At 41.5% G+C, this 129,006-nt stretch overlaps 8 protein-coding genes across 8 annotated transcripts; 5 read left to right on the top strand and 3 right to left on the bottom strand.

Annotated features, from left to right (window-relative positions):
* The first annotated feature begins 32,297 nt into the window (after positions 1-32,297).
* LOC140993860 (cholecystokinin-like) lies at positions 32,298-35,938 on the top strand. Its single transcript, XM_073463415.1, has 4 exons — positions 32,298-32,353; positions 32,954-33,074; positions 33,146-33,301; positions 35,490-35,938. The coding sequence occupies exons 2-4, from the start codon at positions 32,954-32,956 to the stop codon at positions 35,624-35,626; spliced, it is 414 nt and encodes a 137-aa protein (XP_073319516.1). The 5' UTR covers positions 32,298-32,353; the 3' UTR covers positions 35,627-35,938.
* Positions 35,939-41,121: 5,183 nt separating this feature from the next.
* On the bottom strand, positions 41,122-57,567 carry LOC140993404 (trafficking kinesin-binding protein 1-like). The gene is made up of 18 exons (XM_073462821.1): positions 57,475-57,567; positions 56,737-56,931; positions 52,909-52,985; positions 52,334-52,450; positions 51,867-51,967; positions 51,562-51,664; positions 50,802-50,880; positions 50,524-50,654; positions 50,346-50,420; positions 50,107-50,244; positions 49,949-50,025; positions 48,821-49,069; positions 48,329-48,603; positions 46,464-46,582; positions 45,419-45,626; positions 45,208-45,313; positions 44,453-44,578; positions 41,122-43,580 (listed from the first exon to the last, which is right to left on the bottom strand). The coding sequence occupies exons 3-18, from the start codon at positions 52,957-52,959 to the stop codon at positions 42,986-42,988; spliced, it is 2,550 nt and encodes an 849-aa protein (XP_073318922.1). The 5' UTR covers positions 52,960-52,985; positions 56,737-56,931; positions 57,475-57,567; the 3' UTR covers positions 41,122-42,985.
* A 6,151-nt stretch (positions 57,568-63,718) lies between these two features.
* LOC140993527 (solute carrier family 22 member 13) lies at positions 63,719-71,135 on the top strand. The gene is made up of 10 exons (XM_073462996.1): positions 63,719-64,243; positions 65,461-65,564; positions 66,067-66,221; positions 66,659-66,827; positions 67,019-67,133; positions 67,628-67,728; positions 67,840-68,051; positions 68,161-68,269; positions 68,844-69,056; positions 69,257-71,135. The coding sequence occupies exons 1-10, from the start codon at positions 63,905-63,907 to the stop codon at positions 69,363-69,365; spliced, it is 1,626 nt and encodes a 541-aa protein (XP_073319097.1). The 5' UTR covers positions 63,719-63,904; the 3' UTR covers positions 69,366-71,135.
* LOC140993526 (digestive cysteine proteinase 1) lies at positions 70,962-78,950 on the bottom strand. Its single transcript, XM_073462995.1, has 11 exons — positions 78,779-78,950; positions 77,963-78,022; positions 77,783-77,875; positions 75,874-76,046; positions 75,222-75,483; positions 74,933-75,128; positions 74,610-74,803; positions 74,433-74,524; positions 72,218-72,379; positions 71,605-71,794; positions 70,962-71,527 (listed from the first exon to the last, which is right to left on the bottom strand). Exons 1-11 carry the CDS (start codon positions 78,819-78,821, stop codon positions 71,340-71,342), a joined length of 1,653 nt encoding a protein of 550 aa, XP_073319096.1. The 5' UTR covers positions 78,822-78,950; the 3' UTR covers positions 70,962-71,339.
* A 4,826-nt stretch (positions 78,951-83,776) lies between these two features.
* LOC140994059 (SH3 domain-binding protein 5-like) lies at positions 83,777-105,996 on the bottom strand. Its single transcript, XM_073463645.1, has 11 exons — positions 105,757-105,996; positions 98,916-99,109; positions 97,617-97,958; positions 97,053-97,115; positions 94,101-94,229; positions 88,379-88,543; positions 88,108-88,238; positions 87,779-87,821; positions 87,172-87,388; positions 86,672-87,052; positions 83,777-85,032 (listed from the first exon to the last, which is right to left on the bottom strand). The coding sequence occupies exons 3-11, from the start codon at positions 97,695-97,697 to the stop codon at positions 84,857-84,859; spliced, it is 1,386 nt and encodes a 461-aa protein (XP_073319746.1). The 5' UTR covers positions 97,698-97,958; positions 98,916-99,109; positions 105,757-105,996; the 3' UTR covers positions 83,777-84,856.
* Positions 101,061-110,168, top strand: mturn (maturin, neural progenitor differentiation regulator homolog (Xenopus)). The gene is made up of 3 exons (XM_073463646.1): positions 101,061-101,267; positions 106,057-106,179; positions 108,594-110,168. The coding sequence occupies exons 1-3, from the start codon at positions 101,109-101,111 to the stop codon at positions 108,699-108,701; spliced, it is 390 nt and encodes a 129-aa protein (XP_073319747.1). The 5' UTR covers positions 101,061-101,108; the 3' UTR covers positions 108,702-110,168.
* A 1,570-nt stretch (positions 110,169-111,738) lies between these two features.
* Positions 111,739-118,035, top strand: LOC140993680 (E3 ubiquitin-protein ligase znrf2-like). The gene is made up of 4 exons (XM_073463189.1): positions 111,739-112,462; positions 114,060-114,155; positions 116,243-116,348; positions 117,158-118,035. The coding sequence occupies exons 1-4, from the start codon at positions 112,138-112,140 to the stop codon at positions 117,213-117,215; spliced, it is 585 nt and encodes a 194-aa protein (XP_073319290.1). The 5' UTR covers positions 111,739-112,137; the 3' UTR covers positions 117,216-118,035.
* Positions 118,036-119,277: 1,242 nt separating this feature from the next.
* txnl4a (thioredoxin-like 4A) lies at positions 119,278-121,272 on the top strand. The gene is made up of 4 exons (XM_073463171.1): positions 119,278-119,419; positions 119,637-119,816; positions 120,488-120,591; positions 120,779-121,272. Exons 2-4 carry the CDS (start codon positions 119,664-119,666, stop codon positions 120,948-120,950), a joined length of 429 nt encoding a protein of 142 aa, XP_073319272.1. The 5' UTR covers positions 119,278-119,419; positions 119,637-119,663; the 3' UTR covers positions 120,951-121,272.
* The last annotated feature ends 7,734 nt before the right edge of the window (positions 121,273-129,006 follow it).

Genomic DNA, 129,006 nt, shown 5'->3' with positions numbered 1-129,006 from the left:
AACAGCATGGCAAGCAATGAGTTGTTGGGCAGTTCTCATCTTTCGTTTTAGAAATAGTAATAGCCACAAAGTTATGTATGAACATTCCAAACATTGTGTGATTATAATCTGCACTTTAATAACTTTTTAAATGGCACCTGAAAAAGTTCCTGACTAAGTTACAGTGATGGTAATCACTGTAACTTAGTCATCAAACATCACCTGCCTGGTTAAAAAAGCACAATAAAGGCTCTACTACCTACAAAAACTAAAGCTAAAGCTAAACTCCGGAGCAAGATTCTGGTTAGACAACACCCAGCCACAGTCTGCTCACCCTGCTACTGTTTGACAATAGGTAGAGAAGTATCCGCTGCCGTACCGCCAGACTATGGAGCAGCTTCAGTCCCCAGACTGTGAGATTCATTATCAACACTTGTACTTTATTAGCGCAAAGGACTTTTTTTTAATCCGCTGTGTTGTAAAACATTTACCATTACCTTGTGAAAACAAAGTTTACAAAGTGCTTTGACAGACAAAGCAAAAGCAGGAAACTCAAGAAAATATATATACAATGGAATAAATGCTAAACAGCCAAGCCAAACAGGAAGAAATCCAGATTAAGGAGACAAGAAAACAAGAGGGCAAAACAAAAAATGTCAATAAGAACAAATACAAAGGGGTACAAGCATTAAAGTGCAAAATCACATCATAGCAATTAAACACAAATATACTAAATAAAAGTGTGCCGGTGAAAATACCAGTGCCTTTAATGAGCAGCTCAGTGACTGAGATTATATTCAACATTTAACCAAGACGGTCAAAATATAGACTAAAGCTGAGTCAACTCAGGCGTAATCGCAGGTTGAGCCTTATGTCAGCATGCACATATCATTTATTCACAATATTTACTGTATGAAAATCTGAAACGCCTGAGACAGTTTGGAAACATGGCACAGTGAGGATAAATCTGTTAATGCGAAGATCTTCTGGATGATATTGTTGTAACTGTTTTGTGAGGCCAAAAACACATAGTAATAGTACAAAATACACAATTGAGTCTCCTCTTATCACTCATGACTGTCTGACATTAACTGATAGACATATTTTGTTGCAGATATTTTGACAAGAAGAGCACAAGTACAACAAATAACCTGACAGACGGGCCTGTCCCAATACATTGTGCCAGTGAGCCAGTCCAATGTCACTTTTCCAGCTTAATGTAACGCAGCCAGGATTGTGTTTTGCCGTCTGTGACATATGAAAATGCAAAATGTGTGCCAGTGAAAAGAGCCAAGTTTAGAACAATTCCCTGACTTTGCTGAGCAACACAGTGAGCTGGATTGATATTGGCAAGCTCCCCCACACAGGGAGAGTCAGTTGTACTCAGTTGTAGTTCCCTGCCTCCACAACTTGATGTCAGCAGCGCAACGTTTCAAATCCACCCTGAGAGCAACACTGTGGGCTAATTATGTTACAGCAGATTTGTTGTGCACTATATTCATGAATGATATTAATCAGATCAGGAGAGGACTGGATACGAATGTTAGCTTTGTAAAATGTACAGTTGTGATTGAGATGTCTTGCTTGACAGAATTAGCAGTGAGAGGATTGGAAGCAGTGAGAGCAGGGGCTGTTTGGACAGAGATGAGTCGTGAACCGCAGGCTTGCAAAATTACAATGACAAGACACGACACGGCGTCACTGATCAAACACAACAGCAGGCTGGTGGGACCTCGAGCATCTCCTGAGCAGTGAGCTGGGACAGCAGGAGCAGAGGAGCACCTGTATGTGCGAGCCCCCAACAGATGGCAGGGAGGTCCTCTGCCGGTGTGTGTTCGCATGGATGTCAGCTACTCTATGTATATGAGTGGCTGTACCTGGCTCTCAGAGGAGCCAATTAGCTGCAGCAGACTGAGGAAAGGTGCCACAGAACACAGAGATCCAGATTGTGTCGCTTTGGTGGCGTCACAGACTCGTCTGCTCTGCCAGAATCAGCCAAGGGCATCAGTCACCTTTAGTCACTGCAGAGCCGGATTACATGTTCATAATTTTACTCCACTTAGCTGTTTCACTGGGCTTTGAGAGGAGGCTCATATTAAAAGACTCAGAAGTTATGGAGACTCAAGTGTTCAATATGAATTAAATAAAAGACATAAAACTAGAAGGGGACTCAGTAGAGTGCATACTTCCACCAAGGCTCAGCAGCCCCCTGTAATTTAATCAAGCCTAATCCAATATCACATGGAAGATATTTTAATCTGCTTGATCCAGATTTGTATTTGGATCAGCATGAAATTGTACACCAGATTTTTCTCATCACGATCCATGCGTTATTCCCCAAGAAATTAATTTCTTTAGTTTTCATTTCCTAATAGCATGTTCTTTAATTACAGATACATTTTTTTCAAACTGTAACTTCTTATTTTAATGTCACTTTCAATGAGCTTCCAGATAGCGAGCGACCACAGAGATGTCAACCTCTTTAGATTAAAAAACCTGCCATGATGACTCTGAATTAGCTAGCTACTGCTGCTAATCAAACAAATCAAGCTTATCAGCTTGAAACTCTGTGAACGTAATCAGTGCCGACCCACATATCACAAAATAACAAATGACGTCATCAGTTCTCACAAATATATATATAATATATAATAACACAGCAGCAGCAGAAAGAAACGGACACCTTCCTCCTTCCTAGCTGTTTCTGCTGCCATGAACAACAAAGTTAGCTTGTAGCAAGATAGGAAGATATTATGCTTAATGTGTTGCGTATTTACACATTCAGCAGTTATGGAGCAACGTTATCATTTGTTTGGAGTCTTGTTTCCGTCCGCCTGCCAAATGTAAGTCCAAACTTCACTCTCTTTTATCTCTGTTTTGGGTCTCCGCCAACTCCTGAGGGAAATATCTGGCTCTGTAGCAAATGCTCCACTATGTTTACTAGATCGGTACTAACTTTGTCTGTCTGCTGTTTGGTGTGGAGCAAGTAGTGTGGTTTGCTGAAAACAGCTGCCAGCTGGATCCAAAAACAACACGATGAAAGCGGTAAAAGTGAACCAAAACAGGACTGTCACAGGCCGGGTAGCTACACAATGAGTTGAAACTCCCTCCCTCGAGGGGAGAGTGACTCCTTTCATAGTGCCACATTTTTTTCATATTGTCGTTTCATACATTGTTATGAAAATATCAATTATAGCCTCTAAATTAAAAGGATAGGTTAATTACTGTGTCTTTGTTTATTTACAGCAGCAGCGACTGGTTAATTAATTACTGTGGCACTGTGCTTGTTCCAGCCAACAGGAGATAACTGGCTCCCAGAGATTTCATTTCAATTTTTTAAATTATTTATTTACTGTTAATTATTAGTACCTAATGTTAAATATCAGATCTGATTTTTAACATTATATCAGTGGGGCCATGGCCCCCCCTGCTGGCACCTTGGGGCCACCACTGCTGGCAGGGAATATGTGATTTGACATACAATTAAAGAAACAATAAAAAAATAAAAAAATAAAAACAATTATATTGTTGAATTAATATGAACTCAGATAAATAATAATAATAACAATAGTAATAATAATAGTCTCTAATGCTTTGTTCCAGTATACAGTATTTTTCTAAATGTATTCATGTACTTATTTCAAAATTACTCAAAACTTTTAAACGTGGTTTTGAGTCATCAGGCAATCATCCATTTTAAGTCATTGTATGTTTTTGACCCAGAGACAATTAGAGTAATTACGTCTGTAATGTTTCAGCTTCAGAGCAGGTCAGAACATGTCAGAACATGTGACGCCGGAAGTTGAGGGTTGTCTTTATGTTGACTGAGATACCGAGGCGTGGGCAGATCTGGCCGACCCCTCTCATACAGAGCAGAGCGAGCAGCTGACGTAGTCTTGACGTTGAGGTGATGCGGGCCGTGACGTAGCCGAGACTCCAGAAGATCTTGATCCCCTGACTTGCCTTCATATCCAATTGGAGCCTGGTCCTGAGGAGAGTCACTCCTCTGAGTTGAGGAGGTGTCAGGGAGGAGGAGGAGGAGAGGAGGGGGCAGATGTGTGGCAGCAGCGGCAGATGGAGGGAAACAGAAAGAGAGATAGAGATTGATTTTGTCTTGTGTTTCACACTCTTCAAAGACCTTTCAAGCATATTGACTCCAACTCACAGCCTGTGGAAACCCAGAAAACAACCCTGCGAATGAGATAACGAGGCTGGAAAAAAATAACAAGACACACAAAGTGAAAACATGCAAAACAACTTTTTGTTAATGGATGTTGTGGATTTGAGAAAAACCGTTAATGCGTTGGCATTTCACACGACATGATCCTCTCTTCTTACGTCAGCTGGAGCTCAGTCTGTGTCAGATTGTCCTTTGATTCCCCTCCTGTCTTGGTTTGTGTATTGTCATGTAATGTGTGTGGTGTCAGTTTCTCTCTTGCCTCTTTCATGCCTGTTGTCGCACTGCAGACAGAGCCGTAGAAAGACACGTACAGGCAGATTCAGCTCTGCTTAAAGGTGTTAAAATCATCCTTATGTTATGCAGCGACTGGTGTTTATACCTTGTTGCTTCTGCAAGCCAAAGAGCGACCTCATCTACTGTGTGTTTACCATCCTATACACTTCATTCCTTTCAAATTATTTGTGGTGCGTATCTTTTATTTATGATACTCTTATCAGTGTAGGAACACCTCAGAAAACACCAAAAATTACATGGAACCTTTGTATCAGAGGTAGGAAAGAGTACCCACTTCCACACAGACATTCACTTTTGGACCCCTTGAACAAAGATCCAAAATGCACCCACACATGCACACACACATCTTTCTACAACAGCAACAAAGACACCCAGTGAAGGCGATGGACTAAACCCAACAGACGATGCCTACTTTTCTGCCGAGGCAGATCGAGGTGACACGCTGAGTCATAGTTTGCTTTATTTTCTTCCAAGAGACAGGAACTCTGCATGATCATTTTTTGGTGAATCCCTTTAAAGGAGACGGGACTGACAAGTTATTTGGATGCCACTGTTGACGTAGCAACTGCGGGTCATGTGGTTACTTAGAAGCATTGCATTACCTGGCGTCCTCTGATTAATTTCTTCCTCAGATGAATTGGATCATGACATCTTTATCCTCCCCCCCTCCTGTCAGTGAGTCATGGCAACCCCGCTATGGCAGCGTCGTCAGGCAGAATGTGATTGAATGTGAATAATGTGGGGGGGGCATAAACCATTAGGGTTATAGACTCAATGCGGCCTTGTGACCTCAAGTTTTGTCTGGGCCAACCACTACTCTCCCTAGTCAACATGCATCAGGGAAGCTTATTAGACACACACACACACACATACTTGTGCGTGCACATACACACACCTGACCAATCCATTACAGCAACCAGTAGACTGATAACCATACAAAGCGACAGATGCAAGATGGAGCCACAGAAGAGCTCATTGACCTCTGCTCTGTTCTGGGCGCTGTGCTCGCTGGCGCAAATTACCCGTCCATCCTGCCAGCAAAATGAAAGCGACTGCGGATCACCGCGTCTCCTGCACAGATATAGCCAGCTCCTGTCCAGAGATTTCAGGCCTTTCATGCGTGCGTATGCATGACAAGGAGAGAAAAAAACACACAGGAAGTGAGGGAGAGAGAAGTTCAACAGTGACTTCTAATAAAAGACAGTGAAGTGATGACATGCTTCTGTGGGGTTTTCTGCTCTGATGTGTCCTCAAGGAACATTTATCTTAACTTGAATCAAAATTTTAAATGTGTAGTATAAAGCCGCTCCTGTCCGTTGTAACAGTAGCTAAAGCATTTTAGCCAGCAAGCTACAGGTAAAAAAAATAGCTAGCTATGTTGTCCCAGTGGCCAATTGCAGTATTGCAACAAAATATCCCCTTTTACTTCAGAAGCATTTGCCCCATAGACCTCCATTATAAAAGACATATCTGCATAACTTTTGATAGGACAACTGCTACTAAAGAGGCAATCTTGTTTATCCGAACTTAGCTTGGAGTTATTATTTGTTGTTGATGTGCTGAAATGCTTTTAGCTAACGTTAGCCGAGCAGACATTTTTAGCTAATTTATGTATGATATACAGATAAAATAGTAAAACTTTTAGGTAAATATGGCGGTACTGGCTCACATTATTGATGTCAACTAATTCAGACAGAAAGAGCTTATTTAACCGGCAACGCTTGAACGCACCAGTAAAGAATGCGGGACAAGCGGGGGAATGCGTGGGCGGGGCTAGCGTGAGAAACACACTGCGCATGTGCAGTGGGCCGCACAGCTCAGAAGTCAATTAAATATAACGTTATGAAATGTTTTTGGCTAATGCTCTTGGCCACACAATGCTTCTATCTCCATAAATCTTCTCTTCATCTTCAATTACATGTCTTTTCTTTACTAAGGACCACAAAGGTATTAACTTTAGACTTCATTTGTATATATATGTGATTTACCGCCTCTTCTCTCATAACGTCAAACAAGCAAGAAACCTCTAATTAGCATTAGCTAGCTAACTTTATTAGTGTTAGCTTGCCTGCTTAAAGTCATAAGCTAATGTTACATGAGTTGATACAGTGATGTTACTGCTTTATTGTGCTCCATAAATTTAAAGTTAAAGCAAGATAGGAAAAAAAAGCACCTGGCCCACACTCCAGCAGCTTGTTCCTGAAAAACACTATGTCCTTTTATTTTAAGTATAAATATTTACCCATTGATTGAATGTTTTTGGCATTTGTTTTGCTTGAATAAAAGTGCACAGTCTCTCCAGAGAGCAGTTTAATTTGACCATGTTTCTGCCAATTTGTCCTCCCCTAACTCCTCTTGTTTGTTACATCAACCTCCTACAAGTCAGTCAAGCATAAAAAGGTGTGCGGCTGTCAATATGATAATCTCATTATTTATTCATTCAGCATTTCTGTTTGTCTTTCTTGCTCTTTGTTTCTCACAAGTGTGTCACAAATGGAAACAGCCGGGGGGAGATTTCCCATGTTGCCACGGTGTGAAAAGGTCAGTAGACACACATATATGCACACATACACGCACATACATGCACACACACACATACACACAGTTCATTACATGAACAAAGATCAAACCCTTGCAATGAACTGAACATCACCCACGGTCTTCCCTTCGATTTTTCCCTGCATCTCCATCCTCCTTGTTCTTATGTTTTATCTCCCACTCATTCAAGTGTTCAGTTTGAACATAAGGATTTCCTCCCTCTGACGACAGCAGAGGACCCAGTGGTAAGGTGCATCAAAATTTGTTTCATGTTGGCATGCAGATGCTGGCTTTTTAGTCTGTAGCTCTGATTGGCTTTTTACACTGAGTATTTGGAAGTCTGGCCCTTTTTAGTCAATGTACTTCTTAAGTAATGCAAACACCGACACGAGCCAACAGTGTGTTGATGGATTCATTCATCATAGCTAAAGCTTTGGCTTCATAATTTTGAATGATTGCAGGCTAATTAAATTAAGTGTTTATGATTGTTGAACAAAACAAAAGCATGGCATCTAGCTGTAGAGATGTATTATTGGGACTACTTCAGATGAGCTGTTGTAAATCACAAAAGTAAACCTGAGGGTGACACCAGAGGAAAAGTCAGGAACCAGCAAATTCATTAGGATTCATCTTAGAACCATGAATCTGTGTACAAAAGATTGTCCCAATCCATTTTTATAGATATTGAAACATTTCACCAAAAACACAAACATCTCAACCTTTCAGTGGCACTAGAGGTAGAGGTAAAGCCAAAGGTCCAAAGTCCAACACATACGTATATCTAAACGACTGAAAAGGTGGATTTCCAGTCACTCCTATAACAACATATATCACCATTCCTAAGACAATATGAAAATTGCAGTGTACCAGTGACAGGTGGCCGGACCTTTGTCGTACACTCACAGTTGGGTTAGGTTTAGGAAAAAATTGTGGTTTGGGTTCAAATGACTGCTTACCCAACTTAAGTGACATAACGTACTAATGTTATGTAGGTAGCTGCAGTTACGTTAGGTACGTGACGGGATTTAAAGCAAAAGTAAATTAAAAAAATAAACTTTAATATTTCACAACAGACAATTACATTTTTCGTACCACTTTCTAATATGTCAGGCTTTATACATTTTAATAAATTCATGGGAAATCCAGTCTTTATTAATACTTTATTTCTCAGTAATATTATGTTTTAGTTGGTTGAAGTTAAAAGATCTCTTTGCTCTGTGTTTATACACTTATTTTGTCTATTTATAAACTATTTATAAAGGGCGTTGATTTAAAATGAGAAAATGGTCTCCTTTAAAGCTGCTTTCACTTTCTTCCTTCCAGAGAAAATGAAATTGATCCATCATGCAGTCTGAAGTGTTGGCGTGGTGCTGCAGTCTTAATGATCTACAGGGAGCACGTGGGTAAGTTTGAAGTCTCATTCACGGCGCATTGAGCTGAATGATGTGTGTGCACAACATTTAAAAGTCATCTGATAGCGAGATAAGAGGCCGGGACGGCGTCGCTGCTTCTGCTGAGATAATGAGTCAGTCAATATCAATTGAGTACAGCAAACACAGTGCTATTGGCATAACAGATCACTGATCGATTAAGTGGCACATCACCAGTTACTGTGTCCAAATAAAAGAATAATAAAAGGTCAGATTAGTAGGTATTAGGGGCTGTATATTGTTTTATAGATGCATTTGTTTGACTTGTTTTATTGGATGAAGCTGAGTAAAAAATTTTAGATTTTTAAACTGCTAATAGAGCAGCTTTAAATATGTGTACAATATTTAATATTAACAAAGCATCAAATGCAATGTGTAATTTCAAAGTGGTTGTTCATAGTGTTAAAACAAAGAGAATTATCACCCAGCTCTACAGTTCCTCTCAGCTCTCTGGAGCTTTTACACTTGTTTCTCTCATTGTTTTGATTTTACAGCCAGCAACTTTAATCGTTCACAGATGCAGCTGTTTGAAGAGAAAAAATGAGCCATTCGGTCCAATAACATTTGGAAAGCCTAGAAGAGCCGCAGTGGAGCCTCATGCCTGCCTTATAAGATTTTTGTGTTTCTACTGTGGTTGAGAAGGCGACATACTTAAATCGTTTCATTATTTGTCTATTTTAAGTGTGATCCTTAATATTTCGTTTTTTGAAAATTGACCAGTGACAGTCAGGTCATAAACATGAATTGTGAATGTGACATGACACATATACCCTGCGTAGACACATACAACTATGAACGTATCAGTGGTTTGCAGAAAAAAAAAATTGTTTGCACCTGCTCAACACCAAGCAGCAGACAAATACAGCGACCAGCTCTCAATCATATTAGAGCATTGAGCCACTAAAGGAAGAGACAGATATAACAGAGCTAAAGGAGAGTCAATATTAGACTTACTTTTGTCCCAAACACCAAATCGCATTATTTGTGTCTGCTCATTACTTATTATTAGTCAGCCATTGTTTGCCAACACATTTGCCTTTTTAACTTTATTCAGTGAAATCTTGTCAGTGTTTATGGCTTGATACGTTGTTCAAAAAATTAATCCAGGTTAAAACAAAAACCACAGCCGTCACCTGGTTAGAAATCAGGACGGCAGAGCATGAAAAAAGGAACATTCTCATAAAAAACAAGCTGTACTGTCACTCCTTTTTTAAACACGCTGTCACTCTTGCAAAGTATGAAACAGGCACAGCACACTCAATATACAGACACTTTTCTAAAATTGAGACATAAACTTTAAAGCTGTGAGATTTTCCCCAGTCTTCTGACGCCACAATATCAATGTGAAGACTCTTGGCCCATCAAATATTGAAGCCATGTGCATTAAAAATGCACGAGGTTAACAACACTGTTGTTTCTCTGATCCTTCTCCTCCTGATCATCTTTAAAGGACCCAGACAAGCGGGCCGTCACAGAACGAGCTGTTTCACAGACAGACATGCAAATAGTTTCCAGTACAGTTTCACGCCTTCTATTACATCTAATGTCTCCAGGAAAGCTCTGATGTAGAAAACAAAAGGGTGTATAGCTTGTAAATTGTATTTTTTCCATTAGTGAGAGGACATTTGGAGGTACAGTTCTACACTTCCCAATTTTTGTTAAACATCCTCATTTCCCTTTACATCTTTTAAAACAGATGACACTCTAGCCAACACCCTGTGATTATCAGCTCAATCTGCAGCTATAATTACACACCACTGGGTTTATGCATAATAAGACATTACACCTCATTACATGCATTCATAGCAGCTCCAGTTTTTCTGTGTTACATGTGCCCACAGTTTGAGGCAGTTAAACACTATCAGCTCTATGCTGACTTTCATGCTATATGGAGTTGTTGATGAGAATGTGCATTTGAAGTGCAAATCTACTCTCATTTCTCTCATCTCAACCGTCTTTCTGTGTCCCCACCTCTGTCTTTCTCTCTCCCGAGTCCTTCTCCTTTATTCCCTTTTCTCTTTCTCTCTCCTTCTCGAACAAAAGCCCTGAATGAAAACTCTAATGAAGACCAGAGAGACTTCATAATCGCACGTCACCATAAAGGTCCGCAGGCATACATAAATAATGACAGGAGTGACAGAGAAAACTTTCAGCTAAGAATAAACTTCATTATCATGATGATTCTTCGACTTGAGAAACCCTTTTCAGAGACACTTTTGATGTTTGAAAAGTACTGGGGAAAGGACCCACATTTCAACTGCAATATCCCAGGAGCAACTGTAGCAAAGGGATCACCTTTCACTAAACTGTACGTGGACCGCTCTATCATAGCGATTCCCCCGCAGCAGCAGCAGGAACACTGCCATATGCTGCTGTGATTTGTCTCAAGGCTTCTGTATTTTGACGTGTGGTGATGGTGGATGCATCCATCAAGCTGAACAGGACAGGTATTGAGAGATAAGACGCTTTACTGCTGCCCTCACTGTCAGCAATAAGGACAAGCGATGCTATCAGGGGAACTGTAGTACATTTAAATAACCTGTTATGGAAGGAGTGTTAAATCTTTCTGTAGCTCTCTCTCTCAAGGGGCTTGCTTCAGGAGTAAACACTAATGATCAGTGGCACGAGGATAACATCACCATCATGGAAATGCTCCAGGGGAAGAGTTAAGAATTAAAAATGTTGACGCTGAAGTTATTCTTAATGGAAAGCAAAGACTGGGCTTGTGTTTACTCACGGCTAAAAGTCAAAGCATTTCTTTATAACCTTAGTGAAGTACCTCTGACTCATGCTGTATTTGTACAGGACTACACAGACTTGTTGGACGTTTGACTAACTATAGTGTGTTACTGCAAACATTCAGCCCTCACATATGGTTACAAATCAAAATTAGATGTGAATTTTATGCTAAGTCATGACCTTTAAAAACAAAATCACACATGTGCTAGTTTTCCCTTCAGACAATATAGCTTTACACATTGGGACGCACTACCCGCCTTTTGAATGAAAAAAACAAAGGCTCATGGCGGAAAATGCTGTATTATTTTTTAAAAAACAAACACTGCTGGAAAGTGTTCTTGCAAATGTGATTACATTTTTGCCCCAACACTCTCCACAATGTGCAGTTTACACAGACAAATGCAGACAATAGCAGCAGAAAAAACATGGTGGGTGGTCTGAATCAGAAAGCCAGCTGTATATTGAAACAAACTTCCTTGAAGGGCATGTCGTGCATTTTTAATTGTGGTGTTTGCCAAATTTAAGTGATGAAAGGAGTGATGAAATTTAGATTAGAATTTTAGGAGTACAGTGGAAACAAAAGCAGAAACCATGGTTATGGCCAGGTCGTTAAGTTCTGGTGTTGTAAAAGGCTGATTGGAGTCACTTCTCTTGTGCTTTGTCTCCACGACTCCTAAGAAGAATATGGGACTCTTTAGCTGCTAAATTTTTTAACTGTGTTCACAATTTAGTCACTAAATTTGTCTCACCGAGTTTGCCCTGTAGTACTGAACAGGCAGCTGTGGGTGTATCGGAGCTTTGATTATAAAAACAGCTGCTTTTGCGGTGAGTGCGAAATAAAACATTCAAACGTTCCATATTGTAAAAACTGAGATTTCCATCTTTTTTTAAAACCCTCATTCCACGGAGAAATGCACACAGACCTTATTCAGAAACTGTGCTTTTAAATTAGCAGTTAGGACTTCTGTAAGGTTGTGATGTCACAACTATACAGTCAACGCCCTAAGCCACACCCCCAGCTCAGCCGTGCTCAGGCCTGTAAGAACTGACCAATCAGAGGAGACTGTGCTTTTCGGGTGGGGGGCCTTAAAGTGAGCGGCACTAAAATGGAGCGTTCAGACAGAGGGTGAATAGAGATGCTGCAGCAATGGACAGTGTGAGAGAAATAATTAATGTTTATTGAGCAGATTTGTCCCAAAATAAGAAAAAAATTTAAATATCAACCTGAATATGAACATAATATGGGACCTTTAAAGTTGTTTATAATCCTCTAAAGGTCCAATTTGTAAGATAGGTGATTGTCTTATTCTCAACTACTACAACACTGGTGCAGTGGACTGCGGTGCCTCACAGCAAGAGGTTCCTTTGTTCAAATCCTGCTGGGGTAGGGCCTTTCTGTGCAGAGTTTGCATGTTCCCCCCGTGCTTGTATGAGGTAGAACTCCAGTTTTCCCCACCGAGGCGCTGGCTCAGATCCGGAGTTGGCCCGTGTGCGCTGCCCACTGCTCCCTTGGGATCGGTTAAATGCGGAGTACCAGTTTCACTATGTTGCACATGTATGATATGTGATATAAATAAAGATTCTTCTTCTTCTTCTTGACGGCCAGCCAGACCTACAATCCCAAAGTGTCTTTATTTGAGTTGGGATGAGACTTAATAATGAACTATCTTACAAAGTGGACCTTTAATGATTCTCTGTGAGTTTGTTACGAGCACCTGCACCTTTGATTTTATGCATATAGTAATTTGATAAATTGTTAATATAAATCTTTAATCCTGTAAACAAAACAATGAATTGAATTCTTACTTACTTAAAAAACAAACAAACAAACAAAAAAATTACTATTCAACAGCTCCACCTGTGGTCAGCAACCCTACGGGGCACCTTCAACTATATTGTTGTTTTCTCAGTTTTAAGACAACAGAAGTCATTTTAATGAACTTCTTGTCAAAGCAGAGACTAATTTATACTAGACACAAATATGAGGGACTGTGTTGTTGATCCTCTTGTCATATTTTGGGTAAACTCACCAGTGGGATAAACGTACCAAAAGTCACAGCAGTTCTTTGATCATTAGTGTGTGAAGTGGCAGTTGTCTCTGACAAACAGTGAAGGAACAAAACAACAGGGCACGATGGAGGTACGGACACTGTGCCAGACAGAGAGATGTTATCATCCTCTCTTTCTAATTAACAGCCTCTCAGACAGACATCAGTGCAGATTGAGTTTGGTCTTAAGTGCTCAATTTCATCCACCTTGTCCTACATGGGCTGATAATCAGGACTGGTGAACATGACAGCACAAGGCTTCCTCTCAAGTAACAAGTAATCTGTGTGAAGTGACATTTTCCCCAAAATAACACAAAACATTTGAGACACTTTCTCATTGTTAAAGGTATTGAGAAGAGGTGCTCCATAGATGAACTGAGTTTATTACAGTTTTCTGATTTGTACTGACATCATCCCACTATGTTAAATAAGTGGTTGGTCTTCAAACAGGCAATTAATTCCATGCTTCAGCGAAGGAGTACTTGATTGTGAATTTAAGGCATTCATTTGACGTCCTCTAAATTAATTCAGCAACCTTTATTAACATAAACGGTGGGGTAAGGGTCAGTGCTGATACTTTTTACTGATAATCAGGACAGGTTACATTAATTAATACAAACTACAACAGTAAATCTGAAGACAACTGAAAGGTTGTTAGTTTCTCCAATTTACACTGAAATAACCTTAATCACTGAAACATCCAGCTGTTCACTGAAACCATTAGGACAAAATTAATTTAATAAATTATTGAGGACAAAATTATATCTAGTGACCAAGAAGTTGAGTGTGCGATACAACTCTGTGAGTCATTTCACCCACGCTGTTCGTGGTCCATTACTGTAATATGAGTCGAGTGAACAGGTCAAAGTAGAGAGCGTGCTGTGAAAAGTGTTGTTTTTTTATTTTGCTGTTCTGGGATGCGACACATGAAGGATCTCAGTGACCTTCATAACTAGCAGAGCCTTTTATACCAGTAAGAAATAAAGTTAAATTTTAATGAATACAATGATACAAAATAATTAATTGATCTAAAATGTCTAAGGACCATAGCTGTCAGTCAGTTAAGTTAGAAAGAGCATCACTAGACCTGCAACTTACAAACATCATTATCAATTCAAATTTAGGGGAATAACAGTCTGGTTGGTCCATGATTTTGGTCAAGACTGAATTATCTAAACAACTATTGAATGGATTGCATGGAATTTTGTGCAGATATTCAGGGCCCACAGTAGGGCTGCATGATATGGTAATCATATTGTGATAATATTGTGATTGAGATATAATCCATGATTAGTGGGAATGATCATTTGAAGATTTATAGGCCAGGGCGTCTCTGCAGCACTACAGTACTTCATTATAATGCAGTTTTGTCACACATTTTGCTTTTATCAAAATATCGCGCCTTCTTGCAATTTGGATTTTGGTCCAATAATTTGGTTTAAGACCAAACAAAGGGCATTCTCATCAGCCTCAGTCGTACTTTGTTTTAAGTAATAATTATCTAATGTTGGCATGCTAACAGGCTAAACTAAGATGGTAAACATTATACATCAGCATGTTAGCATTATCACTTTGACCGTGTTGACATGCTGATGTCAGCATCAGAAAACACTATACACATTGCTAGACCTGTCAAACCAACAATCACATTCAAGTGACATAAAAAACAAGAAAAAGCAGCAAGTCCTTGTGTTTGAGGAGCTGGAACCAGAGAAAGAGCCTTTCTTCTTGATAAATGACTTTGGTGATTGAGCCATTACCAAAACTGTTGAGGGTTAACCTTCTGTTGATCAACTTATCGATGAATGGACTAATCATTTTAGCTGTACACTGTAAAAATCAGCAGCATGAGCAAGAAAAGAAAGTGTAGTCACACAATATTACATCACATCAAAACAATGATCAGTACAAAATTGATCATGAAAAAGGGAGGCCGAAGACAGCATTTTAATTTTCAATTTAACAGCATTTACCCAAATTCATCCGTCTTTCAGTCTTCAGTCATCTCTTTTAAAGAGGTTTTCTCACAGCGACAGAAGCTTCATTAGTTCTTCAAGGGATTTTGCAGCGTACACCCCCCTAACTGTTGTAGATGGAGCCATCTGGGAGATGGGCGGCTTGGCTCCTCTGAGATCGTCTGTCAAGCTTTAGCAAAGAATCTTGCATTTGGCTTCATCTCTGTGGGATTCTCTGTAGATTCAGGTTGCTTTTTCTTCTCTTTTTTTTTATTTTGGCATGCTGTGGACTACATGGCTGACTAATGGGATGCCCGCAGAATAGATAATAGTGACTCTGCACAAGAATATATCTCCATTAAGAGCCACCCTGTCTCCGCTGTACATGGAAACACAAATGGAGGCTTTACAGTCTCTCACTTTGGACCTTTGGTTAAAGGTTAAGAGCTACCTTTTAACCTTTAACCAAAGGTCTAAAAAATTTCATTAGCTTGGAATGAAGTCTTCTTTTAATTCTGTAGCATTTTGGCTCAGCTGCAGTTTAAGTCCAGGTGGTTTTTGTCAGTCAGCCTCTGAAGATAATATTAAAGAGCGCTGTCAGCTTTACCTTACAGCCAGAATAACACAATATATCCTCATATAAATAACAGCCCTGTCCACTCAGCTTATTGAGCCCATTTTTATTGCCACTTTTTTTCACAAATTGTCCAAGAAATATGCAACCCACAAACAAGGCTGTTGTACCAAAAAACTAAAATCCAAGTACAACAGATACTCATCTGTTGCTGGCTGGGTATGATAATGGTTTCAACTGGTATTTACAAAGAGACGCATGAAGTTCATATTTTTATTACAGAGCCCATTCGATATTGAAAATTAACAAAATTCGGTGGAACTCGATAAATGATTGAGCAGCTGATCTCATATCATCAAACTGAATTAATCAGATGTTTCCTGGGCACATACCATGGTGAGAGAGGGACGAGACATTCTTCAATGCTAATATGTGAGCAAGGTCCAGGTGCACTGGAGACGGGCAGGAGAGGTACCATCTGCTTATCCAGACAAGGCATGCCAAATATAAAATATTCATTATGATTCATAGAAGCATACCATGCAAACTGTATTTCAGGAGGGCCTGTGGCTGGTTACATCCATATGCAGTAGCCTGGGAGATGGATGTACCTGGCAGCATGTGTGTGTGAGCGTGTGTGAGAGGGAGAAAGCATGCTATTGTAGTGTGTGTGCCCCCCATAAATATCTGAATTTCGATGTGGATGTTGTAATGGCCGTGTGACTAATTCCTTAGTCGGCCTAACCCCGACTCCAACATAAAACCAAACATTTGTCTAAAATTTGATATATATGGAGAGTAAAGTTTTGGTGGCAGCAACCTTGATGATTGTGCAGTAAAAGTCTGCTGAAAGCACTTTCCATATACGCCACACAGACGTTAATGGGCTCAGTGAATGAATGAATGATCTTTATTTACATTGCGCCTTTTATCTGGGTGGGCACGCCCCTGGATCCCCCAAGGTAGCTACTTTTTCTCACCATACACCCCTTGCCCCGACCACTTAGCCCTAACCCTCCATTTTGCACGTTCACATCTAGGTGAAGTGTGTCCTAATTCTTCTTGGGGCACACCTCAAACCATGGGGTATGGGAACTTCAATAGTTCAGTGTATTTCAGTGTATTATGGACCTTTTCTTTGCAAGCATAAAACAATCACTACTAATTTGCTGATGTCTCGGTAGCTAGTTAACGGTTACACCCTGCCTTTCCGAAACCCCGCTGTTCCGAAAATAGACTTCCATTCTTCGTAATGGCGTGGTTTCCCATTTTTTCTAAAGACCCCGCTATTCCGAAAAGGCTATTGGGGAACCCCTAACCCTAACCCTAACCCTATTGGGAAGTAATTGGAACTTGAAAGTCGGATTCGGAACAGCGGTGTTTCAGAGTGGAGGGGTTTTGCAATGGAGGTGTTTCGGAATGGAAGGCCGTCCCCCTAGTTAACTAGCTAGCTAGCTAACATGACATTGTTATTGCTGATTTGTGCATGACAGTCCCACATGTTGACAACTGAATCCCAGCAGTGAAGTTACTGCACTTTGTACCACTCCTCTTATATTAGTGCTGACTGGCAGTTTAGGATGACAGGTTGCTAATGTTAGTCTATAAAGCACCGCTAATGGTGAGGTAGTGAAGTAGTCCTATTTTTCATATGGTGACATGATTGATAGCGTGAAGTTGTAAAAGAATTATGGACATCCATGCTTTTCTATCTCCATCAGATAAATGGCAATAGGCATGGTGATAGTACCAGGATCGCCACAGCAATGCAAGAGAAATCATCACAGCAGACAACGGCAGGTTGTCCGGTCACGTCATTGACGTCAACTGAGACTTTTGAGGGTCATGAGGGGTTGTCCCATTTCATAAGGGCAGAAACAAGGAGTAGGGGCGTTATACTCGATCACATTTTCAATTTTTACCCCTAGCCATTGTTGAACTCTCCCCCTATAAAATGGGACATTTTCCTGTCTCTGCCATGTAGCCCTAACACTTCATCCTACCACTCTACCCCAACAAGAATCGGGACATCCTACCCCTAGACATGAATGATCAATATGAAGGGGTAGGTCGTCAGGCCAAGGGGGGTAATTGGGACTTGGCACTAGTCTCTGTATGTTTTCCTTTTAATTTCACTTTTCCAAGAATCTTCCTACCAAATTAATGGGATATTATTCAAGTGTTTCCGTTCAATGTACGAAGCTCAACGCCATGTCACTTGGCAAAAAACATGTAAGAATGTTGCTTGTTGAACATTTTTTTCCCTCTGAGTGATGTGAGCCTTGAAAAGCGCAGCAGAGAGTGGAAGGAGAAACAAAATAGAGGTCCACATCTGGTCAGTGAGATGGAGGGCCAGTCTTACTTTTCCATCTGCTCTGAGTGGATTATCATTGAACATTAAGTACAAGGTAGTTAATCTAAAAAAATACATGTTGCTGCTCTCAGTTGGTCCTTACAATCTTAATCACCATCACTTTTTGTTTCCATCTTTTGTACTAATTGCAACATTATGACATCCCTATTTTTGATTTTATGGTAATGCTCTTTGTGTAGGTGGTATTCAGTTCAGCCAAGATAGACATAATCACTCAGACTAACTACCCACTTCTTCTATTTATTCCCTCTAAAGCAGAAATAATAGTTGATATTACTTAAGAAAGACTTGTTAAATTTCACAGAGAACTCCACAAATTTTACACACAAATGTCAGTTTACAGTAGGTCTACTCAGTCTGTGAAAATAGTTGTACAATTACCAGCCACAACAGTGTCGGCTGTTAATGTTCTCAGTTTGTCAGTCTATGTGTGTGTGTCATTTTGTCAAAATATGGTCCTGGAGACACATTTAGTGCATTTAGTATTTTGCTAGGTGATTATATGTCTGTCTGTCTGTCTGTCTGTGGGCAGATTTTGTCAGCGCAATAGCATCAATATTGTGTAAGATGCAGTGCCGAAACTTTACAAGTGTGTAATTGAGATCAAATGAAATCAGAGTTCAAAGATGGGTGTGGTCCTACCCACGAGTGCTAAGTACTCGTAATGGAGTAAACACAGTTGAGTGCTCATGGGTCAAAATGTCAGTGTTGTGGCTGCTGTGAATCACAGGGCAAGATGGTCTGTAGTTTGAGATTAGAGTACTTGACAAAACACGATCAACTCAAGGTCCATTTAGTAGCTGTTCATGAGCTCTCAGTAATATCACCTGAACTTCATCAGAACATGGAGTTTCCCTGGTTGTCAAGTAATGATTGATCCATTTTTGGGGATCACTGTGGTGAGATTATTTTGACCACCACTCTTTTCCAAGATCAAGAATGAATTTGCAATCTAAACTTTCAAGCCAAACTGGATGAGAAGCAACATGTTTATACCTAAACGACTGATTCAGTTGATTCCCAGTGACTCTCAAAACGACATGTATGACCAATGACACAAAAACTATGACATAGGATTGTTCGAGCGGACCAGTTACAAGCTACTGCACCAGACTTACTTTAGTTACATAAAAGATACATAAAGTACATGTACAAGTACTTTTCGTAAGTTAAAATAATTCATAGAAGGTTTATGGTTTTGTACAGAAACACGTTAGTGGTGTCCTGTGGTTGTACCACCAACCCCATCCTCCTCCTTGTGTGGACTTGTCAGTCTTACATTACGTCAACTAATTTCCTCCTTTGCTCCTGTCATAATTACTCTGGCCAGTAGAGGTCACCCCCTCACAATAAATATAAGTATAGGTCATACTAAGCTGCTTTGACTGAGGGCGCCTGTGAGGGCGGGCTGTGGAAGACCCTAAATTGATTTAAACCATCAGAACAGCTACTCCAATTATATCACTAGTGCCGTTATTCCACCAGCACTTTTGGCCACGCTGTATCAAACCGAGTTGCGCCGATTTGCTTTTCCATCACCGAGTTGAGCCGAGCTGCACGCGCAATGGACTTGCTCTGGAGTAGGGCCAGCCTAGGCCCGTCCCGCCTCCGTAACAAGCCCTCCCCCTAATCGATACTCAACTCATGTCTGTGCAGGAAACCTGAGAGAAAGACATTTTTAAAAGTCAGTGTGTTCAGCTCTCAGTACTTTTGTAGCTTCTAACTGAATCTCTTAAGTTTCTCTCATCCTGTTTGTACTTTCATACATCTGCTATGTTTTACTGTTATTGTCATTGGTTTAAGACACACCTTCAAGCAGGTAGCCCTGTTGTGGTGGAAATGCAAATCCCGGCCGCACTGGGTTGCCACGCTGAGTCAAACTGAGTAGAGCCAGGCCGGCCGATGTGATGGAAAAACGTCATAGGGTTATCTTTGTTTAGACTTAAAGACGGTCTGCATTATAAACTGGGGCATAGTTTCAAAGACCACGTATTCTTTTCTCCGTCCTAATTGCTGTACATCACACATTTCTTCTTCTTTGTGCAAAAGTAGCAGGGTGCCTGAGTCATTACAAAAAAATTCTGTCAACCAGACCAGAAGTGTCTCCGAGCACAGAGCTGACTAATCTACCAGCGTCAGGTGTCATGCTGTGAACTGGCCCAAAGGCAAAGAGAGACTTTCCCCAGAGGGAGTCACAAAGTATCACATTATCAGAAGTAAACATTCTTTGTTTCCAACCTCAAATAGAGCCAGGATGACATACAATTATACACAAGCCCTGGAAGTCATCTGGGCTCTCACCACCACCCACCATAATCTTTTGGATTTGATAGGCTGAATTGGTGCTAGTTAGATACGCTAATGGATGATTTCCAATCACTTTGAGTTCCTCAGCAGAAGTCAGGGCCATCACTGACACCTGTGATCTACCTCATGACCACAAAGCTCTCTCTGTCCCACTCTCTCTCGCTCGCTGGACTGTGCATGTCACCCCGTGGAGTCTGCTTGGACGTGATTCATCTGGTAATTGCCAAATTCGTGTCACTTTACAGCTCTGAACTCTCACAGAGCCAATGGCTGCCAAACCCCACTAACACCTAATGAATTATACATCCTGTGGGAGGCAGAGACAGGAGAGGAGTGAGTGTGTGTGTGCGCGAGCGTACGTTAGAAAATCATTAAATCCCCTGCAGTCTTCAGCATTCAACAAGTGTTTAAAAATAGATGATAAGCCAAGAGAGGAGAGAGAAAAGTAATACTGCATGAGGAGTTTAGATGACTGGCACTAATTTCTTTGCTAACATGGGTGTCAGACATGAATAAAAACCTCAGGAATCTTCACTCATTGACTGTCTGTCGCTCATTCAAATTCAGTAAAGCTGGCAGGAAAACACTGTGATACAGACCAACAGTGACATAACAGAGCAGTCACAGACAGTGATTTGCTGTTTCCTCCAGTCCAAACCGTTTCGCATTCATACTGGTCAGTTATACAAAAGCATAGTTTCATGACAACAGTGACAGATAGCTTGTTGATTTGTCAGAATGTTGACTGTGGATCTTGGCGGTGACTGGCAGAGGTAGATGTTTGGATTATAGAAGGACGTTTGACTAAATTTACTCTCTTGGTTTACACATGTATACCTCTACCATAAACTGGACTATGAAGCTGATGGTTGTGAACCAGCCCCACGGCCAGTCAAACCTTTTGGGAAGAGAAACAAACAGCATTGCAGACCAGAATGTATCAAGACCGAGACAAGACCCAGACTTTGAGGGGTTAAGACGAAGTCCAAGGTGGGACAAGATTGAGTCAAGACCAATAACAGTGTGAGCCCCACACTGCATGACATACTTAAGTAAATGTGAACCATGTGAACTATAGGCACTTCTAAAATTGATCTAAAAGATCCACATTTATATAAAAACACTCACAGAAGACAAATGAAAATTATTCTTAGTTCACCTCTTTTATGGCCCTGCGTATGTATAAGTGTATCAAAAAGGATTGCAGAGGTGAATTTTATGTGTATAATTCAGTGGTATCCCTGCAGTTGTGGTCTTGACTGGTCTTGAAATAAATTCCAGCCCTATTTGTCCGAGACAAAAAGATTCTGAGACAAGAGCGAGACTTTCAAAAAGTGGTCTTGAGACCAAGACCAATCTGAGGACTACAACACTAGAAATAAAGACAAAAACAGCACTGTAAGCTGTAAACACCCACCACAGTTTTCAGGCTCTAATAATGTCTTTATTCCGTTAACATCCACTTTCTGGCTAAACTGTTGCCTTGTTTATGTTCTGATCATCTAATTACTCATTTTTTGTCGTATTGGATTGTTGTAGCAATGTTGCTGTTTTCCCCGATCATCATTTCAATCATAACAAGAGTAGATCGCCAAAACTATGAAACTATAATGGCTTACAATAGAGCATGCAGCTCTGCCAAGGCCCAACTGTCCCCTTCAATTAAACCAAGCCTAATCCAATATCAAACTGAATAGCCCTGCATCACTCAACATTTTGAACCACCAAAAACTGCTTAATCATAAATTAAGCTCATCAGATCTAGGATCTATTTCAAATTGTACTAATTGTATTGAAATTGCTAAATTTCACGGAAATCTGTTCTGTAATCATTTTATGTAATCCTGCAGACAAACTAACAAACTAACCAACCAACAAATAAACGGACACAGGTGAAAACTTCTTGGCGAAGGTTAGTAAAACCCAAGTTGTAAAAAACAAGAATGCAGAAATCTTTTAGGTTTGTGTATCTATAACTGTTTTGTTTTATTTTTTATAACAGAATATGATCATACGTGGATCATTCTGTTAATTTTTGTTGTGTAAAGCTTTCGAAGCAGAGCTGAACCAGATGTTAATATTGTCTTGCATTTGGGGTTGTTTGCTGTTGAGGGCTCAGATTTCATTTTCACCCATAACCAAATGCAGTTCTGTTGAAAAAAAAAATAAAATCACTGACACTCATTTTGAACATTCTGGGTGATGCTGTTATTTGGTACCACCTGAATATAAATAATGTTGTTTGCACATGGACAAACAAACCAGAGTAAACACTCCAAATAAATGAATCCAAACATGTATGTTATGAACTCGCTGTGCTCATCCCCTCCACAGATGAACACTCGCGCAGTTGTGCAGTATCGTGCATTTCCTTCAGCAAATGAAAAGGCCATGTCACATTCAATGAATTAAATGATCATTTCTGGTGATCAATATTTGGTTATTTTGTTAAGATTGTGTTTGATATTTACAACTGCAGAGATCAATAGAGATTCTGTGAGGCAGTTTTATATCTGGGTTTATGGTTTCCCTCGATGAGAGATAATGGATGTTGTTTATCTCCTTTTATTGTCCGATTTCCTTGTTGTAGCACAGATTTCCTCATACGGAACGTCTTATGTGCACAAGGGTCCACTTCATTTATGCAAATATACAGTATGTGCTCATTAATCTGAATGACGATTATGGCTTTAATATTTAATGATTTGTTTCGTCTAATGGATTTGTACTGCCATGACGTGAATTATTGAGCTGCCTTAATGTGCAAATATCTTCTCTGAGGAACGCCATGAGGTGGATACACGTGAGAAAACCTCCACATGCTACACAGACAACTGATATGATGAATTAAGTACAATTTTCACATTTGCTACATTTACATCTGTTTGATTTTTGACATTGTTGCTGTGGTGAATGAAAATATGGATGAGCTTTTTAGCATCAGGTAAATCATAACTGTTATTAAAAGAAAAATAAGTGCATTATTTTAGAAAAAAAGAAAACATTAACTTGTGTTTTAGAGGATGGTGTCTTTTTTTCTGGCTTGTCCAAATCAAATAATACAGGAGGACAAGTGGATCAAACTGCATCTTTACCTGCTCTAACATAAGTTGCAATTATTAGCATGTTTGGCTAACCAACTTTTTAGCTACAGTCGTAATGTTACCTCCAAAGCCAAGGAACACATTTTGTGGGTGGGTCACATTTAAAAAGCCTGGTTCACAACTAGCAGATCAATAGAGGGGATGCAGCAATGAGTCCTAAAACACAGGTATATCTTAGCGTTTTTGCACTTCTGGTTCCCTCACCGTGAAGTCAATGGGTTAAAAGATTTTCACGTTTTGTTTTATAACGTAAAATATCCAAGATGGTGTTACATTTGCCTTTTTTCTTGCAATGTCAAAGAGACACACGGTTTGAAAAGATGAAAAAAAGTACACTCAGTATTATACAGGCTGTTTTTTTTATTTTAACCACGTTTCATCCAGTTATGGGGTCTGATTGCAGCCATGGTGAGTCAGTCAGTGAAAGCATTTGATGAAAATGAAAGATTGTTTTCATCTCTTTTATGAATAAAAAGAAAACAGTGTTTCACAGCTATTGCAATGGGATTGGTTTCTAAGTAAAAGCGAGGCAATAAAGTTGTCACGGATATCTTTTCCCTGTGTGATGCCTATGTTTGCCCAGTGGGAGTAACCTATATCCACTCTCGTCTGTCAGCAGTGACACTTCACAAGATCATTTATAATTCAGCATGGAGACCAAGTAGGCACACGGATGGCTTTCCTCCAGACAACACCAGAGTGGAGCAACAATTACCAGCCTCTATTGCCTGTCTCCATCCATTTATGGCTGTTCATGGACATGCATGCACGCATACAGGTGATGGCATTTGCCAGCTTTCAGACAAGTGCCCGCGCAGAGGAGGGAGGGTTAATGCAGATGCTGACTTGTGTTTAACATAAATGCACAAACGCACACATTTTTGCCCACATCTGCAGGTGTTTGTTCACTGATAATAAGGTTTCAGCTTGTGTCACCATTGTAATCACAAACCATCCTGAATAATGACATTTCTTTTCTTCTTCTGTAAGCCTGTCACTTCTTTCGGTCTCATGCTGCCCCTTCATCAAAAGCTTTTTAATTGCACAGTTTAGAAATGTGCCATGATTTAATGAACCCTCGTCAACCTAATTGGATATAAAATATTCACACTGTTAACATGCTGACCACACACACACACTCAAATAAACACACACAAGGCAAACACATGTACACAGTTATACTTACATGCTGAATTAAGCTTTAACAGAGCAGCTAAGAATAAAATGTATTATGGTGACACTTTGGATGAACAGGGAATAGCTTCCTGGTACGAGCTGCTTCTCTCTCCATAATTTGGACCAAGACGCGTTTGAAACAGCAGCCATAACTTCAGCTCTCCTTCTTTGGACATCTTGTGTAACTGCCTGTCAAAGAAGTATTGATCAACTAGTTTCACTGAGAGCTATGGTGGTGATGGTTAGTGGTATTAAACTGCAGAGAAGTATCGGTGAGAAACAGGCCAAAGGGTCTGCGGTAGATACTTATTTATAAAAGCAAAGCATGGACACACACACTGTAATGCTCAATATTTTTTGGACAGTCCACAGAAACATGCAATTCTGCCTTCATCAGGGTTGTGTCCCCAGATAAAAACACTTCTGTAAATAAGAAAAATCTGCTGTTACACAACAAGTCATGAGGAGAATATGCCGAAGATCACGCCGTGCAGGAGCACTTTGCAAGAACGTAGCCGAGGGCAAAAACCTGGCTGCTCAATGCGAATACAAATATAAAACCTGTGTTGCTGCACATAAATTCTGTCCTGAACAAATTACACAGTAAGTAGACTTATGTACTTCATGTTGAACTCTCTCAAACAGATGAGATTTCTACCCATGTGAGGAGAGTTTTGTTGCCTGTCAATAATAACCAATCAGTTTCCTCAATTTATCCCTGTTTGACATCATATCAAGTCCCAAAGATACATTTAATAACATTTGCAAGTGAGCGAGATAAGCAGCAACATGGCATTGTGATGGCAATAAAGACTGAATCAGCTTGACCGCTCATCAGAAACGTCTCTCTCTTTGAGAGTTTGCCTCTAACAAGAATGATATTAAACTGATCCTCATGTTGTTGAGCACCCCACTTGAAGCATGACAAGGTCTGACCCTCATTAACAAAGCTATTAAACCTTTAAATTATCTTTATTCTTGGCTGGTATCAATCTGTCTATTAAAGTTATATCACACTGGATTGTATAACTAAGATATCTACTATAACACACACATATGTATCTATATAGATATATGATTGATGTCAATGGATTTTTAAAAGTTGCCTTAGGCTGTAATTTTCTTCCTTTTCTCAGAGCCACTCTCACTGTCTCTCACTTCTGTTCTTCCAGTATGGAAACCTGAGCTGGAACATTAATCTGACACTCTGCTGAAGATCTGAACTAGCCGACACTGAGTGAATGGCGGGGTACACGCTGGACACGTCGCCAATTCATCACAGGGCTGACATATAATACATATACATATACATACATATATTGTACAATGGATGGATTTATACATTTCTATGTTTAAAGATCATACAGGTATCATATTTGCACATTGTGCACTGGGTATTTTTTAAATATATATACATATATTCTCATAGCTTTTTTTGGAAAACGTTTTTGGTATTTTAGAAACATATTTCTAGTATTGTGTGACTGTTACAGATGTGTATAGATGTATCTATCTAAATGTTAAAGACTAGAAAATAATCCTACCCAATAAGGAGGGCATGCACAAGATCTTTTTTGGAAAAAGTTGGTAAAAACCAGCCCAAACAGCACCTCACAGAAAATGTTATGGGCAGTATACCAGCCTAAAAAAAACTTTATCAATATATAAACCATTATAAAAGAGGTTGGCCTTAACAACTATGAATTGCCTCAACATATATGTCAATTAATACGACGAGACAGTCCTGTTTCAGATGGTGTTTAGTGATCGTTCATACGGACAAAATTAGCTGTTAACTTATGGATTTTTAAACCATCCTTTTCATTGTGTATACATTTTGTGTTAGCTCCTTGGTTAGCACACAACGTGGACGACCAAATACAGACTGCAAGGCTAAAATTAATTGATGCAGAGAAAGTTTCTGGATCGCATTGATTGTCTGGATCTCAGGCTCCAGAGAGAATCAAAAGCAGGTGAAACAATGTTTTCATTAACACTAATCAATAGTATCGACCTCCCTGGGCCCACTGAGTCCAACCGAGCTGTAGCTAAAGTTTCTCCAGTGTTTCTTCTACTAAGTTATTAGAAGGACCAGCCACATAGAGGAACAACCTACTTTCCCCTCTTTCATTCACATCATGTCTCCTAACCCTACTCTTCAAACACCCTGAAAATCCTGTTTTTCTTCTCTCCTTTTCACTCTTGTGTATCATATTCTGGCATCCTCAATGTTGTGTCAAAGGTCAATTTAATTTCTTTCAGCAAACTGACAGATGCAGGTGGAGCAAATCAAGTATGAATTAAATAGCTGCTCTTCAGCACTTCTATCGCCTTCTCTGTCCGGTATCAGTCACAAGCGATGGGAAGAGTAACACGGCAAAAACCTTGAGAACAAGAAGATCTGAGCAATTTGCACATGATAATACGTGTGACTATCTCCATCATAATGGTCCCATTGCTGCGGCGGGGCGAGTTCGGTCTCATCAACCCGTGTGTCAGAGCAATTGATGGAAAGCGCACAGTGTAATAGGTCTTCATGTCCTGTCCGTGCTGGTGCTTGATCTCCTGGGAGATTCATTCACATGACATGGGGAAGTTGCCTGCAGCCTGGCAAAGAGAATGGAAAAGCTTCATGTGTGGAAATGATTCCTGCAGAGCATCCAGCAGAGAAACTAATAAAATCTCTGTTTTACTTTCCCTTCCTTCATTCTAAGTTTATAAAGAAAACATTCTAATCATCTTAATGTAGGTAATTGAAAAGTGAGCTTGTTTACAGGCATGGTAATTCAAAGAGGGGAGGAAAGATTAGAAGCTGCTGAAAATAACTGCACGAACGTACTGTGTAATCAATTTTTCTTATTCCTAGCCATGCAGCAAGTTTGTTATGGATATCTGCTTGGATATTTCTCGAGCCATCTTTTCTCTCAGGTATGTGTGTCTGCATGTGCGAGTGTGTGTAAAGGGGGTATTTGGGGCTCCAACCTCCTCTGAATGCAGCAGAGGATCCAGGTGTCTTTGTCACATCGCACTCGAAACTGAATTCATTGGAGCTCAAGTGCTGCAGGACCATCTCTGTATCTACAGGTTACACCAGCACCATCCACATAGTGGCGCGCACGTGTGTGTGTGTGTGTGTGTGTGTGTGTGTGTGTGTATGCATGAATTGTACAAGAGCAAACGCACTGACACATGCATGAACAAGTGTGTGATTGTGGCTGTGGTGTTGTGTCGAAGCAGCTTGCCACTTGAGTTGAGGATGCAGCTTTAAGGCTTCACATGGAGAGGGGTGACTGACAGCGGCTGGTCCTGATAGGAAGATATGTGACATTCACACTTTGTCATCCATTTCTGCATTCAAGAACTTGCTTGCGCATGTAGCAGTTTGAGGTTTTTAAACTTTTGCATTTTTCATAATCACTTCATTTTCACTGAAAGAGAGCAAGTGAGGACATTTTCCCACAATATCAAACTATTCGATATTTTGAAATTGACTTAAAAGTAAACGCTGAAAGCATACTGTGTATATTTTTATGTTTCTTTAAGTTAATTAGAAATTTAATGTCAGGTATAACCAACTCTTTGGTATTTAAGTTTTCTTTTAAAATGACAGCCATGATATGCACCAACTGCGACTGGATCATCTTTATTATCTGAGCACGCACAGTCACACTGATATTCTTATAGAAACTAACAGATGGGCGTACAGTATGTAACGTTCCTGATGACGAGACTCCTGCTGAGCTTGAAATTTAGGGACGGCGACATATGGCGAACCACGGGGAAGATGTTATCTACAGTTCAGCAGATTAAACAAAATAGTAAAACTAATATATGTGAAGGGGATCCAGAATCTACCTTGTGGGCCAAGTGGTCCACTGAGACCGGTCTAATTGCATATTTGTGTGTGTGAGTGTGAGTCAGTGCCACTTAAATAGATACATTAATAGATCTATGCATTATTTAGCATGTTTACTGTATACCAAAGCTGCAGCAAATGCCCTCAGCATGGGGTCTCTCACTGTCTCTCCTTATAATTGCAGATTTTTTTTTTTCACTGTCACTAATTAGGCGCTTTAACAAGCATTTGCACTCCAAACTATCAGTCCAGATGTGAGTTTCATGCGTTCGGATACAATCAGCTCACAGGCTGATTTTTGCACGCCCACATTGGGAGGTGAGGGAATAACCAAGTTCAACAGGTTGCCTTGCGGAGTCCATATCTCAGACACACACATACACACACACCGAGAGGAAACGGCTAAAAGTATATAGTGAAAAACTCAAGACAAAAACTCGCAAACACACACATCTTACACACATGCACGCCTCCCACACCACATGGTTAATTAATTCTAATTTGAACGGCCGTGGCCTCACCTCCTACACTCATGCCTTCTGATGGTGCCTGGAGAAAACGCTGCAGCATCTTCAGCGAGCGAGAAAGACCGGCAGACTGAGGCAAGACTGAACGTGAAAGTAAAAAAAATGTCAGAGTGAGTCGACATGATCAAGAGAGACTCATCGAGTGACAGCTGGGAGTCGTGGCCCAAAGTTCAGCGAAAGCAGCTTGACAACTGGCAGACAGATGTGGCTGAATTGAAATGTGAAGATTTTAATAGCACATTAGTCTGTGATGTGATGTCAGTAAACAGCAAAGAACAGGAACACAACCTGGGAAGGTGACGATAGCTGATACCAGGGCATCAATCCAACTGTGCCTGGACAGAGCGCCCTCTCACCGCTGTTTAGGAAAAGATTTAAGTTTGAATATGTCATTTCCTGTCAACAGAACAGAGTTCATACATCATGTTAGAGTGGCATCTGAACAACAAGATCTCCATCAGAATAAATGCAGTTGTGCTTCATTAGGGATTTACAGTGAATGTCAATATTTAATGCCAATGCAGGAAGTGTAATGACATCCACATAATGTGGGGAAAAATACGACCATAACAAATAAATTGACGCCTCATTTCCAATCAACAGGAAGTCCATTCATTCCTGTGGGAATCTCTGTGATATCTGATGTGCCTGTGAAGGTCCTGCCCTCCATAATATTTTGGTCCAGAATTTGCCTCGAGTACGTTAAAAAAATGTAACTTTTGCGATGGATTTCGGAGAGACCGTATGACATTGTGCCAGCTTAACTAACAGGCTGCTGATGAGCTAACATTATTGGTTCTGTCCTTGTCCCTGTAGTGCTCCAACTTCATGTTCCACAGGACGGGGTGGTAAAAAAGAGACAATTAGCCTTTCCATGGCTAAATAGGTAGTTTCTATCCATCCATAATGAAATGCATTTCCTTGCGCTGGACACTAGGGGCATTATTCATACATTTACGGACACCAGTCACTTACGTATGTGGAAACAAGGTGTGAAAGATGTTGAATCTGGGCGTAACATTTTTTTTTTTTTGTCCACTAATTTTTTAGATAATATGAAATAGCTGCATGTGAACATTATTTATGGGACATGGAGTAATTATGAATTAATAATATTAGAACAGGTGTATTTTTACATAACAACAGTGATGATTAAAGGCACATTCTGTGTATTTTTGATCACAACAATTAGACATATTTACATATTTAAACCTACATAAATATATTTTGGTTTGGCCACTTGGGGGCAGTGGAACAAGCTGAAAACCCAACATCCACATATTACAGTATGTCCATGACAGCTTCTGTATTCTGATTTAGCCACTTGTTAGCAACCATTTTTTAAAAAACACATAAGTGCTTTATAATTCAATTGTGGGATATTAAATGATGTATTTTATGTCGTAGAACACAACGTGTAAATATCTTAAGCCTGTGGTAACCACAAACCTTATTTCAGACATTTAACCAAAAAACAATTCAAAAAACCTGTTGACTTTGAGACGAGGGAACCAGATGTACAAAAATGCTAACTGATTTCCGGGTTTTAGGACTCCAGACTGCACCACAATATGTCTCGGTCTCAGCCACTCCACCCCCCTCGCTTCTCTTGCTTGTTTCTGCGCTAGTAACTTCTGGTAATGGGCCTAAACTCAGTATGTAAGACTTTATGGCACAGAACAGAACCGGCCTCAGCAGCCTCTTTGCACTTCATGACAAAAATGAAGAGACTGAAGAGGACTTTGATGGAGGAAACAGAGAGATAAAAAGCAGTGACAAAGCAAGAGGCAAGAGAAAATCTCAGCCAGGTATTAATGTCTATGGTTCAGGTTACGTTAACATGTTACAGCCAGGTGTTATTGTCTCTTTGTTATGATGTGCCGAAGTTTTTGTTTAGTAACCACGTAGCGTTACATTACATCTGACAAACTGTTACAGAAGCCCCTAATGTTGCTTTAACTGATCATAATTTAAAACTATGTAGGCCTGTGTTCCTGTAAAGACATATCTTTCAATTCCTTTGAGTAGCATCCTTTTATTTGGATTATGGTCTGCGCTTTCAAACACGTCATTCATCTACCTTGGCTTTCACTGATGTAATTGTTATTCTGTTTTAGCACTTGATCCATATTTAATTGAATGTCAGCACTCCAGAATAGACTTACTTTTGAGTACTGATCAGTGTGTGTGTGTGTGTGTGTGTGTATTCAGTAAGCCCTCCATTTCACATCTGTCACTCATTTATCTTCCTGTCAGACTACAGCAGTAAAAGGATGTGTGTATTCCCCTCTTTGAGTCCCCAGTGGATATTAACCTTAGTTAGCAGCCTCACTGATGCTACATTTTCTCCTCCACATTATCTCAGCAGGTACAAACAGCAGATATCCTAATCCTGTCATGCATCAGCGGGGCTGTCGGCCTCATTAATAAAAACATTAACACACAACAGCTGATCAATAGCTATTGACTCAGGCTGACGGATTTGCTACACCTGCATGATCAATGAGCTGGGATTAATCCTGGCTGGTTAGAGAGAGGGGGAGATGGAGAGGGGAGATGGAGAGGGGGGAGAGACAGTAGGGGGACGGTGGAGATGTCTCAGTTCGAGCTCAGTCACCTGTTAAATGAACAAAACTGAAGACTCTCCTCTCTGCTTCCACCCACTGTTTAAGTGTGAACATCCACTGACATTCAATACATGTGTGGGTGTGCAGAAACACACACACTCCCACACATGCCTGATCACACAGCCTCCCCATCACCCCCCCCACACACACACACACACACTAACACACACACACACAGACACACACACAGACACACTCATACGCACATCCTCCTCATGACAGTGTGGAATAAAAACACTTATTTTTAGCTAAATAAATAACTTTTGTTAATTCAACAGTAGTTTCAAGCTCTACTTTTGATCTTGTCGTGCGCACGGAAACACACTCTATTACACACACACACACATACACACGACATTTGTTATTACATGACAAGGCAGCTCCCGGAGTCGAATTTTATGATGAGTAAACAGACAATAAATCTGAAGCACGCTGTTGAGGTTGTAGCTAATCCACTCGCATTAAGGCTCGCAAACACACTGAGGAATACACATGGATCTACACCGAGGCAACACACACACACACACACACACACTCACAGGGCGCTGAGCGGGGAGTATAAAAGGGGCTTCCTTCCAACTCAGCAGAGAAGTGCTCTCCTCACTCTCACACACTCCTCTAACACGCTGAACCTCCTTTCTCAAGGTAAGGAAACCACTTTTTCCCTTCTTATTACATGACAGATGAAAGATTTTTATCATTTTATGAGATGGTTTTTATATTGTGACAATCTTTTTCTTCTTCCAAACCAGACTGGAATTCAAATATTGAGGCAAAGAAAGCCATTTATTTTAAGTTAAAGATGAGAAGATTTAAACAATTTGTTTCAAATGTTCCTGTATGTGGATGCATCACATTTGGTTCTTTTATTGTAACACTATTGATAAAAAAAATGACTTTCTTTCGTTTCCTTGTTATCGACAGCAGACTGGTAATGAGAAATTTAAACTGCATTCACAATCAGGTTGATCTGACCTGCCGAAATTCACCATGTCAAGAGTCTGTGTTGCGTGCTTTGCCCCTGGACGACGGTGTGAACATGCTGTTCTGATTCACTCGCCTCTACAGAGCAGAGTCACAGTGATCATCAGCTGTGAAAGAGGAGCTGTCTGGCAGATGGTCTCAATTGTAATCTGTGGAAGCTGATCGTTGGAGAACGCCTGCAGTAAAACCCAGACTGGACTGCAGCTCAGACTCCCAATTAAACTTTCCCTGTGTGCTTCTCTCTCCTCTCCTGTGTTTCAGATGACTGCAGGGCTGTGTGTGTGTGTCGTGCTGGCAGTCCTGTGTACGAGCTGTTTGGGGCTCCCCTTCTCCTCCCAGCTCCTCGACGAGGGCCAGCGCTCCATCGCTGTTCCATCTGAAGGTACAAATCTTTACAACTTTCATTAATATCTTAGAGGTTTTTCATATCTGACACCTGCTATCTTTGTTTAGCTTTCCTCGAGGCTGATACCCACACCTTGGGAGAGCACCACCTCCAACACAGCCGCTCTGCCCCCCAGCTGAAAGCTCTTCCTCTGGCTGAGGAGGATGCAGACTCCCGAGCCAACCTCAGCGAGCTGCTGGCAAGACTCATCTCGTCCAGGAAAGGTGTGTGTGTGCTTCTGTGTGTCTGTACTGCATGTGTTTTGGTGTCGTCCCTGCTGCACCTGCAGAAGCAGGGGTGGATGAGCGTGTGTGCATGTGAGTACGTGAAGAAAAACATCTGGCAACAATAATATTTGCATCACAGGTTCGTTTTCAGAGACAAGTGCTCTTCCCTGCCATTCTCCTCCCCTTGGTCTTGCTAATTACTGGAATCAGTGCACAGCCTGCTTTGTAAAATGAATTAGTGGCTCTGAAAAGCTTTTGTGGTTTGAAAGAGCGAGTATTATCGTGCGCAGACTTCCGGCCCATTCTCGTCAAGCCATCTTATTTCACTTCTTTCTGTCCGTCTGACTCCCAGTGGCTTTTTTTCCCCTCAGATGCCAAGAAAACAAACCCTCAACCCTGTCATAATTCCTCGTGCTCAGCGCTCTGATCTCTCTGGCCGTGTGACAGGACAGGGGGATATCTGGGCTCTCACAGTGCACAACACACACCAAGACACTTTTACACGCTGCCAAGACCTGAAACTTTCAGCTTGGCTTCCAGAAACTGACTTTGCAGAACAATAACTACAGCTTGAATCTTTGACAGTCAGCAGGATGTTTTTAATGTGGGATCAGAGTTAGAAAAAGGCAACTTTTCTGCATCGTCAGTGAGTGATTCACAAATCATTTTCACTGCCAGCACACTGAACAAATGGTGGGATTGGTGAGATTGTGAGTTTTATCTTTTGAAAAGTGGACGCTGCCTTTTTGTTTATGTTGTGTTTGACATAAAGTACCATATTTTCCATCCACGCACAAATATGCATTAGATTTGCCACATTTACACATTTAAGCTGTAAAGTTTCTGTTTTGCTGTTACATAACTTTCGGTACAAAACTATAGGAAGAGAAAAAATGCAAATCAACTCATTAGCTGTTCAATCAGACGGCGAAGTCTATAAAATGTCAAAGGGCACACTGGAATTAATGTTACCTAAGAGGATGTGTGTCTTCTACTTAATCATGCGTGTGTGTTTGTGGGCGTCTGTGTTCGTGCGCTCACTGTTCACTTGCATGTTTCGGTGTAGGAGGTGTCGTTGTCGAGCCTTCTGCAGCCAATCTTCTCAGCACACCAGGGAGCTGAAACGCTGTGTTTATTTGCGTGCGTGTGCGCGCGCGTGCGTGTGCGCATGTTGCGTAGGTGGATGTGGGTGGAGTGAAAAAAGCATCTCTGCGAGCGCTCGATTGATTACCAAACGGATAGCATGCCTGCTTCACCTCACTTGGAATCGAAAATAAATAACAAATTCAGAGATTCAGAGATAAAGAATGTTTTACAAGATGGGAGGTCACAGCGCGGGGATGAGGAGGAGGAGGAAGAAGAAATGAGGGCGCAATGATCATTTATTTCAAGGGAATGGACACACAATTGCGCACACATACACATTGAGAAAAGAGGAGAGGGTAATGATACGTTGTCACCCTAAAGTCCAGCTGCTGCTGGAACGTCCTCTTTGTTTTGCTGTTTGTTGTGGATGTGTGAGAATATAACGAGAAAGAGACAATTAAAATGTCCAAAAGCAAACCGGCTTCACAGCAGAAACATCACCAAATCAGATCTAAACAAGAGGAATGTTTAAAACCCCACCGAGCCTCAGAAACCCAACATCATCAGTCGCCAAACATCGCGGACACGTCCCCCTGGAAGGCATGAGCACCAAATTGTGAAAAGTGTAATTTGGTTATGAGCTCGACGAGCTGTTAACTGCCATCTTAGGTTGTAAAATCTGAAGTTGTAAAAGTGATGATGTTTTTGATATTAAAAGCATCAATCACTGAAAGTACATTTCAGTGCATTAAGCCTACAACGGCTTTATGAGAGCATGTTTGTGTCTAATCTCACCCCAAAACTGCCACATTTCACCATAGTGGCTCCAAAAGGGGGCCATTATGTTTTAGTTGGTAAAAAAAAAAGGCTAAATGAGTAAAAAATCTGATTAAAGTCGCATCCTCTGGCTTACATTTCACTTCCACAATCAGAGCTTCTCAACACAAGCCTCCTCTGGCTGAAGCAAACAAGAAGCAGGACCACAGGCCGGTGTAGTCTCTGGCCGCTCTCATTACTCTGAGGAAAACTCACTTCCCTCCCGCTCTGTTTCTCCTCCACCCACTCTTTCTATCACCTCCACCCCTCCGTCTCCTCCCAGGCTCCGTGCGCAGGAACTCCACGGCGAACAGCAGAGGCGGTGGACTGAGTGCCAACCACCGGATAGCAGACAGGGACTACTTGGGGTGGATGGATTTCGGCCGCCGGAGCGCAGAGGAGTACGAGTACTCCTCGTAAAAGGGAAGTCGCGGCTCATACCCCTCCGTACGGCCACACGAGAAAAAGAAGAAAAAAAATAACCCCCACGCAAGCTGGCTCCTCACTGTCTCACAATAAGAGTCTATTTATGATGTATTTGTTGTACATTTGTTTGTAAAACCGTAATAATGCAATATACATATATGCCAAATTTTGCAGAAAAGCTCTCACTGTCCAAAGTTTGTTTGTTTCTGGGTTTCTCTGGTTTCTTTATCGTTTTGGGTGGAGAAGATGAGGTTGGTGTCAGGGTCTGTTTAGACTTACTGGACTGAATAAAGACTGAAAATATCACTTTCTGCATGTGAATTCTTTTAATACAACACATGCTGCTTAAATTGGAGCCATTAATATTTATTGGGTGCACTTATACAGTTTGTAACAAGACAGGATTATCTGCTGCGCCTCATTACTGCGCCGAATATAATCTTGTGTTTTTATGCATGTCTGTTGTACTATAATGAACAATAATATGTCACGAGCAAGATTAAGGATGACAGCGTGAGCAGGTACTTAAATTCGTAGCATGGATAAACATGCAGGTGCTCCAAAAGTGGTGATAGTTCATGAATAAGAGGACATTAAACCAGCCTTAAACACTTTATATTTATTATTTATAATACCTTCTGAAATTTTATTCATTTAATTTCTTCCTTTTTCCTCACTTCTGCACTCCAACTCAACCACAATGATTTTGACACTGACTACACACAGTGACTGGTGAAATGTTTTTACACCGCACAGATTGAGGGACACACAAAATTCCTTACATTACAAGATGGATTACAGTTTGGACACATTTCCCCAATGTTCAAACTGCATAGCCAGCGAGATCAGTGGTGTGACATAAATCTAAAACAATCAAGAATCATCTAAAACTAGAATGGCACTCAGTAGAGCGCATACCTCCACCCAGGCCCAACAGTCTCCTTTAATTCAGTCAAGCCTAATCCGATATAAAACTGGATAGTCCTGTATCACTCTAAACTTTAAACCCCCCATAACTGCTTAACCATAATTTAGGCTATTCAGATCTTGTAGATACCAGCCACCTAAATATTGCAGATTGCAATGTTAAAGAAAGTGAAAAAAAATTCTTGGATCCATACTAAAAGTTAATGGGTCTGTTCTGGGCAGAGATCCGTCATCCATCCAAGTTTCGCGCAATTCCATTCAGGAGTTTTTGTGTGATCCTACTGACAAACCAAACGATCAATAAATGGACACAGCTGAAAACATAACCTCCATGACGGAGTCAGTAATGCTGGGCCTCCCTCTGAAGCTTTGCCACTTCCCCTCACTAAAATTTATATTCAAATTTTAACTTTTTTGAAACTGAATTTTCGTGTGTTTCAGCACTAAATAGTCAAAGATAAGATCTGTAATTTGAAAGCCACCTCTGGACTATAGGTCCTTCCTGATAGTTATTTTTTATATTTAGTATATATAGTTATAGTTTTGGGTTCAATTTGCTATTCTATGCTGTGCTTATGTTCAGGTTAGGTTTAGGCACATACAACGCTTGGTTAGGGTCAGGAAAAGATCATGTTTTAACTTAAAATACCTTTTTGGTTGCCACAAACATGGCTGGAGATTTTTGGAGATCCCGACTTCTTGTCAAAAACTCAGAGGTTCAAGGACATTTATTGGTCATTATACCCCATTTTTTAAATTTGCATCTGGGTGAATATAAGCAGCAGCAGTCTGGTTCTATCTGGTTTTGTCGCCGCAAACACGGCTGGAAATTGTCCCGCGGTCAAGTGGTATCACACTTACAAATGTTGAAATGCAGTCTGCAGTGTGATCTGGCACATATTGTATAAATGTTGTGTGTGTGCATTTCCTTTCCGTTGTGTTTTGGGATATCAATTGTTTTCCCTTAATATTCAAACTAATGTTTGATGTCCTTTTTATATAACTCAATGTCAAATCTATGCTTTGTACAGATCACTATGAAAGATAAGATCAGTCTGCCTGCAGATCCATTAATAATAAAGCGTCTCCCATGGGAGCTGTCATCCACGTCTCCTCTGTCAAGTTGATTTTCTTTCATATAAAATGTTACGTGCAATAGATTAAATGTATTAAAATGAAAACCACTGTCATCTCACTCCTTCTCACATGGAAATGAAAAGAGGTGTGTGTTCATACATTACATAATCCAGGCTACACTGCATTTCGCAATCACACAAACTAACAGCATGATTTCGATCTGCTCCTCCAGTGTCAAAGGTCGGCATCTTTGCTTGATGCAGAAGGATGAAAGCGGAAAAAGAAAAAAAAATCCTGCACATCAGGGAAAAAAATGCTGCACCATGGTGAATTATGGCTTTTGACAGTGGTTTTAGGGACTGATGAATGCGAACAGAAAGATGTCTGATGCTGAGAAAAAGTGTCAGTGTGCAGTCGCATGAAGCAGATGAAAGTAAGTGAATGCATCATTCAGGAAGCAGGCCGGGAAATGTTGGAGAAGGTCTTCAAAGGAATGGTGAGATCATTATGAGCTTTAACGTCTGTACTAAATATTGAAACGTTTTGGAGAAACTGATATCGATTGAATTATTAAAGCTGACTCGAAATAAAGCCTAATAATTGCTTTTGGCTCCACAAGGGAGCCCAGGATGTTTTGGTGTTATGAAGAAATTTATGAGAAAATGTTTGGTGAAACTTCTTCAGAGAAGAGATCTGATGACGGGGTATTGACACTTGTTGTTGCTGGAGCTCACCTGACACTTTATTTGTCTTTGTTACAATTATAATGACAACAACAGCAGTTACAGAAGCCAGCAGACAGGCTGCTGGATTCGACCTGTAGGAGGTATTAGTAAAGACAGAGGAGGAATTCACGGTGGTGGTGAATTGTGATGAAGCAGCCTATTATGCTGCTCCTGGCCCCGCGTGTTAAGTGAAAGATGTGTCTGTGTGAGTGAGAGCTGGAGAGAGGGATCGATGAACAAAGCAGGCTCGGTGAATTATTCAGAGAAGTGCTTTTGGATGCCTTGGGGGAAAGAGCGGGTTTGCTGTGTGTTTATATGTTTTTGCTTGTGTGTGTGTGTGTGTTGGGCATTGAAGCCACTGGCTTGGATTGAGGTCGCACTTGAATCAGAAATTTACAGAAGAGATTTTGAGAAGGGCCGAGGGAATTGACTCAAACTTTCTGTTTAGAGAGCTGAGCCTGAAAACTTCAGAGTTAAAGGCTCGGGGAAAGGTTTGGAGGCTGGAGTGGGACTGCTGGTAAACGTCTGTGTGTGGATGTGTGGATGTGGATATCTGCTAGGAGTGCCAATGATGCAAAAAAAGGTCAAAAGGTGAATGCATGTGCCTACACCATCTTACGTAGATGGATCCGAGCACTCATACATGCATAAGTGCTCTGGTTTTGTGTGCTAATGGGCAAAGCCACACACTCATGAAAAGAACATGAGCTCCAAGAGCGTGGCTGTAATGAGGATCCAGCAACGGTGACGAGCAGATGGTCAGAGCTCTTCCTGGACCATCTATGAAACTGGCCCGACGTTCTGCCTTTCATTCTCTGTACTGTCTGCCTCCAAAATATTCAATCTTTAACTTCAGAGCAGCTTCAGTCAGTTAAAAGGCATTTCACTGGCATCTCAAACAAAAAGACTTTAAAGCAGAGAGGGAGATTTCCTTTTTGATGCTCTGGACTGTTTTCTAAAACCCTGTAAATCCAAGCTTACATAGTATAGATTCATCTCCACAAGGCACAGCAGCAAACATCACGACACATACTAATATCTTAGAGAAATACACGTATTTGCTTTCTTACCAAGAGTTAGATGAGGAGATAAACGGTATATGAAGCTACCAGCAGTTCTTAGCATAGCTTGGCACAAGGACTGTAAACTGCAGACTGTAAACGCCTGGGAACCTCATGGTGACGATAAGATGATAGGTTGTGCACCCCTGCAAGAAATACTGGCACAGGAGGAAAATCAACATGAATAGAAGAATTAAAAATTGGTGTGAAGCTGATCTTTTTGTAAAAAATATTTAAAAAAATAAACTACCAAGCTTTATAGGTAGATTGCACAGGATCTGCCTCTGACTAGGCTAACATTGCTGAAAATCCTTAAAAACTAGCGAGCAAGCAAGTTGAAATTTCTTCACATCTTTACTCCAGGATGTTCCATCAAGGTCAAGCAGAAGGGTTTTGGAAAAGACATAGGATGAGATTCATTTGACTATTCAACTGCAGCTAATGTTTACCTTGTTCACTACCTTAGTTTAGCATGTTAGCATGCTAAAATGTGCAATGGGAACCATCAATTTTACATATTAAAGTCTACAGGTCTTTAGGAGTATTACTATATATGAAAAAAGTATTCTAAAGTCTTTTATGGCTTCAGGGGAAGCTGCATGTAATCTGTTAAACTGCATCCAGTGATGTCACTGGCATTGTGGGTAATGTAGGAGAGGGAGGAAGAATGGTGGAATAGAAAAAGCGATATCGGTTATAATAATTAGTTTTTATACTGTCTGTATGCCCTTATTACCCACAATGCAACTTGGTCACTGAAGGCAATTTTTCAGATTGCATACATCGTCCTCTGGAGCCACAAAAGGCTTTATACTACGTTTTTCACATCAAATGATGAATGTCTCAACTAAATTTTATTGTAATCTGTTAAATAGTTGTCAAGACATTTAAAACCACAAACATCAACCTCTTGGTAGAACTACAAGAAAAATGAGGCAATCACTCAAGTCAGTGGAATTCATTTATTTGGGAACCATCCGTACAAAATCTGTCCATCCAAGGGTTGTCGAGATATTTCAGTCTGGACTAAAGTGGCGGACCAACATCACCAAACCTATAGCTGCTAATGTGGCAGTTACTGACAGTGATACTGTAAATTAACTTCCAGTTTAATACAAGTTTTTATGAAAACAATGGGGTCATTTGGTGTTACATCAAGTAAGAAAGAATGGGAGCCACTGCCGTATGTCATGTCTGAGCTCAGAAGAGGATATTTGCACTTGAAGATGGATTTCCTCTTTCACCTCGGGGGTCAGCTGATTTGATGTTTTTAATGAATTAAATGAACAAAATGTTACTCTAAGAGGACAAGTATCCACAGTGAGAGATGTCAGTGACATTTGAAACATGAGTCACATTTCATTTCCTCCACTTAGCCTACTCAGCCGCCAGAGTGGCATTTTTCAGTTATTGCTCACCTCCCGTTCACCCTGTGGCTAATAGAGGTTTAATGAGCCGCCCTCATCATATCCCTCATAACACAAGAGATACAGATAGGGTACGGGTAATGGATTATGACTGGACCAATGTGGACGGACAGATAACTACAACATACCTCACATACTGAATATTTTACTGAGTTATTCTTGAGCTCCATCTGCTGGAGGAGGGTAAATAATGATTTCCTGTCTGTGAAAAGAGGAAATCACAAGATGAAGTTCTTGTTTGATTACTGAATTTTTATTTTGAAAAAGAAAATCCCTCATTACATGTTCACCCAGTACTTACAGTGATGTGTGGTTCTGGGTTATGCACTACACATAACGATTCCTTTATTAGCGTGTCATTACTCACAATTTTAGTGACAATGAACAGTATATACAGTCAGTGAGCACGTGAGACAACATTTTATGAGTTTATATTCATAGGATTTTATAAATAAATAAACACAAGTGCAACAACTTTTTCACACCCTTGAATCCAACACACAAAGAACATAAATCATAAAAAACAGATGGTCGAGGCACTGTATTGCTTCATTTCTCCAAAAGCTTCCGAGCACGATGACAGATTAGCCACGATCACTCCCCTCATCCCTCTCTCCCTTCTCTTTGTTAGCTGTGGCTTCAGCGTATTGATCGTCCAGTTCATTGGAAGCACCATCAGCTTCCCAGTCTAATGGCCAATTAGGAATCCAAACCAAAGTATCTTCAATACTGACATAAGATCTATTCAATGATTGGTTGAAAGTGACTTTTTGGACTCACACATGATCACTTCAGGAGGGGTTTAGGGAGAGGAGGGAGTGAGGGTGAGGATGACATATTTTCACGTATTTGGTGTAAAGTATTTTTTAATCATTTATAAAAGGTGGATCTTGCTCCAATAATAGAGAAGGTTTAGTGCTACAGCGACTACAAGTAACCAACTAGTGCAATGGCAGATGTAACAGAGTGCACCTGTTTGTGTCTGGATGCGTGTGGGCTCTCAGAAAAGGCAAGAGTGGGAGTACTATATCTAGCCAGCAGAGTCAGTCTCCAAAGCAGGGATGTGAGCGGACAGCAGAGGGAGATTGGATTTTAACCAGACAGATATCTTAAAAGCTCTCCGTCAAGGTACTCTGCTTTTAATGGGTCAGTCAGCCGAATTGTATAAAATTCAATTACATAAAATTGGTTTTATGTGCCCAGAGTTTTAGATATCTGTGTCAACACAAACAAAATTAGCCAAAAGTCTACAGAGGCTCTGTGAGTGGTGCTTTGAGCTACAGTGTGCTAACATGCTCACAGTGACAACAAACATGCCGATTTGTTTCGCTGGTACACACGTTTATCATGGTCACTGTCTAAGTTTAGCATGTTAGCATGCTATGATCGGCTAATTAGAGCTAAAACCAAAGCAGAGCTGAGGCTGATGAGGATGTTTGGAGGAAAGCATTGTGTGTCAAAGTAAAATTCTGACCTGGTGACACTAGAGGAGATGTCAGATGTCAGAGAAAAAAATCATTAAAATTCATCTTAAAAGGAGGCATTAATGTCTGTACCAAATTACATAGCAAATATATTAAATTCTTGTTCAGATATTTCAGTCTGGCTGATAGCTCTGGTGCCATGCTGCTTCTGTGGCTTGAATTTAAAAGCAATGACAATTTTCTGAACCATTAATGCCACCATTACTCTAAGTCCACAGAACACACTGTGAAGCTTTCATTACGACTATTTAAATTACTAGCTTGCTAATCCAGAGTAACAGCGAGGACAAATTGAGGATTTTGAATGTAACTGAAACAAAAATGATTTACCTTTTGCCTTCACTGTGTTGAAAACTCTCTGGGACAGTATCTCATAAAATGGGCACATAAAACCAAAACCTTTTTGGTTGACTACATATTCAAAGAGGTTGATGTATTTTGTGTGAACCAACCCTTTAACTTATGTTGCCATCTAAAAGCACTAAAGAGTGGATAGTGTCCGTGTTGAACCACAGCAGTGATTAGAAACTGGTCAGTAGTGCCACGTTGGACAGAATGAACAGTGTTTGGGCTCCAGATGACTGCTCAACAGTCAGCCCTGGGCCCTGCCTGACTCCTTCTTGGCTTCAGTAATAGCCAGCAGCAGCACAGACTACTCCTGGGGCCCCGGGGCTTTCATGGCCATGCTAGCACCAACCATAGCTGGATAACTCCGGTTCCTCCTCATTCCATCAGGCCCAAAAGGGGAGCCGGATCTGCGCAGCCCGCCCAGAGGCCCCAGGATGGGGCTGGGACTCACTGCTCTGCCCCCTGAAGCTCCAGCCACACCCAGCCGCTTCACCTTGTCAAGCAGGTTAAGGTTGTGGACGGTTACGCTAACGTCCGTCTGACTTTCACAATCCCTCCCTCTCTGCCTGCCCCTCATCCTCCCCGTCACCTCCTTCAGAATGGAGCGGGCCGGTTTGGAGGCCAGGAAGTTGTCGTAGGACGGGCTCTTGAAGTCGAAGCCCACAGGGGTTGGCACGGCTGAAGCTCCCTGTCCTGTGGGAGAGTTGGGAGGAGTGGAGGGGCGCAAAGGGTCAGGGTTGGGCGCTCGGTTGGGAGCGATGGAGGTGCTGAATAAGACTCCTCCGTTGCCCTGACCGTACTCCTGGCCCTGGCTCTGGTGATACATTGCTGCTGAGATCCCTCTCTCCTGGAGAAGGCGCACTAACCCAAGGGAGGTGCTGGTGGTGCGTGTTGCATCTCTGCACAAACATGGGGAAGAAATGAGAGTCAACATCACACTGACTGGTGACTGGTTTAAAAATGTTATGTTGCTGCTTTCTTTTAGTGCTTTTTGAAATTATGGAGGACTGAAACTGCCAAAATAAAAAATAAATAGAGAAATGTATAAATGGTTCAATAAATAAATTCTATATGCTATTTAATGCATCAAAAATTATTTATGTCACAATTTATAATATGTGAAATACATTTATATTTCTGTTTTTATTTACTCCTGTATTTATTTACCTTTGTATTGATCCTGCTTTTTATGTCATTTGTTTTACCATTTTAGTTTTACTTTCCAATTTTATTAATTAATTTATCAATTTTTAGTTTGATTTATTTACATGTTTATTTCTATCTTTATTTCTGAATTCTTCTCCCTTTTCTTTTTGCAAAGCATCATATAAATAGATAAATAAATATGTTTATAAATTAGTAAATTAATTAAAAGATAAATATATTTTAAAATACAATGGTAAAAGAAGAAATATCATTTTATATCAATTTTTTAAAATTAATTTGTGCCACACTTATTTTTTGTGTTATTTGTGATGCATTTAGTGGCATATTTACTTATTCATTGAACCATTCATTTATTTATTTTTTGATTTTGGCAGTTCAGTCAAGTTAAACTGTTAACTACTGGAGGGAAGTAAACATACGTGTCTTGCTGAAAGGAAAACTACAACAAACTCAGTGTGATATATGGTGGATGACTTCAGTAAAGTAGCAATCTGCTAACTTATTAACAAAGAAACAAAGTTTTGCCTGCTGCAGTAGTGAAGGGAAGACATTTTTAGCAAACAACTGAAGATAAAGTAATTTTCTGGCGTATGTGGAGCCGTGCCTGAGGTTAGTTGAGGATTCGGACGGCCTGAGACTGAGCCTGCGGGGGGTGCAGGGTGTAGCGGCAGGAGTACCCAACAGAGTGCTGGTCATCACGCAGGAGGACGACGCTGGGACTGGGTTTAGGCTGGAGGGAAAGCAAACAAGGCGAATAAACAAAGGGGATTAGAAACAGTGAAAACATGACACTTCCTGCTGATTTCAACAACTTAAATTGCACTTTGATGACATCTCATCATTTCACCAGTGCAGCAACATTGTGCACCGCAGGGAATGTTTGTTTTTTCAACTATAAGCACCTGCATGTTTTATTCAGCAGCTTTCAGACTGTCTACTGACTGACTTGCTGCTTGGACACGATCCCACCTCAACGACTGCTGTCTGGATCTTATCTGTCCTGTGGGATGTTGTAAAATTTAGACTGAGTGCACTTATAACATCCTGTAGGATTCTCAAAACACCACATATCTTAACAACATCACACTAAGCTGCATCAAATGTTTACACTGCATTTATGTTTATATAGGTCATTCTTTTTGTTATATTATAGGAAATTCTTCCGACAAAAACACATCATTTCATTTGGACTTTTTTACTCAGGCATAAGTCTGAATGTACCTTTAAGCAGAAAGACCAAACTTTGCAGCAGTTGATTATGAACGAACTCTGGCAGAAACTTTCAAGGCGAAGGGCCACAAAAAGTTGACTGTGATCATAAATGATTCAAGCAGCACTGGAAGTCTTCATGTTGCTTACCTTGGCGTGACCCTTGTCTGCTCATCAGTTGGGTGGAGGATTCGACAGGTTGTGAAGGTGTAGGTAGAGCTGGTGTGGGCCATGCATTTACCGGGGTAGTACGCAGCTGCAAGTCACACAAACACAGTCATTAAGAAATGAATTAAGATACCACGCAGGTGTTCCTAACAGGCTCAACAATGTGAAAATTATACAGAGAAAATGTCCTCACCAAGGACGTCAGTGTTGCTGAGGTGCGGCGACGGCGATGGTGAGGGTGGAGACGGTGGAGCGAGGGTGGGTGGAGTCTGCCCGAGGTTGGTGTCACCGGTGCTGGAGGTGGAGGGCACGGCTGGTGAAGCAGAGGCTGAGGAAGTGGGCAGATTCTGGAAGTACTGCTCCCCTGGTTCTTCCTCCTCAAAGCTACCCCATGGATACACCTGTAGACAAGAAGATTCAGAGAGGGGTTCTTCTTCTGTGGATCGCAAAACCAACTTTAAAGGTGCATACCGCCACCTACTGTGTTTGAGTGTGTAGATGCTGCACTTGTTAAGTTAATGAAAGCAGTTTGGCTTTGTATTATTGGTTCTTTACGTCAGCTAGGATAGCCAATGATATGAATTGCAGAAAGCAGAAAAATTAAAGGAAGATGGACGTCTACTTGTATATTGTGAAGCAAATGGAGCATTTGACTGCAGATCAGTCTGGTTTCATGAGTCCTGCACATACCGTAAGTGGGATTTCACTCCCTCTTAAGTAATAAAGGACTGGAGTCCAAATTTAATTTGTGCAATGATTAAGTTGTACAAATTTCTAGTGTAAATAGTTACCAGTGTTGTAAAAAGTACCCAAAAGTCATACTTGAGTAAAAGTCAAGATATCATGTTAATATATTACTTTGGTAAAAGGTAATAAATGTACTAAAGTATCAAAAATACAAGTAAAAGTACTTGCACTGAAAACACTGATTATCAGAGTGACTTTTTTAATCTTATTGCTAATAAAATAATTTTAAATGAGCTACTTCGGCTCTGATGCAGCATGTAATCTGCAAAGTAACTAGTAACTAAAGTTATCAGATAGATGTACAAACGGTATAATAACTGCCTCCACTGCAGTGTGAGTTCATTACGGGTAATTATCATCATCATGGAGAAGTGAATATAATGAACACTGTTGTCAACATGATAAAAATACAGTGATGCATTTGTATGGCTATATTGTTATACAGACTTTCAATCAATATCGCACACAAGCACACACACACACCCACAGACCTGCTCCAGCTCTAGTTCAAGGGGTCTGTAGCCCTTTGGCACGACTCCTGGCCTGGCATCCAGAATCACCCCGAGGTGAGGCTGCGCTAACTGCTGCCAGTGATGCAGGGTGGCAGAGCCTGGTGGAGAGAAATGAATACTGCTGCAGTGTACTCAAACACACACAAAAAAACACTTGAAGGATTTTTTATGACTCAAAACTTAATATGGAACTGGTTATTTCATCATCACAAGACACTTTGTGCTTCTGACATGTATTCTGACAAGACTTGTAGCACTGTTTGAGTTAAGAGGCTTAATAAGCTCTCCAACATGACAGGTGAAGAAATATGTCTGATGTATGGGAATGGACTAATAGAAAACTCCAGATTATGTGACAAAAGCACGACAAGTAACCAATAAGAGTCTGCATTTAAAGGTGCAATATGTAAGAATTACCCGGATGTCAAATTCACACTCAAAACAAACAGGGGGCAGCATATCACCAGAGTAATTAAGTTAAGTTAAATTAAATGGAACTAAGTGTAGCTGCCATTAGCTTTTTCAGTTAGCCGTGCAGCCACCGGTTCAGACTGGGAGCTCGGGCACCAGGGGAGTTTTAGTGTTCACGCCGCTAACACAGGAGCTTTCGACCAGGCCGGGGCTAGCTGGTTAGCATGCTAACTTCGGTAGACATCTCTACAACACAACACATAATTATGTCAAAACTGTTATTTAATCACATTCTGTTGATAGTTTTTGAACAATTTTAAGCTAAAATCTTCACACATTGCCCCTTTAATGCAAATGACTACTTTTCTAATAAAGAAATACAACAGAATATACCTCAATGATCAGGATGACAAACTAAGAATCCAGAAGACGTAAAAGGAAATGAAGAGCAGAAGGAACGGAGTGAAAATGAAATGGAGGAGCAATTAGAATGAGAAAAGGCTTTTATTAGTCAGCTACATGAATTTGAAACAGAGATGGCAAGCAGTTAAAGAATGAACAAACAAAAAAGAAAAACAAACAAACAAACAAACAAACAGAGAAAGTCTAAAATAAATAATAAATAGTAAAGAAACACATAAAGACAAAATAATACATGTGTAAGAAATAAGAAGGTGTGAGTACAAATAGACAAATGAAGAAGCGATGGCAGAGTTACTAATGTATATATCATAGGGATGTTTGCAAGGTTGACAGCAGACAGTGAGCTTTTCAAGGAAGTATGAATTATCAGCAGCAGAGGGCAGCACAGGCCAACAGCAGCCACCTTACATTAACACTGAATCACACGAGGAATAATAAAACTCTGCTGTGACTCTGTCCAAGTTCAAACTTGTATGTTACAGCTCTGACCACACCCCAATCAGTGATGTCACATCAGCTGTCAAAGTAAAAACACCTGCTGTGACATCATTAAATCACTGGTCGACCAGATCACTTGCATTCTTATTTCCGTCTCTCTGTCTACAACCATCCTCTGGGCTGTGTGTCTCTGTAATAGCTGTGTGGAGATGCAAAACTGCCCGACTTGTGATGGTGCATCAGAGACCAGAAAGAGTTGAAGAGCATCAGAGACACAGGCCTGTCTGTCCTCTCTCTCGCTCCCTTTATCTTCCTGCTCCCGGCTCGGTCTCTGGCCCACCTCCTCCCTCTCTCCCTCTCTATCCCAGCTACGGTCTTCCTCGCCCATCCCCAAGCTCTCTCCTTTTCCCCCTCGATCTTCCGCCCATGCAGGCTCTCCAACCTCCTCTCCCCCTCCGTCCCCCAGCCCCGCTTGCTCCCTTTCTTCGTCCCGCCCCCTCTATGTCGGTCACCTTCCCACCTCCTCCCCGCCTTGCAGGGATGACCTGCAAGGCGCTCCCTCTCTCCCTCACCTTCAAGCGGTTTGACGATCTGGAGTTTGTCAGGGAGGTAGGGCCCTCGTGAGGCCCAAATGTGGAGGTTCCCGAGGGACATGATGCTCTCTGAGGGAGTCATCACGCTCTCCGTATCGTGTAGACCTCCGTGTCCTCCCCGTCTGCGGTCCCTCTCCTCTTCAAAGAAGCGCCTCTCGCTCAGGTTGTTTTGTCGACGCAGAGACAGGCGGCGCAGGGCGAGCCGCAGGTCCTCGGCCCCACTGGCTTTCTTCTCTCGGCCTTCTGTGCTGCTGCTAAAACAGAGATGAGACCAAAGACAAGATATGAATCCTGAGAATCATGCCAGTTTGTTGATGTAGCAACATTTGACTACGCCTCAAAGCTGAACTCAAGAAACAGTTTATTTAAAAGGCACTTCCTCACTCTATGATTCATGCAGAAGTCTAAAAAGTATCCTCAATCTCAACTCCATCTCTAATTTATTCATAGCACAAGCCCGCTCCTCCTTACCTATCCTGATTGGATGCCGTCTCCATCAGGATACTCTGTTGGCGGTTGTCTAGGGCGATGCCGTCTCCACCGATGTCACCTCCATACATGCTGGAGTGAGGCGTCGAGAGGCCGCTGGACTGTGGCGAAGTACGAGCTGACAGAGACTGGTTGGAGCCCGGGATGTTGGAGTTGGTCGGAGTCAGAGAACGCTGACGGACTGTCTGGTTGACGTTCTTAACCGTCTCAAACACACGCTTCCGATGGCTCCTGCACAAAAAATAAAAGTGTGTTAGCCTATGCTGTAGGCAGTTAGTGTTTTATTGTTTTATTTGGGGCTTAGCTGCTTTATAGGCAAGTTAAATCTCAATGAACAGAGCCAAGTTTTGTGACTATGCAACACTTTCTGGGTTAGCTAGCTAGCCTGGCTGACTTCCCAACTGTCCACACTATCCTGTAGTTCTTTGTTTGTACATTAGCTACCCTGAATGCCTGTACAATTATAAATGGCATGACCACAGGTCGATAAAAAAAAAAGTCAATCTTTTTTTCCCTGCCACTGATGTTAGCTAACCGGCTAACCCTTCTCCTGTCAGCCCCTGACATGATTTTCTCTTGTCAGAGTATCTATACTGTGGTTCACGTATTGTAAGTGAAACCAGCTATTTTTTCTCGACTGTTGCATTTACTGAATTTAACGTTTGCTTTGTCACATAGAACAAGTCGTGTAACATGTTAACAAGACAGGCTCCACCATGCTAGCAGCTCTGTTGTCTGAAATGAGTCACAGTGGTGTTTTCAGCTAAATGCTAACACGCTCACGATGTTAGCCTGCTGATTTTCAGCATGTATAATGTGTAACATCTTAGTTTCGAGCAGGGGTGGCCAAACTTTTTCCTTCGAATGGGCAAAACTGAAACGTAATGGTGGACCACGGGCCAAAACAAAGCACCTATTGTGTGTCATCAAAATAGTGGATCGACTGGCCTTGAGCTATGTGGAAACCTCATGGGAATCAGTATAAAATCAACTGGTATTTTCTGAATTTCAGTTAACTCTTTTGAATAATACCATTTTAAATGTCTGGTCAACACACAGCTTGTAAAATAAGTCCCATACAATCGTTGACTGTTAGTCGTCCATACATACTTCTGTTCCTCACACTCGGGGTCATCCAGACTCAGCTCCTTCCTCATTGTTCCTTCGATCTCAGCTGCCAGAGAATCCTGCAACACAAAAAACTTGTGAAGGACTGAAGGATGATGTCATATATAGACACACACAGATGGACACACGCGCTCCCTCACCATGGGGTACAGTCCCAGGGGGTGGAAGCGTCGGGGGGTTCCTGCAGGGTAGTTCCTGTTCCTCAGGTTCTTCAGCTCCTCCTGGGCTTCATGCAGCATCTCTATACACTCTGAATATTTCTCCTCCAGCTCCTGGAGCTGTTCAATGAAGACATTAAAATGTACTTTTGGAATTAAAGTCAAACAGTCTTGACAGGCAAGAAAATGTGGTCAAAACAGTGCAGTGATGTGGAAGTTACCTCCGCTGTAAGCTGCCTTTGGGCATCTTTAGCTGCCACCAGGTGTTGAGAAAGCTCCTCGTTCTCCACCGCGTACTACAAACACACATACAAGTGTAAACTAGCAGAACACACAGAGCGTAATTAACAGTCACCATTGAGTTAAAGTGGGTTCATGTGTCTGTCCATGTGCACTCACAGATTTGGCTTTCTTTTGCAGATCTACTATCTGAGAGAGGAGGTGTGTGATCTCCTCCTGCTGTCGGGCAGCATCCTCTGTCTTACGAGCCAGTTCCTCCGCTATGGCAGAGATCTGGAGGCTGGACAACCCTGATAGGACAGGAAGGTTAGTTCAGACTGAGGGAGGGAGAGACGTGTCCAAAGCATTGAGGACACAGTACAAAGAAAAACAACAATATAATAATAATATATAGTATAGTCACAGGGAAACAGAATGACAGACAGATAGACACTTACTGAGTTCATTGACACAGTCATTGACCAGCTGCTGCTCCTTCTCCTCGTATGTTTCAGTCTCTGACTTCAGATGGTTAGCCTGCATGTAGACATCCATGATTAAACAATATAGTCCAAAATTTTCTGATTGTTGGAGTCAGCGTTTTTTTTTATCTGATTGTCTGTTTAAACATGCGCTCATTTGGCTCTGATGCAGCATGTAATCTGAAGAGTAACTAGTAACTAAAGTTATCAATGTAGTGAGTAAGTGGTTGGAAGTATATAGTACCGGAAGATGAAATACTCAAGTAAAGTACCAGTAGCTCAAAATTGTAATCAAGTACAGTACTTAAGTGACTTAGTTACATTCCATCACTACTTTTGTGGTACTCCATGTTCTGCTATGTTACACTTTGACTCCACTACGTTTTGGAGACAAATATTGTAGTTTTTACTCCACTACACTTATTTGATTACTTTATTTATTAGTTACTTTGCAGATTACATGGAAACAGTGAACAGTATAATATACATATATGTATATATATATATATATATATATATATATATATATATATATATACATATATATAGATATAGATATATATATAAAAATTTACTTTTATCAGCCTACTTAAGTACATTTAGTATCCAATACTTGAAGACTTTTACTCAAGTTTTTTTTGTATGGTTGTTTTTATTTGGTAATATTTCAATATAATATCTTTACTTTTACTCAAGTATGACTTTTGGTTACTTATTACAACATTGGTGGAGATACCTCTGAGCGGAGCGACAGGTTCTCTTCTTCCAGATCTTTGAGTTTCCTCTGGAGTGTGTCGCTCACAACGGCTCCTGCTGTTTCCACTTTACATTTCTTGCCCCTTTGAATGGACAAAAAGAGAGAGCCTGAAACTCACAGCCAGAGGGCCGGTGGACATGTTCATAGGAATTAATGGTAAACTGATATGTGTTGAGCATTTTTGTCCGCTTTTGCGATGTCAAAACTTCAAATCCCAAAAACCTATACATTCTAAATGACAAAATCAACTTTGTATAGATAGAGAAAGAGATATGGATGCTAACGTCGGGGAGCTGCCGGACTCATCCTCGCTCTCCTCAGCTGCATTGGTGTAAAACTGCAGCAGCTCATCCTTCAGGTTCAGCTCATGGTGCAGCTGGGCCACCTGTAATAGGACAGGTAATGTTAGTTGCATGATGATCAGGTTTATCTTTAAGCTAATAAAAGAACAGCTGTGTCCGTGCCGACTCAAGGTCCACTTGCTAGCTTTTTACTTCCTTTCTAGCTCAGAGTTGTTACATATCACATGGTCTTCTTTAGCAGAAGAAGCTATCATGGAGGTAAAATTGCTGACATTATGGATGTCGCAAACTCCATCAACTGAAGAAGAGATAGATATGAAAGCTACAAAAAAGCTTGAAAGTTTTGTCAAATTGTAAAAATAACTCCTAAATAATCAGAATGAATCATTTTTATCAGTCAGCGTCTGAATAATTTGAATATGTGTGTGTGTGTGTGTGTGTGAGCAGACCTCCTCTGCGATTTGTCCAACTCGTTCCTCCAGATAGTCATTCTGCTCCGTCAAAGTTCTGTTCTTCTTGAGGAGCGATTGGCCGATTCTTGCAGCCAACTCCAAATCTCTCTCTTTCTATTGGTTGGAACGCAGGAAGAGAGAAGAAGAGATGATTAGTAAAGGACACTGTATGAAGCCAGAAAGGTGGCAGGGTCCGCCACATATAAACAAAGTAGAACAGTATGAAACTGTGTTGTCCTTTAAGATCCTTTAAGTTTGTTTATTCGGTTTATTCAGTCATGAAAACAAAGAGTTTGTTTATTTTGTTTGTTTGTTTAGGCATAAAAATGAATGAAGATCTTTCTCTTCTAATTAAAATTTCTTCCCCCAAAACTACATAGTGCACCTTTAAAGGAATTTTTCCACAACTATTCACACCAAAAAGACGTGTTTAATGTGGGCAAATAGGGCAAACCTCCAGCGCTGCATCCTCTCTGTTGCAGCCTCACTCGCTGCTTTCCGCTAATTAAAAAATCCTTCCTAGTGCAGCTTTGAATTACACTGATAGAGCAGACAAAAATAGAGCATCTCACCTCCTCCAACAGACGTGTGACAGCATCGATGTCATTGTAGGTCTTCGTCATCTGTCCCACTCTGTCTGCACATAGCACTGTGGAGATAGAAGACACACAAACGGAGTGAGGAGGAGAGGGAAGCGAGGATGTGCGGAGCTGCTTTCGCTTCACAGCCAGAGCCGCCTCCCTTGGTGAAAGCAGTGGGACCTTTCTACATGAACATGTACAATGGCACATAGCCATGTTACGTAAGAGAGAAAGTTAGAAAAGTCACACTCTCAGAGGTGGTGCATGGGTCTTGTTTAACACATTATTGATATGATGGTAGTGTATGAGCACACGTTGGCTCTGTTGCCCTGAGGTGAAGCTCTTATTGACTTCAGAGCTCTAATCAATAACAAGCTCTACAGAGTTATTGAACACTTTATGTTAAACCACTGTAATCCTGTTAGGGTTGCAACAAGCACGCAATAATTTTGTTGTTGTTTCATTAAAGGACCTGAAAATCAAGATAAATAGTGTTCTGACTCCGGCTCACACAGGCACATGAGTGGACTGTGGGGATTTGTGAATGCATGTGCGTGTGTGTGTGTGTGTGTGTGCTCGGGGGCTGATGTGTCAAAACAGAGCAAATTCAAAGTGGGTGAGCTTCAGGAAATTCCTCTTAATGAGAAGAACAAAGCCAGAGAGGAACTCCAGTGGACAACTGCTGACCGAGAAACACATTAAACTGTTTCAAAAGGCAGAAAAAACGTATAAAAATACAACTTCGTAATCCGTTAGAGCCATTAAACAATCTGCAAGCTATAAAGAAATCACACAAAAATAAAAATAAAAAGTACTAGAAAGACATGTCATAGTTAAATCACATGAAACATGTCTTTCTTTTACTCTACCTCTCTTGTCGTCCTTATAGTACCAGCTATCATCCAGCTCACATTCACTCCTCGCTAATCTCTCCATCCCGCTCTTACTGTCCATCTCCTCCCTGAGCTCCACAATGAGCGACAAACAGAAAACGACGACCGGTCCAAACACTGATCCATTCACTGCCTCCCTCTCTCTCCCTCTCTCTCACTCCTGCTGCTCAGCGACTGTGCAACAGGCCCAGAGACTGAATTACCCTCCTCCCACATGGACGAGTGCAAGAGAGAAGCAGAGAGATAAGAGAGAGAGAGTGTTTTAGAAAAAAGGCTCTACAGCTGCTGAGTTGGAGCTGAAGTGGAAGTTGTATCATGAGAGGATGCAGGGTGGAGGAGGGAGCCAATCAGAGCAGGCGGGCTGCAGTGTGGACTCTTCTCTCAGTTCAGAAGTGCTGACTGAACTCCCACACCTCTCTCCTTTTCACCTTTCTTTCATGCCCTCACTTCCTCTCTCTTCCGCTACATGCACGGCTGCTTAACATCGATCCGACTCCAGCAACTGTTACCATGGCGACCCTCATCCACAATCAAAACCCCTCGACAGTAGTAGAGACATACACACAAACTCTTTGCCACTGATTATGCAAAGGCCCGTCCCCATCCACCACCTGTACTTAGAGGAGATACAAAGTATCATTGTAGACAGTAAATTCATCAACAGTCTGGGCATACGGAGCATTACATCTGAATGGTTACAAATGTTCAGAGAACACAGACTGTAAGTAGATAGGAAAGTGGGCACCACCTTGTGGAGGACGGCTACAATCTCAGCTGTGGTAAAACAGGACAAACTGGACCACAGACCGGACCTTTTCAACCGGAACGTGAATGCGAAACGAATGTGGACCAAAAACAACCTCATTCTGACCCTTTGATCATTTAGTTAGAAGGCTAATTAGCCCATTCATTAGTTGTGTTTGTTGCTAAGCACAGAAATACTCTTATTTCATTAGAAAGTTATTACATAGGAATTTATGAGAATCAAACTGACAACTGTTTCTTAGATTAAAAAGATGCATTTTTTCTGTACTTGTAAAATAATGTTTTTCTTTTTCAATCATGAAAGCTAATAAATTGGAGAGAAATATCTAAAGTGCATTGGTTTAACACATTTGAATTATGCGTTTTAAAGGTCAGACATGGGGAATGTTGAAGTCCAGCCCCTTTGCACTTCTAAAAGAAGTAGTTGAAGAGTCCTGAACTTGACTGTAGACAGTGTTGGGGAATAGTGAAATACATGTACTTAAACTAGTGGTTAGACCACATTTTTTGCAGCCTGCTGGGAGCTAAATTAGATTTGTTTATACATAATGATTCAAGAAGTTCAATTACGTTTTCTGTGTAGAATCACTCACCATATCTTTAACTCCTGAAGCTACCAAAAAGTTTGGGCCATATTAGGGAAAGGAAAACTAAAATATATTAGGTGTCGATTAGTCATAATTAGTAATAAGTGTAACTGCTATTTATTAACAAACACTCAGAGAAGTTCTTGCATGATATATTAGAAGTTACCCTCGCTGGTGCAATACCCCCATCAGGTAGATGTCTGACTGACGGACCAAAGTTGACATTATTTGCACTCTGCCATAAATAGTGGGTGATAAACTTAATTGAGTGAAAGATTGTGCTTGCATGTGAATTTCATATCACATCTCCATTGTAAATTAGAAGTTAAAACAACTTTTTTCTAAGTAGCTTTAGTTAACCAAACAGGATTTCTGCACAGGGTAGCTTTGCTGTAGTTCAACTTCTTCCACTGTGAAGTCATTGGCAGCTTGAACATTTTCAAGGTAGCTGCGTCAACACTGACTGAAAATGAGAAATCCTGCCAGATTACAAAATAGACATACTGGTGCTAGTTTAGAAGAAAATCGTATTGAATCTTAATCATGTGGTTTAATCTGGACAGGATTTGTCTGTCAAAAACAGGTCAAATGTTGTATTAGACACACACCACATATCCTGTGGCAACACTGAACAGAAGCAAACAGCTACACAAATGGCCTCTTGTATAAAGAAAGGTTTAACCTCAGTTCCATGGACCTTTCATTATAATGTCAAATAAAAATATCACTTCCTGTTTATGTCTGAGGAAGCCTCTGCAGACAGCGCTGTCCTCTCTCCACAAGCCTATTCTCTCTAACCATAGAGCCTCTGAGTGTATTAGTCAGGGAAGAAGAGCAAAAACGACCTTGTTACCAGAAGATGTATCGATCTTCCCGGACCAACAAGCAGAATCATTTTCTGTTTTTATGATGACGGTGGTGAAAAACTGCTCGTTGGCAGGCTACAAAGCAAACCCTCCACTAGGTTCTAGCTTTTTATGTTGAGATGTCGGAGAAACAAATCACACTAGTGCTGAGCTGAATGTGTCAAATTATGATGGCAAGGAATATGTTGCGTTTCAATATGTTACAAAATAATGTCCTGAATAGAGAATATACTCTAATTTCATTACATGAAACATAGAAAAGAAATTCAAGGCTTTTTTTATGTCATATATACTTTGAGGTGCTCAGTTTGAGGTCTTTCCCAACCAACATGATGCCAGCAGGCACTAATAAAGTCTGATGTGTTTCAACCTGTCAAGACTTTCACACATGTATTCACACTGACTGTAGATTATCTTTCTGAGAACCATCTGAAGGATTAAATGTACCCAGGTGGATAAATCCTTCACTTTTAAAGCCATGTATTTCCACACCAGTCCCAGATATAAAATCCCACCAGTTTAATCTCCAGTGTCCCTTCTTATGTATCTCTTCACTTCACTTCCGCTGTCTGCATTTGAAATTAAAGAACTAAAAAAAAGGTTCCTGCACGTGTCACCTAGAGCAGCAGCAGCAGCACAGGAAACACATACATTATAAAGTATTTCAGACTAAGTCAGTGCTGTGGACTGTGCTGTAGCCAGACTTACAGAAGTATTTGAGAGTCTCTTCGATCTGCTCGGTGGTCAGGTCGAACCTGGTGTCCGGTGCGACGAGGGGAGTGTGCAGCCAGTCATCTTGGTCGTAGCCGTAGACGGTGTCAGCCCGCAACCGGTACACCGGCAACTGCTCCTCTAGAAGACTGATGATCTCGAACTCAGGCAGGTCAGTGCTGTTGCACACATCTGGACATTACAGAGAGGACAGAGGAGGGAGGGGAGTGAATATACGGCAGCCTGCCGGTGGACTGCAGGCCTTTATAGCGTCAGTGTGTTGGGCTCAGTGTACTCTCAGCTTATTCAGCATCAGTTTAAAGGGGCAATATGTAAAAACCTTAGTTAGGTTAAGTCATCATCAGATTGTGAATAAATGGCAGTTTTGACATTATGATATCTGTGTATTGTGTTGCAGAGATATCTACTGAAGTTAGCATGCTAGCCAACTAGCCCTGGCCCATCCCTGTCCACAGCAGCTACAGTTAGTTAGCAGTTACTCTGATCATATGCTGCCCCTTATTTGTGTGGAGTATGAATAATGACAGGTGGTCAATTCTTACATATTGCACCTTTAAAGATTTTAGAATAATGTTACCAACTAGCATTTTATATTTATATTGTACATGTGACAGATATAAGCAGTACCCTTTCACATCCCACTTGATACTCCATACCACAAACTGGAATCAATGCTGTTTGTCCTTATCAAGACCCCAGGTTGTACACACGTACCTGTGATGGTCTCGGCGTCCCTGCAGTCGGGCGGCGCCGGGCATGTGTCAAGCTGGCTGGACTCGGCCTCGCTCACATACTGCTCCTCGTTGGTGTGCCGCCGGTCGGGCTCAGGGTCTGGATCTGGGTCCAGGTCTGGGGCCGGGGGCAGGGAGGGGGCCGGGGAGGCCAGCTTGGCTCACCTCTCACTGGTGGAGAGAAAAAGGGGCCATGGGCTTCTGGAGCTGGAGCTCCACTGGGTTATCAGGTCCAGCTGACAGACAGGAGACAGCAGGTACAGCAGCCTGGAGAGGAGGACAGAAAGATGAAGAGAATCAAAGACCTTTACAGAGCCATGCATAGTTATCAGACTTATCAATACGCCTCCCTCTTTCCCTACAGAGTCTTTAACTTCAAGTGCTGCTGCTGAGTCTGCACTGTGCTGCGGCTGCCTGCCAGCAAGCTGAATAAATCTCAGCCTCTCCGCTGCAGACAGCACTTTTCATCTGTTGGGAAATAAAAAGAAGGCAGATGGAGGTTGAGGCAACTCTTCATAAAAGCATGATATAGCAAGAGTGTAAATGATCCACGTACAGGAAGTTCCTTTTTCTTGTTCTTTCCTCATAGAAGCTCAGACAGCAGGTGGAACAACTGTCTGCAAGGGCTTCAGTGTTTCAGGGCCACTTCAGCAGCGATAATGCCCCTCCTGCCCTCCCAGTCACCCAGATAGTCCTTCCTCACAGCACAGACTACTGAACTGACCTAGAGCTGAATCCTGAGCCCTTGATCTGAAGTTAATACAGCAGTGCTCATGCACAGTGACCTTGCAGCTCTTTATTCTGCAGGGCTCTGCAGGTGTGCACCAGGCTACTGTCTTTAGACACAAAGCAGGTCTGGATCGTGTAAATCTCTCGCGTGTCAGACTGAAATCAAACAGCCAGCGATGCTGCTAGTGGAGCAGAATATAAATAGAAACAGAGAGGATGTGTGTGTGTGTGTGTGTGTGTGTGTGTGTGTGTGTCCTCTGAAGCCGGTTGCATGAATAGGAGATCTCTCTGTTCTTGCATAAAATTTCAGACACCTGGTGATGGATGAGTGCATCTGACATGAAATGATACTGATGGGCACACACATGACCACACCACTAGATAAAGGTGGACAGATGCTTCGACACATCTGTTCTCTGTGCAGCACCACAACCTTGGCACGTCTTTCTCATTGCGGCAGTGTGAACCCTGTATTCACTCGGACATTTATTGGGCCTGTAAAACTGCTATCACTTGGCAGTTCCAGATTTACATAATCGGTGTCTGAGAGATGATTTCTGGTTCAAACGGCCGAAATGCACATGCAGATCTGGGATAAAAAGTCATGCATCCTAACGCTCCCAAAGCACTGTGCCTAACTTGTAAAACTACTCCTCATCGGGACCTTAAGAAAGGACCAAAAAGATGAGCTCTTGGCTTGTAAGAGCCGGTTATTCAAAGCAATGTTTCTATTTTTAATATTTCCATGGAGACGTGGATCAGACCACACCCTAGGGATTTCCAGTAAGTCAAAATATCTGATGTTATTTGAGGATTTAAAAGAGAAATGTTGGATTAAAAGTGAATGTAACACTGAGGAGAGAGAACCCTTAAATGGAGGTGGCTCTTCTTTTATTTAATCATCTAAAACAAAAGAAAATGACATGTCAGACAGCTCATTGGATGTCCTACAGTCAAAAATATGACTACTGAGTGCTGCTAGCCTCTGTTGTTGCTGATGGTGGTGGTATCCTCAGTAAATAGGCCAGGGTTCATTCATGCATGTGGCAAACACAGTGGTATTTGAATGCTGTCTGAGGGTGGGGCTTCATCTACATCAGCAGCTCGCGTCACGGATGCGGATCCTGGGTTTACATATGTGCCCTTACAGTAACACAATAAGTGATCAGCTGACCTTATGATGCCTGACATCGCCATTAAAACCATTGTATTTGTGAGAGCGGTGAAAGCAGCAGAGCCTTACTCACTCAGCTGAGGCTGATCCGAGCTGTCAGAAATCCAGAAAGAGACCCCGGTGCGGTTAAATAATCCCACAGGGAGGAAATGAGCAGATATCGATGAATGTCCCTCGGATGAGCAGGTAGAAACAGTGTCTCTGAGAGAGACAGTCAGTGAGAGCAGGCCGGGCGGGTCTGTGATGCTCGTCCGCTCTGGATTCTGTCCACCGCGCTCACAGCTGATGATCAAGGTCACCTTAGTTCGGTTTCCAAAGTCGCTCTTGACCCGGTCCAGTCCTCCTTCCCTTCAGCCATCTCCCTCTGTCTCTCTTCTCTGTCTCTCACTCTCTCCGGCGCCTCTCTCACCACCGTGAAGCCAGACAGGAGGAGAACAATAGGACGTCCAGCCAGCGCCTTCAAAATAAAAGCACTATTAGTGAACAGATTTTAACCCAGAAACCAAGAGAATTAATCCCCGGGGGATCTGGACAAATATATTTACATTTTAAATAAATATGTCCTTTTTAAGCATATACTCATTGTCACAAAGCCCTGAATTTCCGATGTGATCATATTTTTATGGAGGATAGTCATATTTGGTAACAAGAAACTATGGAAAATAAGATTTAAAGTCTATTTGGACAAAATGATAACATGATTTAGATTGATCTGATTTAATAATAATGATGATAACAATAATAATAATAATAATGATAATTAATGAAGCTCTGCCATGTGTATTCATATGGTTACTGGCTGTGATTTCACTGTAGTTTCTAGCTTTAAATGTTTAAAATTATTCCTAATCTCGCACCCCCTCCTCTCAGAGAATGCCTTAGAGACACAGGAAGTTATGCAGCGTTTAAAGCCAGTCTCAAAACTGCCTTACATATAATGTCTGTCATACTGATTCTACTGATGGACTTTTTATATATTGTGTTGTTTTATGAAGTGTATTTGTTGTTTTGTGTCTTTTGTGTATGGCCCAGTGGCGACAGGTGCAAATTTGCTGCTAGCTAACTCTCATGTCATTACTTTTTATTGTGTACTGTCCCTGTAAAAAATAATAGATTTTGGAAAAATAAGACTAGAATGTTTGTGCTTTTAATTTGAAAGCACCACTTTACCTCTAACCACATCCTGGAGGACTCTATCTGACTTGACAGTCCTTCTCCCTGCTGTAACGCATCCATGATCCAGACACCCAATCCAGGAACCAACCCGTTCTGGACCGAGCATCAGTGACGTCACGAGCACCCATAACAGAAGGGGGACAGGCTGCCATTTATAAAACACATACATAATGAAGGAAACCCTGCTAAAAATGTCATCATTCACAGTTTTTGCTCATTTAATTTAATTCAATTACATTTTTTTCCACTATATCAACAAACATACATCATACCCCAGCTCATTATGCATCAAAACATCATTCCACCCACATACTATACTGTAAGTAAACAGGTATTTTCTTTATTGAACACAGAGTAAACAGCAATGAAACTAACTCCCAGGAATCTGCAGTGATTGCCTCCCACTTTAGCTGGACTGGACAGAGAGGAGCCATTGTTCTCCAGAGACTAAACACAGCTGAGTCAGCATTCCTCACCCTCACTACCCTGGACCTGTCTACTCATTGACAATCTATGCTGAATGCTTTCTGTGACCAGCTTATTCAAAACTAAATTAGCCCTGTGCTCCATTGCTTTGTGATTGTACATTAGGGCATGTGATATCAGGTGACTAGCACTTCTAAGTAAAACAGACCTTTAGTAACACAGCTTTGCATTCATGTATTTATACACTTTAAAGTTGCACATCAACGGTGTACAGTGTGCAATCAGCCACCACCTGCTTAGTAGAGGAATAATAGAACTACACAGAACAAAAATATAAATGCAACACTTTTGTTTTTGCTCCCATTTTTCATGAGCTGAACTCAAAGATCTAAAACCTTTTTATATACACAAAAGATTAATTTCCCTCAAATATTGTTCACAAATCTGTCTAAATCTGTGTTAGTGAGCACTTCTCCTTTGCCGAGATAATCCATCCCACCTCACAGGTGTGGCATATCAAGATGCTGATTAGACAGCATGAATATTGCACAGGTGTGCCTTAGGCTGGCCACAATAAAAGGCCACTCTGAAATGTGCAGTTTTGCTTTAATGGAGACGGCTTATGGTAGAGAAATAAACATTCAATTCACGGGCAACAGCTCTGGTGGACATTCCTGCAGTCAGCGTGCCAATTGCACGCTCCCTCAAAACTTGCGACATCTGTGGCATTGTGCTGTGTGATAAAACTGCACATTTCAGAGTGGCCTTTTATTGTCTCTGGATACGATATGTATACGACAGCGTGTTCCAGTTCCTGCCAATATTCAGCAACTTCGCACAGCCATTGAAGAGGAGTGGACCAACATTCCACAGGCCACAATCAACAACCTGATCAACTCTATGCGAAGGAGGTGTGAGGCAAATGGTGGTCACACCAGATAATGACTGGTTTTCTGACCCCCCCAGACCCCCCCCCCCAATAAAGCAAAACTGCACATTTCAGAGTGGCCTTTTATTGTGGCCAGCCTAAGGCACACCTGTGCAATATTCATGCTGCCGTTTATATTTTTGTTCAGTGTAGTTAAAGGTGCGCTATGTAGTTTTGGAAACAAAAACAAAAAAAAAACATTTACAATATTATAAATAAAACAAACTCAGACATATTTATTTGAAGTATCTCTATTAATGAATGAACAAGCCACCGTCAGAGAGGAATAAAGTCCCCAGAACACCCAAATTAAAAAAGATGTACATGAATTTACAGTCTGTACAACATATAACACAGGCCACTTTACTTTGGTATTCTCATACCAAAACTACCATTTGACTGTTTTAGTTCCACCTTCACCAGCTGCAACTTTAGTGATGCTTAAACATGACTTCATAATTAATTACAGTTCTGTAAATATACTAAGCCTATATTGTGCTGAAATGAGCTATTTTATATAATGGGTAAAAAAAATCCAAGGCACTTTTCTGGCAAAAAGGTTAAAGGGCTTTATTTAGATGTCTATTTCATGTTGAAATCTTAAAAATCTGGACAGTGCAGGTTAAAAATGAGTTGAGCAGCGACCCGTGGGCACAAAAGTCCCTCAGCACACGTTAGGCACCAGACCCAATGTGTCAGAGCTAATACAAAAAAGGACTAAAATCTTTTTTTTTTATTTTGTCCTCGATATACTGTGGGCTGCATGTGGTATACTATAAAAACATTTAATTATCTAATGTAATAAATAACATAATGGGTACTTTAGGTAGGCTATATTTAGGCGACTAAGGCTGAGTCCTTACCACAACAGCTCAAGTTCAAGTCCAGTTCGGGCTCTTTGCTGCATGACATCCCCTTTCACCAAGAGTGTCAATTTGTGTTGAAAGGTGGAGGGGACATGAGGGCTCAGCAGAAAGAAAAACATGTTTTTAACGGTCTTAACATCTCAGGCAATGGGGGGGGGGGGGGGGGGGAGTGGCTTAAGAGTGGCCATCTGAATAATGTTTCTAGATGAACTACACAGTGTTTATGAACAATATACAATGTATTATAAAGTATATATAAATATACAAAGTATTATAATGGCTTATAAAGCATTTCACTCAGACAGACTGGGGTCGCAGCAGGAGAGAGTGTAATTCAATCTTCCAGGAGCAGATGGCAGCAGAGGGCCTCTGAGCACACCAGTACATCAGAGATGTTTGTGTTACATATACACCACAACAATGGGCTGTTATGCATCAACATGATAAATGTCTGCACGTGTCACTGATGCTCACATGATTTCCCCGAGAGAAAAAGAAGCGCCATCGTACATTGATCCTCCTGAGTGTGGGGCTGTGTCGTGAACACTGGAGCGTCTTTTATGGGATTTAGTAATGAAGCTGTGGCCCTGCCCTGTAAGTAACACACAGATCACACCAGCGCGCTCCCAGCTGCTGTTATTACATGTGGGGTTTCTGCACAGAGAGCAGCAACTCAGCAAAGGATGCATGCCTTTATAATACTGTAAACACTGCATCCAACGAGGACACTTGTGTAATTAGTTGTTGGTGCGTCGAGCTGATGCAGGCACTCGTCTGCCGTCCAGTTGTTGTGCAATCTTCGGGATCAGAGTTTGGAGACTTGCATCGACCTGTGTGAACCTTAACCTGCAGAGGACAGATGCCTGAGGAGGAGGAGGGGATACCAGCTCGTGCATTCCTCGGGTCATTGCAGGACTGCTAAACATAGGACCTGACTGTAGACTGCAGCTGGACTCACTGTGTCGCCTGTCTGGTTTACTTTACCTCCTGAACAACACCTCAGCTTTTTTTATTGCCTGCTGCATGTTTACAACTCAGCCTCCTGCCTCCATCTCACCGCTGATCAGCTGGAGGAAACACAACCCAGTCTCTATATTGACCTAAATTTCCCAAAATGAATTTCGACCAGGTCCTCTCTGCCATCGGGGGCTTCGGCAGGTACCAGAAGATTTTGTACGTATGGATTTGTTTACCCAATGTCCTCCTCGCCTTCCACATGATGGCGAGCATCTTCACCGGAGCCACGCCGCCCTTTCACTGCCGGGACAGCTCGAGCCCAGGAGCCGGGAATCAGTCCTCCTTCCCCGGGACGCTCAGCCTGAACTGGAGCTCCTCGGACTCCTCCTGCTTCTCCTCTGGCGTCCCGCTGCAGGACAACCGCACTGAGCGCGTCCCGTGTGGCCAGGGATGGGTGTACAGCACGGAGACCTTCCAGAGTACAGTGGTCACAGAGGTACAGTGTGATGCTGCACGTTACATACGATCTGTGTCACCTGAGAGGAAAAGTGTGTCAACTTCATTTACAACTTGATGCTCCTGCATGGAAACAGCTGAAACCAGTTGTGTGATGGTAAAAATGAAAATTACATTCTTTAAAAAAGTATAATAAATTAAGGATCATAAGAGTAGCAACATATCACTAATTATCATGGCTGCCATAATCTTTACTTCTACACTTTGTACATAACAGCCTATAGTGAGTGTACAAATGGCAGATAAACCAAGTACCATACAGACAAACACGGTACAACAATCTAAAATAGACATTAAAACTAACAATACAACAGACTTAGATAAGCAGCCACTACTCCCTAATATCGGCATTGGCCCCAGAATCCAGTATCAGTGGGGCTCTGCTATAAATTTACCAGACAGATATGAGAGTGGTATTGATTTTCTCATAACTTTTGCCATGAAAACAAATGAGGGTATTCCTCACAACAGGGTCCAGCGTGTAGGATTTAGTGGCATTAAGCAATGTGGCTGCAAATTGCAACCAGCTGAGCTCATCTCGTACTCCCCTGTGGTGGCTGCGTAAAATGTGAAAAATGTGAAAAGCCCTCTGTAGAGCCAGTGTCTGGTTTGTCTGTTCTGGGGTACTTGAAACATGGCGGTGCCAAAATGGCGGAATATATGTAAAAGGACCCACTCCCTCTGTAGATATAAGAGGCTCATTCTGAGAATTTCTAATCCTTTTTCTGCCCCTAAATCCTCCTAAATACTACACGCTAGACCTTTAAATGTACCCTTATCAAGCCCTGTAGGGAAATTCGTTCCCTCCACACAGTCACTGTGCAGCGCTCACGGACCAACTGCAGTTTTAAGACAATGCCTTGGGTAAGAGCACTGACAGGGGAACTAACCAAACACACATGGTGAGTGAAACCCTAACAGATACAGGGTTTACAAGTATGCAAACTTCCTACAGAAAGGCTCTATCTCTTTTTTGTGTGAGGCGGCAGTGCTAATCATTGATCCATTTTGCTGCCGGGTCTCACCTTTACACAAGAGCTATTAATTAACACAGTGAAGCACACCAAGGACTAATTTTTGAGTAACACAGGCACACAAGTGATTCCTGCTTGAACCCCTGCACAGGCGCCACAGGTTTATTTCTTGTGTATGCTCCACCATCACCTCCTCCTTTTGTTTGCTTCATTTCTTCTACAGTGGGACCTGGTGTGCGACAAAGCCGGACTGAACAGTCTCGGTTCGTCTATCTACATGTTCGGCCTGTTGGTGGGCTCTGTGGTGTTTGGGGCCATGGCTGATAGGTAGGTTTTATGTCCTTCTCTTATCCTGGAGCCCTTTAACCTCTGACTGTGTGGACAGATACCGCACACATTTAGATTCCTCGGCATCAAAGCATTGCTGCAGGGGCCGAAACTGTTGGGATCTTTAGCATATGGTTGCCATGTGTAAGTAGGGCAATCGACACATCCTGCTGGCTGAGTTTGAAGGGCTACACAGTCTAGGATTGGCTGACACTGTTTCTTTCTAGTTGGATTGTATTTATAGATGATGTTCATGCCTCAAACATGGTACAATGTAAAAATATTATAAAATATTCATTTTTTTTCATTCAGGTGGATACTAAAACTCTCAAATTCCTGAAGTTGTGTGACAATAGGTGTGGCAGTTTTCGCACACTAATGCTACATAGTGCCTGTATAACCTGCTCTCACCCTGTCACAGTCACGGCGGTTTGGTTATCCACTCATTTATGCATGTGCTTGGAGAGCAAACTCATGTCCACGGCTTATCTCTCTATGCAAGGTACGGCCGGCGCTTCATCCTTCTGCTGTCCATCGCTCTTCAGACTGTGTTTGGAGTCGCTGTGGCCTTTGCACCCAACTTCACCGTCTATGTGATCCTTCGCTTTTTAGTGGGCACCACAATATCCGGAGTCATCATCAATGCCTTTGTACTTGGTACTAACAAAACACAAATACGCACTCAAACACAAGCATGACGAGATGTGAGAGCGTAACTGTAGTTCTTAAATTAAAGGATAAATTTAACCAAAAAATGAAAATGTAGTCATTATCTCATCCTCCCCATGGGAATGGAAAGTCAGGTGAAGTTGCAAAACAGTTACATCTCATTTGTTACTTATATGTCAGACTTGGAGATATTGTACTTTAAATGTCTCATGCTTTTTTGTGCTATTTTTGCCCAATCCCAACACAAACCCTTGCCACTTCTTCCGCTACCTTAAAGTTCCAAACCACCACCACCACCCCAGTTTAACCCTCTCCCCATGATCTCCTCTCCTCTCCTCTCCTCTCCTCTCCTCTCCTCTCCTCTCCTCTCCTCTCCTCTCCTCTCCTCTCCTCTCCTCTCCAAAACCTGCACTGTTTTTCCAAAGGTACTGAGTGGACGTGCACCAAGAGGCGCATGCTAGCCGGTATCACCACCGACTACGCATTTGGTCTGGGCTACATGCTGCTAGCCGGCATAGCATACTTGATACGAGACTGGAGGAAGCTGCAGCTTGCTATATCAGCCCCGGGCTTCCTGCTCATCTTCTATATATGGTGGGAAATTTAAATGGTGTCTGGACATTAGATCCACTGTGTACTCATACATTTCTATGACATGAGGACATGAATGCCCTCTTTGTGATGCTCCTTTCCTCTCTCTTCCAATTTCTGGCACTTTCTTTTGCCTGTGTCCACCCTCTCTCCTCTCCCGTCTCTCCCTATTTGCTCTCTCTATCTCCTGTCAGGGTACTTCCTCAGTCTGCCAGATGGTTGTTGGCCAACAACAGAAGTGAGGAAGCCATCGCACTCCTCCGCAAGGCAGCTCTTGTCAACGGCCGGGTCTTACCTCCTGCTGTGCAAGTGTGTCATTTTACTCCTTACATACAGTATGACCTGTTGAGGTCTAATATTTTGTGAAAGGATAAGGATGGTGTTACTCTTTATTGGTATTATTGTCAACAAACACATGAAAAGACTGAAACTAGCAATGTGTTAGTCTTCTCAACACTCACCAGATCAATACCGCTCTGTATGGTAAATAGGCTACAGCCAGCAGCCAGCATAGCTTAGCAGGAAGATGGGAAATAGTGAATTTGTTTGGGAGTCCTCTGTGTGCTGGTGAGTATTTCTGGATAGTTTATGTGGGATTAGCTAAAAACAAACCTGAGTGCTAATGTTCATGGCGATGTAGGAACATGTCACTCAGTGAAATGTACGTGTTTTTAATAGTTTTAGACAACACGGCACAGAAGATTAAGCTATATCAGGCTGTGACTCCACTGTTAGTGGAATTCATTTTTGTTATTTCATTGGACAGCCTAATCTTTTGAAGTGTTTGGTTTACTTGTGTCCAGGTTGAGAAGATTTTAGGTGGAGGGAAGCAGAGTCATTCAGCGGTGGATCTCGTACGAACTCCTCAGATGAGGAAGAGGGCTCTCATCTTGTTCTACATCTGGTAAATAGCTTTTTAGGGGGGTTTTCAATACGATAACAAATCAACTTCTTTATTACTTTAACCATTTCCTTTCTCTCTCTTTTCTCCTCTGTCTGTATCCCTGTTCCCCAGGTTTGTGAATGTGCTGGTGTATTACGGCCTCTCATTGGGTGTATCCAGGTTGGGGACAGACCTCTACATGACTCAGTTTGTGTTTGGGTTGATCGAGGTCCCAGCTCGTTCGCTCGTCCTGCTCGTGCTGCCCTTTAGTCGCAGATTCTCCCAAAGTGGATTTCTGGCTGTTGGAGGGATCGCCTGTCTGCTCATGCTCGCTGTCCCTGCAGGTAGGACGGACACTGTGTATTTATTCTGACAGGAAGATCAACTTTCTAAAAATGTACTTTTTCCCAATGTGTTTCAGGGCTTTAATAATTTCCCTCCCTCTGTCTGTAGATCAGCCCAATGTCCTGGCTGGTCTTGCCATGGTAGGGAAGTTCGGTATAACAGCTTCCTTTGCTGTAATCTATGTGTACACTGCTGAGATATTCCCCACTGTGCTTCGGTAAGAACTGTCATTACAGTTTTAAAGGAGACATATTATGCTCATTGTCAAGTTCAGAATTTTATTTTGGGTTACTACTAGAATATGCTTGCATGCTTTAATGCTCAAAAAACACATACATTTTCTCATACTTTCCTTTAAGACCCCCCTTCCAAATACCCAGTCTCCTCTGATTGGTCAGCTAGTACACACCTGAGCCAGCACCACTAACAACAACAGAGCAGCTGTGCTAAATTAATTTGTATCTGCCTAACTAGCTACTAGGCATAAATTGTGCAAATCTGTGACTCTGTGATAGTGTGATGTCACAAAGTCACAAAATTAAAGGCGGGACTATTGACGAGGCGTTTCAGCTACAATGTTTTCTGTGGGAGAAAGCAGCTTCTGTTGGTGCGGACTTTGACCTTTTTAACTTTAAAGACCTTTTACATGCACAAGAACCATAACAAACTGAAGGAAAGGAAACAAAAGGACAAAATGAAATTGAAGCATAATGAGCCTTTAATTACTTTTTAATTACAGTTGTAAGATCTTTGTGGGTGATACCATCAACTTTTTCCTTGTGTACCTACAGGCAAACAGGAATTGGTGCATCCTGTATGTTTGCAAGGATGGGTGGCGTGTTAGCACCCTTAATAAACATGCTTCATAACCACAGCTCGACTACACCTCTGCTCATCTTCGGTACCACCCCGCTGCTGGGTGCTATCCTCACCCTGGCACTGCCTGAAACTGCTGACAGACCTCTTCCTGACACAGTGGAGGATGCAGAGAACTGGGACACGAGGTATGACAATTTCACTTTTGTTTCCACAGGGGTGGGATTATTGCTTCATTTAGGTTGAAGGTTAGAGTACACAGTTTCTTTGTGTCCTTGCTGCTCAGCCTCTATGACCCTGAGCAGAACCTCAATGCTCTGTATGTTCCCATGTGAAGACCCAACTTCTGCAAACAGCTTATTGTGTACTTTTATTTTGTCTCCCGCAGCTCACCTCCCAGCCCTGAGAAGAAGAACCCTGAGATGTCTGAGGATTTCAGCCAATCAGCCAGCAGCACAGAGGAGCAGGAGCTACGACATCTAGCAAGCCAGGCTTAAGTGTGTATAAAATAATACGCATGTTCCATCATCACATATTATACAGTCTCAACTCTGTTACCAGATATAGTACTTTCACATAACATCCTCTATGCAATTACATGTCAGGATCTGATTGAGAGCTCTATGCAAGAAAGCCAAACATATTTCACCACCAAACCAGCATGCAGGTGTGCACGCACACGCACACAAAGCAGGCATTCATATATGCTGCCAAGGCAAATCAACAGCCTACTGTTTCACCAGCTGCAGGTAAACACCCGAAGGAGTCAGGAATAAATAGTCACCCTTTGCAATCATGTGCATTTCTCAAATGTTTACACATTTCTTACAGTTTTGAGAAGTTTGATATATTTTACACACAGATTGCAAATTGTATTTGTATATATTTATAAATCTACAGGCATCAGCTCAGATCTGTGCTGATTTGAAGAATCAGATCGGATGGGAAGACTTTAAGAGGCTGCCATTTCCTCTCTAATGCAGTACACATGTACGCACACATAAGTCCCATTGTGCAGCTATTGTTAGCACATCATATTTTTAAGGACTGAATGATTTATTACATTTTGTGCATTTAGTAAAAGCACAATATTTTTGTATAAAAGTGAACCATGTCTGTGGACTGTTTGTGAAGTATATCTTTGTTGTGACTCCACCACTTTTACACATTAAAGTGTGTTTACAGGTCTTGGGGAGTACCACTGCATATGTGGAAAAAAAGTAGTATAATGCCTTTTGTGGCTCTGGAGGAAGCTGCAAGAAGTGTCGAATAAAAAAGGCATTATCTCTGTGTTGATTTCGGTAATTAGTTTTTTAACTGTCCAGAATGACTTCAAAAGTCTTATATAAGTGCAATAGAATCGCAGTGTTTCAAAACTTGACGCCTACATTACCCACAATGCACCTAAGTCGCTGAGTGACATGCTTATATCATACTCCCTACGTACCTGTAAATATGATTTGATGTGTAAAATTGGTGGAGTTACCCTTTAATGCTGTATTGAACAAGCAACTGCCTCGTTTTCTATGTTCTTGTTCTCAAGCCAAGAGAAATAAAACTAGTCTAGTGAAGTTGCATGCACTAGTTAACTTAATTATACCCAATGTAGCCTTTTATTAGATTATTGTAGTTCATTTGTAGTTTTGTATGGACGATGTGACTCATCAGCATGTGAAGAGAACATTTGATTTCAGCATTGTTTGCTGAAGTTTCTTTTTTATTATATTTAATCATACTCAGATGTAAAATGACTCACTATGATGAATTGGATCTGTGAATTATCTACTATACTTGACATTTTTATAAGTGTTTAAGGGCTGTTACTGTTTTATGACTTAGTGCTACATAAATAAGGCATGGATCAGAAGCACCAGGCATGTAATATGCTATGTTACTCAGGCAAAAATCATTTGATTCTTCAAAATCTATTATACCTATAGCAAATAAATGTGAGGCCAGTATGCTTTGAATGCATAAAATGTATATGTGGTGGGGATAACCTGTTATTCCACTGCATGGGTTTAGAAAGCATGCCTTACTGCTGCCCAGCATGTGAGTTTGTTAGGTCAACGAGGAATGTCACAGAAGCCAAATAATGGGAAACTTTCCAATTTTTTTTTATTGTTTTGATTCCAGCTCAGTCCATTTTAATGCAACATATCATAAAGTAGAAGAACAAGTGAAAATGTGTCACAAAAAGTACTTTGTAAAACTGAAATGAAGGCACTGTAGCTGTGTGCCACCAGCAATAAACCTGTTCAAACCAAGTGTGAAAAACGAACTTCTTCTGTGCGGCATCTCAATTCATTGTGTTCATTCAACTGCAACATTTAACACATTATTATCATCAAGCAGCTCAGTTTGATGTGATAACCACACCTCAACACATCCAGCATTAGACCTCATTCATCCTCAGGCACTCACATAGTGGCGTTAACACATAGATTCATATAGAGAGGAAATGGGCTAATCTAGGCCAGTGTAACATAAGTAGCATCAGTGGTGACGCCACAGTTGTTATCCTTCATAGACATGAGGATGTAGCCGTCGTTGCCCCAGTAGGTGGACCATGAGTTCTTTACCAACCAGTATGGCTCCCCGTTCAGGGTGCCGTATCCCACTGCAAGCACAGCATGGTCCAAATCATCAGTGGTGTTACCTAGAAAACACAAGAAGATGATTATAGAGACAAAAAGACTGCTGTTGATGTAAAATGTATAAATGTATGTAACTTACCACAAGCAGGTTCATAGTAGACGCCATGGCTGTAGAAAACAAATGATCGATGTGAAGCATCGATACTGACAGCCGTCGGGCCGTTTTTATAGAGCGCCAGTTTAAGGGCTTCTTCACTTCCTGATGTGACGTTGGTGTAACTTTGGATCTTTGCAGTCAGCTGAGACGAGTTGAAATGGCAAAATCCATTCTGTTCACATGGAAACAGAACATTTAATACTATTAATTTATCACTGACTCCACACAGACACAAACCTTTAAATAGCTTTCGAACAAAACTAACTTAAACCCAACTATGAGAAGTTATTTCAGCTGGTTAGACCTTGGTTATCTACCCAGTTGTCAGTTATTTCAGAGGCATTTATTTCTGTACATTAGCTGGACAGTGAACCTGTAGGTAAAGATGTAAGTTATATCACAATGGAACATTCACAGAGGCACAAGGCTCTAAGAAAACTCCTTAAGGTGCCTTGATATAGGATATTTCTTGGACATGTTGACAGCGTGTGAGGGTGTTTCATTTTCTGCCATTCTTAAAAAAAAACAAAAAACACTATAATAGGTTTCCATGCAGTGCTATTCAATGTGGTCATTACAGGTTATTTTTGCTCACCATTCCCATGTAGGCTCCGTAAGTCTCTGTTGTGGCAATGCCTCCATGTTTCATGATCCACTCGTACGCTCTCCACTCCTCCCCTCCATCACAGCCGTTATTGCCGAAACCCCAGGAACAGTCCACCAGCATCTGCTGAGACAGAACCTGCAGGGAGCCCGTCTAAAAGGCAAGAGCAAAAACATGATAACACTCCACACACAGATTAGCAACATATCCAGCTCTGCACCAATCACACTCTGAAATACAACACAGGTTTCATCAGCTTTGGTATCTTATGGCAAATGGCTTAATAAAACACTTAATAAGACAAGAGAAGAGGCTGCGGAGGGCAACATGAGACAAAAGGTCATGTAGAAAATATAAAATGCCCCCAAAAAACATGAATACTGTAGATAATTTGAGATTAAACAGTGACGTTTTATTTTTACACCAGCTGTTGTTTGCAGGTTGCTAGGCAGACGCTGTGAGATCATGAAGAAGTATATTTGAAATTGACCCCTGGGGACTGGCTGTGTTTATGAAGCTGCCTTTGGGGATGGAGGGGGGGTGCTGCAACATGCAGGTCACTTCCTGCTGCTACGCTGCGTGATGGCAAAAGCACAAAGACGAACTGCTGGGACTCCACAACAGTACTTTCTCCTGGAAGAATTCAAGTGAACTTGCAAGCACTGTACCAATTAGTGGAGTACTCTTATGTGGACTAATTATTTTTGATGACTGACAAATCCCATTAGTAACTTTAATAAAACATAAGGTTCAACACTGAATGGTAGGATTTGCTTGCTTCTCTCCATTTCCTATTATTGACAAGGAAAAAAGAAAATGACTTACAGAGACTAAACTACTTTTTTAAATCAAGTTTTGGTGGGATATTGTCAAAATTGTTGGCCTTTTAAAAGTTATAAGATTAGTAACAGATGTTATCAATGGACAAGGGGGTCATGTAAGGACCTAATAAGCTTCAGCTCACAATACCCCTCCTTTTCTCCAATTACATAGCACTCCACCAGCACATTACCCTCTGCCCAGAAGAACACTTCTTAATGACTCTTAAGGCCTTATTAAAATAAATATAATTAAAATAATGTTATATTTTAATAATAACCAGCCACCTCCCAAATGTTTTTTTTTCATTTTTCACTGCAGTCGGCCACCTACCTATTTATCAGCCTATCAATAGGCCGCTACTGGCCCACGGCAAGACACACAAAATCAAGGGTGTGTGAGAGAATTTGGTCACTTCAATGGGGTGCCATCAATCCCATAATAAACCATCCAACGTTTGGATCGAGTTGCTTGGCAACACGGTAAAAGGAATGCCTTTGAGCTCTGCCTTGCACGGGATGGAGGCAGGCCTAAGCTGACAGTCACTGAGTTTTATTCCTTCACACACACTGTCAAGTCTGTCTGTGCAACACAATGAACCCTACTGTGGAGCCGCCCCTCTTCTAAAGAAGGGGACTTGTTTCGCTCTCAGGGATGTTTTTCTTAAGTTTAATGCAAGGATAATGAACTGTACCTCAAATAAAGAGCATCAGATGCAGATCCGTGCAGGAATTATTGATAATCATTCCTGTAGATTTTTCCCCCAAATCATCCTCAGTCAGCCCTTACACAGGGCTGTAATAATTATACTTTATTTTTTACTTTCTAATGGGGATATTTACACATTTTTTTCCCTTTTTGTGTTGTTCTAATTATGTATTTTTTATCGTTATTATTAATTTATAGATATGAATGTTATTTTTCTCTCTTTTAGGTGAGGTTTTTTCTACCTCACCTGCACATGTATTTTACTTTTATTGACTTCCCCCCCCCCCAACTCTTGGTTTATTTATTATTGCAAATAAAACTGAAAACAAAAACTAAAAACTATTTTGAAACTTGTCACTGGAATGTACCACACTTCACCTCAAACCTGCCCTTTAACCTTTAATTCACATTATTTTCCTTGTTTCAGTTTGATGAGCTGTATTTTTCTGGCCGAATAACCCATTCCTTTACAGCTAGAGGGATTATTAAAATGACATCTAGTTGATTCTTAAATATCTAAAAAGATGCCCATAACAGATAACATAAGTGTTATGCAAATCAACCAAACATGAGCCGCCATGTCCATGCTGAACATCTGTGGCTTCAAAGAGCATAAGAAAGTAGCATGGTCTACACTGGAATGTGGCCAGTGACTATGGAGCAAGCTGCCTTTCATCACCTTTAGGAAGAGAGCGCCCTCTACTGATCCAGTGGTGGCGAAACTCCAGCAGGAGCCGCAGATGGCCTGGTCCTTCACTGGCGTCACAGCGCCTGAAGGAGAAGAGCGGTAAAAACTAGGATGTCCTGCCAGGCTAACGCATCTTTGGTTAACATTTTAAAAATTGTATACACGCACCGTAAAGCCTCCAGTCAAGTGACTCAGGTACTTGCACCCCTTTGTAAATCTGCGAGGGGAAGGGGAGGCCTCTGTTTGGGGTCTTCCCTCGTTTCCTACCCCTCATGGTGGCCAGCTCGGACATGGTGCGATCTGACAGAGAGTTCAGAGCCAGAGTGAAGGACAGTCCTGCTCTGTTCTTGGAGTGGACATACCTAGAAAACAGTCACCAGAAACCCTTCAGTTCAAACTTAATCTATATCCGTGATGAATTGCAGTTGAGAATTAATCACATTTATCGTGCTGCAGCAACACAACCCATCAGTATTTAATGTTCATCTCACCGGAGATTATGAATAAAAGCGTGCTCCCTTTTCTCATGTTCTCTTTCATCGCCGTACTGACGCTGGAACTTGTCCTTGAAATGGTCGAACATGCGCTGCGAGTGGCCTGACGCCGAGGTGTGGATGAGATCTTTCATGGGATTGGCCAACATGTGGTGTTCCACTCCTGGACCAGGAAATCCCCCACAGCTCATCCCTGCAGCGGAGAAATTGACAGAATGGAAAAGTGTTTTTTTCTTTAAATGTTTCTAAAGCGTCTTGACGTATGCACCAACAGCAGAGCACAAACCTTCAGGCAGCGAGAAGACTTTTGGGTCCACATGAGGGCTGAACTCTTTGTAGTCCACCAGGTATTTATCATAATGTGACCCCAGCAGCGTGTTGTATCCCATCATCTCATAATGGAGGGGTACGGCAGGATCTTCTTTACGATCTGCACTTCTCTCAGAATGCGTCACCCACAGTGTGTATGTGTTCTTCTTGTTACCCACAGTGGTCACGTTCTGCCAGACTTCACACAGGGAACCTCCATAGTACTCCATCCTCAGGAACTATGGGAGGATTAACATTGTGAGTGTTTTGAAAACAGAAATAAATCACACAAGATTGTAGTGTAACAGACTCTCTGTAAGATGGCAGGGAGTGTTACACTAGTTTCTGTGACAGTTGAAATGCAAACCAGATATGCAAAGGTGCAGCAGATACTTACACTTCTTATCTGTCTACTCAGGTTCAGGCTGCTTTTACATTTTAATGGGTCATAGAATATGTTGCAACATGAGAAGTAAGTAGCTTTTTCTTCAGTAATTCTTTCCTGGACTGTAAAATAATCCAGGATCTGTCCTGACGCCATGCAAACTGCTAAAGGTCAGCAAGTTTGTTTATGGTGAGAAGACTAATGTCACGTGCTGCACAGAGCTTTATTTTCCACACAGACAGACCTGGAAGCCCTGCACATCGGGCAGAGACGCCTGCGGTGTGACCGCTTCATCCTTCGTTCCGTTCGCCTGGAAACACTTCATCACATTCTGCTCCACCTCTGTGGTCTCGGGAGTGATTTTATAGGAAACGCCCCACTGCTGCTCCGCCCCCAACTGATATGTCGACACTTGGCCTGTTGATGATCAATGCGATAGATGTTAAAAGTGACATCATTGGCTTGTTTAATCTTATGGTGCAATCACATACATAAATCAGTAAAAGCCTTATTGCACCGATTTCTTTTTACTAATTTATCCTCAACCTATTTCATTTAAACCAGGGGTTACATTTTTGAAGCCAAGGACGCCTTAGCTGATAGAGAGACTGAGCAGAGCCCCTGTATTACATAAATTGTATAAAATTCTATTGCATATTTAATGGCGCCTACAATAATGCGTAGAGTGGCATGTATAAACAAGTCAGCAGCAGCTGTAGCATGGCTAATGTTAGCCTCACTGGCCTCATCTTCTGTAATCTCTCCACCGGTTTCTAAGGTGGAGGGTGTGTCACTTCATCTGGAAAGTCTCTTGCTCTGTAAACTATAAAATAATCTATCGTACCTCACAAAAATGTCCCCACACTTGGTAATAATACAACTAACTGGCCAATGGGTTTCAATAATATGTAGTCAGCTGGCTAGTCCTCTGTTATGGACAGGGACCACACAGTGATTCAGTGAAAGGTAAAGTCAGCTTGCACAAGAGATTGCGCGAGGAATCATGGGTAGAGTATCACTTATGTTGTGTAAAGGATTATTTTTGTTCTGAATTCATCTTTGCAATAGCCTTTGGTGGATTCATGTTGATGTGTATTCTCAGACAAATATCAGATAATATACTATAATTCAATGTGTGTATAATTCAATGTGTGTAGCTAATTTCTCTCTCAAACACAAGTCTGCTAATCATGGGTCTGATTTGGCTTTCTGTATTTGGTGTGGCTTTATTACCCACACCACCTTATGTCTCCCCAGCTGTAGAAAAATGACTCTAGATCCTAGGGGAGAGAGAGATTTATTTTGTTCGAGTATATTTTTTAACAAAGCTAGCAATGAATTCTACAGACTGGTTGTGAATGCTGGTCTGAGGTCAGTACGTCAGAGCACCACACTTGGCAGAGAAGAGGAAAGTATGTTTACATTCTGTACACAAGTTTAAAGCTATACATTATATATCATATGACAAATGTTCAGCTTCTCCCTTGTAATATTGCTGTAACTATCAAAGTGATGGTGCTACAGTGTGTCATGTGCTTGTTTTAGCTTTGGCTGCCAGATATAGGCTGTAAAAAAAAAAGTAACTCACAACTTCAGTATTAACTTTCTCACTCTGAATTCAGTTATTGTGGCTACTTCTTATTACTTACTCAAAGTAACAATAGGCCTAATGTGCAATGTTTTGGCTGCTTTATCCACCTGTGGTAAAGATTTTACTGTTTTGTGAATGCATGCATTTGCTTTGTGTGGGTTATGATAAAGTTACATACATAGTTACCACACAATGATATCAACACATTATAAACATGCCACTAGGTACATGTAGGTACATTAAAAGCCAAAGAAAAAGAAGTTGTCCACAAAATTAAATACTGAAATAAAAACCCTCAACATGATCAGGGTGGTTGGGAAACAAATGAGACAACAACACAGCACATAAGTGGTCACATGAGTATGTAACCTGAGTCAACAGTAAAGTGCTTACTCATTCTTTTTCACTTCTTTGTTTTTGTACTTAGTGCTTCTGTTCTGCTCTGCTCACTTTTGTCTGACACATCAGGCTCTCAGTTTCACATCACTGATCCAACCAAGCAGGAAAATAACTACAGAGTCAGGTTTGAGAGAAACAGTCAGAGGTCAGGTGGTTTTCTTACCATGGTAGTAGTCTATTCGGCTGGACTTTGCCGCTAGGTCTAGCCAGGCCTCGAATGGCTCCTTGATTTCAGCATAGGGCAGAGAGATCACTCCTGCAATGGAAATGTGAAATAGTTAAGCAACGAGGCTAAATTTTAAAGAAAACATGCAGCTAGTGTGTAATCTGATGTTGTTCTTACCTTTGACATGATAGCTGTTACCAAAATTTGGAAGAGAAGGGACTGCTTTTCCCTCTGCAGCTGAAAACAAACATAAGAAATGTCGCTGTACTAAAAATGCATTTTCAGCAGTGTTCCTGGCCTTATCTATTTACTTCAAACACAATGACTGTTAGTGGATGGTTGGGAATATGGACTGCAGTCCTTAGATTTGTTTGCTCTGACTGTGTGTCCTTATCACATCTGCTAGAAAAGGTTGCATTTAAGCCAATGTTGTATTCTTTCATCTTACATGCACCGATGAACTGACACTTTTGATGAGCCATTTTATAGACAAATGTAAGCTTTCACACCCACACTGTCCACAAGCTCAGTTATGGAACAACTGGGGGAATAACGTTACAACAGAGGGGCTTATGACAAATAGTTATAAATCAGACAATACAGTGTCGCAAGGATTACTGTAAGTATACCGGTTTAAAGAGTAGATTCAACAGTGTCGCTCGGGATCATAAGCCATATTTTAGGATGCATGCCGCCTTCCTGATAAGCAAGCCAACTCTAAATGGACACTTTTTTGACTGAAGTTTGGTGTGACTTTCTCTGCATTGAGCAACACGTATCAGGAACAGAAGCAGACATACTTTCTTGAGTATCAGAGGGTTGTATAATTTGTATTCACGGCTGTACTTGAACTAAATTACTTGAACGTACTTCTTCAGTAACCTGAACAATAACTATCATGAAACGACCACGAAATAACACTGCTAGCTTCTGTTATAGCATGTTGCTAGCTAACTGGACACACGATGTGGCGAGTTTAAAGCATTTCCTTACCTATAACAGCCCACAGAAGAGCAGCAGCAATGTAGAAGCACATTGTTTCCACTGTGAGATAAGAAAAATGCAGGAAATGAAGCGGGTCAGACAAAACTCACACAAAAACACATGACTCTGCTATCTACGGCTCTCCAAAACAGTAATTAAATAACTTGCTGCGAACACGTCTTCCTTTAACCAATCACACTGTGGCGCGGAGGAGTTTCCTCCAATCAGATGCGAGAGGAGGGGTTTACTGCGCGACTGTCATGTGATATGTGTCATATGACCAACTAAAGCGATGGTTATAGATTTAAGAAAAGGATAGTACAGTCATCCACGTTAGCAAAGGTTTTGTGTAGCCTGTAGGACTTTGAAATGATCAGCGATGCCTTAATTGTGTCTATGATACTTTAGACACATGCAGGACTTTGCCAACAGTAAAAGTTGTGTGACTATTCAGCAGAAATTGGAGCTATACACCTTCAGAGCTCTTACAAGATTCTTCTCCTATATTTTCTTTGATACAGTCTGTATACAGATGGAAAAACTGACTTTCTTTCTCCACTATTATGTACTACCGATTGTTCCCAGGGTACTTTGTTCCTCAGTTCAATATCCTCTGAAAACACGTTAAAGGATAAATTCACCCAAAAACAAAAAAATGAAGTCAGTAACCTCTAACCCTCATGCCGATGGAAAGTCGAGTCAAGTTTTGTAGTTTACAAAACATTTCTGGAGCTTCACAGCAAATTAGCGTTGCGGCATTCTCCTAAACAGCTGGAGCAGATGGGGACTTGTTTTAAAACTGATAGAAAATATAAAAAGGCTCCATGTGGCTCATTGGGTGCAATCAAAGTCGGCAAATTTGTAACACACCTTTTGTGAACTAGTGGTTTATTGAAAGCATACGGTTCGCTTTATTTTTCAATTTTTCTTGCCAACTCATCAAGCCTTTAGGAAACCAATTTTAATCAAGCTGGATGAATTTAAAACTGTTTTCTAAGAGAAAGTTTTATGACTCGCAGAGGCTGGTAGAGAAGTTCACTAGTTCAACTTTAAAATGAAGGAAGGTTGGTCACCCTCCAGCAGATACTTGTCACAGCCATCCACCAGATGCTTTCGAACTTTCCCCATCATCTGACTGCCCAACCCATCGTGACATTTGTTCCCACTTCCCTCATCTGCTCTGCTGGGCCTTTCCTGTCTGCCTCCCTTTTCCTAATCAGCCTCTTACTTCCTATGTTCTTCTGACTGTTCATCAAAGTGGCTGTGTTGTTTCATGCTGTACATTCAAACCTGTTACTTGTCAACTGTACCTGACTTGTCCTGTAAACTTGAGTCAGATTTTTATAAAATGAATCATTAATCTGCGTCAGCTCTGACTCCATTGTCTGCAGTTGTGTCCTATACTGTAATTGTTCTGTGACAGATACTCTGACACACATTTTTGATTTTGTGACTTGACGTGGTAAATTAATAGTTTAACTTACAGGCCAGTATCATTGTAGTATTTGTTACAATAGTCTGAAGCTCCTGTTAAAAGCCTCAGGGTGCATACAGAACCCAAGCTTGGCACTAGATGTCAGTATCTGACAGAACATGCTCACATTATTAAGACTTTAAGACTTGAGTCCACAGCTATCTGGCTCAGATATTGAAATCACAGGATGCAGCATAATTGAAAAATGGCATGCTCTCAGGAGCATGTGCAGACAGGCAGCAGAGAGAAAGGACTGGAAGACAGAGTAACAGAGTAAAAAAGAGACTGATCTGAGTGTCAGGTCACAAACTTAAGTCATGAAATAACAATGCAACACCTGAACAGCCAGCAGCTCATAAAACCTGTCAGTGTGTGTGTGCAGTGCCAGGTGAAAGGTGGAGGATGAGAAAAACTGTTTACTAAATTCTGTTTAAACAGCAAAAAGGAAAAACTAAAGTCAATTTAAAGTGAGGCTGCACTGACAAATTGTTTTCACACATCCATGAACACGGCATCCCTCTTATCTTTACCTTATTTTTTGCATACATCATGCAAATCAATTATATCAAGTGACTTTATTATGAGTCAAGCATGTCACACAGGACAGAGTAATGCTATTGTTTCCTGTTTCCAGTTTTGTTCTAAGCTAAGAGTGGTATCAATCTTCTCATTCACATTACATGTTTAACAAGGGGATGGTGGTGAAGTAACAGGCGAGAAGTCTGCCGAGTGACCACAGTTCAAGAATGTGTTTCAACATTAGTAAGCATCACACCACTGAACATTTTTCAGGAAACTTCATTTCTAACCACTGATTCAGATAAACAGGTACAGTGAATATCTGTATTGTGTTAAAGGCCTCCGATTTATCACAGTGATCGATTTTAAAGTTTAACATGATTATGGCTCATTAACCTGAGATTGACCTAAATACTGTGACATGCTCCTGTATGGCAGCATTCCCTGCACATATAAACTGTTCTTGAATACTGATGTGAAATAGCAGTGATGCTGTGAGTTCAGGTTTAAGTCTTGTAGTGGAGATTTGAAGTTCAGCACCAAGGTGACCTCTGGCTGCTCTTGTTCAGCGTACTGTTTCACACAAACATGTGCCGTCATTACTTTAAGGTACACCAAACCCAAATTCGCCCACTCAACTTAAACATATCTTTGGAAACAGCTTGCACTCAAAACATTTAGGTTAGTACAGTTCAGTCACATGAAAGTTTTGTGTACACCAGACACAAAATAAATGTCACATGACCCTTGTCTGTGTGCTTAAACTATCAGGTGAACATAAAGTTTTGATGTCATTTGACAGTCTGAACATTTGTGCATGAATGGATTACGGTGTGTTCAAAGGCCTCAAATTTAACCTTATTATCAATTTAAAGACCTCTAATTTAAAACAATTGTAGCTCATTAACTCAAGATTTCATCTCAGCTGCACTGACAGAAAGTCAAGTGTAAAACTAAAAGACTTTAACTGGATGAAATGCAATAAAACAATTATGTTTTAAAAAAGTGTTTTATTGAATTTTCTATTTATTTCCAGACCACATTTTCATTTTTGCAGTGTGCAGTTGTGATATAATACAGCAGAGAAACATCAAAAAGCCTTGGACATCAGTGTTGTTGTGTTGCATGACATGTATGAGACAAAATCCTTATCTGGACCAGTCATCAGGATAAAACGTTGGCAGTTAACGTTTCTGTAAGCAACAGACACGCTCACATTTGTACGTGTCATAGGCTACGTACCATATTTACATTTCCGCTGAACATGTCACATCACGTTCAGTAACTGAAAGAAAAAGAATAAATATATTTCCCAAAATGTTGAACTATTTCTTTAAGCGAGAAATTTACAGTGCACAAATCAGGTAATCCACTAAATCGTGGTTACATGTACGTATAACCTTAAAGCAACATCGTGTCACTATGTTACAATAACAGCTTCAAAATCATTTTAATGTCACACTGATTTATAATACAGTGAATGGTGTCTGTCTCCACCACTTCACCTCCCTATCACTTGTTTTTGTGTTTCTTCAGTGAGTGTGTAGCATCACAGTGCGTGACGCAGCACATCACACAGCAGAAACTGATTTAAGTGAAACACAATCACACTTTTTAGTGAAAATGTTTTCTGGTTTTCTCTCTGATGTCCTCCTGCTCTGCCTCAACGCTCTGCGATTTACAGAGATTCCTGAAAGCAGCCTGTTGCTGACTGCTGCTTGTTGGCGCTGCCGGCCTCACTGACTGCTCGGAGCACCACCAGGGAGTGTTGGTGCTTACACTGCCATTACAGCAGCTTTGGAGGTTTACAGCTCTGGGGCCAGAATGGGCTCCAGAAGCTTAGCCCGGCAAGATTGTGTTTCTTCAATCCAGTCACAACTGTCACAGGCAGCATCAACTGTGTCCCTGCAAATTAGTGTTGTGGGGGACCTTGTTTTGCACCTGGGGAGGGGAGCTGTGGCATTAAAGTGACTAAAAAAAGAAAAGGTAACCGCTGCCAGATTGTTTAGCTTCACAGCATTAGGACCAGGTTAGACTTGTCATTTTCAGCTTGTAGGTTGCCAGCTCGGAGGTGGTTGTTGTTGTTTCCCGTAGCAACAGAGATATTAAAAAACAGTAACACACAGATATCAGAAGGGAGAAGAGCTCTGACTGGCTTGTGTTTTAATAAAAGATTGTTGCTGTTGAATAGTTAGTAACATTAGCTGGCTTGCTGTGTTATATGTGTTGTGTTGTTGCACTTGCATGAGGTTTAGCTGTGTTAGCAAAGTTGTCAACTCGCTAGTTTTTCATCATAACTGCGTTTGTTTGTAGTTAGCATGTAATGTTACCTTACATCAGGAGGTGGCAAAAGTACACACATTCTTTACAAGTAGAAGCACAGATACTTGTGTATTTGTGTAAATAGAGACTCAGTAAAAATATAAGTACTGATTCAACTTCTTTACTCTGAAGGCTCTGAAATGTTCTCAAGTATAAAAGTAAAAGATATCCCTCTGAAGGAGATTTCTGTGCAGAGCTAAATGAACCTCATGTGAAGTCTCATTAATATCTTTTAAAGAGGGAACGTCTTGTTGACTGGTTCAGTTTCATCCATGTCGCTGACTTTGTCACTAAACACCTTTTCTCCCCACTCAAGTCTCCCTGTTTCCGTCTCGTTGCATCTTTTATGTCATTTCGTCTCGCTACGTCTGCCGTGCGTGATGTGCATTGATAGGTTGAAATCAGTCTTGTGACGTTGGGAAGGCGGCGTGCAGTGACGCTGAATAAAAATTATTGATAATTCCCCTTGGAGGCGTTTAAACTAAAGTAATGAGCCTTAACGAGAAAAATAAAGTACGGTGATGAGGTATTACCTCTGATTATATCTGCCAAATTGTTACAGAGACCAATGATTTGTATGTCAACAGTTGTGTTGCCCTCTGAACCAGTGGGGGGCGCCAAATACAAATGACTACATAATGTTGCTTTAAGTGCTTTCAGACATTCTCAAAGACTGATATAAAAATAATCAGTTAAGTGTAGCATGTGTTTATTGCTTATTTTGTGTTAAACAATAACAGTCACCACAAAACATTGTTCATTTACAAGAATACAGTGGTATAAATATAGAATATATGCACTACAGGCTAGTATTTGAGCATTTCTCTAAAACAGACACACTCAAAAAAAAAACATTCACTCGATCACCTCCACCACAGATGGTGGGCTGTGCTGAAGAACACTCACTTACTCATTGACAAACACAAACGGAGGACTATTTGTGTTTCAGTCCAGTCTGAGGACAGTCTCTTCTTTAGTTTAGTGCTCGGGGTACTGCTTGCACTCCACTTTCCTCCTTGGCAGCTGTTCCTCCAAAACAGTCACCACATTGTACGTTTCAAATGGACTTTTAGGAGTTACAGGAGGAGCTCAGTGATCAAGGTAGAACAAGTCGTATTGGAATATCCCACCTCTGGTTTAGTCCCGTTTTTATCCTGGTGGAGATTCAGACCCAAAGAAGAGGCTCCCTGTTCACATTAATACAAAACGTCTCTTTGTGGTGCCGACTGTAGCATATCAACATCGATAAATGTTCAACTTTGACGCTGATCACTGTAAAAAAACGTTGCACCACTGTTGGAGGACTGACAGCCTCTACAATGAGCCAAAAGAGAGAAAATTTGCCGTACTGTACAACACAAATGTCTTTATGGCACAAAGTATTCTTCTTTTAGCAGAAACAGAGTTAATGAAATAAGTTCCATGGCTACAAGCAACATCTTCTTTGCAGCAGAAAGCAAGGAGATTTATGGGAAATGTAGTCTTTTGAATAACGCTAGCACTAGTAAATCCTTCTGCCCCTGTTCTCATTTGTTTACACTGCAACTACATGGGTTCACAATGTATTTGACAAAGATGTACTGATGGTCAAACACAATACATATAGCACCTTTAATATGACACCATCTGATGCTGAGACAATATGGAGACATAATGTCAGGTTGGTTGGAGCTGGGAGTGTGCACTTCAACCAGCCACGTCTTCTGCCACACAGTCCAGTTTGAGGCTTGAAGATGGCCACAGTTAGTGTTTCAGAGTCAGACAGGCGTTCATTAGACACCGTTGAGTAATAGAACGGTTGTGGCCGAGCTGGGAGAGGAAACGTCAGGGTTAATGAAAGGGGGGTCTTGCTCGTCCCCTGAGTCCCCTTCTTCCTTTTGTGCTACAGTCAAGGTCAGCTTGTTCAAACCGGCTTCGAGCGTCGCCTCCGCTCCCTCCGCTCTGTCACCTACAGCACACACACAGAACCACAGGGCGAGCAATGGTGAGTACATCTGCATGTTAAGGTAAACTAAGGATATACAAGTTTATCTTTACTGCGTGATCAAGACGTTTATTGAAAACCAAACACGAGTAGGAGAGTTTAGATTCCACAGCACAGACAAAAAAAGTACTAATACTCAGAGTTTAATGCAGCTTTAATGCCACTTTCACAGTTTTCCATCTTCCCAGTACTTTTTTGGAAACACTGGAGTAATTTGCCTGACAATGATCTAGGTTAAAGATATACAACACTGATTTTGGTCCCTAAAAATATACACAACATCATATTAGATAAAACCCAGAGAAACTGTGTAGTAGGGGTGGGAATCAGGGGTAATTCACGATATGGTGCCCACGATAATGATAATATCACAATAAAGCGATTCTGTTTGATACATTGAATTGATACACTGCAAGACAATCATCAACCATATCTTTCTAACTGGAGAATACAAAATACGAGCAGGAATTATGTACTTATTACTGCATTGTGGTGTCAATTTCATAGAATTTGACATGAACTGAGATGAAACAATGAATACAAAGTGATTCTTTATCAACACACACTTGTCCATGTGTGACATCATTCCGACGAACAATATCCATACACTATCAAAAGGACGAACAGCAAATGTTTAAAGTGAAAGATACAGCTGTGCCTCAATAAATTATTTTCAATCTGTGTAAATTAAGTTTACAGAAGCTTACACCACAAGGAAGTCATGAAGTACTGACTCTGTTAAGTCAGACTGTCAGGGGAATCTGTTTAGAGCGCCTACACATCGACATTTGGCGCCAGTGTATCGATTATCCTCTCGAGGAGGAAGCCATAAGATATATTCCTGTCACTATACAATTGTTTAGCCATTAATTTTGTGGTTGAGATTGTAAGATTGTATTAGATGAGGAAGAAAATGCATCCAATAAATCCTTGTATAAGGATTACCCACGATGCATTTTGTTGAGAAACATTGAAGGTAAACAACACCTTTGTTTGTTTACAAGAAAACTCAACTGAGCACCTTTAAACACTTGTTGGAAATGACAGTTTTTTCTCTTGAACAAGGTAAGAGGGCCTAAATCTGATATAGACCCACAAACCCATTTATGATGACTTAAACAGCGAGTCTGGCTCTGTCCAGAGTTAAAAAATGCACCTTCCAACACTTCTAAAGCTGGCTAGTTAATAATTTGTATAATTTGTAACTATTTCTTGGCAAACAATAGCTGGTCACTTCCTGGAGACTTGCTGTCACAGTGAGGTTGCCAGGTTTGATAAAATTTTCTACCTACAGAGACAAAACATGTGGATGGATAAACTGTTATTTGTTACCGTATGTAACTCCTTCTAAAACAGCTAATTGCATAATTATACCTCGCTAAATAACTTCTTAATTAGTTAGCTTTAGAGGTTGACCTTGTTTCCAGTCTTAATGCCAAGCTAGGCTGAACCACAACCTGACTCCAGCTCTGTTGGAAGAAGTATGAGTATATTTCCAAATACATTGAACTGTTTCTTCAATGTTACATAAAATACAAACAGAAGATGAAGAATCAAATCACAAGTCGACACACATGTACACACTGATGCGATGAACACACACCTCTCTCCTGGTCGCAGTCTGGAGAGGAAGCTCCACTGCACTGGCTGCGGGGGCCCAGGAGAGGTGAGGCATGCCCAGAACCGCACGCTGAGTCTGGGTCATGAGAGCTACATGGACTCACTAACTGCAGGCCACCGGGACAGGGGGAGGAGAGGATGGAGGAAGTGGGAGAGGAAGAGAGGTAGGAGCAGGGGCTGTAGAGCGAGGAGGAGGGGTAAGGACAGGGCATGTCAGGGGGGGTGGAGGCAGAGGTGGAAGGATGGGAGGAGGACGAGGAAGGTGAGGAGGGCATGGCTCGGGGTGAGGAGGTGGAGTGAGTGTCGGTCTCCTCCTCTGAGCTGCTACTGTGGCTGCCCTCTTCGTCAATTGACACGGACACCACTGAAACACACACACACACACACAGATATGCACATTAAACATGCAGATGCACCGACAAAACATGTGGATGGATGAAGTGGATGACCGATGATTCATTTCTACGCTCCGCTTCTACTCACTTGACAGACCGTCTGACTCCATCTTGAAGTTGGCGATGTCATCGTTGCCTCCGTCTCCCTCCGCACCAACACCCTGCTCCCTGGTTCCCATGGCGAGGGAACGTCGCTGGGCATGGATCTCTTCGGAGATGGTCTCTAGGTTGCGTAGTGCTGCGCGGTACTCAGCCTTGGCAACCACAAGTTTGGCTTGACGCTCATCCACAAGACGCTTCAGTTGCTATGAGAAATCAAACCCGGTTTCTTAGTAAACGCACCTTCTGTGTTAAAGGTGCAGTATGTAAGAACTGGACACCTGTCAAACTCTAAACAGCTCCAAACATAGCTGCTAATTGTAGCTACCATTAGCTAGTTAGCTCAGTTAACCGTGCAGCTAGCAGTCATGTTAGCTGAATCCGCCTGGATTGGGAGTTTAGGGGGAGTGTTGGTGGCCTACTCTATGGGACTACTACTACAAATGATGGGGGCAGAGTGGATGAGACAGAGACACCATTCACCCTGTTACAAGACACTGTCCCATCAAAATGATTTTCAAGCTGTTATTTTAAGGCAAAAAGTTACATAATGTTGCTTTAACCTAATCGATTTAAAAGCCTGCTAGCATACATACCTCAAGTTGTAGATAATACTTGGCTTTCATTTCGAAATACGGCCTACAGGGGGAGAAAAAGAAGAAAAACTGAGAGAGAGGGAGGAGAAGCTTTGCCAACTGTCACTGGAGAAAAACCGCTGGAAGAATAACACTCCTCTGTGAGCACTCACATTCCTTGGCTCTTACAAAGGGAGTACACCCCAACGCTGCACAACCAACGCATGAAACATCTGGACCGCATCAGATGACATAAACGGAGCCCCTCTTTCTCACACACAAACTCACTCACATAGCGAGGCCCAGATAGGGGGAAAGAAAGGGAAAGAAAGGGAAACAAAGGCACAGACCTGGATTTGTTGATTGAACGCTTGAGTTTCTTCTCCAGCTGCCTCATGTGGCTGATGCAGGAATTGTAATTGGCTGCTGTTTTTCTGTGTTCGGCTTCACTGCGTGTTCTCGCCTGCTCGGCCTCCATCACCTGAAGTAATCGAGGAAGGTTTATTTTTACTGCAAAGATCGACAATTCCAGTATAATCACATCGACTACCCCTTTCACCCTTACGCACAAATGACTAGTTAGGATTGGTATATTTCAGCTGTCTTGCATCATGTTCGTACCCTCTGTGTGGCGTGGTTGAGCATTTCCTGCCAGGCAGAATCAAACTGGCGGCTGTCCTCCTCCAGCAGCCTCTCCTCGGCCAGGGCGATGGTCTCCTTGGCGGCCCGCAGGATCTCCACCGCCCGCTGGAACTCCTGAGTTGCCTTTTGGGCTTCAACCTGGGCCTTAAGTTCAGAGAGTGGGATAGTTATGATATTAGAAAATGTGGCAGCAAAGTGTCCAGCTTGAAAATTATATATAAATATTACAGCAGTGGAGGTCAGGGTTTCATGTTTGACTGAGATTTCACTGAATTCTGCAGACAGAGACTGTAAATCAGAGCATCCTGACAGCTTCAAACCACTTAAAATTCTCTTTCTGGTTCTTCATTACAACCACCAGCCCAGTATTTGCTGTCACATGAGTTCAGCAGTAGTCCTTTCAGTGTATGTCTGACTGTGTGTATTTTATGACCTATATTTCCTCTGAAGGAACCGCGGTTGATTCCTCATGACAGCCACAGAGGGACAAAGAGATTTTGCACTGCACCCACACACACACGCACAGAAAGACAACCGTGCTTTCATCTAATGGACAAACAGAAGCTTTGTCACTAAGAAAATTTGACACACTGTCAGTGGGCTCTTCCTGCCCACAGTCACAGTCAATAGGAGGATTATTCCCATCATGCTGGACATATTTGGACCCACTCTCTCCCCTCCAGCAGGCATGACTTAAAGTTCTGCATATTGGCTGGAAACCAAGATGAAGCAGTTACAGTAACTGCAATCAGATTTCCTTGAATAAGATGGAAATAATGAGAGTTCGGTTAGACAATGAATTTGCAAATCTAATTGTGACCTTTTTCTTGGGAAGACATATTACCGAGCTGATGACATCACCAGGATTTAACATCAGTGTTGGGGACAGATGTCATATTAAAGGCATGAAATAAAGCAAAAAACCAAAAAGGCTTCTGAAGGAACTTGTGGCAAAGCAGCAGTGAAGAAAGCTGGTGCTATGATTTATACATACATATACCATACACATTGGTTATGATGATGTTGTCAGAATAATGTGCCTCTACATATCACATGCGAATCACATTCAGAATGAACAAAAACAACACCCTTGTGCTCTTATCGATCTTGCAGATTTTCATTTTAAGAAACTCAGTGGTTTATAGGAGTCAAAGGGTCGCAGCAAACACATCTGTGAACAATGCAGCTGCAAGTTATCTGGCAAATAATTTCACTTGTGTCAGAGACAGCCAAAGTTACGCAACAACTGGCTGTGCCGCTGATACACATCCTCTGGTCCTTTAAATGCAGTATTGGGTTACAGTACATTATGTTCAGTGCAATATTTTAATGGGACAACTTTCCTCAAACTGAAGGGCAAACGCTTGTTGTAAATGGCGTACAGCCCTTTGACATTTTAAATCATACCCTTCAAGCCTGTCATTCTGCCCCTTGTCCTGTTTCAACAGTATCGTCTGTTTGCATTGACTGCACAGTACAATGAAAACAAACCTGGTGGTCTCGTTTGTGTTTCTATCGTGGTGTATTTTGAATGGATTATTGTATGTCATTGTTGCAGCTAAATGGGCACTTTTACTATGAAATAAAGTCATCCATTCATGTTTGAACTATAGACCGTTTCACAGTTTCTAACAGAAATTGTTTTAAATCCAAATGTATTTTTGTTGGAGTGAGAACAGTGTTTTCAGTTACTTTATTTCCTCGACTTTATTTTGCTGAAAGGTGCTGTATTTTAGAAAATACACAGCAATACATAACAAAATAAGGCAGAGTTATTATACTGCAATAAGTCATTATAAGCCTTTATCGCTGCGCGCATTAGACACATGAAATTTTAGGGATTTGATATATGTGTAATCTCCTACAGCAGATTGATTGACTACTTTAGCATGTGATTAATGAGGCCTGGAGCTTTTCATTGATTTTTGGCCACTTAGAGGTCGCACAACAATTTGTCACACAATACTGTCATCATCATATATTATCACAAAGCTATAATGGTGATCATGTCAGCAAACAGTTAACTTATTACACCTCCAGGAGGAACGGAGCAACATTGGCATTCATTTATAGTCATGTGTCTGGAGACATATCTAAGTGCAATAGAGAGGCCCAGTCCCTCCCTGTAGGGTACCACCCAAGGGACGTTATTTCGGAATAAATTGAACAAGCTTACACTTGGATGCTAAAGACTTTTGCAAACCAAGTCTGTTTTTTTATGCACAGAAGCCTTGCACACTTAGTCCGATGCGTTTATCATTCTATTTGTTGCGAAAACTGGCAATACGAGACAAAATGGAGTTGTCAAGCAGTGAAGATGAAAACAAGCAGAACATCTCACAGTAGAAAGCTTTACGTAACATATCAGACTCCCCCAAACATCAGCGTAGTTCTCTCGGCTGTTGCACATTTCTTCTCACGGCCTTCCCTTGCTTTCTGTTACATTAACCTCTGTAACATGAACCCCTGCCACTGTCTGCCTTGTTTATGATAAACGCTCAAACAGTGACGTGAGGAAGCACAGGTCTGCATCGTCTCACACAAATTCAAGGAAATCCAAAGCTGGCATCTTCCCTGTCGCTATTGTTGTCATATTAGAGTGTTGCACTGGTTAGATAAGCTATCTGCGGTTGTCGAGACCCCTTGGAGAAGGTGAAGAGATAGAGGAAGGGAGTGGAAGATAACATTTTCTCTTTGTGTGTGGCTTAATCTGTTAGTTTGACTGGCAAGATGCACCCCTCCTCTTTGTCCCCCCATGATGACCCATTTCCCAGGCTCAGAGGAGAGAGGGGGCGCAGGGATAACAGAAGGAGGATGATGGATATTTGATGAAGAGAAACACTATCAACAGGGTTTGAATTACGGGGGCGATTGTTGGGGTTTGACCCCCCTAATTAAGACTTGGACACTCAAGAAAGAGGTAAAAACAACAGGTCAGGAGGGTCGAAACATTTATATACCCTTCTTGCCTGTAATCTTAAATATTACAATCTATATTTCCTATATTCATGCCTGGAAGAAATTTCTAATACAATTTCAGACACCCCTAAACTGGACCATACCATTTTAACCTTGATGTCAGGTCTATGCTGCAGCAACGCTAATTATTATGTTAGTAGCTATCTAGCTAGCTGTATACACCTTACTTTCTTACCTTCAGAGATTCTGAATTAGATTGTTTCAGATGTCTACGGATGAATGAAACAAGCTAGTGTTTGTCTTAACGTTTGCCTGCCTGACAGCGCGCCCTTTTATTTCCTATGTTGGCTAAATTGTCTAGCTAGCTGTGTCATGGATATAACAAGTAAATTCTGGATACAGCGTCGGAGGCGGTGCCCCATTCATTCCTATGAAAGCTGCTCGGTGGCGCATGAAGCCAAAAAAGCTCGAATTCCCAGGTGTAGAAGTACAGGAATCTTCCCGGTTGTGGGGCCCAAAGACAGTGCAAACAAGAGACTTCCGACAAGCGAGCCGGCTAACTCCCTGTTTAGCGCCTGGCTAACTTGAATGGGAATAAAATGATTAATTGTGCAGCTTTTCTAGACTTTCCAAATGTTATGAGACTGAATAGTTCAAATTCTGATACTAGAATGAGTCATTTCATGGGGACTGTATCCACCATTTTATAGCCACTTCTTTTACAATGTAAGCTTCTGGGCCCTTCTGGCCCCGGAGCATCAAGTGTAATTATACAGTTTGGCCATTATGATTAGTTAGTTTCAAAGCCTGCCGCTCTTCCTGGGGGCTTCTATGTTGGCATTTCATTAGGCATATAAAGGCTCTGACATGCTCGAAAATACTTTGTTTGTGACGCCTGACAACAGAAGTTGTTGTGTGGTGGCTACATGCCATGTGAGCTGGCGTAATGGATTTGATCTACCATCATCTACACAACAAGCAAGGCACTGTAAGGATTGTAGCACTTCAGTTTACTGAAGCACACGCCCTTACTGCAGCGCACTGCCCGTCCCTTACACCCTCCTTCACAGGACTTCCTGGGCAGAGCAGCAGTGCACTTCCTTTCTCATGCATGGTTTGTTTGTGTTTAGTCATTGTGTTGTCACTTAAGCTCACCAAACATAGTGACAATGTGATGCTTTGTTTTTCTATAGTGGGCAAAAAAAGAACTGAAGACGAGTCTTTAGCACCCTGGTGAGTAACAGGCATCAAAAGCCGAGGACACAGTTTGCGGTTATCTTAAAGGCACAAAAGCCTGCTGAGCGAGACACAGCATGCAAATGACTGAGCACTGTTATCAGTTAATTAACTTGATGTCATGAAGCCCACAGTATCTGACTCTCTCAGGCAAACAACACAATGGCTTAGGTCTGAAATCATGACACACTGTCACCTCGCATCTGCATGACTCCTGTTCATATCATCCCACTGAAGGGTGTTTTTGTCATGTGTGTGTAACTATGGACGTGACTCATTTATAATTCACATGTCAGACGCTGTCACGCAGTCTGACACCTTTGTCTCCGAAACTTTACAGTTTTTGGGAGCTGAGAAAGAAGAGAGGGGTGCAGGAGACAGACAGACAGACAGACAGACAGACAGGCAGTGGTGCAGAAGAGAATGCTGGGTAAAAAGGACAAAAGATAGGACAGTAGAGGCAAATTCCTATACACCGCCCCCCGTCTGTTGGAATGTCGGGGGGTAAACATGGGGGGTTGGGGGCTGAGATGGGCTTATGGGTGGGGGTGGGTGCAATACTGTGGGTGTGTGTGTGTGTGTGTGTGTTTGTGGTGGGGTCAGTGAGGGTAAGCATTTGAATCCCTTCAAAGTAGGTCATGTATTAAATATTAAATATTCATCCATAAATCATTGCCGTACAACACACCAGTTTAACCCGAGGCGAGGCCTTCATCGGCTTTTCTCTATTGAATCCCCCTGATCACACACACACACACACACACACACACACACACACACACAAAGCTAGGGAGCGCTTCTGATCCTTTCACGTGAACTCTGGTTCCATCAAAATTCAAAACCTCCCGGTAATCCTGGTCCCTCACGTGTTCCTGTCAGAAGCAGAAGCCACTGGCAGGTAGTTTGTCATACTGCAACAGAGATAAGCAAGGACACACACAAAGACACGCACGCACATGTACACAATCTATTTCAGTTTGGCAGCTCAGCTCTGACACACAAATGTCAGCCTTCTGATGGATGACTCAAAAGCTTCTTCCTTATTGGCTGAAAGGAGGGGGACGCTGGACTCTAAATTTCTGCTAGTATCCAATCAGATCGAGGCCTGAACGTGCCGGAGCAATTAGACAGTTAAGGACACGATCCACCGGAGAGAGAACAGCACCGTTAGTCAGTCGACCTACTTTGCATGTACCTGTAACAGTGCAGCAAGCATGAAAACACAGAGACTTCTAAGATGCAGCGAAGAAAGCGAGTCGGATTATGAAAAACACGTCAGGTGCAGCACTTTCAGTCAGACAATTCCCCTTCCCCACAGCGAGTCGATGTGTGTGTGACACTATCTCAGCACACAGAGGTAAGACTGAGTATAAAAATAGACGTCATGTGACTGTGCTCCCTTTAAGTAGATATAAGCTGAGCTCTTTAAACTTCTCATTGCTAATCCTCAGTAAGCCTGCCCTCACACTCTCTGTCTGCCGACCTCGGAGTCACTCCAGCTCACCTCTGTGACCGTGTGTGTGTATGAGTGTGTGTGCGCGCGTACCTGTCTCGCTACTTTGCGGGCTTCCCAGTACGGTTTGGAGTCGTCCACAGCCCGTCCGATCCTCTTCACCTGCTCGTCCAGCTTCACCGTCGCCTCCACCAGCACCGCACGGAACCGCTGACGGCAGTCCTACACACACACACACACACACACACACACACACACACACACACACAAAGATATTAGCTTTGAAACGTAGCAATCTACAGTCATAATGCTGCATTTAAAGATGTTGTGGAGGTGGGAACTGCCACAACATTATGTAGAGATCGGCATTTTGTGCGATTTGGTGTCCCCAGAGACAACATTCACCCTGTTACAAGACACTATACCATCAAATGATGAAAAGTTACAGTGAATATGTAGTAGAGGGGCCCTGCTCCGTCAATCTATCAACTGATGGGTCCTTGGCCTGGAAAATGTTAAAGACCCCTCATCGAGTCCCATCATCTGATCAAAGATTTAATTTTTCCAGTACAGAACGAATTACATTCCCATCAGCCTCTGCACTACCTTGTGTTGAATGCTAATTTGCAATGTGCTCACAAACTAAACTAAGCTAGGGATCATGGTAAACAGACCTGCTAAACATTTACATGTGTGAGCATGTTGGCTTGTTGATGATCAGCTCAGAGCACCGCTGGGCTTAGCACAGCCTAACAGAACAAATGGCACGGCTGTCCACTCTCATCTTGTTAGTTTATACTGTAGCTCAGAACAGGCACTTCAGCACTGCCATGGTCAAACCATTTCAATAAAAAGGCCGATAAAAGGTAAAAATCAGTTCGGGTAATTAACTCTCCCAAGACTGTGTTGTTACTCTTGTGCTGAATGTCTTAAGCATTAACCACACGTTGGCTTGTAGCTGGTGCTGTCCTGCTGGCCCATTTGGCCAAGTCATCAAACATTACCCAAACACAAGCACAGTCACTGATTTACGCACCAGCTGTACCTCAGTGTTGTTTTTTCTTTTTTCACTCCAATGGGTGTTGGTGGGCAAACCTTATATACCTATAGCCTATACACATTCTTGAGTAGTGACTTATAGCATGAGTGTGTGTGTGTGTGTGTGTGTGTGTGTGTTTGTGTGTGCACTTTTGGCATTATTCCCAAGGTGACAGTAGACCTGTTATTCTTATATATGAGGTCTATCATCATCTCATCTATACGGCGGGGTTACTGGGGCAGGCCACCTGTTTGTATGTATGTGAGTTTGTGTGTGTGTGCATTTGTGTGTGTGAGTGTGTGTGTGTGTACAGTTGTGCTTCTCCTTTACAAAAAAAGGAGAGTTTGAAAGGCAGCAGCACCTGCATCCTGTGCATAAAACTGACGGAGGAATACAAGCGGGGGTGAAATAGGGAATTGGGAGAGGGCGCTACAGGAAGCACAATTCCTGTGACATCCTGACTTCCTGTTCCTGCCCCGAGACAGTGACACAGCATGCAGTCTGTGCTGCTGTTGGTCATATATACTTAAAGGTGCACTATGTAGTTTTGGGGAAGACATTTTAATCAGAAGAGGAAGATCTTCATTGACCCTCTTCGTTTTCATGACTGAATAAAGAAACTTTAAAGAGCAACACGGACCCTGCCACCTTTCCAGCTTCAAATAATGCAAACGAAAAAAAATTCTGAGTTTGGATTACTTCATTAGTATTGTAAATATTAAACTTCTGAGTTTGAATTTCTTCTCCAAAACACAGTGCCCCTTTAATGATGGCACACATTCACTGTCTCTGTATCTCCAACACACTCCATCTTCTACAGTATCTCTGCCAGGGCGCATGAGAGGTTTACCTCCCTGTTGGCAGAGCGCAGAACCTCATATGTGAGCATGGATTTAACCTCATTGGCTCAGCTTTCCCTGAATCCTCCGAATCTACCGCACATCGTTCTTAATCAACTCCAGACTCTGTAGGAAAATAACCGGCGGCCTGCTTGAGGCACTTTTCACATTCTTCAGCTCCTGACTTTCATTCTGCCCCGTGATGAATGGCCTTCTTTCACTTTTCTGTTTGCCTATGTCTGTGGATATATTTATATCAGTGACTCTGCTGACACAACTGTTGCATGGAGATTTTGCCCAAAAGAGCAGAAGAAATTTGCCTTTTTGAGTTGATTTCTTGGCACCAGATGGATAAAAAATAACCAGGATCCATAATAATTATCCAGCCTTTAACTTAAAAACATGACTTAAGCATCTCTTGTCTCTCTCTGCCTCTCTGTCAGTTGTTAAAATGATTCCAGCACTGGTTGGTTTGTGGTGTTCGGACGTGAGTGAAAGTCTAATGAGAAACAGAAGAGGCCTACTTTGAGGAAAAGAAAAACCGTGGCCTGCCTCTGGAATGTTTTAACTTTTGCAGAACAGTAACCCTCCTAGCACACATTCAAATCCAAGTGGGCGCTGTAAAAGAAAAAAAAAAAAAAACCCTACCACCTATCTTTCAGTTGCTCCTCTCTGCATTTAACAGCCTCTCTCCTCTTTAAAAGGATATGTTTTTTAAAGGCTGAGGGAGCTGCGAGGAAACGAGGAGACACTCGGGATTGAGACTGCACCAAATGTGCCATTTAGATATTATATTTAACATTCAGATCATAGTCTGCCTCTTGTAGCTCTGAGAGTTCATACAGTGCAGTGTAATTATGTAGGAGTGACGCTCGCTGCTTCAGTTTTTCCACATTTTCCCTCAGAAGCAGCTCCCGCATTTAGAAACATTTCCATGTTCTCAAGTCATCTCAGGCAAACTGTCTCTGCGCAGCGGCCCCCGTTGTTAAGCAGGGACTTGTTTATATCAAAGCATCAGATCTGAAGTCTGAAAGTGAGACTTAATGGCTCTTTAATAGATGAGTGTTTTTGCAGCAGCAGCTCAGCCGTGGCTGGCAGTGTTTACCCCAGCAGGGAGAGGCACTAATGACGACGACAGCGCCGTCAGTGGTTGGTGTTTTGTCTTACCTCCAGCTCACTCTCCCAGCGGTTAATGTCGTCTGTGGACTGGTTTAACTTCTCCAGCTCTCCCTGTTTACAGGAAACATGGCATACATGGAGAGAGGGAGAGGCATATGGTTAACACAGACTTCTGTTTACCAAATTACTGAGCATGCAGCCCTCAGTGTGTGTGTTTTGTGTGTGTGTGTGTATGTGTATGTGTGTGTGTGTGTGTGTGTGTGTGTGTGTGTGTGCTCTGATATGGCATTAAAGGGACAGATACTCTCTTAAAATCTATTTAATGACACCAGGAACATTGTACATGATGACTAAAAGCAACCCTCAGTTAACAATGAAATATTTTAAGTGCACTGTAATTGCTGTAATATAGTAGAAATGTAATAAAGTAGTAATATTTCACCTCTTAATGGCTTTTATTCTCTATAATTGTTCCACTGAGTGTAACATTAGCATTTTTATTCCACACAGCCTGACACTTCTTGTCACTGGGCTCCACATGTTCACCTCAATGTCACTTTCACCGGGGGCAACATCTGGATCTATAAGGAAAAAGAGAAACAAAAAGCTCACCTGGATTCTTGGATCCACTTCTTCTTCCTCCTCCTCGGCACACTGCGAGTCCTCCTCACCGTTGTTCTGTAAAGGGTCCATTTTGAGGGATTCTGGAGGTTTTTTTAGCGAAAGAAACAGGAGGTCCTCACTGCAAACAAAGCGCGACCCCGCGGGGTGCTGGACAGCGAGGGGTGTGCAGCGGTGATCCGCCCTCACTGACCCTCACAAAGGGCACATCTCCTGCTCCAGGCTGCTGGAGGCTGCGAGTCTGGAGGAGCCGCCGACTGCTGAGGAGCGCGTCTGAGCCGCAGGGAGAGCTCAGACTGTGGAGGACCTCAACCTCAGGGAGCGACAGACCAACTGTGGAAAAGAAAGTATGAAACTTACTATAGTGATCCATAGCGCTACTTCTGGTGTGGACTTTCAAAATAAAAGCACATGTAGTGTAGCTGCATGCTCTAAAGTCGAAATGTGCGCAGGGTATGACATGATCACATGTTTAAAGTGTATACATGTATTAGAAACTCTAATCAAACAAAAAATATTTGTATTCTCAGCTGGCTTTTATTGGCTGTCTTACATTTAACTTATCTTAAAATTGTAACAGTTTTTTATTCATGGAAATGTCAGGGCTGCAACTAATGATTATTATTCTGTTATAAAAAAAATGCAGAAAAATGCTCATCATAATTCCCCAGAGCCCGTCTTCAGATGTCTTTTTCAGTCCAACCAACAGTCCCAAAGCCAAAGACTCTTCATTTACTATCTTAAATGACAAAGAAAAGCAGCAAATCTTTGAAAAATAACTAAAACGATATTAAAATGTGAAAATAATTGGCTATTATTTTCTTTCGATCGACCAGTTGATTGTCTATTCGTTGCTGTCCTACGGAGAGCCAGGCTCTGTTTTTGCAGGACTGTCCTGATCACACTCACAGTTTCCTACACTCAAACCTGAAAGCCCTCACTTACATGATGTTGGCTTGTTGGATGTAATGATTTAGCCTCAAACACCTACACAACTTGCACAAAGTGTATTTCTATATATTGCTTTAAATAGTTCAGGGCCTGACCAGTCGTTTATTTGACTATTTCAAAATTAAATATGCTCATATACTGTCATTTTGATTTAAAGATTTTACAAAAATAAGCCTACAACCATTAACCAGTTGTGATTTGTCGTTGTCTGGTAGTGATAAAAGAAGTGTCATAAAGTCTAATCTTTTGAGTGGGACGTCAGTAACCATGCATTTAAATAATGGTCTGTTACTTTATTGTACTGAATTTAACTCGTGACATTTGTCCAGATCTACCTACTTTTCCCCAAAACACGCTTTTATTTTGACAGGACACAGTCTGTGTTGTTCCGGTGTTATTGGAGCTTCCTGTGGGCAGCTTGACGCAGCTCCAGCCTGAGTTGTGGGCTGGTTTCAGTCGCCCTCTGGTGGTGAGGACTCCTGGGAGCAGGGAGGGTCAGACTGGAGGCATGACGATGGCAGCAGGCTGGATTCCTGTAAACACTCTGAGTGTTTATGTAGAGCAGTGGATCAGAATGGAGCTGTTGTTTTGTAAGGTTTCTACTACTACTACTACTACTAGTACTAGTACTACTATTATCATCATCATCATTATTATTATTATCATTATTATTATTATTATTATTATTATTATTATTGTTATTATTATCATATTTTACTTTCTGAGCTTGAGGATAGAGTAGGCTAATTTCTTTCCAGTAATCATGTACAATAATCTTTTTTATTTTTAAAATAAAAATTCTTACAAAAAGCCTTCACCTGACTGGAGTTTTAAAGGTGCAATATGTAAGAATTGGCCACCTTTTGAATTCATACTAACAACAAATAGGGGCAGCAGTTAGCAAGTGCCTTCTTGCTAACTGCTGCTAACTGTATTCTGTTTACACCCTTTATTCTTAGTCCCCATGATATCTTGTGGATTTTTATGGCTGTGAATTCTGGCGCATCCTGTACTGAACCAGAACCAGCAGTAACAGGACCTTAATCCTCATTCTTAGAGCGATTGGTACGGCGTATCATTCATTCATGAAGATTTAGTTGAGCAACTTTATCTAGTGAACACTGCAATGTAAATTTTAAAAGTTGACTTTAAAAAAGTCAGGAACTGATTACCTCAGAATCAACAGTAAAGTAGATTATTACATTTAAGTTGTATGAGCTAAACAATTTTAACAACCTAAAATGATTAGTCTACTTTACTGAGCCCACGTATGCCTGAAAAAGATTTGGTATTTTCCAATATGAAGTATGTGAAATGCAGTATGCCAAAAGTACCAAGGTTTCAGACTACATCAGGTCACATTTTGCAGTTCTCAAGCCAGCAGGCTTTTCTGGCTATTTCTGACACCATTTTCAATCGAGGGTCTAAGGACAGAGGATGTCGTCCACTGTACAGATTGTAAAGCCCACTGAGGCAATGTGATTGTGATTTTGGGCTGTATAAATAAAATTGATTTGATTTGATTATTCTGACCCACAATCCTCTGCACAGCGGAAGATATGTCGCGCGAATATAAACACTGCTGAGAGAGCACAGACATTTGACAGATGACGGTGCATTTAAATGTAAGTACCTTTTCTTTGTACTCCAAAATTACGCACTGAGTAAAGTGCTGCAGTAATGAGTCCTAAAACCTGGAAATCAGTTAGCATTTTTGAACTTCCGGTTCCCTCATCCCAAAGTCTATGAGTTTTTTTTAATGGGTTTTAATGGCGATACTAACTTCTGGGTTAGCCTCCAAAAACACTATATACGTCTTTTGACATAACAGTTATAGTTAGACTATGTGTACAATTCTTACATATTGAGCCTTTAATTTTAGGCTTACTCATCCTCAGCAGGTAAAACACCACTGTCATTGATACAGTTATGTAGGCTATACTGTACAATATTTTTATTCTAGTGACTGAGGTGAACTGATCCTTCAATAATTCAGTCTATATGAAAGTATTCCACTGCAGTATCTGTCCACAGTTATTCTCAGTCCTCGTATCAATCTTTAATGCTCCTGACACTACAGCAGCTTCTACACTATCTTGCATAATGTTAAATCTCCAAAAGGCTTGAGTTCATGATGTCAGCAGGTTCACACTCTGCCTTGGGAGTAGGCCTATACAGCGCCTCAGATATGGACGGCTGCCCGGCTCCACTGTTCGTCATCGCGTTTTTTCCAGCGTCCTCCTGCGTATGCATGTATGCGACCGACGGGCTGATTTCATAACGTGGGGAGGAAGAGAGGAATGGGGCTTTGAGAACGGATGAGCACCAGACCCGGTAGGCTCTATGCACCAACTGTGTTATCTGTGTTCCCGGGCCATGCAGACGGTGCGCTAGAGGAGATGCGGTAGTGGAGGCTGCTGATGCTGCTGTCCGATCAGCTGTTTTTTGTGTCTTGAGCATCATCGCCGTGACGGCCAGAGAGATCGACATCAAGCTCCGGAGCCAGGGACACCGCAGAGCGGACAACAGAGGATGGAGTTCAAGCATCTGGTGGAGGCGGCGGAGAAGTGGTGCTCCGGTAACCCGTTCGACCTCATCTTCGCCGAGGAGGACGACGAGAGGCGGCTGGACTTTTACGCAGAGCCCGGCGTCTCCTTCTACGTGCTGTGTCCCGGCGGCACCGACAATTTCGTAAGTGAGCCTCTGCAGGGCCTCAGGCTGTGTGTGTCTGTGTGTGTTCTTGTAGGTGTGTCGAGGGTGGGCTGGAGGTGGGGTTGTCCCGGTTGGTCCCGGTTTTTTCAGCTGATGGACATAGGAGGGGAGGGGGGGTGCTGGGCGAAGATTTGAGGGGGATGATGTCATTTCAGTTTGGGTGCACACCCCGCACCCCCCGCACCCCACGCTGTCGATGGTGTTTTTCCTCCATCATAATCAACTGCGATAACCCTCTGAACCACAACAGCGCCGAGCGAGCCAGGTTAAAAAACACACGAGGCCTGCTCCTTTCAAAATAAAAGACCCGTAGACCATTTTGCAGTCGCAGCACAAGGTATAACAGTTACACAACGGCGCATCTACATCGGTGCATATATAAATAACACACTGGCTGCTTTTCTTCTGAAGGGTCTTCTTCGTTACATTACTGTTACTTATATGAAGGCTGCATACACACAGATTTGACAGCAGCCCAGGTGTGCAGGTAGGCCCACATCTCTCCAGAGATGATCTACTGATTTAACTGATCAAAAACGTTTATTTTCTGCAGACGTACAATGAATAATTAACTGTTATTGACGCATTTTCATATCTTTACTCTGAATGAATTATTGTCAGTTTTCCAGTGTTGGGTCCAGATTACACCACTCTCAGAAGAAATGTTTGCCTGGATACGAATGAAGTCTGCAAATTTATATATTTGATTCTTCATTTAACTGTTTGAGTAGTTTACTATTACAATAGTATAAGGCAGGGGTGCCCAAACTTTCCTCATGGGGGGCCCAAACCGAGACTTGGCCACAGACCGAAAGCAAGCACCTATTGTATTGTAAAAATGCAATATAATACTAGGACCCCAACTTTCCTTCATTGACTGACTAGATAGATAGATAGATAGATAGATAGATAGATATTTAAAGAGCTTTTTGGCTTAGTTGCAGCATTCTCCTAAACAACTGAAGCAGATGGAGACCTCTCATAAAATGACCTCCAGTCAAACCCAAGTCCCTGGAAGCCCCAAATTCTCAAATTAATTTGAAAAGACATTATTTGCCCCCTTTTTAAAGCCTAAATCTTCACTGTAGCTGCTCAGCTAAAAGCATTAGCACGCACCCCATCTGAAGTGGGTGCACGAGCTTGAACGTGTGTCCAGGGTGTGAATGATGTCTTTTCAAATCAGTGTGGCATCTTTTGGCAGTTTATGTTTTTTACTTCATAAAACAAGCCCCTGTCTATTTCAGTTGTTTGGAAGAATGCTGCAACACTGTTTATCTGGAAAGCTCCAAAAATACTTTGTGGACCTGACTTTCCATTGGCGTGGGGCTGAGTAGATACTGACTGAATTTAAATTTTTGGGTGAACTTGGGGTTTTATTTCCATTTTGTATCTTAACAATACAATAAAATACTGGCACATAAATTCCTTGCTTTTGGCCTTTCACCCAGTTTTGGAAGAATTCTCCACGTTCGAATAGTAGAGAAATAACAAATCCAAAAACATTTTGATTTAATGTTTCTTTTTATCACCTAAAACATCTAGAAAAAGCAATATCAGACTCGTATCCTGTGTAATTTGTCTGTAATTGTTGAACATAAACTCCTTCAGTTTTTAAAATCCCCCAAACTCCAGACGCACTAAAGAAGATATGAGCGCAGTATCTTTAATAGTCGCACCACTCTGATGATCTACAGGCTGTCTGGATACCGCTCACTATGCATCCTATAGCAGTGTGCTGCAGTGGTGGTGCTGTGAGCCCTAAAGCTCCTCCTGCTCTGTGACAGGGGCTAACAGGGCGGGGAGCAGATGGAGATGACCCAGGAGCCAGGGCGTCTGTTCACTCAATAACACATTATGTCACACAGAGCGTGCCTGTGTTGTGTGTCTGCAGGCCTCGCCCCTTCTGTCCTGCAGACAGCAGAGCATGCATGGCTGCTTAGGCTGGGGCTTTCCTTTCATTACAGAGAATACACATAGCAGAGGGTTACATACGCGCAAGATGCAGGTATATAAATACATGATGAGGTTAGTGAACTCCTTCCTTTTGCTTCACTTTATCTCCCTCGCAACCATCAGTTCTTGTATCTGATGTGTGTCAACTGCTGCAGGACACACACACACAGAAACACACACCGTTCTCTGCTCTGCACTCTCAAAGCAGCTAGAATAACTCTCCATCTCTCTGCAGGACTCTTAGATCTAGTTACTCTTGCTCGATCAATACATCTATCAGCGGGCCGTCTCACATTCTCTCTCTCTCTCTCTCTCTCTCTCTCTCTCTCTCTCTCTCTCTCTCTCTCACACACACACACACACACACACACACACACACACTCTCACCCACATAGTTTTTTCTCAGTTTATCCTGTTTTTCCACTCAAAACTGTGTATCACTGCCCTGCCCATTCACCAGAGGGCGCTGTTAGATCAGTTACACCGTGATAACAGTGTTGCCGCACATCACTGTTGGTGCTCTGTAATTTCCCTCAGGGTACATTTTTGTAGTTTTCAGTCATGCAGGTCATGTGATACAGCATTCAGCAGCTGATAAACAAGGGCAATTGGATTAGCTCTGTGAGATCAGCTGAAAGATGAGGTTTTGCCAGTGCAGCAGAGGCACACCCACCCATGTGAGAGTCCATCCATCAGCGTCAACCTGGAACAACCATCCCTGAGCAGTGAGAGCAGGACTGTGTCTACAATGCTGTAGAAGTGTTTCCCTCGGGCTGATTCACATGACTCTCACATGACCCTTAAAACTCTCACAGTAGGGTGTGTCCCTGCTACACACTATGAATTCAAATCCCTAATGTTTTTACCTTAAAGGTCCATCAATTCACACAGTGATAACGTCACCAGAGTAACTGCTTACTGCTGCACAATATAGCTGTCGTTTCACTGCTAGCACAGGAGCTTTGGACCGTGACGGGGCTAGCTGGTTAGCATGCTAACTTTAGTAGATATCTCTGAAACACAATTCAAAGAAATGTCAAAAATGTTGTTCATTCACATTCTGTTGATGTTTTTATTTATGGTTATATAGTGCAATACATAAGTATGTAATTTTAGTTCAAAGCTTTCAAAAATCAACTGAACTTATCAAAAGAATGTACAGAAATAACAATTTTGACGTTTAGTGTCTATTTATTGTGCTGCAGAGATGGCATGCTAACCAGCTAGCCCCTTCCAACTCAAAGCTACTGTGCTAGAGTAGCTTCCCCAGTGCGCTGAGCTCCCAGTCTGGACCGCTAGCTGCACGGCTAACTGAGCTAACTGCACTAACTAGCCAATGGCAGCTTCTGTTACGAGTGCTAAGCGGTTGCTTTGGTGGTATGCTGCCCCCTATTTGTTTGGAGTCTAATCTCAACAGGTGGCCAATTTTTACATATTGCACCTTTAAGGAATTTCTTTCATGGCTTTACTTTAAGTAGTTTTCCAGCCTTTAAAAACTCTTAAATTAGGCGTATTAAAAATGACCATAGTATTAATTTACTCATTAATTATCCTCATGTTTGGCATGAACCCAACCTTATCTGACAACTTAAGAAGCTTTTAAAGTGTAAATGAAGGTTTCATGTTTTAACAGTAAACATATAAATCCCTTAATATCATTAAGATTAACCTGAAAATACTTCAGACCTTTATGTCAACTGAAACCTCAATAATCCCAAATGATTTCCTAAAATAATAAATAATGATAATGATGAAAATAAAATAAAATACCATGCGGGTATCCCAAACTTTTACTATAAGTGGCAGAGCCTACTACAGAGCACACATTGTTTTTTGTTTTTCTTACACCTGCTGCACACTTGGCCAGGCGCCCCTAATGGTATTACCTAATACATAACCTAACAGTACGGCCTTTCGACTCGAATTAAACAACACCAACAGTAGGTGAAGCAGATTTGTGCCAATAATCTACCCCGAGCTTTGGTGTTTGTCTTACAATTCAGTTCCTTGAGGGAGTCAACAACTTGAGAAAGTTGAGCTTAATCTGGCTAGAAGATTTACAATTAACCTGAATTAATACTGTTTTATTGGCCATCAGCACACTAAACTTTCTGATATCTGACCCACTGTTCTCACCAGACCGGCAGGTTGTGCACTTACCACAACACACAGACTAGACCAGCCCTGTAGTGAGAGAGTTATGTCAGATAGAAGACAAAGTCTAAAAGAAAGAGGTCCAGAATAACATTGTAATACAAAAACTCACGGTGCATTCCCACTTAGAAATCAGTGGCTTCACAGCTACGCTGGTGGTTTTCTTTTCTCAAGAGGACCCAAACATTTTAAGCAACGTTATATGAACAAAATGAGGAAACACCTCAGCAGGATGCACCACTTTGTCTTGAGGCTAAAGACAAAAGTAAAGAGAGAGAATTTATCATAATCTACTTTATAATCCTTGACTCAGATATATTCAGGAACTATTTGTCCTGCATTTCATTATTAGATATCTTACTGTTATAGTTATTTTTCCTCGGTGAATATCTTATTGTGTTATCTTCACTCCTCCGTCTGCTGCGTGTCCTTGACGAAACGTCTCTTTATCTGGTTTAATTGCTTTGCTCTACTTTTTCTGTGCCCCTGACCTGCTTCACTTGTTTACTTGTTAATTCCTGCAAGTTGTACGTCACTATACGGCCAACACCAAGCTACACTGCTAGAGGAAGTGTTACACTATCACCTGGTGTGCAGCTCTGAGCCCACTTCCCCTACTTGCATGATATATTGGCTAATCTGTGTTTATCTGCGTCTGCAGCATGTGTGGAGCGAGAGTGAGGACTGCCTTCCCTTCCTCCAGCTGGCCCAGGACTACATCTCCTCCTGCGGGAAGAAGACTCTGCTGGAGGTGCTGGAGAAGGTCTTCACGTCCTTCAGGCCTGTAAGGAAAAACAAATGAGTGACGCCACTCGGGAGTCACAGTTTTCTTTTTTAACACGCTTCATCAACCACAGTGCAGTGACCTCTGCTTGCTGTGTCTGTTACAAACCTGATACATTCTGTTCCCTCTGGTGGGGACAAAACATGCTGAACTCCATCTTGTCTATTGGATGTGATTTTGAAGAGATGATGATTAACAGCTCTTGATACTCTCGTCCTCGAGCTTTTTTTTGGTAAATAGGAACAAGGTAGAATGAAAGCAAGAAACAACTAAGACTCAAAGGTATCACGAGGAACTTGAAACTGGTTATGAAACAGTCTTTGTATCTTCTATATAAGACAACAAGAGCATCAGCAAGAAGAATGGCTATGACTTTATAGTTATTATATTTACTCTTAATGTCTGTCACTGGGTCGGATTCTGACTTTTCAGGGTTGAATGAGTCATAAAAATAAAACTATTTACGGCAGTGTGCTGAGGATGAACTGAGGATTCTCACAGCCTGAGGAAAGAAGCTGAGCTGTAGTCTGTCGGTTCAGTATTGCACTAAAACAAACTTTACAAAGGAGACCATTTCTTACTTGCCCTGATATGGCCTCAATGGCTGAAACGTGAAACCCTAATTTTACAGTTGTTCTGATTTAATAGCCACGAGATATTAAAGGCTTTTGAACTCATCACCCTCTTGACAATTTGGGACAAAGTTTATTTGTTTCACAGTCATCAAAAAATGCGCACGCTAGCCAGATCACGATCAATCAGACAAGAGGTGGTGGTGCTGATACGGCTTTTTTTCCCACAGGGGCCGCCAGATCAACAGAAAATGAAGGGCACTGTAGCTGCTTTAAAAACGTAGTCATTAAAATAATGATAATAATCATCACAGTGAAACTTTTTACATTAACTTATCCATCAGTGATGGTGTAATTGAGAATTGCTAATGGCATTTAAAGGAATAGTTCAAGTGGAAACAGAAGACTTTTCCAGTTATATGATTTAATTAGGCAGGTTTTGATACTTACTGTTTCTTCCTGTTTTCGTTGTGCAATGGCAGACTCGCTTCCTTTGTGCCATAATTTGTCCTTCTAAGTATAGCACAGTGAAAGCGAGGTTTAAAGGGCACCAATCTATACACGGGTGGTGTCATTTTTCTACAGCCGTTGCACTGTGCAATCCATAACCCTAACCTTTACTTCATAATGATAAGTTGAAGCAAAAAAAGTGTCTTTTGCCAGTTAAGTTAAGCAATAAATGGATAGCTATTGTTAATGTTATGTGTTTTTAATTATTAACGTGGTTTTAGAGATTTATAAAGGGCAAAACCACTGAAGCATTAACAAAATGATTAAAGGACTTTTATTTTTTGATCAACTTGAAGAGTCAGGCTTACTGTACATACTATGTACAGTAAGCCTGACTCTTCAAGTTGATCACTTCAAATCAGGCTGTAGCCAGTTCAAATCCCTTAATGTATTATAATCCATTAATTTGTGTGTTAAATAAACAAAAAAATTGGACAAACTCCAAGTTTGCAGCTTAAATAAAGCCTAATGAAGGTCCTAGCTAGTACTAATTGATGTCAGCTAGTTGTCTGGCAGCCTCACGGTGATGATGAGGAAGTTACTTTATCTTGCCTAGAAATTATCTGGCACATTCCCCCCGCAAAACTATGTGTCACTGTTTCACCACAGTCTCAGTGTCACTTAAATGTTTTAATTAGTGAGTTTCAGCCGTGCAGGTGTTAGGTGTTTGTTAAATTTGGTCAGACCTGAGTCAGATATGAGAGTGGTACAGATCGTCTCATCAAACGAAACAAGAAAGTGAATAAGCATATCTTCTAAGGTCTTTGGAGGTGGCGGTAGAAGTACTAATAATCCCAATAACTCAAAGGAGCAATAATCATATTACTCATTATGCAGAATGGCCCACTTCAAAATCAAATGTACAGTATATTGTATTATTGTATTATATGGCTACACTGATGTGTAAGCATTACTTTAATGTGGCAGAAAGGTAAAAGTGTACTTATTGTTTTATAAAAGTTTAAAAATGAGATAAAACTATCAACAGAATGTGGAGATTGTTCTGCAGAAGTTAGCATGCTAACCAGCTAGCTCCTGTCTGTTCCAAGCTAGTAGTCCCCTGGTTTTCAGAAAACTTCGAACTCCTGAAGTTAGCAGTTGATCAACTGATATGCTGTCCCCTATTTGTTTTGAGTATGAATTCAACAGGTGGCCAGTTCTTACATACTGCACCTTTAATCTACAATATTACATCATAATTTATTAGTTGATTAGATTTTGCATGAATAATTAGAAGATGCAAAGTAAGTAGTAGGCTAACGAAAGCTGTCAGCCGACACGTCTTAATGCAAAACAATCTCTAACGCAACCTTCTCCTTCTTCCCATGTCAGCTGCTGGGCCTTCCAGACTTAGAAGACGACAGTTTCGAGCATTACCACGCTGACATGGAGGGGGAACCAGGGCCCGACCACCAGCAGATGGGGGTCAGCCAGCAGTGATAAGCCCCAAGACGAGGCCTGCAGCTGGGGCAGAGCTGCCCTAAAGCTCCGGGCCTCAACTCATCTGCCCAAACACTTAACAACACACTCTTATCCAAACACAAACACAAACACAAACACACACACACACACACACACACACATACTTACAGTCAACTGCTAAAAATGCACCACCATGTTCTTGAATGTCTCAGTGGCTTTGCTTCCCAAAGAGTGCACTCTGTTGCACTGTGTTGACCCCCCCCCCCCCCGAACCAAACACACACACACACATACACACACACACACAAACACACACACACATTGGGGCTACGTGAGCAGTGGCCATGTACAATGCAAAATATCTTAATCATTCACCATCTGGTTAGTTAAAGTTCCACAGCACAGCAATATTACATCAGCCTCAGCTGGCTTTGTTATGCAGAAATACAGTCAGACGTTACCGCAATACACACATCCCCCCCGTTGGTTTGGAGACGAATGTGACAGATAACCTACTTTCTCTGCCTGTCTGTTGACACAGAGGATACACAAGAGCTAGATGAAAGATAAACGGGTGAAAACTGACGGTTTGTGGTTAGGCAACTGGAGTGATGCAGACGAAGAGAGGGGAGGAAAGAGGGAGAAGTGGTGTCACTTTCCACTTCACCGAGGGAAAGAAGCAGTGAGGATGTATAGTTGTGACGTAGATTCAGGTGGGGCAGCTCTCAAACTATCCTGTTTTAAACACACACACGTAATATAGTCCCATAGGGTTTCAGTCAAAAGCATTTTACACGTCGGCTCCTCATGTGGAAATCAAAGTGTGCAGCTTCACAGTAGCATGGATCATTTCTTGAGGTGTGTCTCTTAGTGTTTCCAAGGCAGTGCACCTCAGAGAGTTTAAAGTCACTTTATGAGGAGGTTTTTAATCAGTGTTACTATCATATGACCATTACGACAAAGGCCCACACTGCAGCTTAAGCCCTTCCCGGTTTGGGTGTCTCATTGTCACATGACACCCTAGTTCTGCCCTGTAGTCTTCCTTCCTGGTTGTTGGTGGTTCACAGTTTGCCCCCAAATCTGAATCCTAAATCTTTAGCGCTTTAGTGTTGTTTTTGGAATTTTTCGGCTTCTTTCGAGATTTCTCTTAACCATAAATTTAAATTAAGTGCACACCCGAATCCCAGAGTGATATCACAGGGGATGGAAAGTATTTCTTGACAGCCACCCTCTGCCTGCCCTGTTATCTCTACTCTCACAGTGTGTTGTTGTGTCTCACATCCAGTGCACTGCAATGCTCCAGGCCCCCGCCGCCTTCAACCACTCGATCCACACGCGAGACTGTTTCAGAGGTTCATCTTTAGCCCGTTTACTTTGGCTTGTAAATGTTTGTCTTTTTATTGCCTATTTGAATGTTTCTCATGCAGTGTATCTTCTGTTTGTCCTCCGATGTGTGTGGAATTGTTCAATAAACCGTGTGAACAGAGTGTGCTGCAGGCCTGTTTCTTTCCCTCTCTTTGTGTCTTAATGGCCTGAAGTTAATGGAACACAAGGCGCCTAACATGGAGGGCTTTTCATATCACAGAGTGGACTGGTGACCTGCTGCTGTGCCAACAGCCCGCTGGTGTTACTGGGGTTGACGTCACGCGCCACCTGACGCGCCCACTCAGCGCTGCGTCAAGCTGGAGTCCGAAGACAGGAAGCTGTGAACCATCCTTCAAATTAAAAGCACGAAAGAAGAGGTTTTCATTTCTAGATTTTTCTTGTTGGCTAGCAAATAACAGGCCAACCAAACTGCATGCCCATGGATCATCTGAACCTGTAGTTTACAGTGGATCTTCAAAAGACACATGTACAGAATATATATACTATTTATCTCCAATAGCAGGGCTCCAGACTAACTTTTTACACTTGCACTGGTGCACCTAAATGAAAACGTTAACACATTCACACACAATAACACATTTTAATCTGATTTCTTAACAAATTATGTAAATGATTATAAATAGGAATAAAGGTGCAGAAATGTTTTTTCTTCATATATATCACAAAACACCAAATTTCAGTAACAAAAATAGCTTTATACATTTTTTTTAGTCTGACAACTGAATATCAGACACTTAACTGATTATTGGACGCATGTGATACCAAAACAGTTGCACCCTGGAGCCCTGAATAGAGGCCAAAGACCTTAGAAATTGTCTTAGAATAGTCTACAAGCACGAGGCTTTAAATTGAATTTCATTAGCATGATCTGACCGATTATATTGTTCCACTTTTGGTGAGACTCGTCAGACAACCCTCAATACACAGCAAAGTTTGAACCAAGTTTTAGTATTTACCTATAGGCATAAGCACATACCAAGGATTATTTACATCCAAGTAAACCATCCACTTAACAGCCACACATTTTTCTGTAGTACTTTTACTTTTAATACTCTAAGTAGGCTTCATTTTACTGCTCATACTTATGCACTTCTACTTAATTAAAATTGTAGGACTTTTATGTGTATTTCTACAGAGCAGTATTACTGAAGCTAATGGTCTGAACAGTTGCTCCACCACTGATTGTTGGATTGTTATTGTCGGTGCAGTGACACGGAAGCACAGCATCATACTTTATTAGCTGATAATGTGTTTTATATGAAGCCTAAAATCTTAATATGAAAAGTAACCAGTAGTAATAAAGGGAATAATAAATGTAGTAGAGTAAAACTACATTCCCCTCTCAACTGTAGTGGAGTAGTGGGCTATGAAGTATATATGAAGTATAAATAGTCAAATAAAAACACCCAAGTTCCCCCCCAAAAATGGACTCAAGTACAGTTTGTGTACAATCACTTAATTACTTTCCATCCTGCAGAGTGACCTGCAAAGGCAGGATGTGGTTTAACAGGTTTAATGGCAAACAAAGACAATTATGAGCGCAAGTTGGCCGCTTTTACTTTGAAGGCGAAACTATCCTGTCCCGGTGAACTTTGGGCAGTTTGACGGCGCTGCCTCACAGGGGGGAGGAGGGCAATCCCTGCTTTTATTTTTCTTTCCAGACGGCTAGAGTTGAGCACAAAAACAAACTTGAACCAGGTGGGCCGTCGGTCAGCTCTTGCGCTAATGTCCTCATCTGATGTGAAGGAACTGAAGGCTTAAGACTGGAGAGATCTGATCTGCTTTATTTTTCTATTGTTGAAAAAAAAAAAGGGAAGGGCTCTGCCAAGAAAGAAAAAAAAACGACCATTTGGAAATTAAGTTATGCGTCAGTGAGTGCGCACTTTACGCACAGGGCGCACCATGAAACTTTAAGATGTTGGATCAGCTCGCCTTTATTGTTGCTCGTGTGTCAGGCTTCATTTCCTTTGTTTGTGTCAGTTCCTCAGAACTCACTGTGACCATGTGTCGTGGCTAAAAAAAACTTTAAAGCGCACGCAGAACCTGAGGAGGTAAGCAGTGAGACACCATGGGGGCCAAACAGAGCAGCCCGGTATTTGATGGCAGAACTCGAGCTTATTCCAGCTCCGATCTCCCATCTGGAAACTCCAGCGGAGGGGAGAGGGTTGCGGGGTTCAGGTACACCAACGGACCTGATGGCCCCCGGATCAGGTACACTGGTGGAGGGCCGACCAGCTCCGGGCTGAGTATACCGGCCGGCGGCAGGTCCGGGTCACACGTACTCAATCAGAGCCTGGATGGCACGGATGGTGACGAGGTCGAGCTGCCTCCTGAGGGCCACAGGTTGCTGATTGGGTCCCTGCCGGCCCACCTGTCCCCTCACCTGTTGGGAGGTAAGACTGCACCTGAGTTATTACTTCATAAAACATCTGTCACATGCATAGTGTGTTAAAAACAAGTCTTGATACTTTTAAATCTCCTGATTTCCTTAATGTTCCTGAAGTACACCATGTCTTTGTTCTCAGTAGGCTGGTGAGAAGTGACACATGGTGCTGTTTTAATCAATCTCTATTGTTCTCAGTACACTGTATATTGTCATTATCTCACCCAGGGGCCATTTTGTAATCTCATATGTCATAACTGTAATAGTTCTGGTGTTAACACTGTGTTTATGACACTCAGTATGAGTTTAGTTCAAGTACAGTCGGGCGCCATGTGTTTATGATACTCCTACATGATGTCATAAGACATATACATTACAGTTGCTGTCAAAGTTGATTAGTATTTTTCCATTTGACATGTGATACCCGGCACATAAGGTGGTAATGATGACTGAGCCCTTTGTGCAGCACTTCTGCTCTTTTTTCGTAGCCACAGGTGGTTCTCCTGTACTGCGCTGTACTGTACTGTACTGCCATCTGTCTTGTTTTGCCTCTCCTCTGTCTTGCAAAACTGGCTTGTTTTTCACTCTGGCTGAGAGGGAAGAGTGCATTATGTAGGTCAGCAGATAAGAGCTTCCTGCTGGTTACACTTTGCCTGACATACACACACACACACACACACATGCACACAAACTTCCTGAATCCGCAAATCTAGCTGCTTCTTAACTGGTGTGTTATCTCCAGACCAGAAATGAAAACTAATATACACATTACTATTATGGAGTTCTCTGGAAAAGAAAAAGCCCCCAAACAAAAGATCCAACGTTTTATAGTGTTTCCTGAATCTTTATTGCTGCTGGAGTTCTTGGAAATGACACATAAACCAATTTCCTCATCTGTCCTGACATGGTCAATAAAAATATAGCTAAATTCTGATCTCCCCTCCTTCTAATTATGGGCAAAGGCAATTTCCCATATGAGGAAGTATAATCATTTATAACCACATCAACAACCTTTGCTCACTAGATCCATGTAATGATGATTCTGCAGGCCAACACCGTATCTTAGGGCTTGTCGTATTTCCTCTCCTCTCTTACAAACCCATGACACAAACATAAGGTTCACACCAGACACAGAGATAATTAGTTATGATGCATCTGTCGTCATTTTCTTGCCAGCGGTGTTTTAATGTTAAACAGGTGGTTAGCTTATCTCAGGTCAAGCAGAACCTGGCCTATTAATCTTTGTGCGGCTGACAAGACGTGCAGGATCTGGAGGCCATGTGTAAGTGGGTCAAATTATGGATTAATAAATGACTTATTTAATTCATAAAGCGCAGCATAAATATGAAGGGGTCTCGGGTTTAGGATGTGTTTGCAGTTAGTTTGTAATGAGCAATGATTAGGTAGGCAGATTGTAACTGATTGTTTACAGCAGACAGAGAGTTAGCAAGTGCATGCAGGTGTGAGGTTATGTAGGCCTGTGCGAGGTCAAACTCATGCGAACGGTCCCACGCCCTATTCTGTGTACATATCAATAAAAAGTTATGAGAGAGACGTTGGCACATCTGGGTCCTCATGTTCTTATCTTTTTGTTTTTGTCCTCCCAGGCCTCCACTGTCCTCTTTGCTCCAAGTTTATGGCATCGGACGAAATAGAGAAGCACCTGCTCAAGTGTTTCAGCAAAATGCGCCTCACCTACAACAGTAAGGCATTGGGGGGGGGGGATTGTTGAAGTTGGACTTGGTATCAGTCTGTGGCGACAGCTACCATGCATATCTGTCAGTACTCAGTTTTACTCACAAAAGAAGACGTGAAACTGAACTGTGACAGTGCTGGTGCATAAGGCTGACACCAGGCGACCAATATTAAGATCTTTTACTTAAAGGGTAACTTTACATGTCTTGGGGAGTACTTCTGCTTATGTGAAAAAAGTAGTATAAAGCCTTTTGTGGCTCCAGAAGAAGCTGCATGTAATCTGTCAAATTGCCTTCAGTGATGTCACTCAGTGGCTAAGTTGGATTCTGGGTAATGTAGGTGCTATGTTTTAAGTAAGCTGTCCACTGGTCTAGCATTGCACACCTTTATAGGTGTTATTGATAACATTCAGCCACTTAAAGTGGCATTTAATTTCCCCCGTGCTAGCTAGCAAATCTTAACGTTGCTATCACTAATTAATGTTGGGGTTCTTTAATAGTGTTCTCAAGGAAAATTGATGGTACTCTGCACCTTTCTACAAGCTCGGTAGATGTTGCATTTAAAAAAAAAAAAATATTTGTCTACATAAAAGTGTTATCAGTATGACCTTCAACACTGTTTGGACTCGTTATGGACTTTAAAAAAAAAACACACATTCACACATTCTTCTTCCTTTTCATAACTGGGTGCCTACATTACCCACAATGCAATGTTGCCAATGAGTGGCATCATTCGAGGCAATTTATCAGATTACATGCAGCTTCCTCTGGAGCCACAGAAGGCTTTATACTTCTTTTTTCACATATGCATTAATACTCCCTAAGACCACTATAATGTGTAAAATAGGTGGAACTAATGGTGTAAGTGGTTCTGTGTTAGTTACATAGTTTGATCATTTACAAAGCGTCATGTTAAACTCGATCACATTGGCTTTTTAAAAAAAATCTTAATCTACCAGGTAAATGTTAACTATAGCTGCTAGATAAATGTAATGGAGTTAAAGTATAAGGTAGCATAGGAAGTAATCAAGTACAAGAACCCCAAAATTAGATATAAATGCTGCACAACAACAACTTAATAACATCCCAGCACTGCGTCTGTCTCCTTCCTCGATACAAATTTGATGGCGTTTTGTTTCTGCACCTGGATCATGAAGAGGATGATACTGAATTAATGTGTGAAGTCTTGCATGAAATTATTCTGAGACAGACTAAGAACTCATTATCACAGCAATGCACCTGCACTGGGGGTCATACAGTACAGTGAAGCCTGAGAGGATCAAAGCAAATACAGCTAAGTAACATGGCTGCACATTTATACAGCCACGCATGTGAGTGAGGACTATCTGTGTGTGAGCACCTGTGTAGTGTGCACAGGCCTACATGTGCACACACAGGAAAGGCAAACACATGCCGTCTATAGACATACAGTTGTCATTTCACACGCTTCCTGCAGACATCCCAGGCTTGACGCACACGAGAACAGATCGCTCCTCATCTTTAATAGTTGCAATACGTGCACGCTCAGTTTTCAGCTGGCACACACCCACAGTGGCGTGCATGTTGCTGATAAATATACAGCACATATGCAGCTCACTTAGTGCACGGTGTGTCTTAGCTTATCACAGACGTACACATGTGCAAAAACTTATAAAGTCATCACTTCATTCTTCATCTAGCTCATGCAAAAAAGTTTTAAACTACATTTGAATGACTATCGTACCTCTTCTGCAGGATTAATTTTTACATATGAGCATGAAAACAAGCAGCTCCAGTTGCTCCCTAGCCTCGGGTATTGACACTAGGACCTGTCGCGGCTCGATATGCAGGTAAACATAAGAGGAAACTTCAACCATGATCTGATTTCAGGTTCATCTCATCAGACACTTAATAAAACAGATCATCAGACTTCAAACACAGTCTAGGAATAAGAGTTGTCACTTGGGTGCAGCTGACAGCAGGTATTCAGGTACCAAAGGTTAAACAGATGGTTAAGCAGGATTCAGTGACTGGACTGAACTGAACATCTGATGCATGATTTGGTGTGCGAGGCAGCTCTTTTCTCAGTTCGCCTCTGTCTGTATTGTCTTTCTCAGAGGACATCCTGTCCAGAGACTCGGGGGAATGTGCCATCTGTTTAGAAGAGCTGGAGCAGGGAGACACCATCGCCAGACTGCCCTGCCTCTGCATCTACCATAAAGGGTAACTAACACACACATGCATACAGAATATTCTCGACTTCCAGAGGCAACCTGAAATGCACTTTTTTAAAGATTGATACATTCTGATGAATGTTTTGAAGGAACAGTTCGACATTTTGATATAGTGGCTTATTTACTGTCTTGGCAAGAGTAGGGGAGACTGGGGGCAATCGTAACAAAGGGCAGTTGTAGCAGCTGAAATTGCTTCAAGCTGCCAAGATTTTAAACTTTAGACTTCAGCAGATGAGATTATTTTTTAATGGATGTTAAATTGATTTAACTATATTTATATTGTTGGGAGTTTATTGTGGTCCTAGGTATTTATGGGAAGGTGTGTTGTTACAATTTCCCCTGCATATGGGGGCAGATGTAACATCTGACTTCTCGTGTTTCAATCAATATTCAGACTCTAACACTGATTGTGAAAACATTTGATGACTGACGACAAGTAGAACACATATGGTAGTTTCCTACATAAAAATACTGGGAAACAGCTAGCCTATGCACCCAACAAATAAAGCCACAGCACATAACCTCCTGCACAAATTAAACGATATAAGAAAGATATAACATGTTAATTAGTTAAATTTAGAGGTGCTGGTCGGTGGGTCTTGTTACCTATGGACAAAACCAAGCTAGCTGTTTCCCTATTTCCAGTCTTCTTGCTAGGCTAAGCTAGCCTTATATTTATTGAAATACACATTGAAATATTTATTGTTATTAATAGAGCTCAATGTGATTCAGCTCAGTGTTCAACTTCCCTCAAACACAAGCCAAAACTTCTCCCTCGTCCCCCTCTTCCTGTTTCAGGTGTATAGACGAGTGGTTTGAAGTGAATCGCTCGTGTCCGGAGCATCCCGCGGACTAGGAGCTGCAGGAGTACAGTTTCAGTCTACTGTACCTGTGCCTCATCCCAACACTGTCTGTTCCAGCCGAGCATCAGTGCTCCTCAGGGATTGTAAGACATTATTGTGTACAGGATTTTTTCACATTGCCTCATGGAATATTGATGTACTGTGGATATGTTTCTCTAGACGTCGTGGGATGTTCAAAGAACCACTGGTGGAGTCATTTTGTCTCCAGAAAAATATATGTGAAAGTTCCTTGTGCCACCTGCTGGCCTGAAGTGGGTTTGTGCAACCTGGAATCTGTTCTGAACTGTTTTGCTGAACAGGGTGTGGTTTCCTAGCCGAGGACTTGTATAACCAACACGGTGGGAGACTAACATTTCTTTTCAGCAGAGATTTAAGTGCAGAAAACTGAAGGCTGATGTTGTGAAATGTAAAAACAGCCATACAAAATTATATCAGCTTTAAGGGATGATTACAGTGTTGATGGTAGTTAGGAAAATAGATCTTACTTTTGTTGCGAAATTGGCTATCGTTGTTGTTGTTAAACAATCATGTGTCATAGACCAAATAGTCTAACGTGAAATAGTCTGACTTTGCTAATCACCTGGCCATCCAGAACCACAGTAATGTGATTGTGTAGTTTAGTGGTGGAGTTAAAGATAGGCTCAGACATATCTAATGATGATTCATGCTCTTTCTAAGGAGTGCCATAATATGCTGCTATGTCATAGACTGGAAAAGTTTCCTATAACCTTTGAACCTTTGTTCATTGTACGTTCTGTTTGTACTGTAATGAATTGCACAACAATAAATGTTTTGTCTTGTCTCTTTACTGCATACAGACCATTTACTATTTTAATGTAAAAGCTTCATTTATCTACTTATCTATATATGATGAGAATAATTCTCACCCCAGCATGTTTATTATTTTATTGTATTATGGCCAGAGACAAAAGGAAGATGAGAAAGGGAAATGTGGTCATACAAATATAGAACGAAATATGTGTGTGTGTGTGTGTGTGTGTATAATTTACACAGTTTGGATGTGAAACTTCCCAACAAGGCACACACGAATGGCCATCTATCAAAGAATTCCCACTTTTACAGTCCTAAAACAAGGCAGCTGATCCCCAGAGTTTTATCAGCCAAGAGAAGGGAGTGAAGTAATGTGTCTCTACATGTGGGCATGCAGGGGCATGGATCGAGTGTTCTTTCTGTTGGTTGCAAAATGAACTTTCTGAGGAAATGTCAGCTTACAGTTTACTTCAGATGTTGCAGGGACAATACCTCTGTATTTCTTTGACTATATATGGTGAAAACAAAAAAACCAAAACAACCCAAAACTGAAAGACTGTCTCCAGGAAAGGGTGGCAACTGTTATCATCTGAAATGTATTATATTTCACATATCACATTATTGCATGTTTGATCCAGTTTGAGACAACACCGGTTAGACAGGTGTAAAAGAGAGTTCTCTTCACTAAAGGGGCTCGTTTGGCTAATATGTGTATTATGACCATTTTGTAAAGGCTGTTACACTCATTTGAGAAATGTTGGAAATTTAAAAATTGACCTTACATAAGTCAAAATCAAATCAATCCACCTTCATACCAATGTATCAGCCAAAAATAATATAAAGATGGTCTTGATTTTGTGAAGCAAGAATGTTCAGTAAGAGGTTTTTGGTTTGATTGTTGTCAAATCAAGAATCTTCTCAGTTTCCTTAAAGACTGTAGCCTATATAGGGGCATTAAAATATCCAATAACATTACTAATTAAACATTATAACATTTTAATTCACGGTGTATGTTGTGTTCACCTATTTTATCTCCTTTATATGACTTGATTGATTGATTCGGCCTATGTTTTGAAGAGTCCTCCTTAGCCTAAATGTTGAACCATTAATGTATTTTTAAAAATGTATTTAAATTGAGTGTTTCAATTGCACCAAAGGCATAGAAAGAAATTTTAAAGAGATCGAGGTAGGCTGTCATGAAAATTACAACAAATGTGTGTTTCCACGTGACGCAAACAAGTTGCGTCTGCGGTGTCGCTGGTTTGATGACGTCGTACGTAAAGCAGAAAAAGGACGTCAACGTACCGAAAAGGTACACAGCAGCAACTAGCGGAGTTCTGCTTCATATATTTGATTTAAAAAGCTGCGTTTTTACGACGAGAAGCATTTATTGTGATATTACATACATATCCGCTTGTATTTTAAGGTAAGTGGTTACTCACAAGTTCTTCTAATTCCTATCTTGTAAAGTTTCGTTCTGTTCCCTTCTAGACTTTGCCACTGTTAGCTCGCTAGCTAGCAGGCTAAGCCCATGTTCTTACCCAAACTTTAAAGAGAATCTTGATTTTCTGGATGTTAACTAAACCTGAAATCAAGTGCCTATCAAGTCATGTGAAGCTAAAGTCAAATGTGTCGTTTTCCAGCTTGGGAATCGTCAACTTACAGTCAAGATGTCGTACATGCTACCGCATCTCCATAATGGCTGGCAGGTCGACCAAGCCATCCTGTCTGAGGAGGACCGAGTCCTCGTGATCCGCTTCGGTCACGACTGGGACCCAACATGCATGAAAATGGATGAAGTTCTCTACAGCATCGCTGAGAAGGTTTGAGTTTTGTTCGATCCAGTCTTTAAACCTTGTTTGTTGTCACATTAGCATTGGTAGCTATCCCCTGCTAGCTAAACATGCTCAATAGCACCACCTGCTGGTCTGCTGTTCAAATGCATAATAGCTTTACATAGAGAGACCAGAGAGAACATTGTGTTTGTTAGTGAAACACTCAAGTGCACAGTGTCCCCTGTCTTTAGGGGGTAAACAGTAATGGAACCAAACCAAGGTGTTTTTAATTCAGAATGAAACCGCACATTTCGGTTCTTCCGAAATTATACACAACTGAGGATTACATGTAGTTTGAGTGTATAGATCTGAGAATGACTGTTAATCTCAGCCATCCTTCCAGTCAGTGGTCTTGGTGCCTTTCAGTGGGGATACAAAATAGATATTATATTGATCACAGGCTTTAGTCAGTGTTCTAAAAGCTACTGATGCAGAGAATCACCAATACACCTGTACTATTAAAATTCCACTGGGAGTTATACTTTGTTAATATCCGCCATTGCCTTTTTATAGATGGGGTAATTGTTGCAATTTTCTGTCATTTTATAGACCAAACAGTTAATCGATTTAAGAAAATAATTGACAACTTATTGTTAGTTGCAGCCCGACAGTTGTGGTTTAAGTTTGCATACATTTTCTAACTTAATATGTCCTGACAGGTAAAGAATTTTGCTGTCATTTACCTGGTGGACATAACCGAAGTGCCTGACTTCAACAAGATGTACGAGTTGTACGATCCCTGCACTGTCATGTTCTTCTTCAGGTAAGGAACCCCACTGTTTGCATTTCAAAATCTCAATATAAATATTACTTTAATGATGATTGTTGTAACTTTATTTTAATAATGCTGCATGAGGACCTTCTCATACAGTATACAGCCTTCCTGTGTGTTGTTGTTGAAGAACTGCAGAACTATGTCCGAACTACACATCGTCATCTGTGTTTTTCAGGAACAAACACATCATGATTGATTTGGGCACCGGTAACAACAACAAGATCAACTGGACAATGGAGGACAAGCAGGAGATGATAGACATTGTTGAAACAGTGTACCGAGGAGCCAGAAAAGGAAGAGGTCTGGTGGTGTCTCCAAAGGATTATTCCACAAAATACAGATACTGATTTGTATTTTTTCCTTCAACACTTGTTTTTTCCCCCTGATATTTTTGTGACATGAAACAGAGACTAAAAGTTACAGGAGTCAAGGAAGATCTTTTTTTTTTTTGCCAGAGAAACAGGACAATATTCTTAATTATGCTCATGATTGTGTTACATTGTGCCGTTTGTATTCTTTTGTGTGTAGATTAATGTGTCTTTCAGTTTCTTCAACTTTTTTTTTTTTTTTTTCTGGAAAATTGGTGCTGAAGAATGAATGAAATGAAACAGTGTAAAAGTCAACGTATTTAAATGTTTTAATAAACATCGATTGATATTTACATATGAACGTTTGTCACAGTATGGTTTGGTTCCTTTTCATGGGAAAAAGGTGTTTACATTACAGGAATTTACTGAAAATGATTGGTCTGCTCAGTACAGCACAGAGCCAGTGTGTAGTGACCACTGCTGTCCCTGTTGTTAGTCATGTAGTTTAGATTTGTCACACCTGCATGGTACGGGACACTCTGGTGATGTTGGAGGCTCACCGTCAATGTAACAGCACTCAAAAAATACCTGGGAGAAACTCTCTGCCCTCAGTGATTAAGTCATAAATAAACACAACTGTGCTCTACAGTAAAAGCTTTTCCTTTAATGAAAGTGTCTGAAAACATAATTTATATTTTTATTTACATTCAGTAATTTTGTAATCTAATTAAAATGTTCAATTTTATTGAAATAGATTACCTTCCATGTTCATCTGGAAAGAAATCCAATACTTAAAAAATGCAAAATGTAAAAATATTTGGTAGCTGTAGAAATGTGATGTTTTCTTTTTATTTGGTGGTGTAGAACATGAAAACTGTCAGAAGCAAAAAGGTGCATTTTCCTAAACTGTCCATCAGGTGGAGCCAGAGCTGTTTGTCAGGTTTGTCAGTGACTACTGATAATACTTATACACAATAGAATATGATATAATATATTGTACTACCATAGATTCAGATTGTCTGTTCAGCATTGATTAGTGTAGTTTAATGTAATTTTTAGGAACTATACACTCAAAAATTATTTCCCTAAAACATTTACTTTTAAGTATTTTAATTGCATGTAGATTTTCCATATAATTTTATTACAAAAGTTCAGTGTAAAGGGTCAGGTTTAATCCAAAGTTTTTACATGTTGAGTCAGTGTGTATTAATTAAATAACTAGATGTAAGATTTATTACAGGAGACACAATAACCAACTTGAAATGCATTAGTATGTATACATTTTTTTAAATAATAAACACATTATGTTTAAGTAGAAGTATATGTTATAAGTGAATACACATATGTTTATATCTAATTTTGCATTTTGTTTTTTAATTCAGTCTGTTATTTCATTTATTCACACCGATTCAACATAATAGAAAACTTTGCACTGAATGTGACACTTAAAATTAAATGGAAAATTACACATATGTAATATACTTAAAGCAGCTGTAAGTTTTATTTTATTATGTTTTAGTGTTAAATAGCTCTATATTCCAACAGTTATCACTGTTATGGAGTGTTTGGTCAGTAGCTCAGGTCTCTCCTCCCCCTATCAACATACTCCTGTGTTCACACGTTTGAGCCAAAAACTCTACAAATGGTTTAAAAGGTGCAGTATGTAAGATTTAAGAATACAAATAAAAATAAATAAATAAACTTGCATTATGTAAGTGTAAATGTAATGTTGATATTGTGTCAAAGACGTTTGTATATTGTATTGCAGAGATATACTAAAGCCTCAGCCTCCTTGTATAATAAACCACTCTTAGCTCCTAGTCCAGAACGCTAACTGCACCGCTCACTGAGCTAACTAGTTAAGGGCAGCTACAGTTAGCAGCAGTTAGTAGTTACTCTCAAATCTTACATATTGCACCTTTAAAAAAGATAAGTAACCTGTATGTACAATAAATTAAAAGTAAAATGGTCAAAATAGTGAACAGATAACCAAACAGAGGTGATGGGGGTGTTTACAGGTGATGTTTATGGAGAAGGTTGTGTTGTGGTTGGTCAGTGTTTGTACTAAAAGTGCAGGGCTACAAAGAGCATCTGAATAAATAGTGTATGAATTTAGAGTGGGAGAGTAAATTTAATGTTGACGCGGCAGTATGTACAGCACAGTATGTAAATACCCTACATACACACAGATATAACAATAGTAATTGCCCAGTAATTGTTGGGTATTGTGCTGACACTATAGTGAGACATTCACATAGCTGAGTTAGCTGTTTATGAGTGTGATGTCCTTTGGGAGGAAACACTTCTTGCGTCTGCTTGCTTTGGCCCAAAGCGGCCTGTAGCGCCTGCCAGAGGGGAGAGACTCACTCACATTTTGGCCGAGGCGTGAAGTGTCTGTGATGAGGAGCGGACATCCACTGAGGGAGTGTTTCTTCCTGACATAGGTGTTTGTCTGCTAGACTCTGGATCCCGCAGCAACATCATTTTTTAGATACATGCTTTATCTTCACCAAATACAGTGCCTATAAAAAGTATTCACCCCGAAATGAAAACAGATTTCTACAAAGTAATGCCAATGTAAAATAAGTGCTTGCAAAAGTATTCGCCTCCTTCAAGTCAGCATAGAGTAGATGCACCTTTGGCCTCAATCACAGTGCTGAGTCTTTGTGGATAGGTCTCTATCAGGCTTGCACATCTGGACGCTGCAATTTTACTCCATTCTTCTGCAAAACTGCTCAAGCTGTCAGGTTGCATGGGGATCAAGTGTGGACAGCCCTTTTCAAGTCCAGCCTCAAATTCTATGTTGGACTGAGGTCCACAACATTCACCTTGTTGTCTTTAAACCATTTCTGAGTAGCTTTCGCTGTATGCTTCGGGTCATTGTCTTGCTGGAAAATAAATCTTCTTCTCCCAAGTCGTAGATCTCTTGCAGACTGAGTCAGGTTGTCCTCCAGGATTTCTCTATGTTTTGCTGCATTCATTTTACCCTCCACCTTTACAAGCATTCCAGGTCCTGCTGCTGAGAAGCATCCCTACAGCATGATGCTGCCATTACCACCATGCTTCACAGTGGGGATGGTGTGTTTGTGGTGACTGGCTGCCAAACATAGTCTAGTTGTGATGGCCAAAAAGCTCCACCATGGTCTCAACAGACCAAAGAGCCTTCTTCCAGAAACAGCTGTTCAAAATGAATGCTGACACTGAACAAGAGCAGCCAGAGGTCACCTTGGTGCTGAACTTCAAATCTCCACTACAAGACTTAAACCTGAACTCACAGCATCACTGCTATTTCACATCAGTATTCAAGAACAGTTTGTATGTGCAGGGAATGCTGCCATACAGGAGCATGTCACAATATTTCCTCCAACCTGATTTACTTCAGCTGGTAATTCTCAGGTTTCTCAGGTAAATCTCAGGTTAATGAGTCATAATCATGTTAAACTTTAAAATCGATCACTGTGATAAATTGGAGGCCTTTAACACAATACAGATATTCACTGTACATGTTTATCTGAATCAGTGGTTGGACATGAGTTGACAGTCAGTACTCAATGCAGATGTCTTATAAGAGAGCTGTTTTTTAATTCAAATATAAGTGAAGTATTATTGCTTATTCAAGTCTTTCTGTTCTGTAGGAAGTTGCATCCACCAACCACCTTCACTGACTGCATTCACTGACTCAGTTTGCTTTAAAAGTCCTCAACCTGGACTCCCAGTTTGATTTGGTGTTGTGTTATATTTTCAGATGAGGTACATCAGAGATACTCAGGGTCAGCCACTGGACCACCTGCTCACTTCTGGGTCCAAGGCTCCCATGTTTTTTCAGAGAGTCATCGACCCTGACTATCCCCGTCTCTGGAAACTCAAGGTACCGACCACTTCCCCGTCACTTCTGTCTGTGCGTCATTGTCTTTAATAATAATGTTTTTGCCACCTGCTGGGTTTAAATGTTCATCTCGTTCTTACATTTCAAACAGACTGTCAAATATTTTCACTGTACTCTGAATATCATTACTAACAATAACACTGTGTTCTCAACCCTGAGAACCCTGCAGATAAAACTGCAGAAATGACTGATCTGCTGATGTTTGTGGAGATGGTGAAGGGGAAACTTCAGCTTGATACCGCCCAGCAGTTTACACCCTGTCAGGTGATGGAGCATCCGTTCACCAGCATGTGCCACACCGCCAGCATGCGCCCTCTCAGCTCCCAGTAAGTCAATACTGTCATATCATTCTGTTTTTAAGGTTTTATGAGTTTCTGTTCTCCATAATGTCCCACCCTTGTGCTTTTGTTTCTGGGGGCAGAAGATTCCTTTCCATCAAACATGTATCTTATCTATCTTACTGACTGAATATGTATTTGGATTCACTGTCTTGCAGTGTTCAGTCCAGCTTCCAAATAATGGACATCTGTCAGGAGACGAGGTCTTCTGACAGTGGGACAGCTGTAGGCGGGTCTTTGCAGCAGTGGGGAGCGGCCTGAGGTAGCCCAACATCAACCCACAGCCCCGCACTTCTACCCAGACCACAGGTCAGGGTTCGAAAGAAAGGTTGATGTTGCAGATGGAATTCTGTACAAAAGCCCTTCCCTTTCCAAAATGGTCCAGTCCAAACACTCTGACGGTCCATCCACCTCCAGCAGCAGCCAGACTTGCACTGTCAACAATGTCAGTCGCACTCATCCCTCCAAAAGCAGCCACGTTTTTCATTTCATTATGTTGCCACTTAATGTTTCTTTAGGTTTAATTCTTTTATTTTATGTTGTGACAACACTGTACTTATGGTCTGGTTAGTTTCAGGCACAAACAAAACATGGTTAGGGTTATAACAGGATCATGTTTTGGGCTTAAAATACCTGTTTCTTGGTGCCACAAACACGGCTGGATATTGTCTTGAGGTCTCCTTAAAAATATCAAGTCGTGTCACACTTACAAATGTTGAAAAAACCATCTTGAATTGCTGTCACTGGCTTCGCAGCCTAGCTATGAAAGTCAGGTCATAAACATGTAAAGTGTATAAATATAGAAAGTGCGACTCTGCTAGCCAAGTCATGAGGTTTTCTCTGTCCACATTATTATTTACACACTGCCAAAGCTGTAAGAGCCCTTTTTCAGACAGTCCTATAGAAGACAACAAAGCACAGTAATTAATACACGACTCAATTTTTCCACTGGGTCTTTGGTTTCATCACAGTTTTCATCATCAGCCACAAACTCTGACACTTGTTATCCATCAACGGGAGAATGAAAGAAATGCTGAGAGAAATGAAAATGGCAAAGAGAAGCGGAGCAAGAAAACAGAGGGTGAAGGAGCTGGATGAGTCTCATTAATATCGGATAGCTGTCAGCTCCGTCTCTTACAGCTCCTTATAAGCAGACACCACACACTGCAAGGGAGACTGAGTCCAATTTGTCGAGTGATAAATGAGGTGAAAGGGGACAAATTCTGTCTCTCTCTGTCTGTTTCACTTTGTGTGTGTGTGGACCAGACACAGACAGGGATCCTCTGCAGAGTAAATAGCCTGACCTCCTCACCCCTCCTGAGTGAGACACGTTGGGAGTCACCTAGGATAAGACCTCCAAACACAGAGCCAGTGTGTGTGTGTCTCGTAGTCTTTTTAGATTCACCACACTGTGCATCTCTGGGGTTTAAAAACTCACTTCCCTCCTTGCTGCTTCAATCTGACCACCGTCTGGTTGGAAGTGCCCCAGAGAAGAGGGAAGACGGGGAAGATGGCTGAACAACAGCTGGCCATCGAAAGGAGGTGAGGGAGCAGAGAGGAGGCGGGAGGCCAATAACTGCTGCGGCTGTTGCTGCTGCAAAAACAAAACACTGCGACCACACTTGGCTGCTCTTGAGTAAAAATCACATAATCTCTGAAATATCAACTTTTCAGAAACCAGAAAATGCTGTGTTTTTAGGTTGAGTGCCATTCATTTTTTAAAAGCGTAACAATATGAAAGCTGGAGCTACAGGGTGACCTCATTGTACTAATGTGTGTGTACACTGGCAGGCATGAGTGTATTTACAGTTCAAAATAAACAGATTCCCTCATCTGTGTGTGTGGACCATGTGGAGGACCTATATACACCCCCTCCAGGCGTCCCATGTCCTTTCCACTTACATGGACCTACAGTCTGCTGTGCTTTTGTCTTTGTCTGGCCTGTCCCTGCAGGGCCCATGTGCACCATTACTACACCACGACCCTCATATGGAGCGCGGGGGGCCAAAGGCCGCCTCCATTGGTCCATTATAATTCACATTATCATGCATTGTTGTTTCCTATTACTGTTAATCAGCTCAGCCTCGGGGGAAAGGAGAGGTCTGTACCACTAAGGGTTACTGGGAAACTTCCAGTCTAGACACGTATGGAGACATGGCGGGATGTATGGATCAGTGTTGAAGGGGGTGGAGTTATTTTTCCGATGGACTATATAGGGGAAATGCACACTCACCCCGAGAGCGGCGCTAATCCAGGATCTGTTTTCAACTGATAGCGTTTAAATGGATGTGCACAAAGAGGGTGCAGTGGGTACGCCGTGAGGATCATCTCAGCGCCAAGGGGGAAGACATGCTGGCATCTCTCCACCTTCCTCCTCCCTCCTCCGCTTCTAGTCTGTCACTGTCCATGTGGGTGCCCAACAGTGGGGGGAAGGGTGAGGGGCAATTGCCAATTTCTGGGGCACCCCACCCCCCACGCCTGCAGCTTCCCCTGTTGGCACTGAGGCAGACGCACACACATACACAATGAATGTGTAAACCCCTTCCCTTTACCCAGTAACTAACCATGGTCACTGTGCCGCATCCAAACGTGCGTCACATCTCGTTTTGAGCCAATGGCTTCTCAAAGTCAGCCCGGATCATCACCATGAATGAGTCACGTTTGGAGTTTTTTTGACGCAGGAAGCAAAGAAATCATGCTGGCAAACTTTTTGACTTGTGACAAAAGCTTTAGACCCCTTGTTAATCTGTAGCAAGCATTTGTCTATGCGTGGTGGGCACAATTCATATTGTTCATTTAGGAACCTGAAGACTTAAAATAATTCAGTAATTCACAAGCCAAAAAGTTTAGATTACAGGCTGCAGATCACAGGATATATATTTTGCACATCATAGTACCAGCGAATTGCTTAGCGGTTATAAGGTCAAAGGTCAAGTAAAGATGTATTTCCACTTGAAGTACCCAGAACTTTTAGTCCCAGCAACGAGTTCTCAGGGAGCTGAAAGGTTCCTTCAGCTCGTTATTGTCACTGCAGTCTGAAGACCTGCAAAGATCGTGCAAATTAGTTCACTTACATATGATTAACAACCTCCTCTGTAACTCCATGTTAATGTGTCCCACAATAAACAAAACAAAAATTGGTTTGAGGCTGTAGATTTTTTAAAGTGATGGCTGAAATAAAATTCTGCAGTCAATCAGAAATATTGCACTCCCACCCACCTGAGTTTACTTTAGTTTTGAAAAGTACTACTGCTCCAGCAAGCTTTATTTGGGGGATAAATTAATGTCCCCAGAACTTAATTTAGACCTCAGTCCCTGGGGTGGTAACACGAGTTCCTCCGAAGGTTCCTAGTGCATTGGGGAATGTTCTTGAAGTGGAAATGAGACTTGAGTGCACTTTAATGTGTCATGAAAAGGAGCTAAACTGTGAGGCACACAAAAAACAACCTTTTATTTTAAACTTTAAAGCTGCTGTAAGTGTTAGCTTTAGTATAAAATATATATTTTGCAAATATTTAAAAAACAATAAAGCTGTCCACAGCCTCTTACTCGAAGAGTGTTGCATTCTGGGTATGAGGATGGTTATGTTGCTGCTTGTGAGTTTCTCCTCTCCGTCTCCAATGATTGAATGAAATGATGTACAACACTGAGAACATGTTTTTAGCAGTTTGTTGCAAGTTAGTATCGTGCGAGTGAGCCTATGCAATAGATCTCTGCCACTGATGTACTGTACAGTATGTTCAGAGGGATTTGGAGCAGTTCAGGTCCAGTGTGCTGTTATTTCTTACTTCAAAGAAAGGGACAGAAGCAAGATTTTACTGCAGAACCAGAGACTTCCAACCTCTAAACTTAATTTGTGCCTAAATTCCTC

This window comes from Pagrus major, chromosome 3, assembly GCF_040436345.1.
Source record: "Pagrus major chromosome 3, Pma_NU_1.0".
Lineage (NCBI taxonomy): Eukaryota > Metazoa > Chordata > Actinopteri > Spariformes > Sparidae > Pagrus > Pagrus major.
The sequence above is the reverse complement of the archived record's forward strand: the minus strand, read 5'-3'. Positions and strand labels throughout refer to the sequence as shown.

What these genes read in the sequence shown, in the direction of transcription:
- LOC140993860 (XM_073463415.1), top strand. Translation starts at nt 32,954, where the DNA reads ATGACTGCAGGGCTGTGTGTGTGTGTCGTGCTGGCAGTCCTGTGTACG. An exon ending in CATCGCTGTTCCATCTGAAG is followed by an intron (nt 33,075 to 33,145) that starts GTACAAATCTTT and finishes ATCTTTGTTTAG; the next exon opens with CTTTCCTCGAGGCTGATACC. An exon ending in ACTCATCTCGTCCAGGAAAG is followed by an intron (nt 33,302 to 35,489) that starts GTGTGTGTGTGC and finishes GTCTCCTCCCAG; the next exon opens with GCTCCGTGCGCAGGAACTCC.
- LOC140993404 (XM_073462821.1), bottom strand. Translation starts at nt 52,959, where the DNA reads ATGACGAAGACCTACAATGACATCGATGCTGTCACACGTCTGTTGGAG. An exon ending in TGACTGTGTCAATGAACTCA is followed by an intron (nt 50,655 to 50,801) that starts GTAAGTGTCTAT and finishes CTGTCCTATCAG; the next exon opens with GGTTGTCCAGCCTCCAGATC. An exon ending in TTGAACTAGAGCTGGAGCAG is followed by an intron (nt 45,627 to 46,463) that starts GTCTGTGGGTGT and finishes TCTTGTCTACAG; the next exon opens with GTGTATCCATGGGGTAGCTT.
- LOC140993527 (XM_073462996.1), top strand. Translation starts at nt 63,905, where the DNA reads ATGAATTTCGACCAGGTCCTCTCTGCCATCGGGGGCTTCGGCAGGTAC. An exon ending in ATATTCCCCACTGTGCTTCG is followed by an intron (nt 68,270 to 68,843) that starts GTAAGAACTGTC and finishes GTGTACCTACAG; the next exon opens with GCAAACAGGAATTGGTGCAT. An exon ending in GCAGAGAACTGGGACACGAG is followed by an intron (nt 69,057 to 69,256) that starts GTATGACAATTT and finishes TGTCTCCCGCAG; the next exon opens with CTCACCTCCCAGCCCTGAGA.
- LOC140993526 (XM_073462995.1), bottom strand. Translation starts at nt 78,821, where the DNA reads ATGTGCTTCTACATTGCTGCTGCTCTTCTGTGGGCTGTTATAG. An exon ending in TCTTCTGTGGGCTGTTATAG is followed by an intron (nt 78,023 to 78,778) that starts GTAAGGAAATGC and finishes GTTTGTTTTCAG; the next exon opens with CTGCAGAGGGAAAAGCAGTC. An exon ending in CTACTATGAACCTGCTTGTG is followed by an intron (nt 71,528 to 71,604) that starts GTAAGTTACATA and finishes TGTGTTTTCTAG; the next exon opens with GTAACACCACTGATGATTTG.
- LOC140994059 (XM_073463645.1), bottom strand. Translation starts at nt 97,697, where the DNA reads ATGGACCCTTTACAGAACAACGGTGAGGAGGACTCGCAGTGTGCCGAG. An exon ending in TCAACCACGCCACACAGAGG is followed by an intron (nt 88,239 to 88,378) that starts GTACGAACATGA and finishes CGATTACTTCAG; the next exon opens with GTGATGGAGGCCGAGCAGGC. An exon ending in GGAGTCAGACGGTCTGTCAA is followed by an intron (nt 87,053 to 87,171) that starts GTGAGTAGAAGC and finishes TGTGTGTTTCAG; the next exon opens with TGGTGTCCGTGTCAATTGAC.
- mturn (XM_073463646.1), top strand. Translation starts at nt 101,109, where the DNA reads ATGGAGTTCAAGCATCTGGTGGAGGCGGCGGAGAAGTGGTGCTCCGGT. An exon ending in CCGGCGGCACCGACAATTTC is followed by an intron (nt 101,268 to 106,056) that starts GTAAGTGAGCCT and finishes CTGCGTCTGCAG; the next exon opens with CATGTGTGGAGCGAGAGTGA. An exon ending in TCTTCACGTCCTTCAGGCCT is followed by an intron (nt 106,180 to 108,593) that starts GTAAGGAAAAAC and finishes TTCCCATGTCAG; the next exon opens with CTGCTGGGCCTTCCAGACTT.
- LOC140993680 (XM_073463189.1), top strand. Translation starts at nt 112,138, where the DNA reads ATGGGGGCCAAACAGAGCAGCCCGGTATTTGATGGCAGAACTCGAGCT. An exon ending in GTCCCCTCACCTGTTGGGAG is followed by an intron (nt 112,463 to 114,059) that starts GTAAGACTGCAC and finishes TTGTCCTCCCAG; the next exon opens with GCCTCCACTGTCCTCTTTGC. An exon ending in AATGCGCCTCACCTACAACA is followed by an intron (nt 114,156 to 116,242) that starts GTAAGGCATTGG and finishes TGTCTTTCTCAG; the next exon opens with AGGACATCCTGTCCAGAGAC.
- txnl4a (XM_073463171.1), top strand. Translation starts at nt 119,664, where the DNA reads ATGTCGTACATGCTACCGCATCTCCATAATGGCTGGCAGGTCGACCAA. An exon ending in TCTACAGCATCGCTGAGAAG is followed by an intron (nt 119,817 to 120,487) that starts GTTTGAGTTTTG and finishes ATGTCCTGACAG; the next exon opens with GTAAAGAATTTTGCTGTCAT. An exon ending in ACTGTCATGTTCTTCTTCAG is followed by an intron (nt 120,592 to 120,778) that starts GTAAGGAACCCC and finishes TGTGTTTTTCAG; the next exon opens with GAACAAACACATCATGATTG.